Below are 113,070 nucleotides of genomic sequence, written 5' to 3'. Positions count from 1 at the left end.
ATCAGGGAACCATGTAGTATTTTTTTATTTAATGAGTTAAGATTCACAAAGGGTCTCCTAGACAGAACATGCAACAACAAGTCTATTCCATTACCAATTCTTCTTGGTTCCAGTTGTGACAGTAAAAGGGATCAGCATACTTATTTAAGGATAGGACCAATGCCCAATTTCATCTCACTATCTCTGTCCCAGCACAGAAATATCCCTTTTTCTTTCTTCTACTAACTCTGTTTTACTCCACCACCATCAAAAATATTGAACTGCACTGCTGTCATTGTCTGTAAAATGTTGTTATTGCCATTTTTCTGCCTCTTCTCTCATAGAGGGTAGCAGGTGTGTGTGCAGGAAATAGGGGGATCAATGGCTCAAATGAGCTTTATTGATTGAAGGAAAGGCTACCAAAAGCCCTGAGGCTTTTTGACCACTTCTTTAACCTTCTCTCATTTCTTGTTTGGTTTCTTTTTCTTTTCAGTGTTTTTTTAATCCATGTGCCTTTCTTAACCTATTTTCCCCTTTCTATTTTTGTATGTACAGATATGTCTGACAACATCCCCCCTCACAACCTGTAAGGACCCTTGGGACTTTTCAATCCAGCACTAAGTGGGAGGAGTTACATGAGATCGTCCATCAAGCCGTTTCTGGCACATCATAAAACATACAAGAGTACCCTGCATTATACAGGGGTGAAACCCAATACCCATGACAAAAACATTTGCAAATCAAATCAAATAAATAATTATTTCTGGAGGTTTTATTGCAGCACTTTCTTTGCAATGAATTAGGGGCTAGGAATATTTGTTCCTAGTGACCAGAGGGTGACCAGCTAGGCCTGTAATACTGAGGCTGAAGGGACTAAATGCTCAAAAAGAACACAAAGTTAATAAATCTCATGCAACTACAAAAGAAGCAAAAATAATAATTATTTATTAGATTGATCTCAAAATACCTTTGCATTTCCTTTTTTGCTAATTCACCCAGTGTGAGGTATATCTCGGATGAAGCAGTCTCGATTAGCACAAGTCATAGCCACCTGCTGGAATCAACCATGAAAGTGAGCTTCGACATGCGTCCCCAGTGGCTGGGACACATATCCATGGCAACATGTTGGACTTAGACCAGAGAAATAAAATGGAATTGCCACATTGTGGTCCTACCACGCACTGGGGAGGAAAATTGGTGGGTGTTTTAACAACTGGAAAGCAAACAAAACTCTGTTAGTGTGCCAAACACTGTCTGCTGCATTAATAAAGGTGAAATAATCTTTTATTACAACCAGCATGAATATTAATCAGATATCTGCATTCATTCTCAAAAAAGCACTATGTAGCTTGAATTCTTAGGCCTTCGAAATGTAACTACTGGCCAAAAAAAGAAAAATACATGTATGCAGGCCCCTATCTAGAGATTTCAACAAGCACAAGTTTGAAACAACTATTTGAATAAATCACAAATAACCTCTTTAAGTTTAACATCTAATGAAAACCTTGACTGAGTGGAATGAATGTGCATTGTATTAAAAAGCAGTTAATGCTTTCTTTTGGTTTTATTATATATACTTTATAGTTCATTTAATCATGACAATGTGTTGCTTATTGTTCAGACGCTGATATTAAAAGCTGGTATGAGATAGTGATCATATCATGTTTTTAATGAACAGCAACAGATGATGAAGTTAGCAGTGGAATGAAATACATTTACTGCATGGTGAGAAGAAAAACACAACGGCCATAATAAGATTGCTATGAAACTTGAGCTCATTACTCTCCACGATCATATTATCTTTAGTTATATTAAATAAAGAGGTAGAAATGTTTCCAACACAGCATTAAGATTTATAATTTGAATACACTCTAATGGCCGTGAAACAGGCCATTTGAGGAGAATGAAGCAGTGTGAGGCACAGATACACATCAGACAATCACAGTCACTTAAAATTACACAAGCAGCTAAGGCCCACATGTGCTGGCCCCAAACCTGTTTTTGACTTTTAGTGCTTTTGTAGGATCTTTGCTGTACAATCGAAAGTGCTTTGAGGCGGCTGTTGTTGTGATTTGGAATATAAATAAAACTGAACTGAGCTGAAAATTCATAAACCTACTGTCATCATTTAATAAATAATAATGGATTGCATTTATATAGCGCTTTTTGGGGCCCTCAAACCACTTTACAATTCCACTATTCATTCACACACTGGTGGAGGCAGCTCCAGTTGTAGCCACAGATGCCCTGGGGCAGACTGACAGAAGTGAGGCTGCCATATCGCACCACCGGCCCCTCTGGCCAACACCAGTAGGCGGCAGGGTAAAGTGTCTTGCCCAAGGACACAACGACCGAGACAGAAAGAGCTGGGGATCGAACCGGCTTCCCAACCCCCTGAGCCACGGTCGCCCCGAAGAGGTGCAACATCAGTTTTACAGATGAAAGATTGTTGTCTTTGCAGCTAGGCTCATTGTATATTTTAGGAGAACACAACATGAAAAGGTTTCACTGAAGAGTATTTAAATAAATCATACATACTGCAAATTGCACCTATTATCAGAAGCACATGCAGAGCTTGCTATTTTCAGATCTGTTACATATAACACATTGAAATATCTGTCAAAATGTAAAAGTTTACAGGGCGCATGTGAAGCAATCAGATTAATGCCTGAATCTAACAATTATTTGTTATTTATTGACTGTCATGAATACCTGCAGCCTCACATGTAATGTTGCTGAAAAAGTCATCAAGTGGGTTCATTTTTCACCTGCTAATCTGCACTGATCTTGGTAGCATGTTGGCCATTATCTAAACTCAACTAGCTGCTTCTGTGTTTACTGTACTGCTCTATTAGCACATTACACTCAGAACTTCCCATCACTTCTATCAGTGTGTTTTTGGGAATACAGCCTCATACTTGTTTGCCCCACTTAAATCAGTAAATCTGTCCCTAATCGAGAAACACACACACACAAGCTCACCACAGCAGTTGCGTTAGACTGATGTGTTGTTCCTGGTGCTGATACAGCTGCTTATCAGTAAAGTCTGCCTGTCATCGTCTCGACAGAGCAGAGATACAGGCTTAAAGAAACACTGAAAGGCTCCTGAATATCAATCAGACTCGCTTTAAATGCAATTCTGTATCTGTGTGGGTCTCTTTGTGTGTGTCTGTATGTGTCTATCTGTGTGTGTGTGCTTCACAACAATCCTAAAACATCTGTATTTGTAGCACCTATTGGCTCGAAACAGCAGAAAAGGCTGTAAAAAATTTTTAAAAGTATTTCGAAATTTCATTTTCAATCTATGTGTGTGTGTGTGTGTGTGTGTGTGTGTGTGTGTGTGTGTGTGTGTGTGTGTGTGTGTGTGTGTGTGTGTTGGGGGGCTGAGTTATGTGCATCAACTTGGACAGCACTGTGTTTTATCAGCGCTGTTTAAATGTTTCCTGCCACTCATCTTCCTCGTTTGTAGCGATTCTAACCTTTAGAAGACTGCTATTGATACGATCAGACAGAGATACACTGACACAGACAGACTCACATGCTCTTTGTTCAGCTTGTTGTTTCCTTATGAATCGATTTTATATACTTCCATTAACTTCCATTATATGGTTATCCCACATGATTAGCAGGGCATCTTACAGTCATGGTATCAAATAAGTAGATCCCTGTAAAATTACTAATAAAGCCTCTTGAATAGAAGTGTGTGAAGCTGTATTGCCAAGTTTTACAACTGATGAAGTATGTAATCAAAGCTCCAAATGATGTGAAATACAAAATTTTATTGGACCAAAAAAATGTGTTTTTTAAATCGAAAGGCTGCCAGCACCCGAAGGGTCAAAAGAAGTTAACAAACCTAAATCTGATCAATTTCAACAGGTAATTCTGTCATTGAAGTGCATGTATCTAATTTCAGAATGACTGTGTGAATATATTATTTGTCGGAAAGATCTCCAAAAAGAACGTTAGAGCAAGACAACAGTTTGCCAATGAAAATACAAGGAAAGAGCTTCTGGAGCTTCACACGGTGCAATTCCTCATATGTGTACATGTACTTGGTCAATAAAACTGATTCTGATTCTGAAGACCAGACTTTTTGGAATGATATTCTCTTGATAGATGAATCAAAGTTCATCAAAAAAGTAATACGACACATTTTCAAACACACATCAGATGTAAAAGATCATAAGTACTTGAGGTATGTCCTAGTTGACCAATGAATCCAATGAATATTTTAGCATTTTTAAATCATCAATAATTTGTAATTGAAACAAACAGGAAAAAAACTGCAATATTAAGTCTTCACGATTGGTCAAACTTTCACCAAGTCATGATGTCTAGGCAAAGAAGGCAATACTGTCTTCTGATGGCAAAGCTGCTATCATGTTTTTTGCAAAAATGATTTCTGATGAAAAAAGTTTTTCCTTAGTTTACATGTGCTTTTTGTTAACATATATCCATGGAAGGGCAGGATGGTCCCAGGACAGAGCCATACTGTTAAATTTAAGTTAATACAGGTCAAAATAAACAATAATGAAAGCGTATACATGCATTATAAGTGACTAAAGAGATCTATAATTATTAGTCACCAGGGGTCTATTAGAGGTTTGTGAAAGCAACATGTGTGTATGTGCTTGCATGTCAGGGCACTGTGACTGACTTATGTAGAGCAGGTGCTGCCACACCAGACTGACACATTAAAGTATTGCTACACTGTGTCGGGATTCACAAGGACTGCCTCATCTTCTGCTGTGAGAATCAGTGCAAGTGATCACACAGTGACATTGGTCAGGAACTTAAGGCTACGCACTGTGACACACACGACTCCTCTGGTGTCATTTGTTTTGACATTGATGGTAAGCTGAGGTTTTTCCTCTGAGCCTTTGCTGTCTCTTGTCTTCTGGTTAAAAAGAGTAAACATGTGATTATGCTCAAGATGATTCACCTGAACACACCAGTGGTTAGACTCTTTTCATTTCCAAGTTGTTCAGACTCTGTCACCACATTAAAACTTAGTGGTTATCTGTAAGTGTATTTTTTTTTTAATTTGCAAAGTTAATATATGAAAATGAGAATTTCCCCTCCAGCCAGTCTTTATTGCTTATTATGTTAAAAATTGTTTATTGTCTTTTTGTCTCTTTTAATTGTTTCATTAGTCTTTGTTTTCTTTGGACATTTTAGATTATCTTGCCTTTGGATTTTATCAGTAAACTTGGTCAGTCTGCTCCTGCCTTTCAGCATCTTTGTTGCTTTTTCCAGACGTCATTGTCTCAACACTTGGGTCTACTGAAGAAATAATCAGCAACAAAGCACAAAACTCCAAAATGTTCTTTGGCTATTAAACTTGGAAGCACTTTTTTTAAGTTAATCACTGTCATAGACTGTATTATTGGACCTTATGTTTACGCTTGTTGCTCTGGGACACATTTCTTATTTTATTGAGACCTGTACAATTTTAACAAGCTATTCCATGCTCTGGTGTAGTTGGACAAAAAATGTATCCAACCATCTGTGTAAATGACCGCAGTAAGCTGAGAAAAATCGGCTGCACTGAAAAGAGAAAAGTGGGATTTTCTAGAAGTAGTCACAAACTCTGCTTGTTATTGTAAGAGAATTTTAACATATTGTGGAAAGAATGACGAACACAATCATATATTTGCATTCTTTCAGCACTTTTTATTCCCAGTTGCTGCTCCTTAAACCCTCGGCTGCAGCTTTTCAGCTGCCAGCCACACATATACAACAACAAAGCTTCTTAGGTCCCAGCACGTTTAATAGGGGAGGTGTGATGAGCTGATCAAGCTCAGGTGTGTCCACCTCCCCCGCAGCCGCGCCACAAACCACGCCCCTCCACACATATCATTGTAATCGACTAGTAATATAAAATATTTATTATAGCTTCTTTAATTAGGATTGATTAGCAAATAACTAGCCCCACACCTTTAATGTTAACTTGCTAATCAATACTGGCCAAAGATATTATACGGTAGCTCAATATTACACCCACCATACAATGGGCACTTTCTGTTTGTGTCAATATCTTGAAGTCTGCCTGTACATTCCTTCAGGACAATGTAATTTTCCAGGTCATTTCAGTTTCATTCTTTGTCTTTAATGCTGTCATAAAATCAGCTTCTATCCTTTTTTCCCATATGTCTCATTTCGTAGATTAAGTTGGAACTTAGTGATAAGGGTCACTGGCAGTGTAAACATATCCTCCTGGGTAGACACCTACACACACGCGCGCACACACTCTGTAGTCAGTAATTGCCTTGCCCTTTTAGCAATGCATTATCACAGGTAATATTTGTGGAAGGAACTAAGGTATGTTAGCTTCCCCAAACAAACCTACATTCTCCATCAAGTGCACACAGAGTAAGCTATTGGCTACTATGTTTGCTCAGCGAACAGAGAAGGGTTGAGTGCAAAGATGTTTATACAGCTTTCATTGACTCTGTGTGAATGATAAAGAGACAACAGAGAGACGGGCGAGTAAGCTGGAGAAATGAGTTCTAGTCATTCAGTGACTGGAATGACACACACACACACACGCACACCTTCATATACGTCACTACCAAGAACTTATCTGTAGTATCTCACACACACCTTCAGACACCAAGCTACTTTTTGCACAGTACTCAGTGTTTTGCACATTTCCATTGCACTGTCTTGTGTCTGTATCGTCTTGTCTTGTTTTTGCAATTTTTGCACACTGCACAGTATTGATAGGATTTTGTTAAGGATTTTTACAAACCAAACACAAATGTCCTTGATTTATGTGTAAAGTTTATTTACACATATAGAGATTTATATTTGAGAGGTGACTGAGAAATTAATTAGCACACATTACAATCAACTACATTCCAATTCCTACACCTGGAAAATAAAACACTTCCTTCAAGATTAATTTCGTACCTTCCAGGCAGTCGTTTGTTTCACTTCAAGCAAAGAAAAAAAGAAAATTAATCAAAAACCTGCATAAAGTGTTACATCTTTATTTATTTATTATATTCTCTCAAAGCTGTGTCATAATGCAGCAGACTCATTACATTTGATTTTTTATGGATTTCACACTTTGCACTGACAACTAATGTTTGATTGTATTTTTCACTTCTTATGTTTCAGTGGCATTGTGTTACATTTACCTTACTCACCTCAGTGTGAGTTCAACAGAGTAATTCAAGCTGGACACAAAAGGCACACGGCATAATAAATAAGTGGTGGGGTTTGACAACTGATATCTGTCAAATTAGTTATATTTCAGTAATATGTAATATCGCTCTGCTTTCACAAAATCCTCCTTAATATAAAAATGTGAAATGTGGATTGTTCATTTCATTTCTGTGCAACATTATCCACAATGAGCCTTATTAGAAAACAAATCTACCCCAAACCAAGAGTCCTTCATCAATGCTAGTCCACATCTAGGCTCTTTTTGGCACATTGTTGTTTTACAAATCAAGTTCAAAGTATTAGGTGTTTATAAAAGTGACATTCCACATTGAAGTTGCTCTGATCAGTGAACAAACTTGAAGATCTTAGTCCACCAAATCTTCATTGTCACCAAAAGATCCTGAACCACAAGTTACTGACAGTTCCTATGTGGGACGGCTTTCAGAGGAAATCCTTTTGAGTTCCATCTCTGCTGAATTGAAAAATCTGTGGACTGGATTTCTCCCCTAGCCTGTCACAGAGTGACGCTGAAAAACTAATTCAGGCATTTATTAATGCTAGGCTGTACCACCATTCATTATTATGCAAATGCACTAAAAACTCCCTGAAAAGCCTTAAATTACACTCAAAATGCTGCAGTGAGAATGTTGACAAACTGGAAAGAGGGAGCATATTTATCCCATATTGGTTTCTCTTCACTGGTTCTCTGTTAAATCAAGATTAATATTTTCAATCCCTCTAAGTAGAATGGGAGGCAGAGCCTTCAGCTTTCAGGCCCTCTTCTGTGGTACCAGTTTGGTTTTAAGAGACAGACACCATCTCTACTTTTCACGATAAAAAGCTTTGCTTTTTGCTAAAGCATATAGTTCAGGCTGGATCAGGTGACACTAAGCCATCCTAAAGCTGCAATAGGTTGCTGGGGGGCTTCCCACGATGCAGTGAGTGTTTCTTCTTCACTTGCCTCTTTTTATTCTCTGTTTATACACCACATTGCATTTAATAAACAGTTATTATTAATTATTAATCTCTGGTTTTCCTTCACAGTGTGTCTGTTGTCCTCTCTCCTCAGACCCACATGACTCATCATGGCAGATGGCTCCCCCTCCCTGAGCCTGGTTCTGCTGGAGGTTTCTTCCTGTTAAAAAGTTGTTTTTCCTCCCCACTGTCGCCAGGTGCTTGCTCGGGGGTCATCTGATAGTTGGGGTTTTCTCTGTATTATTGTAAGAAACAAAAAACTAACAAAGAAAAACAAAAGTCACAATAAAACACTGAGTAGCCATGCACCTAGTTTTGCACCATGTCTCACAATAAGATATAACATTTATATCAGAAATTCAACAGTGTTGTCCTTAAGGTGCAAACCACAAGAGTACAGTTTAGAGAATCATGTGAATAGAATACATTCTAGAAGAACAAACAAAGCAAAGAGTTCTTTTCCTTGACAAGCAAGCTCCTTTTCCCCTCCTAAACGCTACTTCACATTCCCCTTTGTCTTTGCAGATGCAACCAGCGGGATCAGTAAGGCCTGAAAGTCTCTCTTAAGCATGCTGGTAATGTTCTTGTCAGAAAGCTCATTTAGCCCAGTAGGTCCACAATGTGTGAAAGTGCTACAAGCATTTGAGCCCCACTCCATGTCTCATCCATGACATTTTTGACTTAATTCTCTTCACTCCCATGTGCATGGCCTCTTAATTGGTACGATAATGACTGCAAACCAACTGCTCTGTAGAGAGGACGATCAATAAGTGCTATAGATCTATATGAGGAAGTTCTCCACTCAAGCTTATCTATTGAATTTAAACCCTCTCTTGCTTTCAGTAAATCCTGTCCACTCTGTTTTGGACAAGTAACAAGGCTCATAGAAACCTTTTTAAAGCACTTTGAGTGGTTAGGAAGAACGTAAATGTAACTCTAGTCCATATTTCCACTAGAAGATCATTTTATTTAAGAATAAAATAATTATGAGGGTAAATGCACTGTGATGGCCAAACCCGTGGCCACACTCTAAATTCGGTAACTTTTGTATTTTCATTCTTCATTTGAACATAGTAATACATTTTAGTTGCCAATAATTTCATTGATTGGTTTGGATACATTTGTTCTATTTGTAAGCGCGCACATTTAGTTTACTTATGTATTCATACTACTTCATTTCTTTGCTTTCTGACTAACCTTTGTCTTTTTATTTCTTACCTGCCATCATCCCTGGGAGTTGCTGGACAAAAGATGGCAGCCAGGGTTTGAAACCATTAAATATGAAGAAGATAATTGGACCACACCACCACTTCCTGCTGAAGGGGGAATGTCCATCCATCCATCCATCTTCATCCGCTTTGTCCGGGGCCGGGTCGCGGGGGCAGCAGCCTAAGCAAAGAGGCCCAGACCTCCCTCTCCCCAGCCACCTCCTCCAGCTTATCCGGGGGAATACCAAGGCGTTCCCAGGCCAGCCGAGAGATATAATCTCTCCAGCGTGTCCTGGGTCTGCCCCGGGGCCTCCTCCCGGTGGGACATGCATGGAACTCCTCACCCAGGAGGCGCCCAGGGGGCATCCTTGTCAGATGCCCGAACCACCTCAGCTGGCTCCTTTCGATGTGGAGCAGCAGCTGCTCTACTCTGAGCCCCTCCCGGATGGCCGAACTTCTCACCCTATCTCTAAGGGAGAGGCCAGCCACCCTTCGGAGGAAGCTCATTTCTGCCGCTTGTATCCGCGATCTCGTTCTTTCGGTCACTACCCACAGCTCGTGGCCATAGGTGAGGGTAGGGACGTAGATCGACCGGTAAATTGAGAGCTTCGCTTTTACACTCAGCTCCCTCTTCACCACGACGGACCGGTGCAGCGTCCGCATTACTGCAGCTGCAGCCCCAATCCGTCTGTCAATCTCCGGCTCCCTTCTCCCATCACTCGCGAACAAGACCCCGAGATACTTGAACTCCTCCACTTGGGGCAGGAACTCATCCCCGACCCGGAGTGGGCACTCCACCTTTTTCCGGCTGAGAACCATGGCCTCAGATTTGGAGGTGCTGATCCTCATTCCCGCTGCTTCACACTCGGCTGCGAACCGTTCCAGTGCGAGCTGGAGGCCCTCACCCGATGAAGCCAACAGAACCACATCATCTGCAAAAATCAGAGATGAGATTCTGAGGCCACCAAAGCGAAAGCCCTCCGCCACTTGGCTGCGCCTAGAAATCCTGTCCATAAAAATTATGAACAGAACCGGAGACAAAGGGCAGCCCTGGCGGAGCCCATCACCCACCGGGAACGAGTCCGACTTATTGCCGGCAATGCGAACCAAGCTCTTGCAACGGTTGTATAGGGATCGAATGGCCCGTAGCAATGGGCCAGACACCCCATACTCCCGCAACACCTCCCACAGGACACCCCGAGGGACACGGTCGAATGCCTTCTCCAAGTCCACAAAACACACGTAGACTGGTTGGGCAAACTCCCATGCACCGTCAAGTATCCTGGAGAGGATAAAGAGCTGGTCCAGTGTTCCGCGACCAGGACGAAAACCGCATTGTTCCTCCTGTATCCGAGGTTCGACTAACGGACGAACTCTCCTTTCCAGCACCCTGGCATAGACTTTCCCAGGGAGGCTGAGGAGTGTGATCCCCCTGTAGTTGGAACACACCCTCCGGTCCCCTTTCTTAAAGATGGGGACCACCACCCCGGTCTGCCAGTCCACAGGTACTGCCCCTGATCTCCACGCAACATTGCAGAGGCGTGTCAACCAGGACAGCCCTACAACGTCCAGAGCCTTCAGGAACTCGGGGCGGACCTCATCAACACCAGGGGCTCTGCCACCAAGGAGTTGTTTAACTGCCTCAGTGACCTCGCCCCCGGATATTGGCGGGTCATTCCCCTCATCCCCAGACTCTGCTTCCTCCTCGGAAGACGTGTCAATGGGATTAAGGAGGTCCTCGAAGTATTCCTTCCACCGCCTGACAATTTTCTCAGTCGACGTCAGCAGCGCTCCGCCAGCACTATACACAGTGCAGGTAGAGCACCGCTTTCCCCTCCTGAGACGTCTGACGGTTTGCCAGAATCTCTTCGAGGCAGTCCGAAAGTCTTTTTCCATGGCCTCTCCGAACTCCTCCCACACCCGAGTTTTTGCTTCAGCCACTGCCCAAGCCGCATTCCGCTTAGCCTGTCGATACCTGTCGGCTGCCTCCGAAGTCCCACAGGCTAACCAAGCCCGATAGGACTCCTTCTTCAGCCTGGTGGCTCCCTTCACCTCTGGTGTCCACCATTTAGTTCGGGGATTACCACCACGGCAGGCACCAACCACCTTGCGGCCGCAGCTCAATGCAGCAGCTTCGGCAATGGAGACGCTGAACATGGTCCATTCGGACTCAATGTCCCCAGTCTCCCTCGGAATGCTGTTGAAGCTCTGCCGGAGGTGTGCGTTGAAGATCTCGCGGACTGGGGCCTCTGCTAGACGTTCCCAGCACACCCTCACTACGCGTTTAGGTGCACCAGGTCTGTCCAGCGTCCTCCCCCGCCACCTGATCCAACTCACCACCAGGTGGTGATCAGTTGACAGCTCAGCCCCTCTCTTTACCCGAGTGTCCAGAACATATGGTCGCAGGTCTGGTGATACGATTACAAAATCGATCATCGACCTACGGCCTAGAGCGTCCTGGTGCCACGTGCACTTATGGACACTCTTATGTTCGAACAGGGTGTTCGTTATGGCCAAACTGTGATTAGCACAGAAGTCCAATAACAAAGCACCGCTCGGGTTCAGATCAGGGAGGCCGTTCCTCCCAATCACGCCCCTCCAGGTCTCGCTGTCGTTACCCACGTGAGCATTGAAGTCTCCCAGTAGGAGAGGTGGAGCACCCTCCAGCACCCCCCCCCCCCCCCCCCCCCCCCAGGGACTCTAAGAAGGCTGGGTACTCTGAACTGCCACTCGGCGCATAAGCGCAGATGACAGTCAGGACCCGTTCCCCGACCCTAAGGCGCAGGGAACAAACCCTCTCGTCCACCGGGAAAAACCCCAACGTACCGGCAGCAAGCCGAGGGGATATTAGGATACCCACCCCAGCCCGCTGCCTCTCACAAGGGGCAACTCCAGACTGAGACAGAGTCCAGCCCCTCTCCAGGAGACTGGTTCCAGAGCCCAAGCCATGTGTAGAGGTGAGCCCGACTATATCTAGCCGGTACCTCTCAACCTCACGCACTAACTCAGGCTCCTTCCCCACCAGAGAGGTGACATTCCATGTCCCTATTGCCAGTCTTGGCAGCCGGGGGTCAGTCCGCCAGTGCCTCTGCTCCTGGCCGCCACACGGTACACAATCCACCCGACCCCTATGGCGCCTCCTGCGGGTGGTGGGCCTGCGGGAGGATGGGCCCATGTTTCCTCTTCGGGCTGTGCCCGGCCGGGCCCCATGGACTAAGGCCCGGCCACCAGACGCTCGCCCTCGGGCACCCTCCCCGGGCCTGGCTCCAGGGCGGGGTCCCGGTAACCCTATCCCGGGCAGGGTAAACTGTTTCCTCGGTGTCCTTTTCATAAGGGTCTTATGAATCGCTCTTTGTCTGGTCCCTCACCCAGGGCCAATTTGCCATGGGAGACCCTACCAGGGGGCAAAAGCCCCCAGACAACATAGCCCCTGGGATCCCTGGGACACACAAACCCCTCCACCACGATAAGGTAGCGATTCAAGGAGGGGACCCAAGGGGGAATGTGTGTTTTCTTTACTTTAAAAACAAAGTATTTGTATTTAATTAAATATTTGAGTTTAGGGTTTAATGGGGTTTTTTGATTTTCTTCTTTAGTGTTTAGTTTATTAACAAACTAGATTGTACTGCATCGTTTGTGATTTATGATTGTGTTTTGTTTGTTACCCCTCATGTGTCACAATGGTCTGATCAGCCATTATATATACCCTTGTATGTCATTTCATGTTTAGGTCAATTATGTATGTTTGGGCAGTCATTTGGTTTGTTAAGGTTGCAGTCTTTGCCTGAGTTCAGTTTTGTTTCTTTGACCTCTTTTATGAGCTCAACATTTATTAGTCTTGTAAATATAATTTTTGGGGGTTAAATAAATGGAAACTATATTTTTCTAATAATTCCTGGGCTCCTCCTGTTTTTCAACTCGGTCCATCACATGCACATTATTTGCTTGTGCTGATATTAGGAAAGAAATAAGAGTGACCAAAGCAATACCTTTATAAAAATATAAATATATATATAAATGTTTTTATTTGGGTATCTGGCTGAAAAGTTAAGTTGATCAGTTGTACTAAGAACTGAGAAAATTAAAATTACTATTAATATTCACTAAAATCTATTATTGAAAAAATCTGTTAAATCTAGTTTTCAGGTCCCTTGAAGTCTCTGGCTATTTTTTTTTTTTAACCTGGCAAAACATCCTGACATTTGGTCAGTAAAAGCTCCACAATCCAAACCAAATGGCACAGACAAAGTACTACCACGAAACACAGAATCAGTGACACCAATGTCAGTAAATCTGGCCTAAAAATTGAGAACTCAACTAAACCGATTATTATGTGTCACATTCTGCAAATGGCAGAAATACCACTTGTCACCTATAGCTGTTACCTTGGGTGGCTGTGGATCAGGTGGAGCAGGTCATTTACTGATTAGATGTTTGGTTGTTCAATTCTTGGCTGCTTGAGTCTGCCTGCTAAAGTACAGGCAAGATACTGATCCATATTCCATATGTGGCTTTTGTGAATGTATGTGTGTAAATATAAAGCGTGTTCCATAATTTTACCTCTGTTGGTTCAACACTCAAATTGTCTGAGAAAAAAATAATTATTTTTCTTTCTTTAAATAGACCGTTTCACTGAATTAGCCACAGGTAACAAAACAAACTGAAGGCTCATGCATTGTGTTTGACATTACAGTTTTTCTGTTAAATGTTTTTGTGCTTTGTTGTTAGAAATATAGAAACCCTGCCTCTAAGCCTGAATGTTTGTTATCACTTGTTGGATATTAAGAGATTTAATACACATAAGAATATTTAAGCACATTTCACAACACGTGACTGTGAACTTCAGCTGTTTTACACAGAAATAAAATGCCTCTAGCGTTCTACTAAAACCTGCTACAGAGAATTTCTTTCTAATCGAAATCTTCAAACTCCACTTGTGAAGGCCTAACCTCACTACTGGCTGTGCAGCTTATTCCATGTTTGAATATTTCTTTTTGTTTTTTCCTCTCCGTGGTTATTGCAACGGTCTCAAATAAATGAATTCAAATGTTAAAAAAGTACAGAAGTGATGGATTAACCAGTGAGGAGACAATGACCAACTGTTTAATGAACTACATGCAAACATGTCAGATGTAAAGATGAAGCAGGTCTTCAACCAGGAAAAGAAAACAAAGCAGCAACTCAGGCCTGCAGCAAAACATGGATTTCATCAATAAAACGGGAAAAATTCACAGGGGAGTGAAGGCGATGGGGGAGAGGGCTGTGGGTATGCATGACACGTAAAGCCATATCGTTCAGGTGCTCATACGTCACAGCTTTGGACTACTGGGAACCTGCGTCATCACGCTTCTTTATTGACGCTGGCACAACTACTTTACGGTGAAATGACTTTTTGTCCGTCTGTCTGTCCGTCAGCCTCACAGTTGCTCACGTGGCTCCGCCTGGTGGCAGAAATCGCAACAGTTTGAGTCACAGAGTGAAAGCATTCCGAGCAGACTGACGTGCAACGAAACACAATAAACGTTTTTAGCTAAACTTCAGACACAGTGGTGTGCACGTGGTTAATCTCCACAGATCAGCCAAAACACAAAGATTTCAGTTTGACTGGGAATATGTATTCCATAACCCAGAGTTGATTCACTGCTGCCCCGAATACACGGAAACCTCAGCCAGCAAGAACGAATCACTTTGTTTGGACAACTACTGGTTTCCATTTGGACATGTTGGATCATATTTGACTGATTTCTCGTGAGATACATATCGAATGTAACAGGTTGCTTTACTGGATAGTTGAGCCAGGACTTCTGGTGGCCAGATAAGCCCAGTCTGGGTTATGCAGAGCTTTGAGTAAACAGATGGAAACTCACTAAACATTCTTTTTTTTTTCTTTTTGCACTGATGCAGCTTTTGAGTGTCATGGCCCAAAATGTCATCAGAAACACAAGACTGACTGCGTGACCGACTCCTTAGTAATGTCTCATCATCATCATCACCATCGCTATCTGACTCATTCGGCCTCTACTCCCACCCGTCTCCCTCACACACTCACGCGGTGTAACCCCTCCCTTCTCCGCTGCTGCTAAACTGTATAAATAACCTCTGTCGGAGTTTGGAAGCAAGGTACAGCGACCTGCAGAGTGAAAACAAGACACCGAGGAGGAGAGAGAGTAAACCCTCTGCTGCTGCGAGAGACCACCTGTGGCTGCCACGTCTACCTGTAACCTCCAAAGTCTTCTCAAAGTAAGTCTCCACACTTCTCACACAACCCGTGCTTTAACTTTCTTTGACTCCAATAGGGATTTGTTGATTTGTTTATATACCGGTAAATAAATAAATCAAAATAATCGCAACTTTGCTGAGCAAAACGTACTTAAAATAAAAGGTTTCTTCTGCTCGCTTGCCTTTAAGCGTTAATTGGTGTCCAGTAGCTTGGCTGAGGTGACATCTGGAGCGCGTTCAGTACCACGGACAGCTCAGCCTAGTTTTACCACACAACACATGCCATCGATTTGCCTCAGGATCCACATCTGTTTCGTCTAAAAAGTATTTTTTTTTTAAAAAGCAGAACTTCAATATAACCGATTACAGCAGAAATGTGCGCAAAGGTCACTGTTGCTGAACTTGATCAGATCTGCTCTAAATTCTGAAGATCAGCTTTATAAGACCTGCTGAAGGAAGGAAAAGGACTTAGAACAAAATCTAGTGGCCTCAGTTGCTATTTTTTTTTTAAATAATATTTTATATTTTTCAAATGAATAAATACATAAAAGGAGGATATACGTTTTTCTTATTTATTTATTGAAGCAACTCCGACTTTAATCTATAATTCACCCCATGCAATTATTTAGAAAAGGACTGGAAAATACAGCAAATAAGCAAATAAATAAATAGCCGGGCTGCAGGGTGCGAGTGGGGGTAGAGAGCAGAGGTTTCTGGCACACTTTCATCTGCTCCCACACATGCACGGAGAATAGGAAACGGTCTGGAGAGGTTCACACTCCAGCAACATAGTACTCATGGTAGGTGAAGGCCACATTCACATAATACAGTTATTCTACCAAGAGTCTTGGTGGAGATTTACTGCTGCAAATGGAAAATGCGAAAAAAGTCGCAAAACGCAAATAAATAAATAAATAAATAAACAAACAAATAAATGAAATGCTACAATAATATTTTATTTTAAGGATTTCACAAAATATTGCGGTTCTTTTTTGTTTTTAAGTTGTTGGTTAGACAAGATTTACATACAGAGTTTTAAAAGACAATTAGATTGTAGACTGCTAGTTCTGGCCTGATTAAATAGTGTGGGTGTGCGATCCGCTGCTAAATGTGGCACAGCATATAGACCAAAACACCCAGAAGGTAAATCCTGAAGCAGCTGGTGCAGCTTGTCAGATGTGAGCGTCTGTTAGTTTCATGGTTTTCTGTAAGTCTGAATGGAAAAAAAAAAGAAATTCAATTTAGATCTCTTTTTTAAAATTCAATTAATTGTGAAACAAATTAAACAGTGAAATGGCCAAACTAATGCAAGTGATAATTAAGCTCCTTACTGCCATTTTCAACAGCCTCTGGACATTTCCACCGCAGACTCCACAGTCAGACAGAGGACAGAGGGATTTTTTTTTATGCTTTATGTTAGTTGTGCAAATTTACGAGTTTGCAGTTTTTAAATCTGTGCAGACCTGGTATGGAGCAAACCAGTGACTTCTGGGGAAAATGAACATGCAGTTACTTTATCTGACTGTTAATCCAGACATACACAGATTTATAGTTTGTTGTTGTAAAAAAAAATACTTGTTTAGTTATCAACAAGAAGTTACAGCAAGATTTCTCTCTTTGTTGAAAGGCTTTAATCCAGGATTCTAATTAATAATTGTAACAGCAGGAGCAGATTTGGTAATGGTATGATGTGATAATGAAATAATCGTCATAAAGCTGATACACTTCAGTGGAAATCCAGTTCCTCACACAGCATGCTAGTTATTATTATTATTAATGCAAATTAAACCTTTCTGTAAACTCCATTAAACCCACAGCCTCCGTGAAGATGCGTGAAATCAGTTTCCTCCTCTAGAGACAAATCCATTTTCTTCATCTTCTTTCAAAAGACAACAACTTTCAGGGAAGAGCTGACAAAAAATCAATCACAGCCCAAAGCCCTAAAAAACATTAAAGGTATATATTGACTTGTTTAACCGCTTTACACACCTCCATTTACTCATCAGCCTGAGCAGATATTACAGATGAAAACAGATGACATTTGCACCCCTCAGGAGAGGTATGGTACGGGTCGAAGGTTTTGTCATTAGACAGGAAAGGGCAATAGCCTTTATTAGACTCAAAGCATCTTTTTTTAATGTATTTATTTATTTGTAAGATTTCATTTAGGATTTATTTATTATTTCCTTCTTTTTTGTTATTTTTCATTATGAATCAATGGGAAATTAGACTTCAACAGTGGTTAGATTTCCATAGCATTTATGTGCCTTGTTACAGATGGTTGTGATACTGAAACCTTGGACAGTGCTGGTGGCCTTAGTGCTGTGTGTGCTGGTCTGTCTGGGAACACTGGCTGATGCCTACCCCCCCAAACCCGAGAACCCAGGAGAGGATGCTCCTCCTGAAGAGCTGGCCAAATACTACACTGCCCTGAGACACTACATCAATCTGATCACCAGGCAGAGGTATGACCACACACACATACACGAGTGTGTGCCCAACAGGCACCGCTGTTCAGGACAGCCTTGAAATGAATGTGGTCCTCAAATGACATTTAGATTTGGTACCATGAGAAAATGACTGAACTTGAAGGAAAATGGTGATTTCCAAACAAATAAAGAAACCATTTTCATCTCCTGCATTAAATTTCAATAAGGATATCAAGGTAAATTTAACAAGGTAAAAAACAAGAAAAAAAGATACAGCACAATCTGCTTCATCACCAATGAAATGACGTGTGCCATATTTGAAAATGTGGAACGAAAAAACAAAAAAGCTTGAATTAATTTTTTTGTTCAGTTTTCTTCCACCAAAAAATCCTGCAAGGCAGGGCACCAATATGAATATTTAATGGTCCCACACTAATAACCTTTCCCAAGTCTTTAAGTATTGTTTTTAATGTTGTGGATGATCCACATGAAGCTGGGCATGAAGAAAGTATGTGAGTTAAATCACTCATAAACAGCCCTTGAAAAATCCCCTCAAAATTAATGACCCTGAGCCAACTGTAGGTGTTAAGCTAAATGTGTTAGTGGGGAACTTGAGCCTTTTCTTGCTTCTTTCCTGCCGATCTTACTTTAGTCCAGACTTCATTTTATCTTCCTTGAGTCATTAAAGCAAGCTGGTTCATACATAAGCCTGGAGCTCTGTCAATGTGTGATGTACACCCTCTTCCTCCCCAACACTTCACACAATGAGATTATAGATTAGATTACTGTCCACTCTCCGAAACCTCCAGGCCTCGAAATGAGCGGGACCAGAGCAATAAAATCGGCGCAGACCGACCCAAGAAAGAAGCCCAAATTCAGTTAGCAGGGCCCAAGCTAAAGCCTGCTGCTCTCAGGTATAAAGATCACCAGTATGGAATTGTCAGAGGGTGTTTCATCATTGGAAACAGTCACACTCGGGAGCTATCTGTTCTCATTCATGAAAGTCAAATAGGCCATTGGTATTTAAATACATCCAGTGCTATAGAAAGTTTTTGCATTTCACTAGAGAGGTGCACATTATGGTTTTCACAGTGGGTGTGAGTGTTTGTTAGGTTTAGACACACTAGATACAACTGATAGATCTATGAGGTGTAACCACAAATGAACAAAAGAAAACAAAAGTAAAATTTGCATAGTTATTATATCATATGTGCTATATTGTGACAATGTTAATATTTAAATATTGCATTTATCAGTTACCATCACATGTAGCCACGCTTTTCAGTGTAAGTAACATTTCTTACTACTCCAAATTATATGGAAAATTATACACAAATACATCAAAAATACCAAAACTAACAAAGACACGTTCATCCCCAACTGGCTCAAACATTTCACAGAAAGCTGTTTTAACACATGAAGGACTGTGAAGATGTTAAAGAGGATGGATTTTAATTCTGGTGACTTTTGTCTTTTTTTTCTTTTTTACAAATATCCATACAACTAATCAATTAAAAATTAATTCAAAAGAACACTCAATCCTTAGATTGAGCTTTAGATTTAAATTAAGGTCCCACAATTGTAGGAATTGCAGGCGTGAGCCTGTGAACCTGCTTGATCATTTCAGTGCAGCACTAACAGAAAATGTTGAAAGTATAATATTATTACATTTCCTTAAGTAAGAAATCCGAGCATTTCTTTCACCACTGGGGAGAAGAAGACACAAAAGGACACATTAAGGCTAAAGAAAAAAATATTGGTAGATTGGTAGGAAGATTGAGGTATCAACCAGCGGTGAAAACATTTTATATCCTGATATGTTGCCAGCTGTGTGACAGCTGAAACAGTACATGTGCGCTTCTTGATTGCTTACCTGCAGGGAAGCACACACTGAGGAAGTAACGGAGCATAAGATTGGGTGCTGAGGTCATAGGGGAGGTGGAACAGATGTTTGATGGGAAAACAGAAGAACTGCAGGCCGCTCTGCGGGACCTGAGATGATTGTTTCGCACACATAAACACACACACACACACACACATTACCAAGTAAATTTTCAGTTAAACGGCTCTGTGATTTTACATTTGCAAGCTCTTTTGGAACCCTGGTTTCCCATCAAGGGAATGATAAAAACCCAGCCAGACTTGGAAATGACAGCCTCGTACACACATTAAAACAAACACACACTCTTGAATTTGAATCTGACTGTGACATTAAAGCATTAGCAGCAAACAAAAGGGAACAGCTTGGAAAGGTAGAGGTAAGAGAAGACAGGTGACAGACTGACGGACAAGTGTGATGCACCAGAACCAAAAGTCCAAAAGTCATGTGTTTGTTGTGAGAGGAATAAATGTGGTCACTGGTTTGAATCAGGATGCTGCACACTGCTGATGATTTCGAAAGGAAGGACACAATCACAGACAGAAACCTGCCAACAATAAGAAAAAAACCAAAAAAAAAAACCTGATTAACACAAAGTGTCCAAAGTGACGGCATGACAAGCACATCTCAAAAAAACAAATATAGTACCAACAAAAGCAAACAACATACAAACAACCTAACAAAGTCTTAGGGAACAGACACTTAACACACACCAGGGAACAGGATAACAAACCCCAGGCAAACTGAATCAAACACTAACAAGGGTGAGGAAAAAAAGGAAATAACTTTCAAAATAAAACAGGAAATTGTAAGGTTGATTAAGAATGAACTCTAAACTCTAAGCGGTGCAGAAAATCACAAAGAGAACTTTCAAAAGCGCAGTGGAAGAGAAAATTTAGAGACAGACAATTGAAACTGTGTTGTCATAAAGACAGTGTCGTGGAGATGTGCAAAAGTCTTGACTTCTCATTTTTAAAAAGTATTTTTCTACACAAATGGAAAATAGGTGCAGCGTTTTATTAAAATGTGTACATACATACATGAGAATGCATTGTATAAAGCTACATTTTAACAAGCTTGAAAGTCAAAATTTGGTATGGCCAACTTTATTCTATAACACAGATTGCTGTAGACATTCACAGTTTTACCTCTCGTGAGCTCTTCTGTGCATACTCATACAGAACTTTCAAATTTGGTTTATCACTCTAGAAGACCTACTGGCACTGGTTGATAATTTGGGCTACCTTTGTCCCCATTTCCCTTCCTTAAGCATGGTTTCCTGACAGCCACCGTTTCATTGAGACCATTTCTAATGCTTCAGCAAACAGTAGATGGATCATGCATCTCACAGGTCTTCATTGGATGTTTTTCTATTTCTTAAGATCATGAAAGCACACTTTCATGTTTAGCTGTCTGTATATTTTTTGGCCTGTCACTGCTTTGTTATTTTCTTCACTTATCCAGTTTCCAAAGACTTTTAAGCACGTGGGGCACATTATATCCAGTTTTCCGTTAATAACTCTTTCTTTCGGAATCACTTTTTTTGGAGCAGCTATTGGTGAAACAATGTTATCTTTGGCATTATTCATAGATCCAACTAAAGAAATGGAAACATATATGTTTATGCAACAGAATGCTAGTAACAAAGTACCTAAAGATACTATTCAAACTGTTTTGATAAAACTAATCCAACCCTTGAATTGTGTGACTTGAATCATCCTTGAATCATTGATGGGTCAGTGTTGGTTGTCTTCACAAGACATGAAAGAAAGAAACAAAAAAAACTCCTCTGTAAACATTCACTTACACATAAATGAATGAAAAGCAGTCAATGGCCAAAGGAAAACTTCAGAAATATTTCAGAAAGCCTGGAGAACTCTTATTCATGACCACATATATAGAAATGTGGGGTGACTTAAGACCTTTGGACCACCTACAATATTAAATATACCATATAACAGTTACAGGAGCGGCATGGTCATGAAAACTCATGCTATGAAGTTCCCAGTGCTCATATTCTGCTGATGTTTACGTCAGATGATTGTTGGTACTTTAGTGTACTTTTACACATTATGCGCCTCAGGATTTGACAGCTCCAATCTAACTTATGGGTGCTGTGATTTCTAAATGCATACACTTTGCAATGATACCACTTACAGTTGACTGTGGAATAGCTAGGAGGGAAGAAATTTCATGAACTGACAATGGTGACATCCTATCACAGTAACAGCAGAATGACTTATTAGTTGTTTGTAAAGGCAAACTGCATGGCTACAGGCTTGATTTTATAAACCAGTGGCAAGGGGACTAAAACCACAGTGCGGCACAATGTATTAGTGTATATACAGATATACAGTGTATATCTCAACAAAAGACGTGCGTGTTTCATCAGTAGCCAAATGAGGTTAAACTTATTATGGTTTCTAAGTCATGAGTAAATGGACTGATTCTTATATAGCACTTTTCTACTCTCCCAGAGTACTCAAAGGACTATATACAACAACCTCATTCACACCCACTCATACAAGCACTTCTAAACTCAAGAGCAAACTAACCAACATTCACACACATTCACACTCCGATGAACGCATCAGAGGGCAACTTGGGGTTAGTATCTTGCCCGAGGATAATTGGCATGCAGACTGGGGAAGCCAAGGATCAAACCACCAACCTTCCAGTCAGTAATTGATCTGCTCAACCACCTGAGCCACAGCCAACTCAGTGATTTTCAGCCTGTACGAACAGCTGTATATTTTTTCCTGTGGCTCTAGAGATTAAATTTTATCTTGTGTCAGATAAATAATCCCTACAATAATATAGAGGATGTGTGCAGTCATGAAAGATGTATGCTGTAGAATCATTCCACCTGAATGCAATCGTGTGCTACAAAAGGCAGGAGAAAAGACTAAACACCTTATCTGCAGATCTCATTTCATATCAAGCTTTGAGGGGCGTGTGTTTTCATATTTGTAACTAAATTCTTGAAAATCTGTTAAAAAACGTGGATTATTATGTATTATATAGAGACCTCTGTAGCAACCACCAATGTGGCATTCATGGTTGTATCATGGGTAATTTAGGATCCAGTCTTATAGAAGGATTAAAGGTCAGTGTATAAGGGATCCTTGCTGCTTCTATTTTGACTCTATACCAATGAGCTGCACTTTGTGTGACTGATTTACAATAAAAGCAAATCTGTTTTTGTAAAGGAGAGTGAAACAGCAGCATTAGGAAGTGTTTGGATCAGCAGTCGTTTTGAGAACAGAAAATGCACTGTGGTGGTCTGAGTCGAGGGGGAGAATGGTGAACCTTTCCACTAACAATGATTATTAAACAACAGAAACATTTACAGAGGCAAACTGTCATGAATATCTATTTTTCCAAAATAATGCCAACATTAAAGCATAAAGACTGAGCTTTAACTTCATGAAAATGATCACAATTGCAATTTACAATAAAAAAAAATGTCTTCTTCACTCTCAGGTATGGAAAGCGTTCAGCTCAGGAGGACGTGGTCGCAGAGCTGCTGTTTGGTGGCGATAACAACAGAGACCAGAGATCAAGGTAAAGATCCTCAAATGTAAAAACTGAAGATGTCACATGAACTTAAAGAATTTACACTCTTCTCTCATTGGCACATTATTTCCTCTCTCTGTCTTTCAACAGATATGATGACTCTTACATGTGGTGATTCTCCTCCCTCCTCATCGGACATTCCCTCCGGGTACATCCCAGAATGCACCTGGAGGGGCCGACATGTGCCTCTTCTTCCCTGTACTCTAAACCCAACAAAAGAGCATCTCTGACGGATCACAACCTCCCTCTGTTTCTCCTGTTGTTGTTTCACATCTCTGTCACTCCAACAAAACTGTACATAATTTATTATTAAAATAAAATATATATGTATATGAAATCACAGAAGGTGGAACTGTGTCTGTGTGTGTGCGTGTGAGCTTTGGTGTCCTTCGACTGTCCATCAGACTGGAGGAGATTCTTGTTTTGCTGTTTGTATTGTGAAAAGTAACATCATAATATGTGAATCAAATGTTTTCTGTGAGAATAAAAGTTCCCAAGGACTCATGATCTTTTCTTTTGTGGCCTTTTATGTTCATTTATAACTCCGTATTTTAATTCTACCCGCTACTATAGCTTTGCCTGATTCAGAGTTCAACAGACTTCTTATTGATCTTACAGTGGGACTTGCCTCTCAACTGATCCTTTGTCTCCAATAAGGTATTTTAACGTCCTCCCCAAAAACATTTCTAAACTTAACTAAGAGACTGACAAAAAACAATGGCTTTGTCCAAAACATCAATGTATTGTGTTGAAGAGATATATTTAAAAGATAGTAGTAATCAGTATAGTGTCCATTCTGCACAGGCTCCAATTAATGGCAAGGGAAATGCTGCTGAACGCTTAGATATGGAGGAATAGGTGCTCTGCTGAATGAAACAGCAAAGAAGCACCAGCGCCAACTTTGGGAAATAAACCACGTTTAGATTTATACAATAGGAGCAAATTGAGGATGTGCACTGAAGTCCGACTCGTAGACAGCTCTTGGAGAGTAAAGGATGATTCTGGCGGTAAACTGACATTGTTTCTTCTACATCGGTAAGAACAAAGCTTTTAATCTAAAGGTTTTAGGAGCTGCTAACAGTGCAGAAAAGCCCAAACACCGTTTAACTCCAGAAACTCCAGAACAGTAAGATGACAACATTAGCCACGGCATCACCCAGATCTCAGGACAGATATTGTATTATTTGTTTTTTAAAGGAGTTGGCAACTACACTAACACTTTCTGGTAAAACACTGCCTCCTGGTGGTGAAACTTCGGGTTAAGTTTGCAATATGTGAATACAAAAAGTACCTTTCAATCAATTTTCTTCTGACATTTCTAAAAAATGGCAAGGATAGAGTAGCAAAATCAGGAAAATTGTTAAACACATAGCTTTAATCTTGAAAGTGTGATTTGCACATTACTCTGAACTCAGAAAATTTGAAACAATAGTTAATATAAAATAATGATATAAATAATACAGTATAAATATAAATAACCCGCAGCAACAGCGGACACAGCTCAGAAAATTAGGTTTAGCTTTAGGCCGAAATAATTTAAAAGGCAAATAATTAATAAGACCCCCCACCCCACCCCCCTCTCTCTTTTTTTCAGTTTTTCTGAGTGTTAAAAACTCTAATGAGGAGAGTTATTGATATTAACACAATCTATATCTCTTACTCTTACTGTGTCACTTGCTCTGGGTGAGAATAGATAATGCACTGAAAATGCAACTATATAGTGTTATATTTAAATAAAGACTGAGGTGCTTTCTGAGACATTTATAGCTGGTTTATACTGTCATGTTTTGTAATCTGTAATACTGAAATGTTTCTGGCAATTGAATAGTCCTTGTGGAACTGAGTCAAACTGCAATGTGTGTGTGGGTTTAATTGTTCTTGGACAACAAAAGATCATTATGGTGTGGATGAATAAGATGCATCAATGTGTCACAGGATATGCTGACAGTAACAAAATATCAAGCTTAAATGAAAGTTATCAGGTTATATGCTTAGGGAAACATACAGGGTTAATATGCAGTGCACAAAAGAAAGAGGGTTTACTGTGGGGACAGAAGATTTAGGAGTATTGAGCTAAAACACACAAACACAAACAGCTGCAGTAATGGTAATTTCCTCAGAGACCAGATCTTATTTTATTGTTGAATTTGGGGGGCATGAAGCAAAAGAAAGGAAGAATTAATCCCAGAGCACAGTCATGCTGAAGGCAAAGATGGCCTAATAATACCAGGGAGAAAACCAACATCACATTGTCAAAGGTATCTTTCTCACTGGTATCATTATGTTTCTTTTTATGTATTTTATTTGAGTATTTCTAGGACAAACTGTGATGGAAAAACAAAAGCTCTCACACTTACACATTCTTCTCATAGCTCATGTATTAATTATAACAATAGAAAAAAATGTGAAAGCAAAACAAGCACTGGCCCTTTAATGCACCTCTACGTAAAGCACCGGGAATATGGTCAATTCAACCGGAAGTCTCTTGATTCTAAGCGTTAAAGTATTACATTCCCATCCCGCTTCTTGTTTACCTGCATGCTTTATAATTTTTATTTCAGTGGCAACTCTTACTTTTATATAAATATAAAAATATAATGCTTTAATAATTCAATTTTATTGTAGCTTTATTCGCTAAATGCCCTTTATTCTGAAGTTTTCTCGGAAGTTGTGTATTTTTCTGCCTCTTCCAGTCACAGAGGGAACCGAGAAACCAGACGACAACAAAAAGCGCACGAGACATCACAGACGGCAGGAAGCGTCTCTTGTTGTGTTTAAAGGTGGGTGAGTTTGTTTTTATGTGTCGCAAATATCATTTTATTAACAGACGACGTCTTATCATTAAAGTATCCTAATAAAAGGGTTGTTTATTTAAGGGAGCAGATACACTAAAGCTAGGTTGACAAAGGTGCGCGCGTGTGCGCGCGGTTCTCTCAGTGTATTTAAATAACCGCGCGCCACTAGCGCTACATTTCATTTGTGATGTTTGGTTAGCATCTTCCTTTGTCAGACAGGCTATCTGCATGTCTTTCTGTCCCCCTCTCCTTTTGTGTTTGTGTGTGTGGTGCTTTGTTATGTATGACTCCTGAGATTAATTAGTAGACTTCTCTGCTTGCACTGGTGTATTTGCACCTGTGTCGTTTATTGTGTGTTTGCTGAGGGATTCATTGGTTATATTAATGGTAGTGTAGTTAGGCTACCAGTTAAACTGTTTTAAGACTTAGAGTCACACTCACCCTGACAATTTTATGACAGTTTGTCAAGCTAGACTCATCTGTCCTAATACTTGACAAATATAGCTTTTTTAAAATTGCTTAATAAAGCCATAATATTAAATACCATAAATCTCTTAAAGTTTTTTTCTTTTTTATTATGTATTCTAACAATTCAATAACAATTCTGAGTAATTCTCTTGCTGTTGAAGTTTAGTAACTGACATGATTTGTGTGTTTGTTATCATCTCAGAGACTCAAAATAATAATAATGATTAGAAACAATAATCACACTACATTTGTCATCAGTTAAGTTGTAGTCCAGCTATTATATCTGCTTGGTTGGGATTTTCCTTTTGAAATGGTAAAATAGTACAAAAGAAAATGAGGATAAAACAGCACTTTAGCTCAAGTCTAAGGAATAAATCGTTTGAAATAACCAGCTTTACTAAATACAGGATAACGACACAGTTTAAACCATGTTGGCATGTAGTACAGCACACAGCCAAACAGCTTTTGCCGGCATGTGCTTTCTACAATTGTTTCTTTACATACAGCAGGCCTGTCCTGGTGTAGCTAAGCAGATGGATGATGGTGGGGGGTGAATGGAGGAGGGGCAGGGATGTTGCATAAATAAGGGAGTAATAGAGAGGAAAGGATGGGAGGAAGGTAAGAAGGAGGGGAACATCATTAAGGGGATCTGCAAGCAAGAAAAAAGGATTAAAAAAGCAGAGGGGAGTGAGACAGCAGGACAGAGTGCAGAGCTGAGGAAGCTGTGAGGGAAAGAAGTGTTAAAAAAAGTGACGATGAAGCAGGAGGACGAGGAGGGGTGTTTGTTGGAACGTGTGAGGAAGCAGAAAGCAAATGGACTTCACAGCATTTTAAACACAGTCATTAATGTGTCTGTGTTGGGCTGTTATTGTAGTTGACATGTACAGTAGCTGAGCAGCCTACTTCATCCACATAGAATGAGTCCACGTCCTCATCAGTAATATCAACAAAAGAGAAAAAGTATTGTACTCCCATACTCATTGTCATACAGCTCAGTGAAGTTATGCTGCTACTCACGATGTGCATTTATTTGATGAGTCATACATACACAGTGTGAGTTCAGTTCAGGCGCACCGTCCGTGGTTCTACTTAGATTTGCAACATCTGTTTTTTGTTTTTTTCACACTGAGGATATACACACACACACACACACACACACACACACACACACACACACACACACACACACACACACACACACACATTCTGCTCTAAAACGGAATAAACTAGGTGACTCATAACCAAAATAATTTAGTTGGATAAATGGTACTACAGACTGGAGTAAAATGTAAATATGTAAATATGATTTGGGGGTGCCCCTTTTAAGAGCAGTGGGCAGCCAGTAGGCTAGTCCCTTGGTCAGGGGAATTAACCTGACGTGTTTTCAGTTTGGGAAGAAACTGGAGCTACTGGAGGAAACTGGAAGAACAGATTGAAAAAGGAAGGCGCAGGTTTGAACTTTAAAAAGTTTCACTGTGAGACAACAGTGCTAAGCACCGAAGCATCCTATGCTCAGTCAGTTTCTCTCTTTTATGGTGTTCATTATTATTCATGGAGTTTTGCTGTCGCCAGTCTAGACCCAAACAGGTCAGGGTAGTATCCAAGATTAAAATCTTGTAATGTTTTCTTTCACATTTGTTGTCATCAGCTTGGATAAAATGTGCATCAAAGCTGGATGATGGTGTGAATCTCATCTTTCAGACATTATACTTTACATCCAGTCCATCCCGTTCCACACGTCTCACTCTTACAGCTTCTCCTTTTACGTCATCCACTTTTGCCTGAGGTGTTGTGTAATGCCTACTCTAGTATAAACAGCAGGGTGTGTGTGTGAAGGCAAAACTGAGGGAAGATGAGTTTCCATGGCAGCCACAAACTGCAACAGCAGCTTGTCATAGCAACAAGCATAGATAAATGCATAGATAGATAGAAAGCATTAAAGGGGATGTGTGCCTCTTTGTTCCCTTCTCACTTTCTCTGTATTGCCATTGTATCGTGTGTGCTGTCTTGGCAGTGTATAGATTAGTCACACCCACATGCCCTCCCCCTCCCCTTTTGCCAGGCATGTTCAATTCCAGAACAATCAGTGGAGCTCCACCCTCAGTCGCTGACATCACTGCACCCTGTGTGTTTGTCGTGCTGCGTTATGGCGGGGAGGGGGTTCAAAAACACGAGCATACCGTATACACCCGCAAACATTCCCACGTGCAGCAACTGAGCAGTGCAGTTTTATCTCATGCTAATTTATAGCACACACTGAACCCAGTCATCAGTTATTATCACGCGGTTGTTACTCTCAGTCAGCAGGATGGCAGCATAAGTCTCGACAGAAAAGGATGATTAAAATGTTTAACATGAATATTTTAGACTGCTGAATCTGCTTTTTTAAATCATGCTATAAAAATAATTACTAAAATGTCAGAACTGAACAGAAAAACATGTTAAAGCCCAGATTTGGTTCTTCATATATCTATGATAACTGACAACTCTCCAATTTTTTGGTCTCATATCCACTTCTGTCAGATGATCACTAAAAAAACTCAGAGCTGTAGTGCATGTGAGATATATCAGCTCAGCTATTTAGCTTCAGGCCTAAATGGATAAATAGCTACCCTGGCTGTAGTGTTTATGTTTCTATGCCAGTACATTACTTGCAATTGTGCTCTCCCCTTTTTCTTCTTCCTGCAGCCATTTATAGGAGTAAAAAAGCCTGGTAAAATCATATAAGCTCAAAGGCTGTTTTTAAAAAATGTGTATTACTGAGGCTGTAGTGGTGTACTGCACTGCGTGTAAGTGGTGCAGTGGCCTATATATTAAGAGTGTTAACTTGTCCAATTGGTTCCAATCTTGAGGCTTTTATTCATGTGAAAGTGTTTATCTTTGTATTGCAAGTTGCCCAGTGAGTTTAAAAGCAGGTGGTTTGCACGGCATGAATAGAGGACATCATCATTTGTACTAAATCATCCCCATCTGAATGTAGCAGCGAAGGAAACAAGCTTTTTTAAAATGTTGGTGTTCATTGAACGTCTTTATCATTATTGTCAGTGTCTTATTTTCAGACCTGCACTTACATTTATTTTGTTGATCATTCTTTCCTTTTTTTCTTTCTGTCCTTCTCAGATTTACTGCAGCTCTACCATGCCCGTGGCCTCCACCAGGACAGAGCCTGGTGAGACCAAACACTATACTCCACATCAGCTTAGCATCGCCACATGATTGTTTTTTTCTGTTTTCTTTATTCACAGCTCTCTCCTAAAATCCAGTTTCACAAAAGATTAAAAACCAGAAATATGAGAATGTGTTACTAATCTGAAAAATGGTGGTATTTGCTCTTTGTAAGCTAATTAATGATAACAGATGTTTTACAGTTACAGCTACACTGTAGAATATCCTCCAGGAAACGACTGATGCCCCCAAATACCAATATTTATGATAGCGCTGTAGTATATATATATATATATATATATATGATGCTGGTTTGCTTACACCTGTGGCCTTTGATTACATCTGGTAATATCAAATTCAATAATATGAAAATACTAAAATAAATAAAAATGAAAAAATTACATAATTGCAGCTTGTTACATTGTAGCATACTTCCCTTGAATATGACTAAATATAGAAATTCTTAAATTCACTGCAGTTTTGTACATAACAGCACTGCTGTAGGCTGTATTTATGAGTCATAATCTAGTTTTCTTTCATTTTAAATTTCAACTTTAAACTTTAACCTTAAGGCAGCATTCCGGCTAACAAGCTGTGCTGGCAAGTTGAAATTTTCTCAAACTTCCAAAGCAAAGCAAAGCAATACATGTACAGTTCATTTCTCTAGCACATGATTTTAGCCTGCAGCTTTCTGTTTTCTTCTCTTTGTTCAATGTTGTCGTTCCTAAAGCCAAAAATGCATCCAAACAACAGACCGTGTGCCACCACACTCGGTAGTATGTTTTAAAGGAGACAGTACACACTGGGGGGAGTATTAACTGAATTTAAAGACAAAAAATGTCAATTTGAGGTCCTGAATGTCGGTTTTGATTGATTTGTCAGCCCTACAGTATCCCCTACCTGACACAACACACAGTCTGCAGCTTTTTTAACCCATGCCATTAGATTAATATGGAGTTATAAACTCATACTCGCGTAAGTATCTATTTTTGAAATTAAAAGGATGTTGAATTCCAATGAGGAATTTCCCTATAATGAGCAGAATTCAGACAGTTACATCACAGCTTTGTTAAAACCAGGAAGCCAGGTGCTTGTTTAAAGCAGAGTTACAACTATAGACACAAGCTCTGTGTCATTTGTTACTGTCTCATTTACCATGTTTCCCTTACTTAATGTTGTTCTTCCCTTCACTGTGTGTGTGTGTGTGTGTGTGTGTGTGTGTGTGTGTGTGTGTGTGTGTGTGTGTGTGTGTGTGTGTGTGTGTGTGTGTGTGTGTGTGTGTCACAGTGCCCCAAGTGTTGGACGCAATGAGCGACAGCACGGCCAGCTCCACCACAGCCAATGACCTGGACCTCATTTACCTCAAAGGCATCATGGAAAGCCCTCTGGTAGACTTCACACAGATGCACTCGTGCACACACATATTTTAAATTCAATAAATTTTGCTGCGCTTCTGTCATTCATACTTGCACTTGCAGCACGCTCTCATCTTTGTAACCGTGTTTGTATGCGTGCGTAAGGAGCAAGAGGAGAGCCTGAAGGAGCCACGGTTGTCACCCGTGAGGGAGAATAATGTGGAGCTCCTGCAGGAGATCCTGAGAGACCTGGACCCATTCACCAATCGTTCTGACACCGCAGCCGAGCTTGCTCGCATTCTCACGCAGCCTCACTTCCAGGTGTGGAACACACAAAGTCACACACACAGTGTTTCCCACTTTGTGTTTTCACTGTATTCCAGTCACAGAGGTGGTTAATTGAAGGAAAACGAATATTTCATGCATGATATTTTGTGCCTCAGTCTCTGCTGGAGACACATGATTCAGTGGCAGCTCAAGCATGTGAAAGTCCACCTCCCAGCCCATGTGACTTTGTGGATCATGAACCAGAAGACAGCCAAGCACACAACCACCTTCCACCTGATGCCATCCGCATGGTGGGCATACGCAAAATAGCCGGGGAGCATCTGGTAGGTTATTAGAATTTGGACTGTTTGCACCTTTTGTGTTTCCCATTTAAAAACATTCAGTTTGTGAAATAATAAATGCTTGTGTGGGTTGTATGCTGGTGCCATTTGGGTTATGGATGCAGATTTTTATTAGTGTTAATGATGGAGATAATAGCCAGTAATAACTGTATTCCAGGGTGTGACATTCAAGGTGGAGGGTGGGGAGCTGGTGATAGCTCGTATTCTTCATGGTGGGATGATAGACCAACAAGGGCTGCTGCACGTCGGCGATATCATCAAAGAGGTGTGTTGCTTTTTTCTTTTTTGTTTGTTTTTTGTTTTCCTTAGTTTCATTTTCAATTATCCTCTAATTTATTGGTTTATGGTGGAACCTTGCATTTTTAGTTCTATAGGATAGTTGTTTACTTTTTTCAGTAAGTTAGTATTTGATGAAGAATATACTTTTTGGTTTCCTGCTAAGACTATCCGTCCTATGAATGCAAGAGCCGACAGAAACATGTAGACAGCTACTGCAGACTGTTCAGAGGTAACGTCTCCAAAGCTCACTTTGTAAAGCATTATATTTCCATTGTTTCATCTACATTAAAATGTGTCTCACTGTGAGGTTAACAGGAGACCAGCTGAGACTCCAGGAAATCAGTGCACCTGGCCCACTGTCCCTGTGATTCTTGGGAGTGAAGCTATTTTTACAGCAGTAGCTGTTTCACATGTCTCCAGTTTTTTTTATGCTGTTCTGAGTTCCCGCCTGATTTACATATGAAGCTTACCGATATTACCGTATTACCGTATCAATCGTCTCGTTAAGCATTTACTTATCGACTCTTGTTCTCTTGTGTTTATTTCTTCTTGAGTGTCAACTTGTTAACCGCTATGACTCAAGGTCAGGCTCAAGCATGAAATGCCCCGGATTATTTGCGTACCTCCACAACTACCATAAGAAAAAATCTGTTGTTTATCGGCTGTTTATTGATCACGGCGTTCTGAAAGTCTAAATGCATAAATCTGTGTCCATACTATTGTTTAACCACTAGATGGCGAGGTAAACTATGTGTTCTTATGAAAGCATGGGGCAGAAACCCACAGCAGTTCAATCCCAATACTGTGCAAATGAATAGATCAGGAAAAAATAGCAAAAGTAAGGATCATTTGCTAGTGAAAGTTTGTTTTTTTGACATTTTATTCAGGGGTTTTTGGTGCTGCAGTTATTGGAGTTTCACTCCTGGAATCTGTGGAACTTTATTCATTTGAGTGGATGTTTGAGCAGATACTTACCTGTGTTTAAATACTCTGTGGTGTAGCTTGCTTGCACTGGGCAGGTCTATCCCTCCTGACAGGGCTATTGGGACCTGTTCTGGTGCTCTGTAGTGGGCTAACACCTTAAGAGTACATTTTCAGTTGTTCAATTTGTCCGTCATCTGCATAGTCCACAAGAGGCTTTTAATTTTTACATGCTTCAAAGTTCTGTAAATATTTAAGCCAACTGATCGAATTTGCAAATTTAAATGTAAAACTCTAGTCAGCTGTTTAAAACCCTTTCGCTTAACCTTTAAGACATGTAAGGAATCTTTTTTGTCATTACTCTTGTTGTCTACTTTACTGACAGGCGAATGGACGAGAAGTGGGCAGGGACCCCAGGGTTTTACAGGAAGAGCTGCAAGCAGCTAGTGGAATTGTGGTTCTGAAGATACTGCCAAGTTATCATGAATCCATACCACCTGTACAGGTGACACATAAACACACCACACACAGAATAGACACATGGGGCTAAATCTATTCTCCTTATTTGTCAGGGTTTCTATTTATTTATTTATTTTTTGGTTATTAACTGAATTTCATTGTTAGAAACTTATTTTCATTAACACTAGAACCTTGTTTTGACCTCTGTTAAATTAAAACCACGTGATCTCATATTTCATGCCGTTTTAAAAATGGATTTCTTCATCAAATACTGAATTTTGGGGTGTTTGGGATCAAAAGAGAAAAGAAAGTATAACCATTTTTACATAGAACCACCAAGGATGTTATTTCGACCGCATAGAAACTGATGTAAAATCACTGTTGTGCCACATTGGGCTGCCTAGCAATACGATTGTTTACACACATTTTGACTTAAATGCTGCTGTTACATGAGTCAGAGCTAGCTATATGTGATTGATAAATAAATATGTAGGGGAATGTAGTTAGATGAAACATGAGTAATTGCTGCTGGGCTCAGGGTGGGATATTGAGCTGGGCAGACTGTGAGACCGAAGGCATGGAGAACCAGGTATGTAACTTGCTGTGTAGGGCAGCATAGGGAACTGAAATGAACAGAGACTCCAGAGTGTGGGGAACTAATCCAAATAACTAAAGAGTGAAATCAAGAGAACAGCGCCCTGCTCACTTTCAGGCCTGAGCAGCACCTCAGCAGGTGAAGCTGCGGACTGAGGCAGGGTAGTGTGCAGGTTTGGTCTTAATTATATTTTTTAAGTGTGTAAGCTGTTGTGGTAGTTTTGTCCAGTCTTTGTTTATTTATTCTAAAGTGTGTTTTAAACTTTACAACCTGCAATTAAATTTTAAAACTCATTGATGAAACCATTCAAATCCCTCAAAATTCACCTTAAATCCTTGTTTTGCCAAATCTGACTTAAAATTAGAAAAATTTGATGAAATAAACAACTTAAGTGAACTTAAAAAATGGCATCTTTGCCATTACTGCAAGCAGCACCTCAGTAATGGCACCTGTGGTAACATGAACCCCTCCTAGCAGTTCTAGTCTTAAAGGGATTTTAACTTGGGATGCACCACTGAAATAAAGATGTGTACCTCTATGTATTTCTCCAGGTATTCTTTAAGTGTCACTATGATTATGACCCAGCCAACGACAACCTGATTCCTTGCAAGGAGGCGGGGTTAAGGTTTGAGACCGGGGATATCCTGCAAATAGTCAATCAGGATGATGTCAACTGGTGGCAGGTGACAGAATAGTATTTATGTGAACATGTTATAGCTTCCTGTGTGCACATTTTCATATCTTTGGATTGCTTTGCTAATTTTTTCTTCATTTGTTGTGCAGGCACGTCATGTGGAAGGTGGGAGTGCTGGGTTAATCCCTAGTCAGATGCTTGAGGAAAAAAGGAAAGCTTTTGTCAAGAGAGATGTGGAGCTGGCACCTGCAGGTAATATGAAAGAACGAATAAGGTTGTGATGATGGTGACTTTATTTTAACAGAGGGCCTGGATTCTAATCAAAGCATGGACGCAGTGTGTGTTTTGGGCCTTAATGAAATCATCTCACTATGGATGTAAAATATTATTAAAATACTGGTGGTTGCCAGTGTTGCTCTGCAGCCTCCTAGTGGATGGTATCAGTTAGATAATCATAGGTGACTTCCTCCTTGAATTATTGCATCACAAGATTTTCAGGAAACTTGAAGAAACCTTGAGGTCAGTGTCGCTGAGATTCAAACTCATCTGAAATTTTAGTAGCTGCACCTTCAAAATCCAAAACATTTCAAAATCCCACATTGGCACATTTTGAAGTTATAGCATTCACAAACGTGAGTGTCCAAGCTGCTGCCCTGCAGGGTGACGACAGTACTCCATCAGCCTTTTACAGCTTTGGGGTAAAAGCCAAAAATGTTTCATGAACACAACAGAATATGACCCATTTGTATTGAACTATATTAGCATATTATACTGTAAACAGAAATATAAATCGTTAATAAACATATGGCAGCAAAAAAAAAAAGACTTCTGAAAGTGTTAAGTATTAAGTAGGTGTTCATTAAGGAAGGGCATTATGTTCACATGTCTGGTGTGTGTTGCTGCAGCCCATGGTTTATTGATTATTTGTCACTGCCGTGTGGTGGTGCACAAACACGCCAGGTACATGAAGTTTGCTCACATGTTTAAATTTCACAATGTGCCAGTGCACTGGTCTACAATGTTTTAAGAATATTTAGACTTAACTTTTTATAAGAAATATTTTCAATATAACATTGAGCATTATAGCATGAACCTGTATGAGATTACAAGAAAAGAAGTTTGAACATACTCCCACTTTCATATGTGGGAGTTACCCCAGTTATTATGGCATATAAGAACCATCGCTCTCTGATGTCCAACCTTTGTAAAAGAAAAAAGGTTTTCTTTGCTAAACGTTACCAGTCAATGATGTGTCATTTTTTACACTTCTGTAAATGTGAGATTTGCATAAGCATTCGAACAACTGCTAATTCAGTTCGAGTTCACAGAAAGGGTTTTGTTCTGTAAGGGAGCTCTTATCAGTAGATCCAGTAGATCTAATTCCCCTTTTAGAAGCACAAACATGAATATTAGAACTTAAAGAGGAAAAATTAAATGTGTATGAGACATAATATCTGGCAGAGACACATGCATGAACATGACTGATCATTACAAGCCAGCTTGTGGGCAAATGAGTACAAGTTAGTAGTTGTGAAACATGACTGATGCTCATAAATTACTTTAGTTTGAAGTTTGGCTTCAGTTCTCTGCCTACACTAATGCTGTGCTCCAACAATGCAACAGGAAATCTGTGTACTGGTGTTGGAGGAAAGAAGAAGAAGAAGATGATGTATGTGACCACCAAAAATGCAGGTAATAAAACAGGGCCAGGATCAGTTTAGCTCTGCTGGGGTAAAATATTCCTACTGCTTCGTCCTTACTTTCTGCTCTTTGTTCACCCTCAGAGTTTGACAGACATGAGATACTGCTCTATGAGGAGGTGGCCAAGGTCCCACCTTTCAAGAGGAAGACTCTGATTCTGATAGGTGCTCAAGGTGTGGGGAGGCGGAGACTAAAGAATAAGCTTCTACTGAGGGATCCACAGCTCTTTGGGACCATAATTCCATGTATGAAGTCTGATATATTCCATTGCCTTATTGCTTCTTATTGCTAAAGTAGCTAGAATTGTTTTTTTATTATATTGAGTCGATCGGTAGGCCCACAAACCCCTATGCAGGAAGTTGATTTCGGCTCTCTGATTAAAAAACATCTTGATCCCTGATCCTCTGATCAGTCCCCTCTGCATCATCTGAGTCTCAGCCAGTAGATGGTGCAGAGGGGACTCGCTCAACCTGACTGCCTTCATGTCCAGATGTCTTCCCTGCTTCCCCTGATAGGAAAAAAGCTGACTAACTTTGCAGGTCAAACCTTTTTGATTGCACCTGTTGTGGCACTTGTTATCCTGGGATGGTTTCAGAGGCCTGTACAATAGGCCCCAAGGGAAGATATTACTGGGAAAGGCTAGAGCAACCTATTAGAGCTATTTGGACTAATATAGATCAATACTCACCTTTAATGTTTCTCAAAGGGTTGAAAAAGGAATGGCCACAGTTTAGACTTTAATAGCAGAAGATTTTATTAAAACAACTTTTCAGAGTGGGGTCTGCTACCAAATGTGGCAGACAAACTGACTAAAATGTCCACCATCCATCTAAAAATTTTTACATTTTGGGTTGGAGAGCTATGTTAGTTGGCTTGAGCTAATAAACTGATCATAGTAACTTCCCTTCCTTGTATTTGCGCAGACACCTCCAGAAAACCCAAAAAGGGAGAGCGAGAGAGTCGGATGTTTGCTTTCACTACCCGCAGCAAAATGGAAACAGACATCAAGAACGGGCGCTATCTAGAACATGGAGAGTATGAGGGCAACCTGTACGGCTTGAAGATCGACTCCATACATGAGGTGGTGGAGGCAGGGCGGGTCTGCATACTGGACGCCAACCCTCAGGTGTGCACATACAAGACTTTTCTGTTTTAGCAGTAATCATAAGCAGCAGCACCTTTACTGTCTTGTGTGAAAATTAGGGGCTAATTTGACAGAATCCTGTATACATTACACACATGCTTCTAATAGTTTCTATTGCCAGTTTATTAAAGTGAAATGCTCTAACTTACGTTGTGCTTGAGATGCTGAATCAATGTCGTTGTGCTATTGTGGTAAGCTGATTCAGTTTTACCATGAACACACTGTACAGCATTTTTGGTTTTCCTTTGTTTGAAATGGTCACAAACTTTAGATAGTTTTCATCTTTTTCTGTGACTTTGCTTTTCGCTTCTTCTTCATCTTCTCTGCTTTTCTGATCCCGCCATCAAGTCAAGGCCGCTCCGTCCACATAAAACATGGTGATCACTAACCAGTACATGGCCTTAAAGTAGAAAAATTTGCACGTGGTATTGCACATAAGCATTGTGCATAATATTGCATACAAGGGAGACTGGGCGAAGGTTAACACAGTGTATTGGATGTGTGTGTGTGTGTGTGTGTGTGTGTGTGTGTGTGTGTGTGTGTGTGTGTGTGTGTGTGTGTGTGTGTGTGTGCGTGTGTGTCATCTGAAGAGACCATGTTGTAGAATCTGACAGCAGTTGGAAGGAAAGACCTGTGAAATCTCTCTGTCCCACATGGTGGGTGCTGCAGCCACTGAAGCAGCTGCTCAGTGCTGTCAGAGTCTCCTGCATGGGGTGGGAGAGAGACTTTGATCTCCTGCATCCATTTGGGTCCACAAAATAAAACCCTCCACATTCCTCACATCGTAATCCCATGACAACTTCTCTACTTTATCTTAAATCTGTTTGACACAGTCAGTCCCATTCAGTCAGCATAGTGTCATGTGCCTCACTCAAGGGCATCTTATTAAGAGTACTGATAAGAGAAAACAGTCTTTCACTCTCGTCAGTCGGTAACTTGTGGTGGATTAGCCCAGTGGGTCAAAAAGTTTAGAGCCTGCAAGAGACTCTTTCAGTCTAATGTACTTGTGTTGATTTTGCTTGCGTGTCTTAATTTTAGTCTCTCAAAGTTCTGCGGACCTCTGAGTTCTTGCCCTACATCGTGTTCCTTCAAGCTCCAGAGTTCGAGGTGCTCAAGGCCCTAAATCAGTCAGCTGCAGAGGCAGGGGTCGTCACCAAGACGCTGATGGTAGGAATTGCTCACAGTACAACCATATGCACATAAAGAAGATGAATAACTCAGGAAGCAGCAAATAATGAGAAATCAGTCAAAGCAGAAGTCCTGTGATTAACAGCCCTGCTATCTGTTTTCCTTCACAGGATGAAGAGCTGCAGAGGACGTGCGATGAGAGTGCTAAAATCCAGACAGCTTATGGTCACTACTTTGACCTCAGCATTGTCAACGACAACCTCGACGAGACATACCGCACCGTCAAAGCAGCGCTGGAAACGGTTTCCAAAAACCCCCAGTGGGTCCCGGTCACCTGGGTGTTCTAGAAAGAGACGTGCTGGACTGAGGAGGGAGGGAACAAGAAAGGAAGCAGGCACTGAAAATATTCCACTGAGTATAAATGATGGGTAATAACTTTACAGGATAACTTCTCAAATTTCCATAATTTAAACAGGATATATTTTCCGTGCTGCAAAGAAAGCGTGGAATTGAAGAAGGAAAGAGATGAACGAGGAGGTGGAAAAAACCCTTCATTTCAAAAAGTGTGCATATGCATGTGTGTTCCTGTTTACATAGAGACTTCAGAGCAAAGACATGTGCCATTACTGATGATTATCATCAGACATTGTCATTGTTTACATTTTTTGCATTTAATCAGTGCCATCTCAGTGCAACTCAGTGCCATTAGGAACAAGCAAGCTCCATCTTTCACTTTTGTAAGTGTACAGTTTCTCATCATGAAATCAAAAATAGTTTCCCACTGCCTTCTACAGTAAATGTGGATGTTTTGCATAAAGGTTAAGTTGTATAAGGTTTCCTATCAATCCCCTCACACCCATGGGTAAAGCTTTTTTCAGGTTAAGTCTGGTGAGGCCGTCATAATCTTTAAAAAATGTCTCTTGTTCTGGAGTTGGTTGAAAAGTGAAAGGACATCTCTTTCAGGCTTTTAAAAAGATTTGATTTCAACTTTTATTGGTTAGAGACACTAATCACTGAGCAATAGCATCTAAATGGTACATGACCATCAGTGGCAATAACAGATTCAATTTGTTTGAAAAGTCAAAGTTAACATCACATCCAGACCAGGGGTCTCAAACTCCAGTCCTCGAGGGCCGGTGTCCTGAACCACGTATACCTGTTGCAACACAACTGAATACAATTAGTAGGTCATTAGCAAGAGTATAGCACTTGACTATAGAACTTGACTGCATGCAACCCCTAACCCTACTAAATTTGAGTAATGTTGTTTGGAAAAATGTACTTCTAAAAGTACTTTTATTGCTCCATGTTCATTCACTCATGAGCTGCTGTAACGTGAATCAAATAGCTGAATAGCCACTTCAGTCCTCAAGGACTAGAGTTTGAGACCCCTGATCTCAATCAAAACCTAGCATGAAACCTCTCAGCCAGGTTTAAACAGAAAGAAACATTTTTTCTAGATATCTTCACCTATCATAAAAAAACAGCTCGTCACATTTCACTATAATCTCATTTTAACTTTGTTTCAGTGTGCGGCACAGTCGCTTCATTAACAGTTTTTCAATAAGTAGCATACTGGGTGGGTCACATGGATTAAACTATGATTTAGAGAACAAAAAAGAATCAACGAATATCCTCTTCATCCTATGGAGCAGGTGCTGAAAAAAATAGGACAAAGAAATAAATGAGAAGTCTGGAGCTCTGCATTCAGCTGTTAACTGTTTTTCTTAAATCATGATTTACTCATAATGCTGGCCTCTTCTCATGGTTCTGTTACTAAACCTGAAGCCTCTTTAATTCAGTTCCATGTCTAAATGTGAATGTGGCCACTATTAAGAGCAAATCATAGAATGAGTCTTAGGAGATACACTGTTCATTTAAAACAGAACTCCAGGCCTCAAGAGCCGGTATCCTGTAGGTTTTAGATGTCCTTGATCCAACACCGCTGATTTAAATGGCTAAAATCAACATGTCTTGAAGTTCTCCAGAGGCCTGGTAATGAACTAATCGTTTGATTCAGGTGTGCTGACCCAGGGTGTTGTCTAAAACCCTACAGGCCTGATTTAAAACATCACCATTTACTTGATGATTTTCTATTTGATTTCTGTATAGGTTTCTCATCATATTCCAAATTTAATATTTGTTCGCAGACACTGAAAAATTCCTGTAAGAATTCAGTCAACTCACTCCGTAACATTTTGACAGCTAATTTTGAGTTTCAGTCTTTTAACCATTTAGTTGTAGATGTATTTTAAGCTTCTAACCTCTTTTAATTTTAGTGTAGTTTTAGTTGACTAAGTATCATAAGAGTACAGTAGGCTAATCCTGAAGTTGAGTGACTTCATTTAAATATAAAGTGTAAAAGTATTTTACCAGTAAGAGTTGCTCCAAATGGTTACAAAGCATCTTATTTTCCTCAATATCCACTTTATGTCTATGTCTCATCTTCTCTTCTACTCAAGTGTTGACATTTTGTTTTGTTTTCATGACAAACAGGGAGCTTCCCTCCAACTTACCCTGTTAGTCAGCAGCAGATGAAATACGCACAACTAACCTGACCAAAAAAGAGAGAGATTATTTCTAATTGGATCGCCTCCTTTCTGCCCAGTATATATTCAATGACAACAGTGTCAATACACTTTGTCATAGTTTTTCTCCTCGAGCATTCTTTTTTATTTAGTTGTCATCATGTTTTAGGAAAACTATGATAGAAATTATTGGTCATAGAGATAAACAAATACAAATTTTATTTGTCACATACACAGTACAACATATAGTGAACATGTAGTGATATGCTTGTGTCCTGAATGACTGATATTTAACTGTGCATCATTTATGCTGATAACTTCTAGGACCAAATATGTTTGGTTGTTATAGGTGGATCTAGACCTAGAGTTCAACTAAACATACAGAGTGTCAAGAATATGGAATAAAAGTGCACACATCAGGAAGAAATCAAACAAACACAAGCTGTGAAACCGTACATTGAAGTCATTGTACAAAGCTTTCTTTCACCAGAATGAGTTATTCTGTTTCACTCATCCTGTCATTCTCAGTTAGCACTTTTCATTTTGATGTGTCTGTGATTTTTTTGTTTTTGTTTTTTGTATTTCTTGCGTGAGCTGTAAAAAGGTTGTAGATAGAATGTAGATACACAATCATATAGAAGGAATGATGCTCCCCCCTCGTATTTACAGTATGAGACATGTCAGTGGTAGCCTCAGAGTGAAGACCACAGCAGCTGACCTACATCAAAATAAATGTAAAACAGTATTTTCACCATTTTGATGTCAACACAGTGTGTTGTCTTTTGTCTGTTTTTTGTTTTTGCCCTTCAGTTGTAGTGTCACTCTCAGGCCACCGTACTTGTCACAGTTTCCACAGTGCCAACTGAAGTAAAACAAATCATTGTATTTATTTTTTAATTTCATGTGTTTTTTGTGGCAGCTACTCAGTATTTTGATGCACAATCGCTTAGCGATATAAGAAAATTTGGTGTTTAACAGTGAACAGAGTCTGGTTCTTTAGGCTGTGTTAGGGGAGCAGTTTTTAGTCAGTCTTTGTAAATAACATTTATATTTATGCTCTAGTTTTTAAAGATGGCTTCAGAAAAGCAGATTTTTGCCTGGCAGCTATACATGTGACGTCTGAATATGCTGGAATAAAACCATCATTACTCTTGAGGACATTCCAAAACCTCACTGTGTGCTTTTTTCAATGAAATGTCATGAATGCAACGGTAACGATCATCAAATCACAAAAAGATTTGATGATCTTGCGATAATAGACTTTCCTGAAGGCAAAACAACAAAATCTTTGCAGTCATGCATTGAATTAGACGGTGAATCAGTGTTGAACCTTGGAATTATTTTGTAAGGCTGCTATTAGTGATGCTTCTGTCTCTACAGAATAAATGATTCAATTATAATTATTTGTGATTATTTTTTCTTCTTTCTGCATGTTTTTAGGTGCTTAAAGCCTCAATTATTCATGTGCACTTTTATATTTAATAATTTTATATTTGATAAGTTAAGTATTATAAAAGACACTTTGGAGTGGCATGATGGATGCAAGGCATTTTTCCCTCAAAACAGTTAAACAGGAACCAGCCAATGATATTGGTAATTAATGTAACGTGTGTAAACCATTACTTTTTTTTTGTCTCTCTGGCTCCTCATTTCCTCCACATAGAGATGAAAACATAAAAACAATGTCCAGCACTGTCAAGAGCACGCCAAGTCAACCCTAACCATGTAGAAATGTTGGCCAACTAGAAGCCTACCAGCAATTTATTGCACAGTCTGACATCATAAAGGGGATAATGGCACCGACCTTTGACACTGCAAGCCAGTGTTTATTTTTATTTACCACAGACATTCTGAAAACATTCAACCAAGAAAAGCATTTTTCCACCGTGGCTGTAGCTCAGGCGGTAGAGCAGGTCATCTACTGATCGGAAGGTTGGTGGTTCGATTTCTGGTTTCCCCTAGGCTGCATGCCAAATATCCGTGGGCAAGATACTAACCCCAAATTGCTCTCCGATGCATCCATAAGAGTATGAGTGTGTGTGAATATTACTTAGAAAGCACCTAGAAAAATGTGCTTGTGCGAATGGGTGTGAATGGGTGAGTGCACAAGTTGTGTAAAGTGCTTTCAGTGCTCAGAAGAGTAGAAAAGCGCTATATAAGAACCAGTCCATTTAGCATTTACTTCCAGAGGTGCAGAGAAGAACACACACCCCCATCACCATCAACAGTGCTCCTGTGGAGAGAGTGAGCAGCCTCTGTTTCCTAGGTGCACATCTGGTGTAGGATTTCACATGGTCAGTTCACACGAACAAAACAGTGAAGAAGGTGCAGCAGTGCGTCTTCTTTCTCAGGAGACTGAAGAGATTCGGCATGAGCCCCAACATCCTCAGGACCTTCTACCGCTGTGCCATTGAGAGCATCCTCACCGGATGCATTACTTCTTGGCATGGCAACAGCACCACCTACAACTGGATAGCTCTCCAGAGAGCGGTGCAGTGTTCTGAAAGGTTAATTGGAGATTATATATATATATATATATATATATATATATATATATATATATATATATATATATTATATATATATTTTTTTTTTTTTTTTTTATTCATTTTTTGATAATTGGTGCCATGAACCCCGATTCTTTTGCGGCTGAGAGGACAAATGTGGCCGAAGGTCGGATCTGAAATGAGGTGGACAGGAGACCGGTCTAAAAAGATTTAAAGGTAGGCACAGCCTGTTCAAAAAGGCAAATTGTGCAGATTGGATGAATTCTAAATTATCTGTTGGCCGAGTTGATGAGCTTGACCATTAAATTGGCTCAGTAGTGGTGAAAATCTGTTAAGTAGATTTCTGGTGACATGTCCATGGTGATTTTGGGTAATTTGTGACAAATAAAAAGTAAAGTCTGGGGAATATTTGATGAAAGTTTATTCCTGTCAGGGTTGGGGGAATTTTAAAGTTGATGTGTTGTGTGTTTAAAGTTGATGTGCTGTGTTTAATGTAATTGTGTGCTGTCGGCCAAGTGAAAAAGTTTAGACTAGGGCATTTGGTTAAAGGATTGTTACAAGACAATATATATTGTTACAATATATATATAATTAATCCTTATTTTCTGTTTATATTGTTTTATAGAGGCCAGTGTAGAAAATCGCCCTTGTGAGTTAGAATATGTGCCAAAAGTCACAGAGTACTAGGAGACTGCATGTCTTGTGCAGAGAACAGGAAGTTAGTGCAGAGCTGCATAGCATATTAATAAAACACAGGAAACCAAACAGAAAAAGTGGAACTAAGTAAACTGTGTGTGACGTATAGCAGAACTATGTATAACCATAGTCTGTTCTCGGATTGGATAGTTAAATTTGTGATTGACATGACATTGGCCAATCAGATGAAAGGAAGAAAAATAGGGTCAGAATTTGTACTTGTAACTTAAAACTTGAGTGTAGAGTTTCACACCTATTTTTTGGCTAAGTCCACACACAAATTCTTTTTACACATACATATACAATACTTGAAATGTGCAATTCACTTGTATTTTTATTCCTATTTATTCTATTTATCCCCTTCGTATATTTTATTTATATATGTCTCTGTATTTATATGTGTGTGTGTGTGTGTGTGTGTATATATATAATATTCTGTAACTCTGTAACTTCTGTCGGTGCTGTGCTTTTGGAAACCGAATTTCCCAGAGGACCCACCCGAGGGATTAATAAAGTTTTATCTTATCTTATCTTATATCTTGATTTACAAGTACAAAATATTTATGACCACAATTTGAGCCCATACTAGGGCAGTAACAGGAGAGGCGAAAGTATCACCTGTATTTGGCAGTGAGTAGAAAATCCTTTGTCCATCTGCCACCATGTGCCCCCATTACATTTCTGTCTGCCACCTCACATACGCCTGTCTAGAACCAGTCCACTGTACTACCAACCTTCTAATTAAAAGATCACTAGCTTTACCTTCCTAAGTACAGACACGCTAAACAACTAATATATATTTTTTGTAGTCCACCATTTATCCATCACCTGTCATAAGCTCAATACAATTAAAGAGAATCACAAGACTTTTACACAATTTATTGTTTACACAACATGTATTAGGTTTACAGATGAAATGCTGCTTGGCTAAACTTTCTAATAAATTGTAATGACATAATAAACACACATCTTGCAGTAACTAGTATAACATTCCCAGTAAAATAGTGCATATAATAGTGATCAAAAGTTTGAAGTAATTTAGAAATATCTTTAAACAAGTAGTCAAAATTAAGTAAGAGCCATTGCAAAGAAAATCCTTATATACAAACATACAGAACTTGAGTAAGTGGCTTTATGGCTTTATGTAACAGAAGAAGTTCCTTCTCTGCTGACAGTTTCTTATGCCATAGGATGCAGTCCCACTCTTCTCGAGGACGCCACAGAAGCCATTAGTCGGGCAGCTTGGAATATTTTCATATTGCATCTGTCCTCCACCCACCCACAGCCACTCACCAGCCAGGTTACACAGGCCCATCCACACCTGACAACATTGAACAGAGAGACAATTGTAAACATGGTGTATGAGTTTCTCAGCAACACGAATAAGCTGTAGGAAACTGTCCAACCTCATCAGTGCTAGCTTGTTGTGCTCTCTCCCGTGCATAGGTGTGGTCATCAGTAGTGATCAGTGTGGCCAGGTCGTAGCGATGGTTCCTGTAGGGAGAGTTGGGATCATTTGTGTCCACTGCACCCAGAGACCTGCAGTGGTTTAATGCCTCCTCCCACGTCTTATTCTCCTTCACCAAAACCAGTTTCTCATCATAACACATGAAAGAACGATTGTAATGGCAACCGTGAGTCCACCATACACTATCATGCTTATATACACAGTCTCCATTTTGACTTGGCTCTGAAAGAAGAAGCAAAGAGACACTGTTATTTGTGTTATTTACTGTTCCCAACAGCAAATAACACGCTAATGTTAATATCAACAAATGTGATCTTGCACAATCTAATAAGAACCAATAATTTGCTCTCACACCAGGTGTTATTCTAAGATTAATACTTGAGCTTTAAAACATGTTACTTACGAGAACTATCCCACTTGATGAAGCTAGCTATCTCATCTCCTCGGGACCATTTCCATGTATTTGTATTAGCTCGATATAATCCGATCCAGCCTCCAGATTTGAAAAATGTGTTCTCTTGTTCATTTCTGATTGTGATCAGGTCAGTGTGGTACTTCCTGCAGAAGGTCTGGGCATTTGTCCAAGTTGTAATGTAAGACCCAGAGTAACGTTTAAAGTTTAACAGATCCCCACAGACAGGAGAAATAAAAAGCAGCAGAGGGATGAGAAGGCACATCTTCCTTAGGATGCATTGACACTGTAACAAAAAGGAAAAGGGTCGCAGAGAAGAAGATTGGAGTTTTTTGCGCAGCCATGTTTCACCGATGAAGTAGTCAAGTGTCTCTCTGAGCAATGACAATGTAGGACAGATGATGACATTAGGAAATGTGGATGAGTCTTGGATTAAACAAGAACTGTATAAATGTAACTGACATTTAGTCACAGTAATATTACTTAATCAACTCAATATTTTACCTAATGTACTTGTTTGATGTCATCCTACGAGACTTTCACATTAATCATGTATGGTACAAATAACTAAAACAGTAAACTTTGTAAATCTTGTAAACTTTTAACTTAAAGAAAAAAAAATGGCTAACAACTTGAACAGTCTTTTCTAGTGAAGTGGGGCATGCATAGGTTATATACTCTCAGCAGGTTAAACCATTCATTGCACTGTGTGTCAGCTTCTACAGCAGAACTCACCTTGACAGCAGATAATGGGGAACCTTTGAAGCTCAGGGTCTCCTGATGATGCTTTTTTTTTTATCAAGTCTGTGAGATACTCATGGACTGTGATACTTGTCAAAGCTTTTCTTTAGCATAGACTCCGCCTTTGTTTGAAGCATTTGAATAGCTCTGGCTTTCTATCCTCAATTTCATTTAAATCTTTCTGAATTTCCAAAAAGATGCTAAGCAGCATTCAAATGTGGTTTTGTGTTGGGGATCTTCGTCCTTTCTACTTCTCTTTTTGCTGTCAATCCTTTGAGAAATAATCGTTTTGCATCTCTGTAATGTAAGGATTTATAAAAACATTTATGTTTATAGAACACTCTTTTCTGCTAAGTTCCAACCAACCTGTCAAATCTTATTATACTCACTTCGCTCTTTCATTGGTTTTCTCCACCTGCAGCAGCTAAACTCATTTAAAAAATAGAATATATTGAAAAGTTGTTATTGCTGGTATGTGATTTCCTGGTAATTGTCATAGATTTAATCCCCAACAAATTTACTTTCCCCACTTGATAGTCAATTTAGAACTTTTATTTTATTCTGAGTTATTACAATCACGGTGGACGAGACCGGGGGATGGAAAAGAAAAAGAAGAAAGAAACAGAAGTTGGGGAGAAAGTTAACAGAAGGAGATGGATACAGAAAGGGAGAGAAAAAAAAACACTGAAAATCTGCTTCAAACACTGCTGAAAAAAACAATAACACAGCAGAGAAACCACAGCAACAACCAACAGAAAAAAAAAACACTCATCAACAACAATGAACAAGCAGAACAAAACCGCGGCAACCCCCACCCCAACTAGGTGATGGAGCTGATCAAAGGAGCCCAGAGAGATTGATCTGTTGTGGCAGCAGAGGCTGTATCAAGGCTTTTCATCAAAGGTCACTGATCCTGAATGACAGGATGCAGCACATGTTTTGCCTGTCACTGAGGCATGGATGTATTTGACTATATGGATACATCAACATGCAAAACTGGCTGGTAGAGGCTTGTAAAAGCAAAGTTAAATTTTGTAAGCCAGCTTTTAAAAGGTAAAAGCTCCTACTGATTCTGCTTTCCTAACTATTTGTTTTCCTTATATTTCAGTAACAACAACAAATATGCCATAAATGACAAACTGAAAACAGTTCAGTGATAAAATCACTAAAAATTATTATAATACAAGTTATGATGTGAGGAGCTTCATGCTGAGGTAAGGTCCTCTAAAGTTTGGATGGAGTCAGGACTGCAACATTCTGGCCCTCAAATTTAACCATAAGAAATGCGAAAATGCTAAATTTAAGTATGTGCTATGTTTTATTAAAATGAATAAAGATACAATGAGGGCAGACTCCCTTGCTAAGAAATTGGAGATACGTTTGGTAAAGGAATTCTGGAAAGACATGAAAACAATGAATAGTGTTAAGACTTCCTTACCAGCTAATATTGATGGTGTTGGTGGTCTGAGAAAATTACTTGAATGTGGCAGAAACATTACGGTGATCTATTTAACTCTTCTTTCTAATTAACCAAAAGTTCAAACTCTGCCGTGGATGAAATCGATAATAAGGAAGATGTAATGTCATGAATAGAAATTTATGATGCAATTAGAACATTAAAAGACAGTAAAGCACGTGGGGTGGACAAGATATCTGCTGAACATTTGAAACATTTGCTTGCTATTTGTTTCACAGGGTTCATAGTTCGTGTGATTCTCCCAGATTCAATTATTGCTGTCATGTTAGAAAAATAAACAGCAAGAATAATTATCGAGCTACAGCGTTATCTAGCATGTTATCCAAAGTCCTTGAAAATATCATTTTAAACACAAGTAAAAGTTTGTCCGATAACAGTTTGGGTTTAAATCTAAGTACAGATATGTGTATTTTTGCCCTGAAGGAAATCCTGGATCTGTTCCTTCCAAGCTGAGCGTGTGAGCAATCGTGCACTGCTGACACAGTCGCTGCACACAGAAAATTAGCGAAATAAAATAAATACTTGTATTTACTTTAATTCCAATTCAGGCTGGATTTTGTGTGTGTGTGTGTGTGTGTGTGTGTGTGTGTGTGTGTGTGTGTGTGTGTGTGTGTGTGTGTGTGTGTGTGTGCGTGCGCAGCGCAGATTTTCTGTGTGGGGAGACAGTGTCAGCAGTGCGTGATTGCTCACGCGCACTGCTTAGAGGGAACATAATTATGTGCTTAGTTGATGCCCCTAGTGATTGACGTGTAAAGTGATTGATCGTGTAAATCATAGGTGTCAAACTCTGGCCCGCAGCCTAATTACATTTGGCCCGTGAGGCCATACCAAATTACTATTAGAGCTGGCCTACTGGTATTATACAGCTAATATATATATTGTTTAGTATTAAGCTTTGCTTGTTCCATATTCAGTTTTTCAGCAAAACGTGTTTGAGTCCATAAGAAAAGATTCATTCTTATATCTGAAGGAATAAATATATTTCAATAAGTATTAACGTTAGCCCGCGACTTTGTTCCAGTTTTGAATTTTGGCCCACTGTGTATTTGAGTTTGACACCCCTGGTGTAAATCATGAAAAGCTAGTTTATAAGTTATACAGCAGAGGGGTTCCTAAATCTTGGGTAAGAATTCTGTCCTTCTGGTATGCTCATCAGTCTATGCGCATAAAATGAGGTAACTGCATGTCTGCCAAATTTTATGCAGGGAATGGGGTTAGACAGGGGAGTATTTATCTTTATTTTTTTTAATGTTTATATGGATAATTTCTCAAAGCTGTTAGATTACTGTGTGACAGGTTGTGTAGTTGATAAGACCATATTTAACCATTTGATATATGCAGATGAATTAGCGAGCTTCTCCCCATATAGTGCTGGCCCGAAGGCCTGTTCTCAATATGGTCTGGACTTTGATATTCATTATAATGCCACATGTATTTATTAAAATAAAAATTCCCCGCTCGCCCCTGTGGGCGGTTTATCCTTCAAGCTCGGGTCCTCTACCAGAGGCCCGGGAGCTTGAAGGTCCTGCGCAGTATCTTAGCTGTTCCCAGGACTGCGCTCTTCTGGACAGAGATCTCCGATGTTGTTCCCGGGATCTGCTGGAGCCACTCGCCTAGCTTGGGAGTCACTGCACCTAGTGCTCTGATTACCACGGGGACCACAGTCACCTTCACCCTCCACATCCTCTCGAGCTCTTCTCTGAGCCCTTGGTATTTCTCCAGCTTCTCGTGTTCCTTCTTCCTGATGTTGCTGTCATTCGGAACCGCTACATCGATCACTACGGCCGTCTTCTCATGTTTGTCTACCACCACTATGTCCGGTTGGTTAGCCACCACCATTTTGTTCGTCTGTATCTGGAAGTCCCACAGGATCTTAGCTCGGTCACTCTCCACCACGCTTGGGGGCATCTCCCATTTTGACCTCGGGACTTCCAGATTATACTCGGCACAGATGTTCCTGTACACTATGCCAGCCACTTGGTTATGGCGTTCCAAGCTCCATATATATATATATATATATATATATATATACATACATACATACATACACACACACACACACACACACACACACACACACACATATACACACACACACACATCCCATCCAGTGATTCCAAAAAGGCCAGGTGAGTACTCTGAACTGTGTTTCTGCCTTTTGGCACAAAGAACAGTCAGGGAAAACCCCACTGTGCACTTAGCCAACAAGTACCAAAACACAGAATCACAAAACAGAAACGTGTTGCTCTTTCATTAGCTGGGACCACATCCACATTTAGTTTTGACAATAGTGAATGAAGAATCATAAACTGATGCTGTGGTTTGAGGAAGGCCTCAGAGGGGCCTGGGAGCAGATCCGAGGCCGAGTAGATCTTCAAAGAAGGGATCCTTGTGAAGTAGTAATGATTGAGCGTTATGAAGGTTCAGGAGGCATGCATCGATGCAGAGCCGTGAGAGTAGTTTATGAGGTGTGGTCCTGTTCCTGAAATTCAGATAAATTATCTCCACTTTCAGTAAAAAGTGAAACCAAAGATACAAGAATGTCACAAGAAACCAGAACAGAACTTCTCAGCAGAGCCTTCAAAATAAAAAAATCTTCCAAATAATAAAATATCCTGGAATAAAGTCTGCACACAAATCTAATATATGAATTATATTTCTGCCTGGTTACATTATAACTGGTTTTCTAATTCCAATTTTGTTCATCACATGTATCATACTTTGCTGTATGAGCAACTTTGCTGCTCAGCGGTCTATTCACAGTGTATAATATTGCCCTCTGAATTTGTAACCTTTACATATTTCCCAGAGGACTAAGAACTTCAGTCACTGCATTTTATCTCTCAAAGCGTTTTTGTTCACAATCATAAAGCAGAACTGCAGTGATCTAAGCTAAACAGTCACATAGCTGTAAATAAAAGTCCTTTTTTGGATGTGGATATCACACACATACAACCAGCCCTCTATTCTGTGCCAGTGCTCGCCTACTGTGGAAAATTCATTTCCCACTCCTGTAATTCTGTGGTATGATTTCACATAATGTCACATGTTATGTGCTTGTTACTTCATGACTATAAGAAACAACAAAGTTTTCATTTTTCATTGGGTCTTCTCCTCTACAGCCCGGTTGGAAAGCTTCCCATTTGATCTCCTCACTGCTTCGTTCTTACCTCTGATCTCTCTCCTGTTGTCAGTGTAGAAGGTGCAAAGCTCCCTTCAGCTAGTATGTGGTGGTGGCTGCTTGGTCTATTCAGCTGCGTGCTGCTGGCGGTTATTGTCATTTTCTTTTTGATAGTGGGGCAACGCTACAAGGTATTTAGTGAGTCGTGCCTGAGACCACCCGGACCCCTTGTCGCTGACAGCAAACTCAGGGATGCCAGGCTGAAGAGAGGTAATGTATGCATGGGAGCAGTGCTCAATTTGGTGACTACTTGATGCTTAGTTTTTACTCAGTTTTTATTTAAGGAATGAGGAATTTGTAAAACTCTGCTAATCAAGACTTCTTACTTGTGCTAGTCATAATAAATCCTTAAAACTGAGAAGAAGTACTAATTTTCCTATTAATGTTGATAGTCAATGGATCAGTTTGTCAGTATTTTGGTTTATGAGCAACACCTGCAAATTTAAGATAAGACTTTGTTGATCCCACGACGAGGAAATTTGTGCGTTACCACAGCTCAAGTACAATGCCATTCCCTTTGACCTCAGCTGTAGTGTTAATTACACTAAACATTAAGCTTTTCGTTTAGTTACCACAGCTCAAATCACCAGTGTTTTCTTACATTTTCTTGTCATTTTTTAGCTTCTGAAGAAAATGTATTTTTAGAATAGAAAATAAATAATTTAATACACACAACTTCATAGCTGTTATTCATAAAGAATTTAATATTTACATGTAAATTGAAATTTTGTGTCAACCCCTATTTGTTTTTCTAGATCTAGCTATACAAACATCTGAAGTGGATCTTTCTGTGGAGGTTGCATTGCCATCAGAAACCTCTGTTTCTGTCTCGTGTGTCTAGAAACCCTCACAATCCTCCATCAGGCTGATTTGAAATGTTTCCCCCACAGGATTTCGTGTGGACCGTGTTCCTGCTGATCTGGACGCAGTGGTGATTGGCAGTGGCATAGGAGGTTTGACGGCAGCAGCACTTTTGTCCAAAGCTGGGAAGAAGGTTGTAGTTCTGGAGCAGCATGACCAAGCAGGAGGGTGCACACACACCTTCCAAAATAAAGGATTTGAGTTTGATGTGGGTAAGCTGCTGAAGGAAACACACACCAGTCCACAAAATAAAACTCACAACAATATATCTTTAAAACTGTTAGGATGCCTGGGTCGTTGACCCAGGGTTTTTGAGTTTACGATATTATTTATACTGTCTAGTTTTTGGTTTCTTTGAGTTCTGTCTTATGGCTTATGTCTCTGTCTTCTTTAGTTGCTCTGTGTCCCCTATCACCTGCATCCCCTTGTCTAGTTCGCATCTATGTGTATCTTAAGTTCCTATATCCCCGTGTTCAGTCAGTGTTTGTGTCTGCCCTGTTCCCACGTCTCTGTTCCCTCTGTAGTGCCTGCATGTGAGTCTGTGTCTTTGTTCAGTCTGTGTTATGTGTTTCCTGTTTTACTTTGAAGGTCTCCGTCTTTTCTCAGTGTGTTCACTTTACGCTTCTTTGGTCTCGTCAGTTCTGATTTGCCCCAGCTGTGTTTCCCTCCTGTTACTCATTTCCTGATTGCTCCCTCTGTGTATTTAAGCCCAGTGTTTCTCTGTGTCGCGATCTACCGTTTTCTTTGCTGTGTGTTTTGTCTGTCCTCCGGTATTAGTTTATTTTTTTGATCGTTTCCAGTTATGTTATATTTGAGTTTAACATTAAAACGGTTTTTGAGTTTACATCTGTCTCTGGAGTCTGCACCTTGGGTCCTTTTCCTGTCTGCACACAGCCGCACCTAACAAAAACCAACAAGACAAACTGCTAAAATGCTCAAATTTATAGCTGGAGTTTTAAGCCTAATCTCATATGCTCTCTTGTTGAGTTCAACACATCTTAAAATTAGCTATGGTCAAATTTCACATTCATTTATATATTTTTTTTAAATCCAAATTTAAAATGATTATAAAAATTAAATTTTATTTACTATCAGAACCATGAGGATTGTTATTCAGTTAAGTACATTACCATTAATAGGATGTTTTTCAAGAACAGGGTTTATGGCATGAACTTGTCAGTGGTGAATATTTCTGTCAACATTCGGCTGTGTGCAGGCAGGAGTTAGACCCAAAATGCAATCTCAGATATGAAGGATGAACTCAAAAACCACAGCTTTATTGCAGGCAAACGAAAAGGCATACAACACAAAACTAAACTAAACTGAGAAAGAATAAACTAAACTCGCCGGGAAACACACAGAGAAACACAGCCATGAGGGGAAAAAGCAACACTGACACAGCGAAACACAGGGCTTAAATACACTGGGGAATAATGAGGGGAATGAGACACAGGAGGAGAGCACAGCTTTGAGAAATCAGACATGACAAGAAGTGAAATTCAATACATTCATGTAGGACACAGACCTTCAAAGTAAAAGAGGAAATGTAACAATGAGATGCGGACTTGACTAGGGGATACAACTGACAGGGGAGACAGAGCAACTGAGAAGCACAGAGACCAAACATAAGGGAGGCACAGCGTACAAGGTTCAAGGTTCTTTATTTGTCACATGCATAGTTATACAAGTATAACACACAGTGAAATGTAGCCTGACACGCTCCTCGACATGTGCAAAAATTGGGGGGGGGGTGGGGGGGGGGGGGGGGGGGGGTGTAGAGGAAGAACATTATATATATATATATATATATATAAGCAGCTGGATAGCGTAGTGGTTAAACTACACGCCTTTGGAACAGAGGATCGCAAGTTCGATTCCTGCCTGGGGCGTCTGTATCCAGTAAGGGTCCTAAGGCTAGACCCCCTATGCTAAGCAAGCCTACCGCAGACATGAGCGAGACAGATAAATATGAAGGCATGCCGGCTCGGACGTCGCCCGGATCAACAAGGTCCGCGTCAGGTGTTGAGGAACCAGGGCACCCTGACGAAAAGTGGGCTACTGGAACAAGAAGGCATCGGTGGGCAAGGGACGAAAACAGGGCGTTGTTGGAATGCTACTACGCAAGTAACCCCGGCGGAAGGGGCTACATGAATAGGATGAGGGACCTATGGATTCTTCGATACCCAACATCCACAATGACGGCGAAACAACTAGTAGCTCAGTGTTCCAACATTCGAAAGAAGGGACTGCTCTCACAGCTAGAGATTGACGAGGTACAACACAAATGCTACGGCAAGGAGGAGTCAGGACGCCAGGTCAGGGGGGAGATATCATCACCCCCACCCGAGATTGGGTACATAGCCCCAAGTGCGATAGGAGAAGGATCGTTGAGTGCGAGAGGAACTGACCTGAAAAATAGGATCATGGCCAAGCTTGAAACCTGGATCCCCCGTAGCCGGTTACCAAGATTACGTGAAGTACCCTCAGAAGGTCTGCTAGATGATGTTAATGCAGCACTACGGGCAATACCTACAACCACGATTACCGACACTAACAAGCTGATCTACAGTACGGCAGCAGTGATCAGTGAGATGCTTGGCTACAAGTTGAACAGCCACAAGGGGCAGTACCCTCCATGGAGAAGGAGGCTAGAGGGCAAGATCAAAGTAGCACGGAGGGAGGTTAGCCAACTAACAGAGTTGCAGAAAGGTGCGACAAATAAGGTGCCTAAGAAATACAGCAAGCTGTCCATACCTGAGGCCTTGGAAACTGCCAAGCAAAGACTCACAGCCTTGGCCAGCCGCTTGAGGAGGTACACCAGAGAGATAGAAGGCAGGAGAATAAACCAGCTGTTCTCCACAGAACCAGCAAAGGTGTACTCTCAGTGGCAAGGGAACAATAAGAGGACAGCACCACCAAGGCTGGAGACGGAGCAATACTGGAAGAGCATATGGGAGAAGGATGCAACCCATAACGGCAATGCTCAGTGGCTAGTGGATCTGAGGGCAGACCACAGCGACCTCCCTGAACAGGGTCCAGTAACCATCACAGTGGCAGATATCCAAGAAAGGGTCTCCAGTATGAAGAGTTGGACAGCACCAGGGCCCGACATGGTTCACGCCTACTGGCTGAAGAAGCTGACTGCACTCCACGAGCGTCTGGCAGCACAAATGAACCAGCTGCTAGTTAACGAGAGACACCCGGAATGGCTAACTGAAGGCCGGACGGTCCTGATCCCCAAGGACCCCAAGAAGGGACCGGTCCCCTCCAACTACCGACCAATAACCTGCCTCAGTACTACATGGAAGCTCCTGTCAGGCATCATATCGGCTAAGATGAACAGGCACATGGGTCAATACATGAGCGGGACACAGAAAGGAATTGGCAAGAATACCAGAGGTGCAAAACACCAGCTACTGGTAGACAGAACAATCAGCCGAGACTGCAAGACCAGACTGACCAACCTGTGCACTGCCTGGATTGATTACAAGAAGGCCTATGACTCAATGCCCCACAGCTGGATACTGGAATGCCTAGAATTGTACAAGATCAATGGGACCCTAAGAGCCTTCATCAGGAACTCAATGGGGATGTGGCGTACAACACTAGAGGCCAACTCCAAGCCCATAGCACAAGTTACCATCAAGTGCGGGATCTACCAAGGAGATGCTCTGTCCCCACTGCTGTTCTGCATAGGCCTGAACCCCCTCAGTGAGATCATTAACAAGACTGGCTACGGATACCGACTACGGAACGGAGCAGTTGTCAGCCACCTCCTGTACATGGATGACATCAAGCTGTATGCCAAGAGTGAACGAGACATCGATTCACTGATCCACACTACCAGGCTATACAGCAATGACATTGGAATGTCGTTCGGACTGGAGAAGTGTAGTCGGATGGTAACAAAGAGAGGGAAGGTAGTCAGAACTGAGGGGATTGAACTACCAGAAGGCAACATTGCAGACATAGAGGACAGTTACAAGTACCTGGGGATCCCGCAGGCAAATGGGAACCATGAAGAGGCCGCTAGAAAGGCTGCAACCACCAAGTACCTGCAGAGGGTCAGGCAAGTCCTGAGGAGTCAGCTGAATGGTAAGAACAAGATCCGGGCCATCAACACATACGCCCTGCCCGTGATCAGGTACCCTGCTGGGGTAATAGGCTGGCCAAAGGAGGAGATAGAAGCCACTGACATAAAGACAAGAAAGCTCCTGACCATGCATGGAGGGTTTCACCCCAAGTCCAGCACCCTGAGGCTGTACGCTAAGCGGAAGGAAGGGGGCCGGGGACTGGTGAGTGTCAGCACCACAGTCCAGGATGAGACAAGGAACATCCAAGAATACATTGGGAAGATGGCCCCAACTGACCGAGTGCTCAGTGAATACCTCAGGCAGCAGAAACCCAAGAAAGAGGAGGGAGACGAGGAACCATCATGGAAGGACAGGCCCCTGCACGGTATGTACCACCGGCAGATAGAGGAGGTGGCTGATATCCAGAAATCCTACCAGTGGCTGGACAAAGCTGGACTGAAAGACAGCACAGAGGCACTAATCATGGCAGCACAAGAACAAGCTCTGAGTACAAGATCCATAGAGGCTGGGGTCTATCACACCAGGCAAGACCCCAGGTGCAGGCTGTGTAAAGATGCCCCAGAGACAATCCAGCACATAACAGCAGGGTGCAAGATGCTAGCAGGCAAGGCATACATGGAACGCCATAACCAAGTGGCCGGCATAGTGTACAGGAACATCTGTGCCGAGTATAACCTAGAAGTCCCGAGGTCAAAATGGGAGATGCCCCCAAGGGTGGTGGAGAATGACCGAGCTAAGATCCTGTGGGACTTCCAGATACAGACGGACAAAATGGTGGTGGCTAACCAACCGGACATAGTGGTGGTAGACAAACAGAAGAAGACGGCCGTAGTGATCGATGTAGCGGTTCCCAATGACAGCAATATCAGGAAGAAGGAACACGAGAAGCTGGAGAAATACCAAGGGCTCAGAGAAGAGCTCGAGAGGATGTGGAGGGTGAAGGTAACGGTGGTCCCCGTGGTAATCGGAGCACTAGGTGCGGTGACTCCCAAGCTAGGCGAGTGGCTCCAGCAGATCCCGGGAACAACATCGGAGATCTCTGTCCAGAAGAGCGCAGTCCTGGGAACAGCTAAGATACTGCGCAGGACCCTCAAGCTCCCAGGCCTCTGGTAGAGGACCCGAGCTTGAAGGATAAACCGCCCGCAGGGGCGTGCTGGGTGTTTTTACACTGGGTGAATGTGCAGTAGTAGCAGCAAGCAGGTGAATTCTGTACATTAATATGAATAGACATCTGACTATTTTACAGGATAGACAATATAAACATATTTAAAATTAAAGGAATTGAAATGTACATTGTTCCTTGGTTTAGTGTCTGGAAGAGTCCTGACTCAGTCAATTATAGATGATGTGAGAGGGCGGGTGTGTGTGTTTAGGGCACGGATGGCTTGGGGATAGAAGCTCCTCTTGAGTCTCTCTGTCCTTGCCCGGAAGATGCGGAACCTTCTACCAGATTGCAGAAGTTGGAACAGTTTGTTGCCAGGATGGGACGGGTCCTTCAGTATCTGCGCTGCTCTAGTCCGGCATCTCCTGGTGTAGGTGTCCTGAAGCGGGGGGAGAGCAATCCTGCAGCAGCGTTCTGCTGTACGGATCACTCTCTGGAGAGCTTTTTGGTCCTTCACACAGCTGTTCCCAAACCACGATGTCATGTTCTGTGTGAGGATGCTCTCCACAGCGCCTGTATAGAAAATCCTGAGGATCTTTGGAGAGACCCTGAACTTCTTCAGTTGTCGTAGGTGATACAGGCGCTGCCTAGCCTTTTTGGTCTGGACCTGAATGTGGGCAGCCCATGTCAGGTCTGAGGAGATGTGGACACCAAGATACTTGAAGGACTGCACCCTCTCCACTGGAGCTCCATTGATGATGATGGGCTTGTAGTCTCTGTGCTGACCCCTTCTGAAGTCCACCACCAGCTCCTTGGTCTTGCTGACGTTCAGCTGGAGGTGGTTGTCCTGGCACCACAATGCCAGATTCTTCACTTCATCCATGTAGGCCGCCTCATCGTTGTTGGAGATGGCACCCAACACCACTGTGTCGTCAGCAAACTTCACAATGGTGTTGGAGCCATGGGTGGCCACACAGTCTGAAGTGTAGAGGGAGTAGAGCAGTGGCGAGAGGACACATCCCTGAGATGCTCCTGTGTTGATGGTGATGCTGTTGGAGAAGCACCTGCCCACCCTCACCACCTGAGTTCTGCCAGTGAGGAAGTCCAACACCCATGCACACAGACGGCTGTTAAGTCCCAGATCCCTGAGCTTTGTGAACAGTCTGCAGGGCACTATTGTGTTAAACGCTGAACTGTAATCAACAAACAGCATTCGCACATAGTTACCCTGTTTCTTGTCCACGTGGCTGAGAGTGGTGTGTAGGACGTGGGCGATGGCATCCTCTGTGGATCTGTTGGATCTGTAGGCGAACTGCAGCGGATCTGTGGTGTCTGGGATGGAGGAGGAGATGATGTTCTTCAGCAGCCTCTCAAACACCTTCATTACTACCGAGGTCAGTGCAACTGGCCGGTAATCGTTCAGGGATTAGTACAGAATGGTGTACGTCAGTTTAATGCTGGGTGGTGCTGCAATAGTAACTATCCTCGGTCAGAAGGAGAGGCTGACATCCAGGGATTAGATTACCACAGGTGGAGTTTATTGGCGGTCAGATGGATGGTACAGGGAGGTATGGCATACAGTAGGAGGATGTGGAGAGGTGATATGGTGTGGTTTCTATGATTAAGAACAGGGTATGCATTACAACATGAATACAGATTAAAGATTAAGAAAACTGGCAACAAATTCCTCCACTACAAATCAGTCTGATACCACTTCTTACAGGGTTCAGGTTTACTAAGGCACTACCCAAAAGGCGCCACAAGAGGGCACTCCAACACAAGAGATGACCTATTTACACTGATGCACTTAGTAAACAGCCCCTACTTAGCCACTACATAATACAGTGATATTACAGTATACAAATTCACATAAATTGACAGAGGGAACAAACAAAGCTGTAACAAGCCCAAAACAATCAAATAACTGGGCTGCCATAGCTAACACTAACTAGCACATATACTAAAGGTAACTAAAACCAATACACACAAGTAGCAGTGTAACCATCTTAAGCATGGAACATTAACTCACGTTTATGTGACGCACACCATTCCCAACAAATACAGGATGGGCTATTTGCTTCCCTTCCAAGCAGCTCTCTCCTCAATCGTTAGCCCAGGAACAAACGAAGACCATCTAGCTCAGAAGTCCCATGAATCCCATCACTGCCCAGAGGCTGCTGGGTAATGTAGTTCACACTAACACAGGCTTTTCTACACACAGACAACAATAAATACTGGGATAGATTACAAACACACAAAACACTGGGTCACACCCAGGACCCTGACAATTTCCAAGTATATTATGCACACAGGGATGTTTACATAATTTAATATTATTTATCTGAAACTTGTTACATGTTGTGAATGAATGGAAATAAATAATAATAGAGATCCCAATTTGAGAATTCATCTTGTTATAGAGACCAAAAATGTCAAAACTAGTGCTGTCAGCGTTAATCTGGTTAAAATGACATTAATGCCATAACTGCATTAATGCTGCAAATCTCCGTTAGCTAGTTAACGCGGATCGCCCCGTGCATGGAGCTGCACTGCGTCAACGCGTTAGCACAGTTAGCTTGTTAATGTGTGTTGCGTAATCAGTTTTACCCCGGTTCTTTTTATTCCTCGAGCATCCAGAGATGGCACCGGACTCAGTAGTCATTTTCACAAAACCTTTATTCATCTTTATTCATCTTTACTCATCTTCATTTACCCTCATTTAAGCATGCATCTTCTAGAAGGGAAGACTTGCCAGGCCAGTGCCCCTCTGCAAAATCTACACTCCTTTGTCTGTGAAATACAGTTTTGTAGGGGCGACCCTATCATAAAACCCCCCACGGTGTGCTGCAAACTCTGTGTCTGTGTCTATGTGCACGAGCACATGAATGCCTACATGTGCGCGTTCCCGCGTGTCTATGTGAGTGCTCGTGTGTGACTGTGTACGCATACCTGTGTGTATGTGTGTGCACATGAGTGAGTGTGCGTGTGGATGTGTGTGCGTGACAGTTAAAACACTGTGGGTTTAGGTGACTCCCTAGAGGTCATAAAACCCATCTCCCTTCCAGACCACAGTTATCCAGTTACAAATGTTGAGACCCCCACCCAAACATCCTCTGGGGAAATTCCACTCAGCATTAACTCCTCTCTGTTTTACTTTCACAGTTCAAGTAGGGGAGGGGTCTCCTACAATCTACTCCTAAGTTCACGACACAGTGAGGCCTTTATTATATTAAGGGCAGTGTCTCTACAATAGTTCTACATTCTAGGTTAACACATTTCTAAACTCTAAAATAAGCTAAACATTCTACATGTGTTAACGCTGTGCAGCCCCCGCTTTAATGGTTATGGAGTTAACGTCATTTTAACGAGATTATCGCTGACAGCACTAGTCAAAATATATTTAATTGCTTTAAACATTCATGACACATAATTCAGTCCAAGTAGATTAAACATGTTTATTTAATGTATGGGCAGTGTTGGGAAAGGTTACTTTTAAAATGTATTCCATTACAGATTACAGAATACATGCCCCTAAATGTATTTTGTAACGTATTCCGTTACGTTACTCAATGAGAGTAACGTATTCTGAATACTTTGGATTACTTAATATATTGTCATGCTTTTTACAACTACATGAATGTGATTTATTACTGTTACTTAAGGTCCACAGCTCCGAACCGTAGTAAAGGGACCTCTGGCTAATACGTCGGGTTCCGTGTCGGGCTCGTAGCCGAAAAATAGCTTTACTTTGTTGTCTGGGTCAAGTTTGCTTGCGAGAGACAGAGAGAGGTGAGAGACGGCGAGAGGCGTTGAAAGACTGCTCCAACGGAACTTATTGTTTCGGAGAAAACATGAACACGGGTACAGTCGAGTCTTAATAGCGTACTTACAACTAGGCTCGTCAGGCACTCTTCTTGGCTGCAGTGGTTATTATTATATTTACATGCTTCCATCTCCTGTTTCTCGGTGACAGCTCATACTTTTCCACTCTCATTTTTCTCCCTCCTCGGGCTCACAGACAAATAACAGGTATGGCAGTCCCTGCAGCACGGACTACACTGAGGCTACATTCTTTAGGGTAGCGTTCTGCCTATTGCCTTCATATTAAATCATTTTTAAAAATATTTCTTCACATCATTATGAGACACAAGATTGAGACAAAGGCATTAGAGCCTCTTAATGCGTGTTTTTTGGGGGTTTCCACTGGCGTGGAATTACCAAAAATAGAGAGGGTGTAGCCCAACATATGAAACAGGAAAATACCTCTGTGTATTATACATGTTGTGGCTAGCTCAGACAAGGAGGAGACAGAGGTGTCATTTAGTCTTGCTTCCCCGAGTTGCCAGGGAGCACAGCCGTTCATTTTCCAACAGAAACGCACGGCCGATAACCCAACTGCTCGGCATGGCTTAGCACAGACCTTCCCAAAGTGTGGGGCCCGCCCCCGGGGGGGCGCGCAGAGCCATTGCAGGGGGGGGCGCAGAATGAAAAGGGGGGAGAAAAAAACAAAACGCTTAGACACTGCTAGCACAGGGTGCCCACAGAAACACAAAGCAGGAGATGAAGCATCGCTGAATATGTTTCCAAACCAACTTCATTCTAAGCCAAAGACTAGAAAATATGGTGAAGCATATCTGCCCTTTGGTTTCACCTGCACAAGTGCCAAGGTAGGTCTCCCCTGCAGAATTGGTTTTCCCTGTGTCAGCAGCGCTGGGCTGTTCAAATCGCGGACAAACAGGATCCTACAGTTGTTTATGTTTTTAAACCCATTTTGCACAGAGAGGCATTTTTTGAAAAATGTATTGATAGCAATGTTGAATATTATTACACATGAAAAAAAAAACTACATGTAAAATAATTACACGTGAGGCCTCTGCCTTTCTAAATGAAGGGACAGTAACATGCCGTCTGTATGTAAGCGTGTAAAACCTGCAGATAGTCAGATTAACAGTCGTTTGTCTCTATCTGTTATTCTGCAATTTATCTCATGTAAAAAAAATAACGTGCATACAGCGTGACGTGAGAAAGGCACATACCTTTGACATTAAGTGACCAACTCTGTATTCCTCGTCCACACGTAAACGCAAAAAATGAGTTTAAAAAAATCTCCGTTTTCGGTGATTCGAAACGCCGTTTACGTGTGGACGAAACAGCTGCGTTTTCAAAAATATCCATGTAGGTGTGGACGTAGCGTAAAAGAGTTAGTAGTTTATTTTATTACTACCTGTAATTTTTTGCAGATTACTTGTATTTGCTTAATTGTTTACGAAATGTTTGAGGTGTGAAATAAACCGAAATGGAGCTAAATATGGGTGTGTGTGGTTGGAGGATGTGTTTGTGCGTGCGCGCGCGCGAGAAGGGGGGGGGGCGCGAACATTTTTCTTGTAAAACAAGGGGGGCCCAGCAAAAAAAAGTTTGGGAACCACTGGCTTAGCACAACAACAACAACAACAACAACAAAAAGGCGCTCTCTCACCCAGGAAACACACAGTTGCAGAGAGAGCGTGTCATCCTGTAACCATGGCAACTGTAACACTGCCCCTGGAACAACAGAACATAGCTGTCAAACAAAACCCAAACAGTCCTGACCCGCGACAATATGAAACAGGAAAATACCGCCGTGTAATCCATTTATTTCAACAAAGTAACTGTATTCTGAATACCACCTTTTTAAACGTTAACTGTAACAGAATACAGTTACTCATATTTTGTATTTTAAATACGTAACGGCGGTACATGTATTAAGTTACTCCCCAACACTGTGTATGGGTGATGTAACCCATTATGCAGTACTATCCATTTTATGACTGCACAGTTACTTGATTCCTTTATCGTGAAATTCTTAAGAAACCCTTAAAAACTGGTTCACCTAAATGTGAGAGATTAATTTGGTTTCACACTGTAAAAAAAAAAAAAAAGTCAAATTTACGGTAAAATACCGGCAGCTGTGGTTGCCAGGAATATACCGTGTAAAAAATGTGGAATCTGTAAAAGACAATACGGTATACTGGTTTTGTAACCCTAATTTCTAAGGTAGACAACGTATTATTTTACCAAAATCATGATAGAAAACAAATATATTTGTCAATTATACAGCAATTTAATGTAAAAAATGCAACTTTCCATAGCTTTTTACGGATATTTGCAGTAAAAAAAAAAAGTTATATAATAATATTTACAGTAATTTGTTGTTAATTTAACAGTAATAGGATAGACCCTACTATTGTAAATAACTGTAAAAATAACAGAAATATGTTAAATCTTATTAAAACCTTTGACAGTAAAAAACACAGTGAAATTGTATAACAAATTACAGCATTTTATTTTGACCAGATACATTTTACGGTAAATTCCTGGCAACCACAGCTGCCGGTATTTTACCGCTAAAAATACAGTACAATATGAGGAACATAAATGGTTTACCGTACATTTTACATTTGCAACTGCTAAATATAGAAAAATCTAAAGATGCTCATATACAACCAAGGTAGAGAATATTACTGAAACAATGAGAAAATTTGACATACCATTTGAAAACAGACTAAACATATCATTTTCTCTATTCCTACAAAACAGCATAGATCTTGAGAATACAGCATGTGTCCATATATATGGCTGGTAATCCATGGAGGAATGAATAAACATGAAACAAAATATTACCTGCCCCTGACCTATCAACAGTAATGAGTCACTGGGTCCTGCCTTGGTGAAGGAAAGGACTCGGTGGAGTTTCTAATGCGCATGGTGTCGAAGATACAAGCTCTGCAGGAGTACTTCAATGTCCATCAGGAGTTCACTTTGGACTGGCAGGATCCCCTCTGCAGCAAAAAAATGGACAAAGTTTGATCAGTGCTTGAGCAAAATGCACAGAAATGAACAAAACGTGCTGCCAAAAACAGATCTAATGATAAATGATTTCTTAAGTGTAAAATATACAGTTCTTAAAGGATAGCTATTGTCAAAATGCAACATGGGCTGTTTTTTTTTTTTTAACTGTAAACGAGACAAACATATCTAAAAGCATAATTACGTTTTTGAGATTGACCGTGATTTTGTTTTGTGGTCAATAGCCAGTGAATGGGAATACTAGGGGGCCGGGGCATAAATTTGAGCGCATCAAAATCGATACAGGGAAAAAAAAAAAAAAAAAAAAAAACAGCCCAGTTTGCATTTTGGCAATAGTTATCCTTTAAATCTACTTTTGTAAAAGTGATACACAGACAACGCAGCCCTAATCACAATCATAATTTGTTGGAAAACGTATTTAAGTTTCCTATTGATTTATCATAGAACTTGAAGTTAATGGCTGAATGCATGGTGATGAGACCTATCATTCAATCTACATTTTATAGCGTATGAAACTGCTCACCTGGACATGAACCTGAGCTCGGCTGATTAAAATTAGTGTCTCCTGTCCATCTTTCTTTAGCAAAACTTGAATAATACCACTGCTTACCTCTCATTGAATCTTTGGGTGCAGACTTAATTGAAGAGCCTCGTATAAACAGGCAGGGTGTGATGTTTAGGGAAACCAAAGAATACAGGCGCCATCATTTCTGCCAGAAGACTCATGGGGTGCAACGAAGCTTTCATTGTGGACTGGCTAGATACCTTCTGCATTCAGAAAGAAAACAAGAAGGGCATACACCATAAACAATAATAACTGACAAAAATAATGAGACAAGAAATTAAAGTAACAAAATAAGTGCAAATCAAGTTTCCCTGTGTTACAGTGTAGCTGAATGTTTTTCAACAATTTGATTTACGGTAAAACACATACCAAATATTTCCAGCCAAGGTTTGTTTCAATCTTCAGCATGTTTTTCCTGCCATTGTCTTGAAACTGTTCCATCTGTCTCTCTCATTTGATGCTGTTTACAAAAACAAAACAGCAACATTGTAAAGGGAAAAAGGAAAATGAATTTAATGGAGAAAAAAGATTATGACCTGAAATCTCACCATTTCCTGAGAGTCACAGGTCCTTTGAGTATCCTTATGGTTTCTGCTCAAATTCATTGTCTGAAAAGGGCAGGAACAAAACAAACCTTTTTAATCATAATAAAGACAAAATTAGATTTAGAGACAGACAACAAAGAAATGTGTAAAATATCTTGTTGAATCTGTTTACTTTACTAACCTTGAAAGAGACTCTTGGGTCTTAGCTGTGCCACCACCCTTAAACCTTAAAAACACATGCATCAGAAAACCACTGCAACAAAATTTCAGATGTCCTCCACTGACATTTTTATTGTCTTGAACATATTTTGACCTCCACACACTTGCTGCTAGTCAAATATATTGCTTTAAACAAATAAAGGCAAAACAAGCATCTAAAGCTTGTCCTGGCATTATGAAAAGAAAAAAGCCAAAACTGCTTAAGCTCTACACTTAAAGTCAACTAACAAATGTATATTAACCATTGTCAGGAAAACATGAATTTGAACAAGCACATAAGCTTGTGACATCACTTTTGCAGAAACGTACAGCTACAAAATGCTATAATAACAGTTAAAGTCAAGTAATGTGTGTAACAGACAGTGCTGTTTAAATTTCAATGTTAACAGTTCAGTGCAACACTTAACTTGTTTGCTAATTAGGGCAATACAAAATTCAAATAGTTTAAACTCTGTTGTATAGAATATAGAACATCTCTGAAACCTCAAAAGTAGAGTTCTCAGTAACAATTCCTAGTTAGAGGGATTGTTTAAAGATATATGGTCAAAACCTCTGAAAAGCATGCCTGTGATAACAGAAATCAGGTAAGAGCACAATACTCAATATCAGCTGGGATAACTGAAAACATAAACAACACAGTAGTTCCCAGTCAAGGTACAGTTAAGCTGACTGTACCGATCTGTTCAAAATGTCTCTAAACGGTCTCTCGCCACTCGTGATCAGAGAGATCGGCGATGAGGGTGAGTACTCTTGGGTTCACATGCAGTGTCTTCTTCTTAGTTTTTTCAACTTTTGTTCCCTTCTCTGGGTTAATGTTGAAGAAACACCTTGATAAACACAATAATCCATAATAAAACACTATACAATGAAGAAAATAAAAAAAAGAAAAAGGGAAAGGCAAGGGAAAAGTAAAAGAATTACCTCTGAAGAAATTCAAGTGTGGAGCCAAGTTCCAGGGGATAGTGGATGTTCAGGCAGTAGTAGCTACCAATCATCAGACAGATTGCAGAGATGAAGTCAGTTATTTGGTCATTTACAACTTTGTGGTCAATGCTGAGCATGAACAGTCTCGATGCAAAGCAGGAGGATCCTTGGAATGAAATACAAGTGTAAAAGAATTAACTGTAAAACCCCCTTTACCATTCAAATGTGTCTTAAAATAGTGAAAGTGCAGACATTTAATATAGCGTATCCTTGCATTAGCTTAGGTTCTGTGCACACTGTACTAATTTTCAACTCACCACAAACAATGACACATGGTGTCACAGGCAGGCTTTCCACTTGGACTTCTTTTGCCAGACATGTTTCATCAACATAGTGGAAGAGGGTCTCCTCTTTTTCATCAAAATAGGAGAGGAGGAGGAGCATCATATCTTTCACGTCTTCTGAGCAGCCCTTCAGCTGTCCCCTCTGCATTCGAAGCTTTATGACAGCCTCCAAGACACGCTTGCTCTTGTCTGCACAAGTGGTTTTCAGAAAGTCCAGAACCCGTTTTCCCTTCTTTTCCAGACTGGTGAGGAAAGTCTCTTTCAGCGGTACCCCAGTAAGTTCTTCAAAATGGACTGTCATTCCAATCGCCTGAAACAAAAAAGGCCACTCTTCTTTGAGGGTTTGCATGTCTGCTCCGCTGTTTATTGCTTTGCGCTGAGAGTAGTAGGTGCATTTCATTAGAGTTTTTACTTCTTCATGACTGAAGCTTGTCTGTTCACTGAGAATCTTCATACGTTCCTTCTTCTCCTGCTGGGTTTCCAGTGTTTCACTGACTGGCAAAAACTTCATGTCCCACTTTATGCAGCCATATGTGTCTTGAACAGATGCTCGCTTTTCAGGTGTCACTTCATCGGTGTCATCTGATCCTCCCTGTTTGCGCTTCTGTAACACTGGTGAAGTAGACCTCTTCACATTTTCAATTCGTGCCTGAATCTGTTTTACCAAAGAGTGGTACCCCTGTCCTACCACATCCCCCTCTATGACATCCTGCAGTGACTTGGGATACAACGCAACCAGTTTTTTTGCAATTTCAGTTGAGGCTCTTCTACTTGGAGAGGCACAGGCTTTCATCATCTCCTTCACAATGATGCGGATCATCTCCCTCCGCAATCGAGGCTTTGGTCTTTTCTCTCTCTGAAGACACTGGATCAAGTCTTCTGGAAAATCTTCACTTGGAATTCTAAAGTTATCTACCCAGTCTAGAGAATATATTGGACTGGGTGAGGGGGAGGCAGAAAATGAGGAGCAAGAAGATGGAGACGATATGCTGGCCTGGCTTGAAATTTCCATATTTGGTGCTGTAAAACAATATCACAAACAATAGATTAATTGTACTTTTTGGACCTTGGCCAAAGCATAATAGAAAAAACAGAAAGCCCTTCATGGCTATTGTGCAATGAAATCATAATACTTACTGGTTTGTTTCCAGGCAGCCAGCAGTTTTCTTGCCTGAACTGGTCTCAGGACAGTGTTCAGATCAGTCTCACTGATGAACTGCAAGTCCTCAGATGTCTCCACTCCTAATGATTGTAGTGCCTCCACTACAATTTCAAGGATTGAGGCAGACAGGTCCGGCAGCACCTTAGTAATGGAACTCCTTATGCTGTCCCCCATTTCCGAGATGTCTGATAAAAGAATGTGAATAAAGGTCAATTTACACCAAGTTGGTACCTTTGGTCTTAAAACATGAAGCTGATCTTGCTTGATACTACACTTTTATACAGTGTTACGTAAGTACCAAACTAACAGCACCATTATTGTGACAGCACACTGTGTTTCAATGGAACCATTTGGTACCCATACTTCATGTAAGATGTTAATGGATAGAAATCAATTAAGTCAATGATGTTCACACACTGCATCTTTTCTTTTTCCTTTCTCACTGAGTGCAGATGATACTGAGAATGGTATTCTGTCACATGCACCGACACCAGAAAATAAACACTGTCATTCTTAATCAAAATGAGAACTACTTCACCAAACTCAACAGAGTCAGAGCCCCCTGTGACAAGGAAGTGTCCTTTCTTGTACTGTGTTCCCTTGTACATCATTTCTACTGTGACCTTTGTATTGGTTTCAGTAAAGTCAAACATTTGAACTGCTTCTTGAATGGCTTTACTGTACAGCACTGAGTAAAATGGAGAACCATCTTTGACCTTCAAGACAGACTGACACAATGACCCTGCTGCAAGATAGGCTTGAAACATCTGATGTCTTTCAGAGAGTGTATGGCAGAGGTTTTTCGAAATTTTTCAGATTTCTGGCACACCTCTTGAAATAACTGTGCTTACTTTCAAAGCGCATTGTCCATAATCTTATCAGTGGGCCAAATTTCAGAATCAGTGCTGGGTAATGGCGTAGAAAATGGTGTTTTGGTCTCAGGTTGCATTCTGGGAACAGAGCTTTTCTTGACTCTAAATATTCTTGAATAAGAATATCAAGATATGCTACCTGAGCCACTGAAATTTTCTGAGCACACACCATGTCTACAATATCTTTCAGCTGCAGAGTTAAGTTCCACACATCATCTGTGGGGTCTGTCACTGTGTCACCAACTATGAGAGGCAGCAGTCGGAGGAAGTTCCAGTTCTGTATAGCCTGTCCTGAGAGTTTAGCTGCTTGAGGACTGACCTCAGATGGCTTTGTAGAAGCATCAGAGGCATGGTAACTAAACTGTTTGATGCGTCGGTTCAGAGTGGAGTAAGTGAACCATGCTTTTTTCTTTATGAAGTATTTCAGATACAGTGCCACATCATAAGCCAAAACTCCCTCAAAGATATCATGACCTAGACATGGTGGCAAGCCTGGCATACAAACGTTGAAGTATTTCAGTGAATTGAACACTGACCTGAACTTCACTCCTTCGACGTCTGGTGTATTGTCAATCTGGAGGCGATCAACAGCAGAGTTGTAGTTCTCTTTGGTACGTTCTGGTCCACACAGATTTGGGTCAGCACCCTGAAATTCAGATTTCATTATCAGGCAGTACCTGCAGAAGTACTTTGAAGAACTAAAGTTTTCAGTGAAGCCACCAATACAGTGAGAACCCAGATTATCACCAGCAATGCAAAACAAAGTTCCTTTGACTCTAGTTTCATCTGATGCAACAATCCCACTGTCCTCCAATTCTTTCAAGTCTGCCAGTAATTCAGAGAACACATTAGCATGACCAAACTCTTTAAAATCTTTCTCCCTGCACAGTAAGACAAGAGACATGTGATCTGTGTCTGAGTGTACATGAAGTGGCAAGTTTGCCACTGATGCATATACAGCTAATACCTTGTGTTTTGTCCTTGCAGAGCCTAAAGGGTTAGCGACTTCAAAGGCATCCTGGTAGAGTACTAGCTTGAGACATGATGGGTTTTGACCAAAAAAAATCATTTGATTTAAACAGCTTACTATCACTTAAGTCACACAGAACATCAACAGGAGGCTCAGTAGAGGGCTCTTCTGATTTCTGCCACAGATCAGACTCTAGCAGACATCTCAAAGTCTCTCTTAAAGGCACATAATAGGCAAACCTATCTTTTCTGTTTTCATCTCTCCCTAAAAATATTTTCTTTGGTTCCACATAGTTGAAGGCTTTTTTAAAGATCTGAGCTCTGGAGTGCACTGTCCTCAATGGCCCGGTATGACATGCAGAAAAAAGATCATAGCTTTTGACAGACTCGCAGACTTTGTTGATGTCCTCCTCTGATAATGATGTGTCATCTTTTAACAGTGATGCAAGTTTACCCAAACTGTATGTCTGTCCCAACTCATGCATGTTCTGCATTTCCTCCACAATGTTCTGTATGGTTGAAGCAGGCAGTAGAAACTGACCCTGCAATTTTAAGTAGAATAGTGAAACGTTTCTCAGAAAAAGATCACAGAATTCAGGGGGCATTTCCATATTATCTTCATCTGTAATAGACTGTGCAGCAGGCTCGGAAATCAAGGGTACAAAGTCATCTGATGTGGTTGGAACAGATGATGATTGACATGCAGACTCTCTATATAAATCACTAATGCTGCTGTCTGAAAACTCTGTGTTTACGTGACATGTGAGCAGCAAAAGATGATTTAACTCTAAAGGTATTTGTGCATCCTCTTACTGGACAAGTGACCACGTGTCCTTCCACAATATGGCTCTTCAGATGAGCTATTAACTCTTTAGAGTTCTGACACTGACGTTCACACATCGCCATTGCACATGTAAACGAAGAAACCACCACCACACCAGTGACATGGGTGGGGGCAGTGTCTTCGGTAAAAATGAGCCTTAAACGCGCCATACCTGGTGTATGTCTGCTTGCAGCCTGCTTCAATACACCGAAAGAAACTACGTGGCTCATTCCGATGCAGTTTACAATGAAGCACGTAGCCCCTTGATGACTGAACTACCTTACCACAGAAATTACACATTAACATAACTCCAAGTACTTTGGTAATTCCTCCCTAGCGAATTAAGCACGCCATATACAGAAACTAATCCAGAGCAATGCTTCCCTCGCAACAGTAATGCTAACTCAACTCACAAATGCTAACTAAATTCACAACCTCACTCATAAAAAACGAACTGCTAAAATTATCTATAAACGCTGGGCTGGTGGATTTTTATAACAGAGATAACTTGAAGTTGCATGTACTCACCTCACCTCGAACTAATTGTAAGCTGCCAGGATGTCTACAAATTCCGAAGATGCTGTGGTCCAAGCAGCAATAAATGGCGCTAATATACGAGTTCAAAACTGTGTCCGTTAGTGAAGCCAACTTGAGTCTCCTGCATGAAAAAAAAGAGCGGTTGGCACACAGCTCAGCAGCGCGCCGCGCTATTGGTCATTTTCAGGTGACGTCATCCCGCAATGTAACGTCGCTCTTTGTTTCTTTAGGAGGAGGTTCGAATTTGATCAGAAGTCACGTCTGCAGACCGCTGCAGCCACGTCTTACCTTGCTTCCCCTTTTTTTGGTGAAATGGTTCGCTCATACTGCACAATGTTGCTACCAGATTTTTTTTCTCTGCAATTCGAACGTAAAACGTCTGTACACAGTTTACCAGCAGTTTAGCTACCAATCAACAGCGATCACACAAACTCAAAATTTAAGGTGGACCCACTTAAGGTGGTCTGATAATATGGCGTGAAACACAACAACATATAGTTGTTTTAAAATAATAATTAAAAAAGATTATTGAAATCAATTTTATTCACAACCATGAACTTTATTTTTAACATCTTCTTTTGCTGTTGATTTTTTTATCAGAAGGTTAACAATGATATACTGCAGGCCTAACTTTTAATCTGTATATCAGTATCTGAATTTTAAAATAAAAAAATACTATCAGTTTTATTGTCTTTCACTGCTGATATTTGCTTCTTTTTTTTTTTTTTTTTTTTTTTTTTGTTAATGGTATGTACTGGTTGTTTTATTACGGTGGACCCTATTTTTTAACATCTTGCTTCTGTAAAAATGAATGTTTTTGTTTGCTTAAAAATCTACAGCTTTATACTGTGAATTCCAATGTGCACAACCCCAAAAGATGTAGTTTTACTCAAATAATACCGTAAAATCTAAGTTTTTCAGACATTTTCAACATTACAATATGTAATTGTAAAATGTATGCATATTTATTTGTTTTCACAGAAAATATTTATAATTTCAACATTTTATTACAGTAAAAAACAAAGTTTTATCCAGTCTCACAATTAACGGTTATTCAATCTATTTAATACAGTAAAAGGAAGTTTTTGGTTTTACGCTCCATTACCGTTGGAATTTGACGGTGTTTTGATGTATATTTTACTGACTTTTTTTACAGTGCACTGCTTGTGCTTTCTTTCTTTTTTGTTTGTTTACATTTTTGAAAAAATGCACAAGTGAATTTAAACCCATTATGTTACCACCAGGTATCCATTACCTGGGTCAGCTTCATGAGAACAGCTTGTTGAAGGTTGCTTTGGATCAGATCACAGAGGGACAGCTGCAGTTTGCAAGGCTGGAGCAGCACTTTGATACAGTGATCCTAGGTCAGCATGACCAGCGCAGGTAGATCAGATTTTGTTACTTGTTTCAGTATCCCTGACTTTCGTTAACTTTTTTGCCAACTTTCTATTGCAAATGAAACAAACTGGATTTCCCACCTTTAGTGCCACATCTTTCCTCACTTTCATCATAAATCTTCCAATCTCCCATCATTCTCAGGGAGTACCATGTCCATGCAGGGAAGACTGAAATGGCAGTCAGCCTGAAGAATCAGTTTCCAGGAGAAGAAGAAGCCATTGATGAATTAATGAGACTGATGAAGGTAAAAAGGGACAGAAGCAAGGGTAATCATAAGGAAGTGGATGCCTCAAAAAGAAGGGTGCAGGGATTATGCAATGGACTAGTATATTAAAATGTAAGGCATAAGCAAAAAATAAAAAAACCCTCAAACATCTTGCAGCAGGAATTTTAGCTTTCCTTGTGATATCAAGACTATCACCTTGTTTTACAGGCACCGCTTCAAGGAGGATCAAATGCTTGCTTGTCCACTGGATATGTACTTCTCAAAAAAGGAACAAGAGACTCTAGGAAATCTAATTCAAACTACTATTTTTCTGTTTTATCTGTTTCATTCAGTTCCTAACAACTTACCCTGTCCATATCAATACAAAAATCCAGCATGAGTTTTTTCCATTGAGCTCTATTTTGTTTGCAGTACTTACTTGTTTACACACATGCAACTGTATACATGTCCAACAATGTGATGAATCAGCTAAACAGAATGGGTTGTAGCTTAAAATAGTGGATACTTATTAGAAGCCAAAAATCACCAATTAACTGATCCAGTTCCAGAAATACAATCAGTATAGCAATCTGTTATCAGATGACCAGTTCTGCTCTTCCCAGATGAACTTGGAAGAATTGCTCAATAGATTTTGGCACCTTAACAGTAAAACCGTTGAACTGCACTTGTATTATAAATGGTGCCAGATAAGTAAAGCGTAGATAGGGCTCTCATTAATAAATATGACTGTGTGCTCTCTTACAGCTTGGTTCACAGAGGACGCCACTTATTGCCATGTTGAAGATCGTTCCGTACTGGTTGGTTAACTTTCTCATCCGGACTGGCCTATTACATTGGATATCTTCAGTGTTTCGTCTTGCAACAACCAGCCATTCAGAATTAATATCCCACCTCACACAGAGCAAGGACTTGCAGGCACTTTCTGCATACCTGTTCTATGGTGCTGGACACACACAAAGGCATATTGCCACTCAGATCAGACGGTACATTGTCTTCATGGTTCTGTTTCATCTTCTTCTCTTGAAGGCGTCCCTCCTAAAGACTCCAGCTTTCTCATTAATGCCCTCCTCCTTCACCACTACAAGCGTGGTGCATACTATCCACGCGGGGGCGCAAGTGAATTTGCCTTTCACATCATCCCAGTCATTCAGCAAGCAGGTGGTGCAGTCCTAGTCAGGGCTCCAGTGCAACGCATCCTTGTCAACGAACAGGGGAAGGCGTATGGTGAGTGGGACAGGGGGAGAGAAAATAACTTCATATTTCATGTTTAATTTCTTGACAAATTCTTTGAGGACAGTCTGATGGCTTGTTGTGGGTCTAGCCGAGTGTCCAAATGGACACAGCTTGAATTACTAACTTGTATGACTGCACAATGTACTCAAAGTATACTAAGTTTGCTGAATGTTTTCTGTTGCAAACTACAGCAGATCTTTTGCAATATTAAATGTCAACCTGTCAGTATATGCTATATGGGCAAAAGTACTGGGATATCTACACATTAAACCCACAGCAGCTCACCTATGGAAACTCAAGCCATGAAGCTCCTGAAGCACAGTTTCTGAGTTGATTGTAATGCCAGAAGAACTTTGCAGTGACTAATTCAGCAGAGTTTTATGCATTATTATACATCTCAGTGACCATATTCTGCAATTTATATGGTCACTTCATAGCTTAGTTACTGTAGTTCCAAAACTCCTCCACTTTGCAAAAATCCCAAGTACAGTTGATTGTGGAATATCTAGGAGGAAAGAAATTTCATGAAATGGCTTGGCATCCCATTACAGTACCATGCTCTAATTCACTGAGCTCTTCAGAACAACACATTCTTAATCCTACTGCACAAAACCGCAACAACCAGTGAGACAAACTTATTTGTCAGACCAGATTATTAAAAGTAAGGCAGTTATCTCTGTTTACTTAGTGGTTACAGATAGTAAAATGAGGTGGCAATTAGTGGCAAATGTTTTGCTGGTAGAATTTTAGTCACCTTAGATATTAGGTCATTGGTAGTAAATTTGTAATGTCATGATGGTTTTAGACTGGATAACTTTATTGAGAAATTTCTTTGTCTTGAAATTAATGTCTCAGGTTATCTGAAGTTTGGATTTACTGTTTTTCCAAAGCAACTCTACATTATCTGAGAAACAGGAGCAAGTGTGATCCAATGTCCAAAAACGATATCTCCACCAAGTAATAATATCAGGATAACACTTTGTATCTTTCAGGTGTGGTGGTTCTTAAAGGACAAGAAGAGATAGAGGTTCTTGCCCCTGCTGTAATTTCAAATGCTGGAATCTTCAACACCTTCCAGAAGTTTCTACCTCACAATATACAAGAAAAACCAGGTAACAGTCGATGTGTTGCACTTGTTTTTGATTTTAATTTGATATGAGTGTCATGCATTTCCTGAAGTGTCTTTTGCCCTCTAAAGATTCTATATGTTTTCTGTTGTATAGAGATCCAGTCATTGTTGAGTATGGTACATCATGGCATGGGTTCCTTTTTGGTCTTTGTTGGTCTGGATGGAACCAAAGAGGAGCTAGGCATTGTTTCCAATAACTTCTGGATGTATAACGACAATGACTTGGACTCACTGTAGGTTTTCCTCTCTTCTTTCATTCCTTCATCTCTTTGTAGTTTATCTTTATTTCTACTTGTAACTTCTATCTGATTTCTTGTCAAAGGAGCTCGCAAAGAAAAGCGTCTGGACTTCTTTAAGTTGCTTGAAGACGTTTCACCTCTCATCCGAGAAGCTTCTTCAGTTCTAAGGTCAAATGGTGGAGAGTCCCAGATATAAACCTAGTGGGAGTAACCCCCCACAGAGGGACAAAAGGACCCCCTGATGATCCTCTAATCGCCTGAGCCAAGGTGTGAAACTGGGTGTGGGTCCCAATCAGCCAGAGTTTCGGGTGTGTTCATTGTGAAACCTGGCCCCACCTTATCATGCGAATTCCTGAGGTCAGATGGCCCAGGATGTGAGTGGGCGTTAAGGCGTCTGGGAAGGGATCTCAAAACTGGATTATAGATGGCAGAGAGTTGGTGTCGTAAACCCCCGCCTCTGTTCAAAGATGGTCGCTCACAGTGGACATAGATGGCTTCTTTCACTCCTCTTTCAAACCATCTGTCCTCTCTGTCCAAAATGTGAACATTGGCATCCTCGAAAGAGTGTCCTTTATCCTTAAGATGCAGATGGACTGCTGAGTCTTGTCCTGTGGAGGTGGCTCTTCTGTGTTGTGCCATGCGCTTGTGAAGTGGCTGTTTGGTCTCTCCAATGTAGAGGTCTGGGCATTCCTCGCTGCACTGTACAGCATACACCACATTGTTTCAGACCCAGCAACACGCTCAGACAGAAACTGGTTCACCCGAAAGACAAAACGCCAAAACACAAACATAACAATGTGGTGTATGCTGTAAGTCCAGACGCTTTTCTTTGCAAGCTCCTTTGACTACGATGACCTGGATGACTGAGAACCTTCACAGACATATCCGATTTCTTCTAAAATCTAGTCAAAAATTGTATCTGGGTCTATACTTTTTTGTCATTCTAGTGTTCCATCTAAATATTTCCATGTTTATGTGTTTTATAATAATAATAATAATAATAATAATAATAATAATAATAATAATAATTCAACCCTATCTTATCACCATTGCAGTGTATTTAACATTTAATGGATTGAATTAACAAATTTTCTTTTGTGTCTTTGTACAAAACATTGTGTGAGAAGCATGGAGCAGTATTCATCTCTAAGCAGAGAGCAGGTTTTGGGAAACATTCCCATGATGTTTATCACTTTTCCGTCTGCTAAAGATCCAACAGCCAGCATCAGACATCCAGGTAATGCACATTTGCATGGACAAAATTCACCTGTGCATCTTTGATGCACCACTCTGACTGTTTGACAGTAGTACAGTACCCTTTATTCTTCTTCCTATCTCTTCACAGGTAAGTCCTGTATGACTTTGTTAACCATGGCACGCTATGAATGGTTTGAGGAATGGGAGGGGACCAAGCTTGGGAAACGGGGACAGGACTACGTGGATCTGAAGAACAGTATGGCCCAAGAGCTGCTGGAATGGGCACTAACCATCTTCCCTCATCTGCGAGACAAGGTGTGTGTAGATACTTGTGAATGTGTTCATGGTCTGCACAGACAATGTATTCTGATTGATTCATTAATGATCTAAATTTGATTTATCACATTTAGTCAAATTATGCAATTAACTTAATCTGTTTGCAAACTAAGCTAACGTGCATTACTCAACAGTTTTCTGTTCAAAAGTTGCTTTTTAGTCAGGGTTAGTTTTTTTTTTTTTTAACTGTTTAGGGTTAAAAATGGACTTGTAGAGGTGCTGAAAATCACTGAAAAGGCTTGAATTTGAACCCTGTGACATCTAACCCCTCATGGGAGAATTCTCATCTATGCTTTGAAGAAATTTAAAGAAAAAAAAAGACTTTGTCATTGTTAGCTCCATGTTCTCAGCTCATTGTCATCCCTTTCAAGCTGGAAAGTCCAAAAATGTTCCGGCTTCCATCACTTGTCATATGTATGCTTTTGTCGTTTTACAACAGAACTGCTCTGAGTTTTTTTAATGTCCACAATTTAACTGTCAAAAAGCAACACTAACATCTCTGTATATTTCATTATCCGCTCAACTTGTACAACAACTAGTTGAAATTTCACAGTCCCAAACTCTATTGATAAATCCTCTATTAATTTACACGTGTATGTTTTTCAGGTAGTAATGGTAGATGCTGCAACCCCTCTAACAAACGTCCACTATTTGGGTGCTCCAAGAGGTGAGATGTATGGAGCTGAACACAACCTGGAGCGCTTCAAGCCAGAAGTGATTGCTAAGACACGACCACAGACTCCCATCAGCGGTCTCTATTTAACAGGTGATTCTCATTCCCCCAGCCATATCTACACTTACTAAGATTCTCACTCACACAGTGACAATAATTCATCTTTGTCACAGCCTTTTAAGAAACAAAAGAAAAATACTCCAAGAAAAGGCCATGGGTGGTAACCGGTAGTTTGTTTCTGAATGCACTTCCTTGATTCTTTGAAAAACATATGTTGTTTATTTCTTATATAAATATGAACCAAAATTCAACCAAATAATTTCTTACAACTTAGATGTAAATGAAAGTTTATTATAATTACACTTTTAATATATATAATTATTTAATATAATTCCACAAGTTCAAAAAGTGGTTAAAAAAAGGCCGTTTAAAACCCTCCTGTCGTCTTACTGGACCTTTGATAAACAAAATAGATTTCCACCGCACCCCACAGTGTTCTCTTAAGCTCTTAATTAATGGGAGGTTCCAAAAGTTACCACAGTAATGAAAATTTTTCCAAAATTAAAAATGTAATTACAGATTTAAAAAGCAAACTAGCTTAAGTATATTCTTACTATAACAATAATGGCTAAAAAAGTATGATTCCCAAGAATTTAACAAAAATGGCCCCAACAATCTTACTCTACAAACTCACCCATATGGAAAAGAAATAGTAAAAACTTATATGATTTACTCATGAAAGTGGCCACTTTCCCATTACTTTCATACATTGTTTTAGTAAGTATCCAAAACATACAAGTTTCATTATATAATTTTTCAAGGGATCTTATATCTGTTTTCACTCTTGTATGCTTTTCATACAAGTTTCACACAAGACAGATACAAACTTTATAAGATTTATATATATCTTTTCCATATGGGCAACTACAAACTAGTTCTTTGAGTATATGCAAACTCTGAGTGCAATGATTTCCTGATGTTTCTGTGTGTGTTCAGGTCAGGACGTATTTTGCAATGGCATGGCTGGAGCTCTTCACGGTGGACTGCTTTGTGCGTCAGCTGTCCTCAATCAGATCCTCTACATTGACCTTCTAGCCCTGAAGACCCGCCTCAAACGTAATCAGAGTAGTCACAAATTAACCTGGTAGCTGTGGTGGAGTCTGTGTTCTTCTCGAGTACATAAAATTTCACGTCCGTCTCGAGATAAGATTTAATGCTTTTTATGATATATATCTTTGGATAGTTTCCAGTCATGCTGTAAGGTCAGCTGAATTAAATGTGTAAACAAATGTGTGAGTGATGAATACAAATCTGCACGTCCACCACCATAACTGCTTCTGCTGTAGCTGTTCTTGGATTCTTTAAAAGTGATAAAGACATTTTAAACCTGCTGCCAAATGTCACCTTCATTCACTTTTCATTGAGCTTTCATTTAAAGAAAACCTCACCAGTTGCATGTGAGATGCCTGCAATAAACCATTACAGTGATACCTTTAATAAACAGTTAAGCTATTCATTTACAAGTCTTTTTATTGACATGCTGCAGCTTCCCAGGAATCACCAGATTCTTCCGACCGCTCCCTTTAGGGGTCACCACAGTTGATCTATTCTAACATCCTCTTCTGAAACATTAATCTTCTGCATGTCCTCCTTTACTACACCCATGAATCTTCTCTGTGGTCTTTACCTGAAAACTTCACATTCAGAATCTGTTGTCCAGACTATCGCAACCTCTCCTCTCCAACTTTATCTCCAAACCACAAAACTAGAGCTGCTCCTTCAATACTCATTTTTTATCCATCCTGGTCACTCATCATATTATCCTCGTGGGACAAATCAAATCTACAGCCCGCACTATAAGTTTATGTACTTGAATTGGAAGGGGTAAAAAACACAATAAGGTTGATGGCAATAAGAACATTAATGCCACAGAGCCATTAATCAAGTTATTAGCACCACATGTTATTAGAACCACATTTTAATGGTGCCACATGCCCCCATGTGGCACCATTAAAAGGATATTGAATTAATTATTAGCAATTCAGGTTTGTAATGTACCTCAATTATCAATGTCAGAGTGTAGAAAACCCTAAAACATCCTGGGATCTTGAGGGGATTGCTGTTGGAGCTATATAAAAGTGAATTGATTTAAACTGAAAGAGCTTGCAGTCATATTACATATATCTACTAATATTTGTAAAATACAACAAGCACATTAACCGATGATTTTCTATAATAAGGGCACAGCTGTTAATACAGCTACATGACAATGCGTAAAGGGTACAAACAAACACACAGAGAGATGCATAAATTGCTGGTTTTACCAATTTATTTAACATTTTACAGATCTGTGTTCAGTGCAGGTTTTCCAAGAAGCCAGAGAAGCATCATTCAAAGCAAATATCAGTGATTAACCACATGAAGCTGAACAATCAAACTAGCTTAGACAACTAGCACAAAATCACTCTGAAAAAGTAGATTTACCACTGGAAAGTTATTTGCAGTTTTTCTTTACTTGCACCTTAACTGAAGCTGTGATGCCTTTTGACATTGTGGCCATGATGGTAACACTTTCACTTTTGTATGTGAGATTGGGGCCTTTGGCTGGGCCTCTGACAAATGTTGTGCCTGAGTTTTTGGACATCTCATGAAAGAGATCTCGGTTACACTCTGTGCCAATATCAAAGACTCCCAATCCACATTGATTTGGCTTCTGTTTTAATGGCACCTTGGACATGATGGCAATTTTTGCAGCTGCCTCTTTGGAAGAACTATTGCAAAGATCATAAGTGATGATGCTCACTGCTCCTTTAAGTCTGGATGGACGCTTGACAAACTGAGCCTCCCCTTCAGCAGATAGTTGAATGGTAGGTGGGAAGGGAATGGCGTAGCATCCACTCTTTGTGTGCACACTACACAGGAAAATACATCTCCATGAGAACATGTTTTAAAAATAGGGCAATATTTGAAGTCCAGCACTTTTTAACAACTCACCAGGGGTTACAAAGAGAATAAGTGGAACACTCATTCTTTATCTGTACAGTGTATGCACGATCTGTTGGCAGTGCCCCGGCAATACCTTGACCAATGCCAAACACATTCCCGATAATATCTGGTGCATCTACGACATTTTCCATCTCTGCAGTTTACCTGGTCAAAAAAAAAAATCCTTCACTTATTATTTTCTTCCTAATTGACAGTGTAAGACTGAGTTCATAGTCCATTGCCTTTAATACACTACTTTAAGCAGATGATGACTTTAGATGAGTGTTAATGAATATATTTATGTCATTTTACACTTTGTACTGCGAGAGAGTGCGAGCATCCAGCAAGCTTATAACATCCTTGGCACTTCCAGTAATAATCTCTGATTGTTTGTCAATAATCAGAGATAATTACTGCATTATTATTAGCACATACTTTAAGCAGTGATGTTTAGCTTGCATGTGAGCTACCTGGTAGCATACCATTTGACAGGACAAAACAATGACTACCATCTAATAAATAAGGACACGGAAAAAGCCTGCAAGGCGAGTTATAGCAGTAACATGATTCACCATCTGGAGCAAAGCCAACTGTCAACATATGGATAAACAATAGAAGGTCTGCAAAATGAATCAAAGCTTACTGAGAACTTATTCATTGATTTAATATGTAATCTGCAGGAACTTGAACTCATACAGAAAAATTTCTATCTTGCACATCATTTTTATTTTTAGGTAAATGTTTTTCTGTTTCCTGCAAGAAAAATGTGTTTGTTAAATTCCAGTACATAATACTGTACAAGTACAAGTAAAATTTCCTTTTACAATGCCCACATCCTAAACACATGACAAATAACCTTTATAACTTAAGAGCAGAGGTGTGGACTCGAGTCACATGACTTGGACTCGAGTCAGACTCGAGTCATTAATTTTATGACTTTAGACTTGACTTGAAAAAATGTTCTAAGACTTGTGACTTGACTTGGACTTTTACACCAATGACTTGGGACTTGAATTGGACTTGAACCGGTTTACTTGAAAAGACTTGATATTTTACCCCAAATATAAAATCTAACATGCATATTATATAGAGATTGAAAATGTGACGTCATTCACGGGTAGAACCGCAAAGGATTCTGGGAACTCGTGGCAAGCGGTACTAGCGCACGCAGGCTTTCAATTAAAATCAGTTATACAGCGATAAAAAGAAACACAAAAATGTCAAGAAGCCGTTGTATTATTAACTGCAATAGCCGGTCGCATGACAGCCACGGGAAGCCGACGGGTAAAGAGATCGGTTGTTATCGGATTACGTTGTTGAAGAGAAATTGTTCAAGCCATGTTTCCGAAGTAACAAAGACGCGACGGATGGCCTGGATTGCAGCCATTCAAAGACCAAATATAACGTCCCAGAACCCTCCAGCTCACAGGTTAGTCTGCTCCAAGCATTTACACAAAGGTCAGTCTGCTGTTGTAGTTAATACGTCATTTTCATAACATAATTGGTGATATAGGTTACAAGCAAGTCTGGCGCTGAACAGAAATTGTCGCGCTATGCTCCTTTGTTTATTGTGCATAAATAGTGAATTGTCCTGACACAATATTGCGTTTCGCTTCTGTTATTATGGTACATTGACAAAAACATATGCTTTTATTCACAGGATAAAACAGGTTTTTTGTATCACTAATTGCCCAGTACGATTACAGCATACAATATTGTTGTCACTGCTACATTTCTGTGATGCTACCAGAAATTATTTCCACTACTAATTAATTACCGTTGAGCTCAAAGGTCCTATTAATAAACGGTTAACGAATGTGTATTTATGACGACGATTTGTGAGACTGGTAAACTTATGATACGTACGATGGTCTTTCGTTCTACACGGTGCAGTTCAAGGTCCTGTACCCATCCGGCGGTAAACTGTACCTGGGCTTGTTGCAGTGACCTGAAGTTACTAAACTTCATGAGTGTATGCACTCACTCCAAGAAGCGTATAATTATAAATATGCATATAAATATGCTAAGATGAGATAGCTGACTTCATCTAACTAGCAAATGTTGTCCAGGCTACGTTGGTGATACAGTTTTTTTTAATGTGTATATTTTTGTCATGCGATTTTAAAGCTGGTCCTACAACCGCATCCAAGAATAACATGCAGCTTATCTCAGAACTGTCGGTGAAAATTATTCTTGGAGCTAGGTTTAATTGAGCTGCATTTTATAGAGGTGCAATTTCACAATTTGTGTATATTTTCTAAGTTCACTATTTTGTCATGTGTTGAGAAAAACACAGATTTTAAAATTACATGGTCTAATATTTACATTTAGCATAACTGCAACATTATTTTTTCGTTGTTTTTTTTTTAAAGACTCGAAAGGACTTGAAATTCAAAGTTTCAGACTTGTGACTTGACTCGGACTTTTACACCAGTGACTTGAGACTCGACTCTGACTTGCCTGACATTACTTGAGACTTGACTTGAGACTTGAGGATAAAGACTTGAGACTTACTTGAGACTTGCAAAACAATGACTTGGTCCCACCTCTGCTTAAGAGGTAATGCATTTTTTTTTTGCCTTGAACATGAGTAATTGTCTGTAATGTCACTAAATCTTCTAATTGCAACAATTTCAATTTTATAAACAGATCATTTGTATGTTCTCTATATTTAACATTATGAACCATTCATACCATTTTCTACTGTAGCAAGCATAGGGGTTTTATATTACTCGCATATGTATTCTCCCACACTTCAGCACAATAACTGAGGTAGTAGAAAATTAGTGAGAAATATAAAATACATATTAATCTATACCTATACCTAAAATATAAATATTTTTAACCATCTTTTTTCTAACATGTTAAATATGAGATTTACATATTTGCAAAATACAGAAACAATGGTGATAAAGTTGAACAGTATAAAATGATTAATAAATAGCTGTATGCATGTTCAAAGTCTTTTTTATTATTTTATGTATAAAATATAAGAATTTTTAAATATCACAACTTTCAGATAACACATAACTGTTTGGTGACGGTTGTAGGAGTAGTAGTAGCCATAGTCATATAGGCTATTTACTATACACAGTATGGACACAGTAACCTAATTAAAATTGATGATGATTTTGAGCTGTTGTTCTGGACTGGTCTGTGTCTTCATTCTCCCATTTTCCCTCTTTGTGTGCGGACGTGTATGTGCTGGCCTATGCACATTGTCGGGAACAGTGGAGTTTCCCACCTTCAGGCTAACACACGTGCTGAGAATGACACGCCTGTTCTGGATAATCTCATTTGGGCAGCTTCATAAGGAAGCAGAGGCGCTCCTCCAACTTCTCTTATTGTTTGCATTTATTGCAAAGTTTTGCGGAGACTTGAACTTCCAGCTGCTTTGACATTTTTGTTTTAGCTAAAAAAACAACAACTGCGTTTTCACTAGTAAAGGCCAAATGAAGCTTTCTGAAGCACTGAAGCATGTATCAAAAAAAGGGATCATTAGTCATTCATTACATTTAAACGCAGTCCTCTTTTGTTGGCTAAAAACTGAAAAGCAGCTAAATTCTACAAATTAAAATGAACGGCTTTATTATCATTAATGTCATGTGACGATTTTGTGTGAAATTAGGCTACAATTGTGGTTCTTTGAATGTGTATTTGTAGGGGTGAAGAAAAGCAATGTTATGTCTGTGTGATTGGAATTTTGATGAATAAACCATCCTTGTTTACACATGTGCCATAGTGTGTGCTCCCTTTGCTTGTGACTTCTGAACATTTATAAACTTCATAGATAAAAATACATTATATATAAAAATATATAAGACGCTGTTTTAAAAGGCTGGGAGTAATGCTTATGCTTACATGCTGTGTAACTGATCAGTGGACATGTTCATTTATATATAATATATTATAGCTTATAGGTATGATTTTACCCTGGGGTAGAATTGCTTATAAACAGATAAAATAAAAACATTACACATAAATTATTGTATTTGTTTTTTATTTAGGAATAGGCAGAGCATCCTCTCTTCCTCACGGGCTCCATGACTCATTATATCGCACACTGGTTCACTATTTTCGCGCATCACGCCACAAATCCTGGCAGTGATTTACTTCTGTATGAACCACTGAACAGGTACCAAAGCAATGATGTACTGAATGAAGCTCGGATGTGCCTGATCACGTGACTCTGACCAGATGAACCAAGCCTCGACACAGTGCTCCTGAAGCACTGTCTTGTTTTTATTGATATTATTACACAGCAGTGGGGAGTAGACTTTATCACAGTAGATGTCTTTCTGAAAGCGCTGTAACTAAGTTTAAGAATATAATCCACCCACTGTTATCATCTTCAATGCCCTGTACCATAGAGCAGAGCAGCTACCTGAACACTACACCATCAGAGGTCGATTATCTTGTTTATAATTTTACCTCCTCACTACGTACGACTCTGGATACTGTAGCTCCTGTGAAAACTAAGGTCTCAAATCAGAAGCACTGACTCTGTGGTATAATTCTCAAACACGTAGCCTAAAGCAGATGACTCGTAATCTGGAGAGGAAATGGCGTGTCACAAATTTAAAGGATCATCATTTAGCCTGGAGAAATAGTTTGCTGCTTTATAAGAAAGCCCTCCGCAAAGCCAGAACATCTTACTATTCATCACTGATTGAAGAAAATAAGAACAACCCCAGGTTTCTCTTCAGCACTGTAGCCAGGCTGACAAAAAGTCAGAGCTCTTTTGAGCCAACCATCCCTTTAATGTTAACTAGTTATGACTTCATGAACTTCTTCACAAATAAAATTTTAATCATTAGAGAAAAAATTACCAATAATCATCCCACAGATGTAATATTATCTACAGCTACTCTTAGTACCATTGATGTTCAGTCCTGCCATTAATTAATGCTTCAATCTTAAATATGATCAACTTATCTCTAATAATCGGCTATGTACCACTCTTACTCTGGATGGCATTACCTTGGCCTCCAGTAACACTGTGAGGAACCTTGGAGTCTTTTTTGACCAGGACATGTCCTTCAACGCACAGATTAAACAAATATGTAAGACTGCGTTCTTCCATTTGCGCAACATCTCTAACGTTAGAAATATCCTGTCTCAGAGTGACGCTGAAAAACTAGTTCATGCAGTGTCACCTGGACACTGGCAGAGGGAATTATGTTAGGATGCTGTTCGTGGACTACAGTTCAGCATTCAACACAATAATTCCCTCTAAGCTTTTCACCAAGTTGACGGATCTAGGACTCACCTCATCACTGTGTCAGTGGATCCTCAACTTCCTCACAGACAGACCCCAATCAGTGAGGGTAGGAAAACAAGTCTCCCCCTCCATCTCACTCAGCACTGGAGTGCCTCAGGGCTGTGTTTTAAGCCCCCTGCTGTACTCACTGTACACTTATGACTGTGTAGCCACATCCGACACCACCTCCATTGTCAAGTTTGCTGACGACACTGCTGTTGTGGGCCTGATCTCCGACAACATCGAGACGGCCTACCTGGAGGAGATTAGGAACCTGGAGACCTGGTGCCAGGAGAATAACCTCCTCCTAAACATCAGCAAGACTAAGGAGCTGATCGTGGACTTCACTACAAAGCAGGCGAGGAATTACAAACCCCTCATTATCAGTGGCACGCCAGTGGAGAGAGTGGACAGTTTCCGATACCTGGGTGTCCACCTCACTCAGGACCTGTCATGGTCCTGCCACATCAACACCCTGGTTAAGAAAGCCCGTCAGCGTCTCTTCTTCCTCAGAAGACTTAGAGACTTCCATCTGCCACTGAAGGTGCTCAAGAACTTCTACTCCTGCACCATCGAGAGCGTCCTGACGTCAAACATCTGCACCTGGTTTGGGAACAGCACCAAGCAGGACAGACGAGATCTGCAAAGGGTGGTGCGCTCGGCAGAACGCATCATTCAATCAGAGCTCCCTGACCTGCTGTCCATCTACACCAAGCGGTGCAAGTCCAAAGCTAGGAAGATTATGATGGACCTCTCCCATCCCAACAATGGACTCTTCTCACTGTTGAGGTCTGGGAAGTGCTTCCGCTCCCTTAAGGCCAAAACAGAGAGAATGAAGAGGAGCTTCTTCCCCCAGGCTATTCGGGGCCTGAACCAGGTGTAGGACTGGACTCTCCCACACACGTCACTATAAGACTGGACTCTCACACACGTCACCACACGCACCACCACACATTTCCTATAATCCTATAATTCCTATAATTTATAATCCTTATCTTTATAATCTCTTCTGCTATTTGCACATTCTTTACTGTAAATTCTTAAGTTAATTTGTAAATTTTTGTAGTAAATTGTAAATATTGTAAAACTTTTCTTCTGTCATTTAATGGTCGGGCATTGTACAGCTACAAGCATTTCACCCCCATGTCATACTGTGTATGGTTGTGTGTGTGTGACAAATAAAATTTGAATTTGAATTTGAATTTATTACTTCCAGGCTGGACGACTGTAATTCATTATTATCAGGATGTCCTAAAAACTCCCTGAAAAGCCTTCAATTAATCCAAAATGCTGCAGCAAGAGTCCTGACGGGGACTAGAAAGAGAGAGCAGATTTCTCCTGTTTTGGGTTCCCTTCATTGGCTTCCTGTTAAATCCAGAATTGAATTCAAAATCCTGCTCCTCACATACAAGGTCTTAAAGTCTATTAGAGCACTTTTAGAGTACCATATCACCCTATTAGAGCACTTCGCTCTCGCTCTGCAGGCCTACTTGTTGTTCCTAGAGTATTTAAAAGTAGAATGGGAGGGAGAGCCTTCAGTTTTCAGGCCCCTCTTCTGTGGAAACAGCTTCCAGTTTGGATTCAGGAGACAGACACTATCTCTACTTTCAAGAAAACTTTCCTTTTTGCTAAAGCATATAGTTAGGGCTGGTATTTTAATGCCCGGCTGAGATAAAAGATACGGTCCCCACTCCAGCTCCAGTCACACTGCTTAACCCACCTGTTCCACAGAACCTGGTACAAACTTTTGGCTTGGACAACTCGTTACAACCTTCCAAGACGCTGGAGAGGTCACTCCCTATACCAGAAGTTTTTTAAGATGAGTTGAATAAAACTGTTGGTTTCCTAATGCAATGTTCTTTGGTGTTCCTTCAGCAGAGTCTCAGCTAGGGTCTAAGATTGGCTTCATGATGACCTTGCTTCATGGGAGAGCACTAAAGTGGGGACAGGCAGTATTGATAACACACCCGACACTGACTTTCAATGAATTCATCAGTAAAATAAAAATGTGTTCAAGGACTCTCATCCTTCTCCACCTCAGCTCAACCGCACCACAGTGAGTAAAAAGGACTTCAATCTGAGCTGGTCATCTCAAGCCAGTTCATTCTAAGACTGTTGATTGTTATAAAGTGTGACTGTTCGAATTATCTTTGCAATATTGTTGGGTTTCAGTACAATACAATATAAAGAACTTTAAGTTGACCGCTGTTGTGATTTGGCACTATATAAATAAAAGTGAAGTGAATTGAATTAAAAAAGTTTACAGTCATATATCTACTGATATTTCTAATGAATAGTAACTACAATAACATTAACCTATACTTTTCGATAATAAAGGTATTCTTGTTTATTAGATCTACATGACAACATGTAAACAGTACAGAAACTTAACCAAACAAAGCAGACACAACTTAACTCACAAACTGATCTAAAGACAAAGGCACAACCTTTATAGTGGTTTGGCCAAACCATTTACACACAATAGGGGGGGAAAAAAAGAAACACCACTACTAACTAAACAAAAAATAACGTAACAAAACCAAAAATACCCCTGTTTCTGACAAGCACTTGGTTGGTACAGCTGAGCAGGCATTATTGTGTTTTTCTCAGCCCTCGGCCACGCCTTTTGCGTGAAATGAGAAACAGCCACCTCCCCAAATCGGTTACTTAAAGAAAGAGAAACATAATTATTATAACAGAATACATTTTTTAAAACCACACAATGATGGTTTGTGTGCTTAATGCAAGGTGTGCTGCAGTCTGATATTGTGGCCATGATGGAACACTTTTGTGTTTGTTGCGCACTCTTTGTTGCGCACACTACACGGGAAAATGCATCTCCATGAGAACATGTTTTAATAATAGTACAATATTTGAAGTACAGCACTTTTTATAATTTTAACAACTCACCAGGGGTCACACAGGGAATAAGTGGAACACTCATTCTTTATGTTCACACTGCATGTGCACATAAAGTAAGTGCATTGATAACATCATAAAATGATTTTTCCAGAACAACGTTTGGAATATCTATTGGAATATTTATGTCCGGCATCTTCCGAGTATGTGCTCAAAGTTTTACAAAAGTTTTTCATTGTACTTCAGTCATTTTATTTTTCAGAGTCACTGCAGTGCAGAACAATTTCTCTCGTGTTTCTGTGTTTCCTGCACTGCAAGTTAAATTCCAGTAAAAGATTGTAATGATTACAAGACTTGTATTATTATTATTAAATGAACGTTAACATGATGAGGAATCCAGAGCTATGTCTAATTGTATGTCAGTTGAATTACAGTGTAGATATTTTTTCTACACTGGCGGTTTTTACAAATATCAGTGGAATTGTGAAAGACATTGAAAGATATAAGGTTGTTTTCAAAGAGCTCATATCTTAGCATCCATCCTTTACATTACTGCCATCTTGTGGCTTGCTATTGTCTTTGCAACCAGAATTAACACTAAAAATGGCGCCAATGGAATTTCTTTTAACCCTACCATGTCATCAAAGTAGCAAAAGAGGGCAACAAATGTCTTTTTTAAAAACTGACCAATATGATTTGGTATGAAAAGCGTACTTCAGACTGAGAGTATGAGAAATAAAAATGGGGAGGAACTGACCACTGTAACAAACATGGAAAATTATTTCGTTTTAAGAATAGCATAGTATGAAGTCTGTAGGTTTTACTACTGTGAAATATAATGCCAAAGAAAGAGCCATAAAAATCTAGGTAAGCAACAGGAAAGTCAGTAACCAGAACTCAATGGATGGATGTAGCTTCCAGATCTGAATAGTGAATGTGTTTTTTTCTAATGACCAACAGTGGGCATCGATTCTGGTTTCGCAGGTTGTGTACTGTATGACGTCAAGAGATAGTTTCCTGATAACTGGCTCTGTTGCTGGTGTTACCTCTTATTGAATGGGACATTAATTTTATTTTGTAAATTATAATATTTATTTGATGTCACAAAGATGGCTAAACCAGAGTACATTCACTGGCTAATGGTGGTCAACAAGTACAAGTACCTCGGGCTGTGGGTGGACAATAAACTGGACTGGTCATGCAACACAGAGCACCTGTATAAAAAAGCCCAAAGCCGACTGTACTTCCTCAGGAGGCTGAGGTCTTTTAACATCTGCAGGAAGCTCCTGAGGATGTTTTACCAGTCGGTGGTTGCTGGAGTACTTTTCTATGCTGTGGTGTGCTGGGGGAGCAGCACAGCAAAGACGGACTCATCCAGGCTGGAGAAACTGATCAGGAGGGCTAGCTCTGTGGTCGGCATGAAGCTGGACACTCTGGTGACAGTGGCAGAGAAAAGGACACTAAAGAAACTGATGGACATTATGAACAATGCTGGGCATCCTCTGCACACGGCCATAAACAACCAGAAGAGTCTGTTCAGTGACAGGTTGCTTCTCCCAAAGACAAGAACTAACAGACTTAAAAACTCCTTTGTCCCACACGCCATCAAACTGTTTAACTCCTCTCTGGAGGGGAGAGGGAGGGGAAACAGGAGGACAAAGGAGGGGGGAACAACTAAGCTGTAGTGCCTCTTCACCTCACTGTACAATACCTTGTGCAATACTTTTTGTAAATAGTCAACAGTGCAATAGACTCAATACTTGAAATGTGCAATTCACTTGTATTTTTATTTTTTATTCCTATTTATTCTATTTATCCCCTTTGTATATTTTATTTATATTTGTTTCTGTATTTATATATGTGTGTGTGTGTGTGTGTGTGTGTGTGTGTATATATATATATATATATATATATATATATATATATATATATATATATATATATATATATATATATATATATATATATATATATATACGTGAAGTACCCTCAGAAGGTCTGCTAGATGATGTTAATGCAGCACTACGGGCAATACCTACAACCACGATTACCGACACTAACAAGCTGATCTACAATACGGCAACAGTGATCAGTGAGATGCTTGGCTACAAGTTGAACAGCCATAAGGGGCAGTACCCTCCATGGAGAAGGAGGCTAGAGGGCAAGATCAAAGTAGCACGGAGAGAGGTTAGCCAACTAACGGAGTTGCAGAAAGGTGCGACGAATAAGGTGCCTAAGAAATACAGCAAGCTGTCCATACCTGAGGCCTTGGAAACTGCCAAGCAAAGACTCACAGCCTTGGCCAGCCGCTTGAGGAGGTACACCAGAGAGATAGAAGGCAGGAGAATAAACCAGCTGTTCTCCACAGAACCAGCAAAGGTGTACTCTCAGTGGCAAGGGAACAATAAGAGAACAGCACCACCAAGGCTGGAGACGGAGCAATACTGGAAGAGCATATGGGAGAAGGATGCAACCCATAACGGCAATGCTCAGTGGCTAGAGGATCTGAGGGCAGACCACAGCGACCTCCCTGAACAGGGTCCAGTAACCATCACAGTGGCAGATATCCAAGAAAGGGTCTCCAGTATGAAGAGTTGGACAGCACCAGGGCCCGACATGGTTCACGCCTACTGGCTGAAGAAGCTAACTGCACTCCACGAGCGTCTGGCAGCACAAATGAACCAGCTGCTAGTTAACGAGAGACACCCGGAATGGCTAACTGAAGGCCGGACGGTCCTGATCCCCAAGGACCCCAAGAAGGGACCGGTCCCCTCCAACTACCGACCAATAACCTGCCTCAGTACTACATGGAAGCTCCTGTCAGGCATCATATCGGCTAAGATGAACAGGCACATGGGTCAATACATGAGCGGGACACAGAAAGGAATTGGCAAGAATACCAGAGGCGCAAAACACCAGCTACTGGTAGACAGAACAATCAGCCGAGACTGCAAGACCAGACTGACCAACCTGTGCACTGCCTGGATTGATTACAAGAAGGCCTATGACTCAATGCCCCACAGCTGGATACTGGAATGCCTAGAATTGTACAAGATCAATGGGACCCTAAGTGCCTTCATCAGGAACTCAATGGGGATGTGGCGTACAACACTAGAGGCCAACTCCAAGCCCATAGCACAAGTCACCATCAAGTGCGGGATCTACCAAGGAGATGCTCTGTCCCCACTGCTGTTCTGCATAGGCCTGAACCCCCTCAGTGAGATCATTAACAAGACTGGCTACGGATACCGACTACGGAACGGAGCAGTTGTCAGCCACCTCCTGTACATGGATGACATCAAGCTGTATGCCAAGAGTGAACGAGACATCGATTCACTGATCCACACTACCAGGCTATACAGCAATGACATTGGAATGTCGTTCGGACTGGAGAAGTGTAGTCGGATGGTAACAAAGAGAGGGAAGGTAGTCAGAACTGAGGGGATTGAACTACCAGAAGGCAACATTGCAGACATAGAGGACAGTTACAAGTACTTGGGGATCCCGCAGGCGAATGGGAACCATGAAGAGGCCGCTAGAAAAGCTGCAACCACCAAGTACCTGCAGAGGGTCAGGCAAGTCCTGAGGAGTCAGCTGAATGGTAAGAACAAGATCCGGGCCATCAACACGTACGCCCTGCCCGTGATCAGGTACCCTGCTGGGGTAATAGGCTGGCCAAAGGAGGAGATAGAAGCCACTGACATAAAGACAAGAAAGCTCCTTACCATGCATGGAGGGTTTCACCCCAAGTCCAGCACCCTGAGGCTGTACGCTAAGCGGAAGGAAGGGGGCCGGGGACTGGTGAGTGTCAGCACCACAGTCCAGGATGAGACAACGAACATCCAAGAATACATTGGGAAGATGGCCCCAACTGACAGAGTGCTCAGTGAATACCTCAGGCAGCAGAAACCCAAGAAAGAGGAGGGAGACGAGGAACCATCATGGAAGGACAGAGCCCTGCACGGTATGTACCACCGGCAGATAGAGGAGGTGGCTGATATCCAGAAATCCTACCAGTGGCTGGACAAAGCTGGACTGAAAGACAGCACAGAGGCACTAATCATGGCAGCACAAGAACAAGCTCTGAGCACAAGATCCATAGAGGCTGGGGTCTATCACACCAGGCAAGACCCCAGGTGCAGGCTGTGTAAAGATGCCCCAGAGACAATCCAGCACATAACAGCAGGGTGCAAGATGCTAGCAGGCAAGGCATACATGGAACGCCATAACCAAGTGGCCGGCATAGTGTACAGGAACATCTGTGCCGAGTATAACCTGGAAGTCCCGAGGTCAAAATGGGAGATGCCCCCAAGGGTGGTGGAGAATGACCGAGCTAAGATCCTGTGGGACTTCCAGATACAGACGGACAAAATGGTGGTGGCTAACCAACCGGACATAGTGGTGGTAGACAAACAGAAGAAGACGGCCGTAGTGATCGATGTAGCGGTTCCGAATGACAGCAATATCAGGAAGAAGGAACACGAGAAGCTGGAGAAATACCAAGGGCTCAGAGAAGAGCTCGAGAGGATGTGGAGGGTGAAGGTAACGGTGGTCCCCGTGGTAATCGGAGCACTAGGTGCGGTGACTCCCAAGATAGGCGAGTGGCTCCAGCAGATCCCGGGAACAACATCGGAGATCTCTGTCCAGAAGAGCGCAGTCCTGGGAACAGCTAAGATACTGCGCAGGACCCTCAAGCTCCCAGGCCTCTGGTAGAGGACCCGAGCTTGAAGGATAAACCGCCCGCAGGGGCGTGCTGGGTGTTTTTTTTTTATATATATATATAACAATTCTGTAACTGTAACTTCGGTCGTTGCTGTGCTTTTTTTGGAAATCGAATTTCCCAGAGGAACCCACCCGAGGGATTAATAAAGTTCTATCTTATCTTATCTTATCTCTCTAATGGCTTGTCAGCCATGAAGAACAAAGAGCATGAGGTGTCACACTGAGATCAAGTCCATTTTCAGAAAACCAACTAGCTTCACAACAGGACTTCCCCAACTTAGGGTAATATCACAGGGATGACAGAACTCTTTTAAACACAGACTCACTGGTTAAAGGATTGACTAATAAATCCTTCTGTCTTACAACCACAGGAATCTCCCCCTGCTGGCCTTTATCCTGGCTTAAGGCATTTGATGGTTTCGCTTTTCTGGCAAGAAGATACATCAATATCTTCCACGGTTTACACATACTTTTAAGTGGTTTGGAATACAAAAATTAATAGTTTGGATGTTGGGATATTTTAAATACATGAAAAAAAAGTATTTTAACACAAATATACTTTTATTATGAAATGCTCATTTCTTATCCGTCGGACGACCTGCTTGAAAAATATCATTTCCGGTGTGTGCGTGAGAGGCGGAACAAGCGGCCCTACAGAGGGAACAAAGGACGGTTAAGTGAATTGCTGTATGTTGTTCCCAGCATGCGTGTATATATAAATATATGCACGTATTTATATTTTAAAAAGTGTCACTGTTGCATTTTGTAACTTCGGGGAAGAAGCGGGAAAACATTTTCATGTGCCAGAGGAAACTTGGGCTGGTTGATTAATTGATGTTGGTTGATAGCGGGAGCTGGTGACTTCTTCGTTAACCTAGCTTTAACAGCAAGGCTTATACTGACGTCGCTTAAGCGTTTTGCTCTTTAAAAGTGTCACATAGTTTTGAATGAAAGCATATTCGTGTTTGCTTACTTTTATTGTTTGGACCTAGAGCCATTAAATTCGATGGATAACTCGTACGAATATGGGACAAAGAGGTTTTGGTGTCGGCGAGTTTAGCTAGTAGGCCTTGTAAGCTAATGCTAACCCAGTCAGCCATTGTTGTTGTTATCCGCTCATTTACCGGTGCTTTTTTCTTCTTCCTCGTTCTACGCCAAAACTACAAAGTGGACTGTAGTTGAGTTCCTTTCTCTTTATGTTTCCCTCTTCAGCTTAACCAGCATGAAAATAGCCTCCATTCCATAGGCCGCTCCTCAGCTGCGATGTCAAGTAAGTAAATAAATCAGTCATTGATATCCTTTATATGCCAACACCTGTCTCATTCTATGGTTCATATATATATGCGACCAGTACACTGGGGAAAATATGTAGGAATACTATTTCATTAAGTAAGGGACTCAGATAACATAAAGCACATTTTTGTGCTGTTTTTGCACATAGGATGCCGTCATGCAGAATTTTAAGCTTTAGGTTGCCATGCTTCATAGTGTCATGCTGTCTAGATCGGTGGACTTTTCAATAAAAACAATATTGAAGAGTGTGTACAGTTGCACTATTTCTCATAGAATCAGATTTGTGTCCTATATGTACTATCTGCCTCTTTAGTCAGTTCCTCGTGTTTTGTATAGACTCAAAGTCAACTGATTCAAACTGGAGATAGTGATGGTAGCCTTTGTTCTGCTCTGCGGTCACATTGAGTTTGACGTTGCAGTGAAATGAGGACTCTGGACTTGAGATGCAGAACACAGTGGTGGAGTTTGAAAATGTACAACTGACAGTTAAGACCCAGAAGAGCATCAGAGTAACACTCAGGACCAGCACAGGCTGGTCGATAAAGTGAAATGCTACAGATCTAGTTTTTTGGCATTAATGGAAATGTAAAAATAAGGAATTGTCTATGGCTGAAAACTGAAAGTAATACTGAATTGCAAAATGTACCTGGGTGACAGCAGCAGTCAGTTGGATTACCTCATATAGAAGTGCATCTCTTTTCAGACATTCATGATGCAGAGGAGTGAAAAATGGGGCTGAAGTACTTTCACAGTAGACAGTTAGGAAGAACCCTCACTGTTCACACTCAAGTGGTATTATTGTCAGGCAAAAGTAAACAGCAGGGAAAACATGTCATTTGTACAGAGCAGGTATGCAAGGATTAACTAACATTTTTTTCTTTTTCTCTTTTTTTTTTTTTAAACTTTGAACAGAACGACCATCCTACGCTCCTCCCCCTCCCCCTGCCCCAACAACAGTAAGTGTCCCACTTTTAGCACCAGTCTTAGTGTTCATGGTTTAGCAGCCAAGGGCCATGTTATTTTTTTGCTTCTTTTCTTTGTTACTTTCCTTTAAATCTTTAATGTGTGAACGTGCCAAGGTTGCCACAAACCTTGTTCTTCAGTTCTCTATCATCGCTTTCACCCCTTTTTCCTGTCATGCCACACGTTTTTTTTTTAGGTCTTGCACCAAAGGTGTTTGAGATTACTGATGGGGATCAAGTTAGTTTGTTATTTGACTGAAGAGCTTTGCAGAATCTACCTTGGCTGATGTTATTAGTAGACATATGTGAAGTAACAGAATACATGCTTGTTTTGATGCTTTTCATTTCCTTACATTCAGATGCAGTGCAAAGCACTGTGTAGAGCTGAAATCTGCTGATACACACTCAGTTAAATAAGTTTTTGTTGTGCACTAATTCTTAATGCCATCCAGTTGCCTTTTTTGCCTTGCATGATAAGATCATGGAACAAACAAATCAAAAAGTCAACATATATATATCTATATATACATGTATTTTCATGTTTCCCCCTCCTTTTCACTTATTTATGTTTATCCCTCTTCCTCCTCTTGTGTGTGAGCCATTTCTCATTCGTGTTTTGTCTCATTTGTCTTCCATCAGCAAATGCCTTCCACCCCAGGGTTTGTGGGCTACAACCCTTACAGCCATCTGGCCTACAACAACCTCCGACTGGGAGGGAGCTCCGGAGGCTCCAGCAGGGTAATGAATTGATGGAGCGATTTGAAAAACAAATTAAATGTAACAGAAAGTGTAAAGCACAAGTAAATGTTTTGGATTGAATAAAGGGCCCAGGTATGAGAAGAATGATAGGATTGTAAGAAAGGCTTAGACTGTATATTGAAGTGGGGAAACTGAATATATGACTTGCAGCTTTAAAGAGCTTCAGTTGCGTGCATAAATGTGTGTTGAAAAAACAAATTAATGCATTAAAAAAAAAAAGTAAGATGTGATGTCAGTTGGAACGTAACATTTGATGACAGCTCTGCTTTTGGAAAAAAATATAAACGGAATAAGATTTATTTTCATATTGACCTGTGGGGGGGGAATAAAACGTTTTCAATGTGACCAATCCGGCCTCAACAGTTTCTGCACTGCAGTTAGCAGTAATCAAGTCAGATAGAAAGTAGATCTGCTCTTGTCGGACTAGAACACAAGCCTTCCTGTGGGTGTGCATGGTGGCATAGGCAAAACACTACCTTTGTGGTGAATGTGTTCCTTTATTGTTTGAATTATCTTCAAAAGATGTTTTGCCCTTGCCAAATTAGCCAAACGTTGCTAGTTCTTTCAGCACAACCTAAAACCGAATCTGAGATAACTTGTATCACAACAGTAGTTGCCAACCTTTTGTTAAACAAGGTTTTTTCCTTCAGGCTCTGAGTGCACTTGCATAAAACAAGATATATTACAGCAGAACAAAACACCGAGAAAGCAATGCTACAGGAAACTGTTCACTTTGAAAATTTATTTATTTTCCCACTCATTGTGCACTCAGTCAGTGGTGCTGTTTTCTAACATTAACACACATCAGAGCTGGCAGCTTGATTTGTTCACACGTAATCCTCTAGAATTCCAATCCCAAAATAAAGACAATGTTGGAATTTCATTTTTTTTGTAACAAAACCAAAGTGAACAGCCAAAACCAAAAAAAAACATTTTCTGCATCACCAGTTAGGGGGTGATAGTAATGTAAATGAGCAGCCTGTGAAACATCTAAACATCATTTGCCTTACAGAGATGCTCTGAAACACTTAAAGCCATTCTTTGGCTTGTAGAACATCTTAACACATCAAAATTGTTTTTATCTGACTGTATGAAAGCATTAAGGAACATTTCAGTATTGTGTATTGTCATGTTTACATTCACATCTGTTGTTTTACCTTTTCCACAAACCATATCAGATCATAATCAGCAGATGTTTTATGATAGTTTTTGTTTTTTCTGTTCACTCTCTAAACCTGGCCCTTGTTTGTTTGTTTCCCTTTGGCTTCATACCTTCCATCTCTCCATTCATACTTTTTCCTCCTTCTTCTTTGTGCCCCCTCTCTCCTTCTTTCCACAGAACTCCTCGGGCATCACCGTCCCAAAGCCTCCCAAACCACCAGACAAGCCACTGATGCCATACATGCGGTACAGCCGGAAGGTAAGCAGGAAGGTAAGACACCCATCCACGGTGTCTGCTTTTACTGCTTGTCCTCCCATCCCCCTGAAAAGCTGGCAGGGGTTTGAGGGTGGGAAACAGCCAAGCCATGACGCCTCACCACCACCTCAGCCACCTAGTGGAGGCTCTCCACTTTGTTTCCGTTGACTCACAGTAGCCTTCTGTGTTTGTCAACATGCAAAATTGCTACATCTCCATATGTTTCCTCTTACGGGGATAATCTGTCCCTGGCACTCTATTTTTCCCCCTTATAGGCTCATCTCTTGCCTGCTTTTCTCTAGTTTCAGAGCTGTAATTTTAACACTGTATGCTCAAAAACAAAATGTGATCTAAAGGATCCTGCAGTTAGAAAAAAATTGAATTCCATATATAAGTGAATATTTTCCATCATGCCTTCTTGCAGCACTTAAGTAGTTATGCTTTTCCTTACTAATAATTTCATCCACTGTTTCTTACCTCTGTACTTTGCTTCCCGTATTTCCTTTGTATTGTAACAGTCAATGTCATTTGATCCTGTGTGTGTGTGTGTGTGTGTGTGTGTGTGTGTGTGTGTGTGTGTGTGTGTGTGTGTGTGTGTGTGTGTGTGTGTGTGTGTGTGTGTGTGTGTGTGTGTGTGTGTGTGTGTGTTTTGATGTGAATATGAAAGGTATGGGACCAAGTAAAGGCCTCCAACCCAGACCTAAAGCTGTGGGAGATTGGAAAGATTATTGGGGGCATGTGGAGGGACCTGAGTGATGAAGAGAAGCAGGACTACCTTAATGAGTACGAGGCTGAGAAGGTAAGGAGGAGCAAGAGTCTAAGGCTACGTTCACACTGCAGGCGAAAGCGCATCAAATCCGACTTTTTTGACCCTATGCAACCCATATCCTATCATGGTATGCTAGCGTGAACAGCACAAATCCGATCTGGGTCACTTTCGTATGTGGTACTGAATCCGATACATATCTGATGTTTTAGAAAGCGACTGTTGTTTGAATGGTCATGTCACATTAAATCCGCCTTTTGCATCACTGACACAAGACAGACGCCAATTATCAGCGCCGGAGACGTGCCCGAGAAGACATCGTGAATGCTTCCTGGTCATCCAGTGTAGATGTTAGTGAAACTGTTTGGAAGTCAACGTTGGAGAAACGTGAACATTTTGTTTGTACTGTATAATCTGCAGATTCTGACAGAAATCTGCAACTATCCTTTGAAGCACCGCTCCTCTCTAAAACAGCAATAAGGGTCATCATTAGGCCATATGTAAATAACAAAATAACTTTATAACTTAAAGCAAAATTGGGAAACGTAAAGTCCGAAGCAAGTCTTTATGTTAAGGGCCATCAGTCAAACAATACTGTTTGGTCTGGGTCTAAACAGCGCGCGTTGTGTGTGACATCTTCTTTTGCGCATGCGGGCCGCTTTGAGGGTTCACACTAGAGCACGTTTGCTGTCACATTTTATTTGTAGTGTGAACAAGCAGACAAGAAAATCGGAACTGAGCATTAAGACCTGCAGTGTGAACGTAGCCTAAATTTCTTTTGTAAGTAACCCGTTGCTCTTGGATACCTTCTTTACATGTTGGCAGTTCAACAGCAGTTGTAGAAGTGACAACTAAAGAATCCCTGCATTGAAAAATAAGAAATGATCAGAGTTGTTTTAAAGGGCTTGTTTTCTTTTCCTGTCCCTCTTCCTCTTAGATTGAGTACAATGATTCTTTGAAGGCCTACCACAACTCACCTGCCTACTTGGCCTACATCAACGCCAAGAACCGGGCTGAGGCGGCAATGGAGGAGGAGAGCAGGCAGAGGCAGTCACGTATGGACAAAGGAGAGCCGTACATGAGCATTCAGCCTGCTGAAGATCCTGATGGTAGGTTAATTATGAAGCTATCTATGATTTTTAATCATGGCTTCACAATGTAATGTAATGCGCTTAAAATAAACACTGACCTGTCTGTCTGTCCTCGTCATGGTTCTGCCCATCTTGTCTTTTCGCTCCACCTAGATTATGATGATGGTTTCTCAGTGAAGCACACAGCAGCAGCTCGCTTCCAGAGAAACCACCGGCTCATTAGTGACATCCTCAGTGAGATTGTGGTGCCCGACGTCCGCTCTGTGGTCACCACAGCCCGCATGCAGGTCCTCAAGAGGCAGGTTCAGTCTCTTATGGTGCACCAGGTATGTTAGCAGGACATTTTTGCTTCCATTTTGTTACTTTGTTTTTTAGCTTGTAAAGCTAATGTGGTGTTAATATTACTCAAACTGACTTCAAAAGCATTGTTTACACTTTAATATAAATGTGCATTCCTCAAATGGGATTGGCTTCCTTGTGACAAGATTTTTGCTTACAACCAAAAGTAGTTGCACTAGTTTTATAAACTGTTTCACATTTAAAAGGAAGGATCTATTCCTGCTGATTGATTGCTTGTGATTTCAGAGGAAACTTGAAGCTGAACTTCTTCAGATCGAGGACCGCCATCAAGACAAGAAAAGACGTTTTCTGGAGACCACTGACTCATTCAATACTGAGCTGAAGCGGGTAAAGCAGCACTGTTTATTTACCTAGAGAGAGCTGAGTGTGTAGGAAGGAAGAGCTTTATTTCTAGATGACTAAATATCCCTTTAGATAGAAATTTGTCACCACAGACTGTTGTGTTGTAAGTGTAGGCCTACTACTTTCCCTTTGCCTTCAGTCTTATGACATTTGCAACTTTTTAAATTCATTTTGTTTAATTGAGTCTTGTGTGTTTCCAGCTGTGCAGTCAGAAGGTGGAAGTGGATATGGAGAAACTAGCAGCAGAGATGGCTGCCGCTGAAGAGGCAGCAAGGCGCCGGGCAGAGGAGCGGGAGCGGGAGGCCGCTGAGCAGGCAGAGAAAGCTGCTCAACAGCAACAGGAGGCTGCTGGAAACAAAGCTGCAGAGAAGAGCAGCACTAATGCTAGCCCCACCTCAGGGACCAAGGAGGAGGACAAACCTACACCAATGGAGACAGGTACCAGTAGGGGGGGACACAAAGACATACACAGGGGGGTGGGGAGGGTGTCTGGTTGGTGAGTCTATCCTTGGGTGCTTCATTCTGCAAGCCAAATATCCTTGGGAAAAATACAATCCCCAAGATTCATCCATCAATGTGTGAGAATTTTTGAAAATATTTAAATATAGATGGAAAGTGCTTGTCTGAATAAGGCATGTTGGATAAAACGCTTTAAATCTTAAAACTTGTTTGGATTTAAGTACAATCATAATCCACCTGATAGCCACTGGGTTGATGGAGGAGTCGTTCAAAGCAGTTTCACTGTATATACAGTGGGGCAAAAAAGTATCTAGTCAGCCACCGATTGTGCAAGTTCCCCCACTTAAAATGATGACAGAGGTCAGTAATTTGCACCAGAAGTACACTTCAACTGTGAGAGACAGAATGTGAAAAAAAAAAAATCCATGAATCCACATGGTAGGATTTGTAAAGAATTTATTCGTAAATTAGGGTGGAAAATAAGTATTTGGTCACCTCAAACAAGGAAAATCTCTGGCTCTCACAGACCTGTAACGTCTTCTGTAAGAAGCTTTTCTGTCCCCCACTTGTTACCTGTATGAATGGCACCTGTTTGAACTCATCATCTGTATAAAAGACACCTGTCCACAGCCTCAAACAGTCAGACTCCAAACTCCGCCATGGCCAAGACCAAAGAGCTTTCGAAGGACACCAGGAAAAGTATTGTAGACCTGCACCAGACTGGGAAGAGTGAATCTACAATAGGCAAGCAGCTTGGTGTGAAAAAATCAACTGTGGGAGCAATCATCAGAAAATGGAAGACATACAAGACCACTGATAATCTCCCTCGATCTGGGGCTCCACGCAAGATCTCATCCCGTGGGGTCAAAATGAACATGAGAACGGTGAGCAAAGATCCCAGAACCACACGGGGGGACCTGGTGAATGACCTGCAGAGAGCTGGGACCAAAGTAACAAAGGTCACAATCAGTAACACTACAACGGCAGGGAATCAAATCCCACAGTGCCAGACGTGTTCCGCTGCTGAAGCCAGTGCATGTCCAGGCCCATTTGAAGTTTGCCAGAGAGCACATGGATGATACAGCAGAGGATTGGGAGACTGTCATGTGGTCAGATGAAACCAAAGTAGAACTTTTTGGTATAAACTCAACTCGTCGTGTTTGGAGGAAGACGAATACTGAGTTGCATCCCAAGAACACCATACCTACTGTGAAGCATGGGGGTGGAAACATCATGCTATGGGGCTGTTTTTCTGCCAAGGGGACAGGACGACTGATCCGTGTTAAGGACAGAATGAATGGGGCCATGTATCGTGAGATTTTGAGCCAAAACCTCCTTCCATCAGTGACAACTTTGAAGATGAAACGAGGCTGGGTCTTCCAACATGACAATGATCCAAAACACACCGCCCGGGCAACAAAGGAGTGGCTCCGTAAGAAGCATTTGAAAGTCCTGGAGTGGCCTAGCCAGTCTCCAGACCTCAACCCCATAGAAAATCTGTGGCGGGAGTTGAAAGTCCGTGTTGCTTGGCGACAGCCCCAAAACATCACTGCTCTCGAGATCTGCATGGAGGAATGGGCCAAAATACCAGCTACTGTGTGTTAGGGCTGCTCGATTATGGCAAAAATGATAATCACGATTATTTTCACTGAAATTGAGATCTTGATTATTTGACGATATTTATTTAACCCTTTAAGACCTACTGTAGAACCAAGTCCACCAGAGCTTATATTATTTTTTTACATGCTGTAGTGCCATTTGTGGGAGCATTTCAAGTTGCTATACAACTGTTATAGCCCATATTTTAATAATATGTATGCATTAAGTCCATAGTAATTACATAAATTGCAAAAAAGTGCAATAAACTACAAAAAAAATTGAAAATCGCTTTTGTTTTGTTTATATATATTTCTACTTGGAGAAATTTAAGAGGTTTATCCCTCAAAACTTTAAATACAATAAAGTTGCAAAAAATAGTTTCCCACCACAGGAAATTTATTTTGAGTGTCTTCATAGTTTTATTTTGGAGATACAGCAATTTTTATATACTGCAGGAAAAACAAAAAACAATCCTATGATGCAAATTTGCAAAGAAAACAGCATGTGCATCATTTCACTGTGGGAAGTGTTATGAACAGCTGATAGGATCGGCAAAGCGTGTTTCTGGAATATTATGTTTTTGTTCCTGCAAGCGCTTTTTATGCAATTTTTGCAAAGCTATATGTGGAACGAAACCGTGACCGAGGACAAGCTGATGGCATAAGATGTAAGTACAACTCCTCCGGTTTCATATGCAAAACAAATTATTGCGCTAGCTTACACGGTTCAGGTTCTACAGGGATTTAACAATAGTTACGCAAAACGGAGCGTGCTGCTCTGACCGGCTTTAAAGGGTTAACAATGACTTTAAAAAAATAATATAAAATAGTGTGCAACACCACTGAAGTTCACTGAAGCTTCCCTCGGGTCCTCTTAATCAGCGGTCTTCAACCTTTTTTGCGCCACGGACCGGTTTATGCCCGACAATATTTTCACGGACCGGCCTTTAAGGTGTCGCGGATAAATGAGGGAGGGGCTAATAATCGGCTCAGTCATTTTTAATGATCGTTGAAAGCCCAGATCGTAATCGTGATTAAAATTCGATTAATTGAGCAGCCCTACTGTGTGTGCAAACCTGGTAAAGACCTATAGTAAACGTTTGACCTCTGTTATTGCCAACAAAGGTTATGTTACAAAGTATTGAGTTGTATTTTTGTTATTGACCAAATACTTATTTTCCACCCTAATTTACGAATAAATTCTTTACAAATCCTACCATGTGGATTCATGGATTTTTTTTTTTTTTCACATTCTGTCTCTCACAGTTGAAGTGTACCTCTGGTGCAAATTACTGACCCCTGTCATCATTTTAGGTGGGGGAACTTGCACAATCGCTGGCTGACTAAATACTTTTTTGCCCCACTGTAGATAGGTTTGGTCAGTGGAGTTAATTTTTTTCTTTAACTGTTTTATTAATTTTGCAGAGCTCACAAGTAGCAATGAACATTTAAATCAGATTTACTGGGACGTTACCCAGTTATGACTCCGCACCTTTGATGTGTACTATAATGCCTTCATTATTTGTATTGACTGAATTGTGGGACCAACAGAATGAATGAAAAGGCTTTTTTAATTACTCCAAATTGTAAATGTTGCTAATGGCTAACATGGCTGTCAGCTTATTACTAATAGTTAAACAGCTAGCTAATGTGCTGCATGATAGGTTAACATTTATGAAAACTGTTTAGTACGTAGATGTTGTTGACACAATACTTCTACTGACCTCTCAAAGTGCTTTAGTGCTTGTACAGTGCTTTGAGGTGACTGTTGTTTTCGATTTCGATAAAACTGGATTGGATTGAAACTGCTGTAAATGTCAGGTACAGCTACTATTACTTTAGTTTTAGTTGAGTTTTAGCAACATCTCAAGTAAAATTAATCAAAACTGAGCAGAGTTTAGTGGACACAGCATTAAACATCGTTTATACAAATATTGCACTTTTAAGAGTGGTTTAATTCTATTCTTCATTATTCAGGTTTTAAATGTCAATGACATGTGTCTTTAAAGACGGCTTATTTTTTAAATCAGATGTGTTTATACCAAATCTGCATCCATTCCTTTCTTTAGATGAGGCCGCACCTGCAGAGCCGCTTTCAGACCCCCAGGTGGCTCCACCACCACCACCATCTGATACTTCATCGTCTTCCTCTGATAAAGCAACACCTCCCCCTGAGCTCCCCAGGGAGAGCAGTACTCCCAACAGCAGTGCCCCCAGTGATGATGGGGGCAGCAGCAACAGCATGCCTCCTCCACCCTCAGACATCCCACCTGGAGCAGCAGCATCAGGCTCATTCCCAGACCCACCTGTAGGCCAAGAAGCCAACCTCAGTACAGCTAATCCTAATGAGGCCGCAGCACCAGCCCCTCCCTCAGAAGAAGCAACCCCTCCACCACCACCACCACCACCACTACTGACCCCCAGTCAGAGCAGCCAGCAGTACGATATGTAGTAGTGCTGCCTGTACAGTGATGGGTGTAGATGTCCTCCTGGTGCTGCAGCTCTCCCTCTCTGGATGGAGCAGCAGTGTTGTAGTGATGCAGAAGAAGTGGCTCTGTAACAGCTGAGAAATACTGATTGGTTGAGAGGTGTAAAAGTAAAGTCAATACAAAAAAAAATAGTGCGAGAGTGACGTAGATTTTCATCATCCAGCTTCATGTAGCTGCACCAAACGCAGGGAAAGTAGGATTTCCTTTAAAGCTCTGTATGCCTCCTGTAACTTTACTCAGCATGCCTGGTCTGATAATCTGACTTAATTGAAACGTCACCAAAGAGTACAACACCTGGCCCTCTTTGAGTTTGTGCTCCAGGCACTGTGAGAGCATTTCCTCTTTTCTAATCAGGTCACTTGATGTTATTTTTTTTTTTAAAAGTAATCAGATACACACTCAGAAATAGGATAACACAGGGCTGTGAAACAACTGCTCAGCACAAACCGCACCACCGAGTCTGAAAGTCCGTTTACTTTTATCATCAGGGTTTGTATCCCCAGCACTGAGGTCAGAAGTGAATCAATCTGTTAGTGAGACTGTTTTCTTCTTCTTTTTTTTCTCTCTCTTTTTTTTTTTAAGACTATAAAAAGGTTTAACAAAAACAAACCTGAATCACGACTGACTTCAGAGTGAAACGGCTTCAGATGAACGAGAAAAAGCAGCCACGTGCCCCTTATGGTTCAAATAAACACCTGAGATGAGGCTTACTGTATAGACAGGATGTGGTTGAAACACACACATCTGCATGCATTAAGCACATTAACAACCAGTCACAACATTGAAACCACCTCCCTGCTGTTGTCCACTTCATTACTGCAGTGTGAGTGTATCTATGATGTTGTGGTGCTGCAGCGGCTGAGCTTGTTGGTATGCAGCAGCGAGTAGGTGAATCTCAACAACCAGATGAAGGCTGGTAGCCAAGTTTTCCCAGCACAACTGTGATGATCATCAGAGGTTTCAATGCTGTGGCTGTTACGCTCCATGTTTGTTTGTTTATTTTTTGGACCACTGCAGAGTTTTATTTTGCGATTCATTTTGAGAAACCTGACATATGTTAAAGGGCCAGCTCTGACAAAAGGACCTCAATATTTTCGGCTCTCACTTATTGAAAAACCTCAATTTTCTAGATAAATTTCATTTGCAGAACTACTACTGTTACTTTTTTGTCTTTTGTGATTTAGTGAACCTTATTAAACGAGTGTAATCCAGGGCAACCTTGGTAATTTGTACTCTTGAATCAGATGCCATTTTAACACACACCCTTGTAAAGTCAGCATCAATTGATTTTTCCATATTCTGCATGTTTGGCTATGTACTAACCTTACCCATGTATGAATCTGAGTGCAGGTCTTGTATAGCTGGAGATGAGGAAAATTAAAGTTCAATACAAAACGCATGAAGATCCCAGCAAATAAATAATGATGGGATCATCTCCAGGGTATTTTTAAAAAATCTGAATAACATGTCTTGCTTTGAGTGTAAAACATTAACTTGGATATTTGTTCCCCTGTATTGAAGTCTAAGTAGAAAGAACTGACACTTGTACTCAGTTAATTTAATTTTTGCTCATTTAACCTGTAAAAGCTTCTCTGTGAGGCGAGGCTTTTGTTTAGACCACAGATTCATGCTGGCACTACATGCATCTAACTTCACCAGAGAAATGCACAGGTAACCTCACTTATGCATTCAAAGGACTGTTTTCTTACTTGGACTGTTTTTTGGTAGTATGCCTGTCTTTTTTTTCTTTTTTTTTTGCATTTTTCTTTTCTACTGTCTGAACTTGTTGACCCAAATAAAGATGATTTGTCTTTCTGCTACACCTGTTTTTTTTTTTTTTTTGTATTTTTGTTTTTTTTGTTTGTCTCCCGAAAGTAAGACTGGATAAGGAGGTTAGTGACAATTTCACTCTCGGAGAAAGATGTTAAGAGTGAGCCAGTGGGTTTTGCTAAGAGGAGGGCTCAGCAACTGATATAATCTGGTACCGAAAGCATATACAGGTCCTTCTCAAATAATTAGCATATCATGAAAAGGTTCTCTAAACGTGCTATTAACCTAATCCTCTGAATCAACGAATTAACTCTAAACACCTGCAAAAGATTCCGGAGGCTTTTAAAAACTCCTAGCCTGGTTCATTACTCAAAACCGCAATCATGGGTAATCATGCCGACCTGACTGCTCTCCAGAAGGCCATCATTGACACCCTCAAGCAAGAGGATTTCCCCCCAATTTCGCTATATAAATAAACATTATATAATATCTCCAGCTGAAGCACAGAAATTGGGGACAGACTTATAAGAGCAAAGCCTGCAGCTCCACCGCAGGAAATAAGGGGGAAGTCTGACTGTTGAGGCTCAACTTTCCAAAGAGTTTCCACGGAGTGACAAACATTTTAAAAGCCTGGAATCAGAAAGTCTGATGTGAAAAAAAAAAGTCAGATTACAAGAAAAAAGAAGAAAACAGGTGGAGGACAAGGAGCTGTCAGCCTCAGGTGAGAAACCCACTGCCAAAGTTTCCAAGGAATTATACTGCAAGTGATGGTCAAAGTCATTTTTGTCATTTGTTCATAAGAAGGAATTGTAAATGTAATCCTAAAGTAGTAAAATATTGATAAATTACAGATTTATGTGTATGCACTGTTAGTAAATGAGGCCCACTGAAATAACCTTACTCTTGCAAGACATGTATGTATAGAATGATGCTCCAGAAATCTTTCAGTTCACACTCCATACAGCTGTTTTCTTACATTTACTGCAAATTAACCATTTACCTGTTATACCATCTATATGTCAAGCTTCCCAGTCTCACATTCAGCTGTTGGAGGATGAGATCTTCGCTCCTCAAGCGATAATCCCCCCTTGGACTGTCTTGGTGCAAAACCAAGACATAAATCATGTCTCCTGGAAGGGGGAGGACGTACCACAGGCAGGGCACAGCGAGCTGAAATCTCTGAAACCAACTGGCCTTCACTTCCTACGAGACAGAGAAGCTCTTCTACCCCTGTATACGAGAGGAAACAGGACTGGACAACCGTGAATAGGAAGGTTAACAACAAACCTTCAAAACAACTGAACACCAACGACCAGGACCAGGATCTTCCCCAGTCCCCCAAACCCCTGACAGGCCATCACCCCCATCACCCTCCTCCCCCTCCCTTTCTCCCTCCTCCCCACACCTGAAATTCACTGAAGAGATGATGGAGCGGGTCAATGCTGGGCTCAGATCTACCCCCCGGCCCAATCCCTCTTTGTCCCCCATAAACCCCCCACCAAAGCAGCCAAAGGTTCGCCACCGAGCCCCACCCTCAACAGAGCAATCGAAGTCACATTGCCCAGCCTCGCCCCACTTAGTTCCTCCTTACCACCTTCATGCTTTGTCTCCGCAGTCTGATGTGTGATGTGTGGAGGGTCCGGGCTGCGAGGATTATGGCAGTGGTGACTTTTCCCAGGAGAAGCTGGGACCCTGTTTACTAGAAGGTTTTAAAATTTCTGTACTTTTAGGTGACAGAAGGAGACATGTGGCCTGGTCAAAACACAGAGAGGTGCACTCTAAAAGATCTTTAAACATAGTAAACATACCTTGTGTGCCACAGACTGCTCCCAAACACGAGGGGACAAGTAATGCCTCTAAAACACTTAAGTTGGCTTTATTAAACGTTAGATCTTTAGCTGGGAAAACATTTTTAATTAATGATTTAATCACTGAGCACAGCCTTGATTTTATGTTTTTAACTGAAACTTGGTTGGACCAAAATAACAGTGGAGCTGTTCTCATCGAGACGACCCCTCCTAACTACAGTTTTATCAGTGAGGCCAGGGTGAGCAGGAGAGGAGGAGGGGTTGCGGTCTTATTTAATGAATCATTTCAATGTAAGCAGCTATCTCCTGGAAGTTTTCAGTCTTTTGAATATGTGGCTTTACAGCTGAAGGCCCCATCCAAAGTTGTGTTTCTTAATGTTTACAGGCCTCCCAAATACTGCACAGACTTTTTTAATGACCTCAGTGAACTGCTGTCTGTGATCTGTGTTGATTTCGACTGTGTAATTATTGTTGGGGATTTTAACATCCATGTGGACAACCCTCAGGACAAAGGGACTAAAGACCTGAGTAACACTCTGGGCAACTTTGGGCTGACTCAGCATGTAACAGAGGCCACACATAATAGAGGACACACTCTCGACCTACTGATCTCCAAAGGCCTGAGCATTTCAAAGGTTACTGTGTCTGATGTGGGCCTGTCTGATCATTACTGTGTTTTCTTTGAAAGTAAAATCTCAGCCCACACAAATATATCAACAGCAGTGATCACAAAACGGTGTATAACTGAAGACAGTAGTGAGATCTTTAACCAGGTCTTCCCATTAACACCTGACCTGTCCAAAGGTTCAGTCAATGAGCTCGTCAATAGCTTTAATGCAAAAATGTTAAATGTAATGGATACTATTGCCCCCATTAAGGTGAAGGTTATCTCTGGAAGGAAAAAGTCTCCATGGAGAAACTCCACACTGGTGAATTATGAAAAAAGAGAGTGTAGGAAAGCTGAGCGCAGATGGAGAAAAACAAACCTCCAGGTTCATTATGACATTTATAAAGAGAAACTTTACAATTATAATTTACAACTGAGGAGTGCAAGGAGGTCCTACTTCTCTGACATCATCACTAAAAACAGCCATAATGCTCGGGTCTTATTTTCTACAGTTGACAGGCTAACAAACCCTCCTGTGCCAGTGGCAGCCGAACTTCATTCAACCATGGCCTGCAATGACTTTGCCAAATTCTTCACAGACAAAATCCAAAAGATTAGACAAGCAGTTGGTACATCAACAGCAGATCCAGGATATGTACTGTGTCCACCGAAAAACTGTTTAAACACCATCAAACAGTTTCACCCTATTAACAGCAAAGACCTGGAGGACATCTTAGGTCAACTGAACTCCTCCTGCTGTTTAGATGTCCTGCCAACAAGTTTTTTCAAAAAGGTCTCAAAGACTTTAGAGTCAGACCTGTTACAGATCGTCAACTTTTCCTTAATGTCAGGTGTGTTTCCAGAACCACTAAAAACTGCTGTAATCAAACCTATACTGAAAAAGGACAATCTTGACAAGACACAAATGAAAAACTACAGGCCGATCTCAAATCTCCCATTTTTAAGTAAGATCATTGAAAAAGCAGTTTCTCAACAGCTCAATTACTTCTTAAAACAGAATAACTGCTATGATGCCTTCCAGTCAGGTTTTAGACAGAACCACAGCACTGAAACCGCTCTGACAAAAGTGTTTAATGACATATGTCTGAATACAGACAGTGGAAAAATGTCAGTCCTAGTTTTACTGGATCTCAGTGCAGCATTTGATACAGTTGACCACAACATATTACTCAAACGACTGGAGAACTGGGCATGTCTTTCAGGAACTGTACTAAACTGGTTCAAAACATACTTAGAAAACAGGAAATACTTTGTATCAATAGGTAACTTCACATCCGAGCAGACAAGTATCACATGTGGAGTTCCCCAAGGTTCCATCTTGGGACCCCCTCTGTTTAACATTTACATGCTCCCACTGGCACAGATTATAAAGAACAACAAAATAAACTACCACAGCTATGCAGATGACACACAAATATATATCACAATGTCACCAGGAGCCCGAGGCCCTGTACAGGCTCTTGGTAAATGCATTGAGGAAATTAATGACTGGCTGTGCCACAATTTTCTCCAACTAAACAAAAACAAAACTGAGGTAATAGTCTTTGGCGCCAAAGAAAAACGATTACAGGTCACCAGAGAACTTCAATCTATACATCTAAAAACCACAAACCAGGCGAGAAATTTGGGTGTAGTGATGGATGCAGACCTAAACTTAGAAAAACACATTAAGACAATAACAAAGTCAGCTTACTATCACCTCAAGAATATTTCAAGGATAAAAGACCTGATGTCTCAACAGGACCTGGAAAAACTAGTCCATGCATTCATTTTTAGTAGGCTTGATTACTGTAACAGCATCTTTACAGGTCTACCTAAAAAATCAGTCAGACAACTACAGCTCATTCAGAACTCTGCTGCTCGAGTCCTCACTAAGACCAAAAAAGTGGACCACATCAGTCCAGCTCTGAGGTCTTTACACTGGCTGCCTGTCCGTCAGAGGATAGACTTTAGTTCTGATGCTGGCCTATAAAGCTCTGAATGGTTTAGGACCAAAATACATCAGTGACCTCCTGACCCAGTATGAACCTTCCAGATCCCTCAGGTCATCTGGATCCGGTCTTTTATCAGTTCCCAGAGTCAGAACCAGACACGGAGAAGCTGCATTCAGCTTTTATGCTCCTTATATCTGGAACAAACTCCCAGAAAGCCTCAGATCAGCTGAAACACTCAGTTTATTTAAATCCAGGTTGAAGACTCACCTGTTCTCAGCTGCATTTGAATAAAGCACCAAATCCACACTTTTAAGCTTAAATTTCAAAACTTACACTAACTACTGATCTTATCTATTTCTGATTTTATCTGTTTTGATTTTATATACTGTTTTGTTTGTTTGTTAAGCTTAAATTTCAAAACTTACATTAACTACTGATTTTATCTACTGTTCTGATTTTATCTGTTTTGATTTTATATACTGTTTTGTTTGTTTGTTTGTTAAGTGGGTTTAGAGCTCTGGGTAGCTCCCCAGCTGGGTCTAGACTGGGTCTAGAGAGTATTTTAAATTCAGGGAATTTAAAATAGAAAGTAGCTCGTCCACAGAAGGACTGGTAGCTCCCCTTACGATAAGGGTTCAGATCGCGCGAACAGGTGTGAAATGTGTGTGTTTAGTTAGTTTGTTTGTTTGCTTGTTTTAATCAATTTTAAATCATGCTTTTTATTTGTTTTTGTTTCTAATGTCTCTGTAAAGCACTTTGAATCACCTTGTTGTTGAATTGTGCTATACAAATAAATTTGCCTTGCCTTGCCTTGCCTTGTGGTATTGATGGTATTTTCCTGGGTATTGATATTGAACCTTAAATTCTAGCACATGATGACTCTACCTGAATCATGTAATAAATTCAATCTGCTCTTTGCTGTTAAATTCAACATCATTTTGGTAGTGTTCTTTACACACTGGCGATCCTTCTAACTGTACTGTCACAGAATTACTTGATATTGCCAAGTCATTTAATCTGGGCTTGTTCAAAATCACTACCCTTTCAGCTTGTTCGTGGCCAAAAGTGGCCACCAACAGATTAGGTTTGTAATTTTTATTATTTTTATGTTTTTTTGCCATTTTTTTCTGCATAAAGCTTTTAAGTAAGTTCAGTTCTTTTCATAAATATAAAATAATTATTACTTTTTAAATTTTTAACCCTTTAAACACCAGTTTGTTTGTCCACTGCACTATCTGGAAGACAACCTCAAATCTCGCAATTTTATATAATTGCATTGCTACTGAAATTTCTTGTATTATTAATAGTAGAGTCTGGGATAAGTAATTGATTCACATCAACACTGATTATAATGCATTGTTATTTTTGTGCAGGGAGAGCAAAAACATAAAAACTCCCTCTCAGCTTGTTCGTGGCCAAAAATGGCCACCCCCTTGTTTACGTTTAAAAATGCTATAAAATTAATATATATTAAAACATTTTTCAACTTTCATTGACTTGATTTTTTAAATTAGCACCGCTCCTAGTCATGAAAGCCAAAATATAATTCAAATTCA

The 113,070-nt window shown here is 40.7% G+C and overlaps 5 protein-coding genes and 1 long non-coding RNA gene across 7 annotated transcripts; 4 read left to right on the top strand and 2 right to left on the bottom strand.

Annotated features, from left to right (window-relative positions):
* Positions 1-15,457: 15,457 nt before the first annotated feature.
* On the top strand, positions 15,458-23,929 carry pyya (peptide YYa). Its single transcript, XM_080905596.1, has 4 exons — positions 15,458-15,572; positions 17,829-18,016; positions 23,343-23,423; positions 23,526-23,929. Exons 2-4 carry the CDS (start codon positions 17,829-17,831, stop codon positions 23,548-23,550), a joined length of 294 nt encoding a protein of 97 aa, XP_080761722.1. The 5' UTR covers positions 15,458-15,572; the 3' UTR covers positions 23,551-23,929.
* A 2,206-nt stretch (positions 23,930-26,135) lies between these two features.
* On the top strand, positions 26,136-40,777 carry mpp2a (MAGUK p55 scaffold protein 2a). The gene is made up of 14 exons (XM_080906178.1): positions 26,136-26,215; positions 29,819-29,867; positions 31,151-31,251; positions 31,384-31,539; positions 31,662-31,829; positions 32,005-32,112; positions 33,433-33,552; positions 34,653-34,784; positions 34,885-34,987; positions 36,359-36,427; positions 36,520-36,681; positions 37,360-37,562; positions 38,619-38,747; positions 38,879-40,777. Exons 2-14 carry the CDS (start codon positions 29,837-29,839, stop codon positions 39,053-39,055), a joined length of 1,659 nt encoding a protein of 552 aa, XP_080762304.1. The 5' UTR covers positions 26,136-26,215; positions 29,819-29,836; the 3' UTR covers positions 39,056-40,777.
* A 10,985-nt stretch (positions 40,778-51,762) lies between these two features.
* LOC308410930 (all-trans-retinol 13,14-reductase-like) lies at positions 51,763-79,372 on the top strand (the record flags this gene model as incomplete). Its single annotated transcript, XM_080904598.1, has 12 exons — positions 51,763-51,928; positions 52,609-52,791; positions 72,826-72,964; positions 73,121-73,223; positions 73,950-74,145; positions 74,232-74,429; positions 75,431-75,550; positions 75,662-75,800; positions 76,934-77,043; positions 77,152-77,318; positions 77,946-78,105; positions 79,009-79,372. 12 exons carry the CDS (start codon positions 51,763-51,765, stop codon positions 79,158-79,160), a joined length of 1,833 nt encoding a protein of 610 aa, XP_080760724.1. The 3' UTR covers positions 79,161-79,372.
* Positions 64,043-68,038, bottom strand: LOC308411348 (uncharacterized protein; the record flags this gene model as incomplete). The annotated part of the gene is made up of 6 exons (XM_080905232.1): positions 64,043-64,593; positions 65,232-65,389; positions 65,735-65,794; positions 65,913-65,957; positions 66,872-67,040; positions 67,192-68,038. 4 exons carry the CDS (start codon positions 68,036-68,038, stop codon positions 65,788-65,790), a joined length of 1,068 nt encoding a protein of 355 aa, XP_080761358.1. The 3' UTR covers positions 64,043-64,593; positions 65,232-65,389; positions 65,735-65,787.
* LOC308410931 lies at positions 68,454-71,681 on the bottom strand. The gene is made up of 3 exons (XR_013974308.1): positions 71,573-71,681; positions 69,789-69,898; positions 68,454-68,565 (listed from the first exon to the last, which is right to left on the bottom strand). It is a non-coding gene; the product is annotated as an uncharacterized lncRNA (long non-coding RNA).
* Positions 79,373-94,455: 15,083 nt separating the features above from the next.
* Positions 94,456-107,194, top strand: LOC308412293 (SWI/SNF-related matrix-associated actin-dependent regulator of chromatin subfamily E member 1-like). 2 transcript variants are annotated; one of them, XM_080906533.1, is made up of 11 exons: positions 94,456-94,525; positions 95,051-95,108; positions 96,044-96,087; positions 96,733-96,831; positions 98,192-98,272; positions 98,937-99,068; positions 99,973-100,144; positions 100,280-100,452; positions 100,712-100,813; positions 101,029-101,266; positions 104,955-107,194. In XM_080906533.1, exons 2-11 carry the CDS (start codon positions 95,102-95,104, stop codon positions 105,335-105,337), a joined length of 1,431 nt encoding a protein of 476 aa, XP_080762659.1. In that variant the 5' UTR covers positions 94,456-94,525; positions 95,051-95,101; the 3' UTR covers positions 105,338-107,194. The 2 variants fall into 2 exon arrangements, with proteins under 2 accessions (XP_080762659.1, XP_080762658.1); XM_080906532.1 differs by having other exon boundaries at positions 98,192-98,284.
* Positions 107,195-113,070: the final 5,876 nt, after the last annotated feature.

The sequence above is a fragment of the Rhamphochromis sp. 'chilingali' genome (assembly GCF_963969265.1).
Source record: "Rhamphochromis sp. 'chilingali' genome assembly, chromosome: 15".
Lineage (NCBI taxonomy): Eukaryota > Metazoa > Chordata > Actinopteri > Cichliformes > Cichlidae > Rhamphochromis > Rhamphochromis sp. 'chilingali'.
The sequence above is the reverse complement of the archived record's forward strand: the minus strand, read 5'-3'. Positions and strand labels throughout refer to the sequence as shown.

Coding starts and splice junctions, on each gene's coding strand:
- mpp2a (XM_080906178.1), top strand. CDS start 29,837: ATGCCCGTGGCCTCCACCAGGACAGAGCCTG. Junction 29,868..31,150: donor CTCCACCAGGACAGAGCCTG/GTGAGACCAAAC, acceptor TGTGTGTCACAG/TGCCCCAAGTGTTGGACGCA. Junction 31,252..31,383: donor GCATCATGGAAAGCCCTCTG/GTAGACTTCACA, acceptor TGCGTGCGTAAG/GAGCAAGAGGAGAGCCTGAA.
- pyya (XM_080905596.1), top strand. CDS start 17,829: ATGGTTGTGATACTGAAACCTTGGACAGTGCTGGTGGCCTTAGTGCTG. Junction 18,017..23,342: donor AATCTGATCACCAGGCAGAG/GTATGACCACAC, acceptor CTTCACTCTCAG/GTATGGAAAGCGTTCAGCTC. Junction 23,424..23,525: donor AACAGAGACCAGAGATCAAG/GTAAAGATCCTC, acceptor GTCTTTCAACAG/ATATGATGACTCTTACATGT.
- LOC308412293 (XM_080906532.1), top strand. Junction 100,145..100,279: donor GCCTGCTGAAGATCCTGATG/GTAGGTTAATTA, acceptor CGCTCCACCTAG/ATTATGATGATGGTTTCTCA. Junction 100,814..101,028: donor TCAATACTGAGCTGAAGCGG/GTAAAGCAGCAC, acceptor GTGTGTTTCCAG/CTGTGCAGTCAGAAGGTGGA.